At 46.3% G+C, this 144179-nt stretch overlaps 1 protein-coding gene across 1 annotated transcript; it reads left to right on the top strand.

The window, feature by feature from the left end:
- Window positions 1–108577: 108577 nt before the first annotated feature.
- Window positions 108578–109934, top strand: LOC142582053 (uncharacterized). Its single transcript, XM_075691475.1, has one exon. It carries the CDS (start codon window positions 108867–108869, stop codon window positions 109719–109721), a length of 855 nt encoding a protein of 284 aa, XP_075547590.1. The 5' UTR covers window positions 108578–108866; the 3' UTR covers window positions 109722–109934.
- The last annotated feature ends 34245 nt before the right edge of the window (window positions 109935–144179 follow it).

Below are 144179 nucleotides of genomic sequence, written 5' to 3' on the forward strand. Positions count from 1 at the left end.
GAAGATGAAAATATTGTTCACCCGTGGCAAAGCATCAATGTCAAGACACTAAAGCCAGCAAAGGTAACTGCATTTTTATTTATTTTTTCTACTTTGACTTTTATTTGCGAGGACGCATCGAGCCTCTTCAATTTTCTTGTTCTCGCTACCTGTGGGCTGCCACAGCCAGCCGGAGCGCACGCGTCCTTCTCGTGTGTTTTCTTGTTTTTCTCGCATTGCGGAGCGCTTTCGTTTTCCTCTGGCACAGTGGATTTTGGTCTGGGCGTTTTGGACGCTTTCTGGCTAGCAGCCGAGAAAAAGAAACAATGGTCGTTCACCGCCATCACTGTGAAGACTCGAAGGATTGCAATGCGTTCGCTTGAGAGCATCACCTTCACTTCGATGTTATCGCAACATCTCCGGAAAGTGTTTTGTCTGGTCAGTATCGGATACAGAGCAGTATGCATATGGTTCTCTGTGAACAAATCATCTCACGTTTTCATCGATATTCCTTCGGTTTCCACATTAGGTGCCCAGAGTAGGCATTCAGTTGTGGCCAACATGCAGTTTCCGTATAGAGTCTAAGGGTGATAACATTGTGACCGCGTGGCCACATGCACAATGTGCTAGTGAAAGTCAGGGGGGGGGGGGGATGAGTTGATAGGTGAGCCGACAATGGTGGCTCAATCATGTGTGCGCAAGGGAGAAATGCGGGGAGGAAACATGCCGCCTTCCGTTGCGCGTGATGTATCAGGGGGAGTGGAAGGAGGGGGACGTGCCCTAGGATGACATGATCTGTGAATCTATGATTGCACATCATGCTTATTTGCCTTGTTTGACGCATTATATACAGTGATGTTTGCTTAAATACGTAGATTTATTGCAGACTTAAGCGTATTTAGGAGCAGCGGTTTTACTCGACCCTTTTATTTCAGAAGCCCGAGCTAGCGCGCCGACACTGAAGATCCGAAGCGATGGTGATGCCTATGTGCATGTGAGGATGACGACGCCAATAATATAAATGCTCAAACTAAATGCCCCCGTGCACGGAAGCGATCAGCCTGGCCGCCAATTAAGCTAGCGCAGGGCGCCGATGGAATGGATTGAGGCGGGAAACATGCACGATTTCTATCTCGCGGCAGCGTCGGTCAGTAGGTATGTGAACAGATGTAACGCGGTAGTTGACTGGGGAGGTCTATTCGATGAATTTGTTGGGGCCGATTTACCGAGACTGAAGCTTTTCACATAAATCAGGCATTCGCACAGCAGTCCAAAGTAGCACGTCGTCTCCAGGGTGGTAGAAAACAACACGGTGAGTGGCATCATGACTCTTGCGGTCTTCCTGCCTCGCCTCACTGTTGATGCGAGCATGGCGGCGACATTGGGCAAGACGAGACAAAAACTCGTCGCAAGAGAATGAATACGCGTTGACAGTGCCAGAAAAGAAAGAAACGTCAAGGACAGAGGTTGGGTATCGGCCGTAGACAGGAAAAATGGAGAGTAGCCTGTGGTGCTCTCGACAGCGGTGTGGTAGGCAAACGTCATAAAGGGGAGAATGGCATCCCACTTACGATGGTCCAGTTGCATATGCATGGATAGCATATCACTTAGCGTGCGATCAAATCACTCTGTGAGACGACTGGCTTGGGGGTGGTATCCGGAGGTTGTCTTGTGCACGGTTTTGGAACCTCGGAGAACTTGGATCAAGCGTGTTTGAGAAAAATACTTTGCCGCGGTCGCTCAAAAGGACGCGATGGGCCGCATAGCGTAAGTAACTTGAAGGAAGAAGGCAGCCACTTCTGAAGGAGTCCCTGAGCGGACAGAGGTAGTTCCCGCGTACCGCGTCAAGTGATCCACAGCAGAGACGATCCCTCTGTTGCCGTCGCAGTGGCCGTGTGAAGACCGTAAAGGTCAATGCTGATGACAGCGAAGGGCTCTGCCGGACAAGGTAGTGGTTGTAGAGTCCTAGAGGATGTAGGGGTAGGTAGCTTGCGGCATTGGTAAAGAGTGCACGAGGCGACATATTGAGCTACGCTGGTTCAAAGACCTTGCCAGAAAAATCGGCTACGTTTTCGCTCACGGGTTTTGTGGTAACCCAAATGGCCCGACGCCAGGTCATCATGAGAAGCCTGGAGAACTTGAGCACGAAAAGACCGCGGAATGACAAGAACACATCGATGGGTCTCCGGGTGAAAAATGTAGCGGCAGAGAACATCGTTCTACAGTTTAAATAATTATAACTAGTAATATTTAGTTAAATAATATAGCTGTAAAGCGCCACCCGACAGACGGCGATACTGAATCAAGTCAGCTAAAACCCCTTAAACTTCGTAAAGTAGCGATAAGCTTTGACGAATGCCGCCTCCTCCTCGCGCGCTCTGGGCGAAGCCGACGGCGCGTTGCTATTGGCTTAATAGCATCATGTGGGCCCTCGCGCTGGCTTCGTTTCTTTACAGTCGTGCTTCAGCGCCATTTTCGCTCGAACGGTGTAGGCGGCGTAACGTGGAAGAGGGAGCGTGAAAGAGAGGAGAAACGAGGAAGAGTGAAGACGGAGGAGAGTGTCGCTAGTTTACGAAGTTTAAGGGGCTTTAGAGTCGGAGCAGAGGATTCGCCGCTGCATCTGCTTTTTGGTGAAGTGGCGTACGCCGTTCAGGAATCCCGCGATATCACATTAAAGTTGAATTCTCTACTACTTGTTGTTTGTGCGAGTTTCGCGAGCCAGCAAAACCAGTGCAGCACTAGGCGATGACTACTGAAACGCCAATGCGTTGGCTGCCTCTGAATTGAGCGAAAACAAAACCTATCGACCGCCCGTGTCGTTGTCAAGAGTGATTTCAATCAATTATTCCCCTAAAAATGAAATATAACTGAACTGGTTGCATTTTAGTTCGTCTTATATTACAATGCAAGGATGTTTTGTGCAACGAGTGGTTGAGTACTAGTGACATAATTTAACTGAGGAATGCTTTCGTCATCGGGCAAGTACTTGGCAAGTACGGTAAACACGGCAGCCGCTTTTTCACACTGTGAATGCAACTATTGCATCAATGAGCGCCATTCTTAAGCATATAAATTGATAGGCTAAAAAAATATGGCGATCCCACATATTTGCGAATCGGTGTAAGCGAAGATCGGTCTGATGTTTGTTGTCATTGTCATACGGAATCTCCACAGAGTAGTCAGACACCCTCTAATGAATTGCTGTCAACGTTTGCCTGGTTACGTCCGCCATTGTGATGCAAATAAACGTAACTTCACCTAGTTTTCTCAGAAATAAATGCAGCTTCGCTCAACAGCACCGCTCTCGTTACATTTTTTTTTGTCGACAGGAGGATACTGTATTTCGTTGGAATATGCTTCCGGCTTTAGTTGTGATCTTGCACGCCCGCTTATTCTGTTACGTTAACGGCGACGGTTGCCGTCAGGCTGCCGCCACATTCTGAGCTTCGCCATGAAAGAGCACAGAAAGCTGTCTGAAAAAACAAGCCACCGGGATTCGAGCCTATGTATGCGCAGTATCCTGCATTTGGGAGCTGGGCACGCTAACCATTACGCTACTACCTCCCTCCACCAGTTTCTATTTATCTGCCTTCCCACTTGTTTCCGTCGCAGACGCAGGCAGAACGGACGCAGAAACGAAAAAGTAGTAAACATTGGTTGAGCCGCCAGCTGACACATGGTCTTAACTTTGGCAGGTTACTCTCATTGGAGCATATGTAGGCTTACGGCTGCAGATCGTGCGTGGCCTTAGCTTTATTGTAAATTTGCTTTTACGGACTTTACGGAATTTTTACGGAATTTGAACGCCGGACAAAAAATGAGACCTACCGTTGTATTTCTTTTTCTTGTTTATTGGGATGCAACCAAAAACGCTCATTTACACAAATAGTGACTTTGTAGGAAATGTCAGAGGGATGTTATATTTCGAACTCATGTTGCTGCCAATAGAGGCTGGCACCACGTATCGTCGAAAGGACATCACACTGCCGATACACGCGGCAGGTTATTGAATGATGAAAACAGGAAACGCTGTTTTTGTAGTTCTCGCAACTTATTATACACAGAACGCAAGGCACCCGCTACCATGACATTTTTTGACAACTGCGACAAACAGCGGCGAACTGATATACTTATTAAAGTGGTTTAATTTAAATTTTCAACGCATAACCGGAAGCACAAGGAGCGCCGCGCGTATAGGCTGTTTTTTCATGGACGCCATCATATTGCTACGCAGTGGCGCCATCAATGGGGAGTCGGCATGCGGGCTTAGGCGAGCGCTCTGTTTTGCGCGGCAGGCATACGCTCGGCGGTAGTTTCTGGTGTTTGTTTTCGCATTCGTGCATTCTATTTAGTATCACGCGGCATCTTCTACGTTGAATATGGTTCTGTGAGACATACTGAAGTAGCTTGAGTCGGTATGGCCGGACTTTCTGCTGGTGTTGAGGCGGATGGAGCACGCAGCGCGACGTGTGCGCGCGTGTTTGAACTTACAATCAGCCTCGGAGATCAATTGTGCTTTTCTGAAAGTTCCATTCATTATGTTACCTTATTGCAGTAATATTCTCTAGTTCTAAGCTGCAGTTTAGGAGCAATGAAACATACACGACGATCGTAACAGCGGGCGTACAGTTCTGCTACGATAGGAGCTGTGCTGTTATGCTTTGACAAGTGTTCAAACTATTAGGTACATATTACATTGCGTGAGTACTTGGTTCTGTGAATGAGGTTTCCACCCACGAATAAGATAGTTTTGGTTAGTCCTGCGGTGAAATTGCAAACGAGCGCGACGCGTATGCGTGTCGGAAGGAACAGTCGACGAGCCGCGCTCCAGGGGACGAAAGGAAAGGGCTCCTTGTTTTTTGTGCTGGCCGATAATATACACTCGGGGGGGGGGGGGGGGACCATCCAAGCACAGGACCATTCGCATATACATGGCAGAGAATATATGTTATACTGGAAAAAGCAAGACAGGAAACCACTAATCAAAGTCCAGTCGTATGGATTTCTTCACCACACAGGAACATTCGCAGATACAAGGTAGAGAACATATTTTGTGCTAAAAAAACGCCAATCCACTATTCATCAAAGCCCAGTCGGATGGGTTTCTTCACCACTCTACCAAACCGTTTTACAGTGGAAGTGGGGTCACTATTGGCCGCCTATGGCACGATGGCGTCGGTTGTAGTAGCGGCATTGCGGCCGCCTCACCGTCTGGTCGCTGGCCACGACTTTCGGGCTGCTTTTTCACAGATTTCAATGACGTGGTAGCATTCGGACCCTTGTCATCAGTCGCCTGCCCGTAAGTATTTCCGCAGGACTGACCCCAAGAATGCCGGGCGTCGCCCTTTAAGCCAACAATGCCATATAAGGTTCTTTAGATTTTTGAAGGAGATCATTAACCGTCTGAACCATTCTCTCTATTTTCCCGTTGCCCTGCGGCTGCCTCGGACTCACAGTGACATGGCGAAATCCGTAGGACACAGCGAGCTGTTCAAACTCAGTTGCCACGAACTGAGGACCGTTGTTGGTCACCACGCACTCAGGGATTCGTGTCTAGAAAAGATACTTTTCAGTCTATCAGTGACAGTTCCCGACATTGTGGAAGGAAGAATGGCTACCTCAGGGTAACGTGAAAGGTAATGCACGGCAACAAGATATGCCTGGCCATTGATTACGCACAGATCTACTCCCACTCTCTACGAAGAAAATGATGGTGTTGCGGTTGCTATCATGGGCTCGGCTAGTTGCTGGGTATGTTGTGCGCAAACAGTGCACTGATTCACGAACTGTGCGAGCTCGGTACTCAATCCTGGCCACCAGATAGAACCTTTAGCAACATTGCGACAACGCACGATACCCTGGTGCCCATCATGCAGTCTGCACAGTACTTCTGTTCTTAGAGACTGTGAGATTACAAGCCTTGTTCCTTTCAACAAGGGGTCATCAATTATGCTAAGGCATGATCTATCTTGCCAGTAAGGCATGATGAAAGAAGGAACATTCGGTGTCCTTGGCCAATTGGTTTTACACAGCCTGCGCAGTTGTTTTGAAACTTGATCATTAATTTGACATTTTCTCACTCTGGAATAAAAATTGTTCCCCGTTTCCAAGTCAAGCAAACACGCCTTAGAGTTCGCCGTTATATCTGACACACTCAAGCCTTTTTCAGAATCGCTACGTGCTACAGGGGACCGCGAAACGGTGTCGGCTTTGACTAGCGATTTGCCGGGAACGTACTGGACCCTGAAAAGATAGTGCATTAGGCGTAGCCGGAAGAGTTGAATTCGAGGGGGCATATTATCAATGGCCATCTGGCCCAATAAAGACACTAAAGGTTTGTGATCAGTTTCAAAGGTAACGTTTAGGCCAAGGATGTACTTGTCAAATCTTTAGGCTGCCCACGTCAGCGCTAGCGCTTGGTTTTCTATCTGGGAGTATTGCCATTCTGTGTTCGTGGGAGAAAGAGACGCAAAAACAATTGGTTTACGGTAACCGTCTTTCTGCGTTTGAAAAAGCACAGCTCCCAGTCCGAAAGAGGATGCGTCAGCTGAAAGGATGGTAGGAAGCGTTGCATCGTACATGGCCATACACTGCGCAGAACAAATTATCTCTTTCAGCTCGTTCAGCGATTTTGCTTGGTCACACCCACAGACACATTCGCTATCTTTGTGCAAAAAAACACGCGTCGGAGCGGTGGTTTGCGCCAGGTGAGGCGAAAAGCGATCTAAGTGATTGGCCATGCCGAGCAAGCTTCTCAGTTCGGTGACATTTTTCGGTGCATTTAGATTCTTAATAGCGCTGACCTTCGCTGGATCATGCTCAATTCCATTCTCATTCAGAATATGGCCCAAAATCTCAGTTTATTAAAGCCAAACAGGCACTTTTCTTTGTTCAGAGTAGCGTTTGCGCTAGCTAGGCGTGACATAACATCATCTAAACGTTCGTCGTGCTGGGCTTTCGTATTACCAAACACTAAAATGTCAACCATAACGTTGACTACACCTGGCAGACCACATAGGATTTCGGACATCCTTTTCTGGAAATACTCCGGAGCGGACGTAATTCCGAACGGTAGTCTGGAAAAACAGTACGTCCTGAATGGTGTCAAGAACGTAGTGAGTTCTTCAGAGTCCCTACTTAGTCGGACTTGATGGAACCCCGAGAAGGCGTCAAGCTTCGAAAACCATTTCGCACCCGCCAGAGAGCCTAATGCTTGATCGACCGTAGGAAACGCGAAGCGCTCACGAACGCATACTCTCAGATCCCCCGACTGTTTCGTTACCAGGCCTATTCCTGCGCACCAATCTGTGGGGCCGTCTACTTTTCTAAATATTGCCATGCGCACGAGTCTCTCGATTTCGTGCTTTAACATTTCCATGAGCGGAATCGGCACTCGCCTTGGAACGGTTATGGCATGTGTAACTGAGCCTGGTTGTAGCCTGATAGTGTATTCTCCGGGGATAGTGCATAGACTACGAGACATCCGCGGAAAATGGAGTCTCATACCCTTGCTTGTCTGCAGTGTGTGAATCGGCAAATTTGACGATACCTAAAGCCTCTAAGGCCGGCAGCCCGTGAAGTACGTCACGGAGAGGGCTAACGACATAGCACGTTTGTCGGGCAGTCCTCTTTTTCTATGCAATCTCTGCGACAAATTTGCCTAGGACATTGAAATTATTGCCGCCAGCCCCCTGTAGTACCTCGTCTGCGTTACCCAGGTGGGTGGGCAATCCTGGAAATGTAGAAGGTAGAACCCAGAGTTCTGCACCCGAATCAACTTTAGCAAGGATGAACACAGAGGTTATCAGAACCTGTATATAGCGCGCTTTCCCGGCTGCTTCAATCGCGCCAATGAAAGTTTCTCCGTTGCCATGTTCGACAGCTGAGACGCGTACCTTTCTTTTCGCTGATCCAACTTTCTTGCGGCAGGCTGTCGCAAATTGTTATTTGTTACCACAGTAGTGGCACTTGGAAGCTTTGGCTGGGCACGTCGACCTCGGTTGCATGTCGCCTTGGTCCTGAAGTTCTGACTTTGTGACTTCACATGCCGCACACAGGCAGGCACGAGTTCTAACAGCATGCCTTACAGTGTGAATTATACTTGTCCAGCAAAGTGTCCGTTTACAAACTGCGCGAGCATCCTATAAGCAGTGTTAGGTGCTGTATTAAAGATATGTTTGTTTTATATTGCGCATGGTCGAAGCATGCGGCATGAAAGTTTATAGATCCATAAATGTTGTTCGGCGGGACTATACGAGTCCGTACTGCAACGTTAGCCCGTTTTCTCTTTGTTTTACGAGAAGGAGGGTGATATGAAGGAGGGTGATGTATTTTTCGGCTGTGTTTGTTCCGTTCTGTATACGACGCACTCGCTCATGTTATGGAAATTCCCATCGCATTCTTTTTATGCCGCCCCTCTCCGATGTTATGGCTTTACAAGACAAAAAGGCAATGCCGAAGTACCTAGCTTATATATCTGTCAAACTGGTTCACGAACCACCGTGATCGCTGTCTTGAGCAGCGCCATCGGCCTCATGAAGGAGGCTAGCGTAGACATATATAGTGATTTTAAGCCTACTAGACTTGAAATGCGTGAGAACGATGCTGGTGTGTGAGAAATATTTGACAGCGTGTGCCGCATAGATGTTTCGTGGTTGCCTTAGGTCGACCGTACACGAGCATGTATGCGCTCTTATGCTTTAGTCCCAACGCAAAGCGATCAGATAGTTAACAATGTCATGCTGGTAATACAGAGACGCCGGTTCTTTTCATTGAATTAAAACCGACATACGCAAAAAGTTCACAACGCATCACACAAAGCAGCTGATAATGCGCGTCGCATGTTTGCGCCCCCAAATGATATTTCCGCGCGCTGTTGTTAGCGATGCACCGATAGGCTTCCCTGACGACTTTATATGAACAGGCATTGCGTGAATTTCACAAAGTACGATCTAAAACGTCTTGAAAGCGTTCCGCAGCAAGCGACAGCAGTACTTTCAAGCAGCGCCGCGCCTGATCGCACAAGGTAGAGAGGAGGAAAAGCTCGCCGCGCCGTTTCCTCCTTGCCCGATGAAAAGGTCTATACCGCGGCCTCGTACTGTAGCCGCGCTCCTTTCCCTATAACAATATGGCCGGCGGCGGCTTCACGCGCTCCCGTAGGCTGCGAATTGCACTGGCACTCGAGAAATTTAAGTATATAACCTTCTTGCGTATAAACGACAGCACTGTGAACTGTGGCCGAACCTTTGGCACTTAAAGCATCTAAGAGGATTGGGCACGTATGGCCTGACACGAAGTTTGATATAACCGGCCTCGATGGACTCGGGGAGGACACTTGAACCGAAAGTGAGTATCAGGTGTTTAGTCTTGATCTCTTTACCATCTCGCCTCATCGTAATTCGCTTAACATTTATGACATTTTGTTCACTGAAGCCCTCCAAGAGTTCAGCTTCAGTGAGCTCTAGCATGTCATCGTCCGAGACAATGCCGCGGGTGGTGTTGATGGTACGGTGCGGAGTCACTGTTATTTGGGTCTCCCCAAATGAGAAAAGTTTCGGCAGTTTCTCGTACTGCTTCTTATGGTGGAGCTCCAAGAGAAGATCACCACTTGTCATTCTGGACGCCTTATATCCTGTTCCAAAAACTTCAGTTAAAGACTTCGAAACAAGGAACGGTGAAATGCAACGCACTAGTTTGTCTGGCTTTTCTGAGTGAATCACATGATATCTAGGAAAGTGCTGGACTTGTCGTCCGAAAAACTGAAAGAGATCTTCGGTGCGCCGTCGTTTGTGAGGGCGATCAGGGAGTTTAGGAAAAGCGTTTTCCATAAGTACAGTAGGGTTTTCGGCCGCGATGCCGACCACCCACCATGGAGCCCAACAGGGGGACCTGACAGAAGTTTCTGCTAGAGAAACCCTGCCAACGCCAGCCGTACATCGCTGCTATAACCAAATACAGCATAACCAATGCTGGCTAGCTACACAAGGTTAACCCTTGCCGCCGGGAAACTAGGAAGTGAGGAGAAGTGATGAGAGGACAGGAAAGATTAAAAAGGCGAGAAAGAAAGACGAAGATTGGAGAGGAGGACAGGAAAAGGCCCTTGCCGATGTCCCCCGGGTGGGTCAGTCCGGGCGTGCCGTCTACGTGAAGCAGAGGCCAAAGAGGTGTGTTGCCTCCGCCGGGGGCTCTTAAAGGTCCGAACACCCGGCATCGGCTCAACCTCCAGGACCCTTTCCCCGGACACGGCTAAGCCGCGTACGGCTACACGCGGGAGGGTCGAACCCTCGTGTGCTCGGGTACGTGGTGTCGCAACACACCAAACGCCTGCTGACGCAGACGCCCCTGCGGGGGTGACTCAGGTGTTAAGCACTCCCCACACGTAGGCCGATCCCGAAGTAAGTGCAATGCCGGGCCTACCCGTGGCAGAGTTGAAGCAGGCGTTAAGCACTCCCCATACGTGGGCCGATCCCGAAGATAGTGCGATGGCGGGCCAACCCGCGGCGGAGGTGCAGTTCGCCATTAATGGGCCCACATACAGAGCTTCGCTGGTCATCCTTCTTCACAGAGCGAAATGGCACTGAGTTTTCTGCATTGATTTCGCTTTTAGAAAGAAATAATGCTATAAATGCAGGGCCATTCATTCGTGTCTCGTAGATTTAAATATGGGTTTAGACGTTTAAACAAACTCTACATCCCATTCATCTGCGAGAGTAGGTGAAAGCGGGGAAAGGCTCGCCAGCTCGCTCGCTCGCTCGCTCTCTCTCTCTCGCGCACACACACACGCACACACACACGCGCGCACCCACGTTCACGCACACTCACACAAACGCACATGCATTCTCATTTACATGCGCCCACGCATGCACAGACTCACAAAAAAATTGGAGGACGCTTAAGCTTCGCCTTCAAGAGTGGAACGCGACAGCGTTCCCATCGACCCGCCAAGGGGTGTAAGACAATGCGCTACGGCGCAGGGATCACTTACGAGGCGCCCCGCATCGGACTTTGCGGCCACCTATCACACGGAGAGCGCCGAGCAACGCAGCGTTCGGCGCGGCAACGAAACGTGCGCCTGAGCAAACGGAACGAACCAAAGAACTCGGTGTCTCGGAGGGGGAAACGATCTACGCCAGCCAAACGTCGTGATCGGCACGGGCAGAGAGATAGATAGATAGTGATCTAAAGAAAGGAACGGCGCTTGATTCTGCAACCCGCGTGGGAGCACGGCGAAGCATCGTCAGGGGAGAGGGAGTCGGAGCCGCGACGCGCCTGGCACCGGTCCGCGCACAGCCCCAATGCGCGCATGGCGCGCCACCTGTCGGGGCAGCGCCGTACATTGAGAGGAGGGGGTCTTCTGTGTTTGCCGCAAGATGGCTCTGCGTGTGCGGTAAGCGCAGAAGAAATGTAGCGGAAACTTACTTCGCTACTCGTGTAAATGCGACTTCTGTAAGTTACATGCTCATAATTACCGATATACACCGCAGTATAACTTTGTACGGCACGTTTTTAAGGCAACACCGCGTTCACTAGAAGCGCGTTTGTACCGCTTTCAAGCGTCGAACTCGTGGCTGAGTGGTAGCGTCTCCGTCTCACACTCCGGAGACCCTGGTTCGATTCCCACCCAGCCCATCTTGGAAGTTGCTTTTTATTTATGAAGTGCCGCCCGTGATTTATCGCTCACGGCCAACGCCGCGGACGCCGACGCCAACGCCGACGGCGACGACACCGGCTTTTCTGCGACACGAGCTCCTTAACGCTATCGCGTTAAAATGTGCGCCCGCACGCTCGCACGCACATTCGCACACACACCGACAAATGCGCAGACACAAAGATAAGAGGCATGCTGACCCGCCTTCATATTTACACACACCAACGCACGCACACACACACGCACGCCCGTTCGCGCACACACAGAGATACGACACATACTCGCCTGCATTCACATTTACACGCGCCCGCACACAGGCACAAAAATGTACCTGTGTGAGTCCCCTGTGAGTCCCCTGTGCGCACGCACGCACAGGGGACTCACACGCACACGCAAACACAAGTATGGTCGCACACGTATACAAGCACTTATGCACACGCATATTCAAATACTGAAACACAAACACGCACGCTCACATAAATACAAGTGCACAGGCACGCTTTCTCAAGGTGGGCACACCCATATACACTCTTTCTCCTTCCCTACTGCCTCACAAAACCATGCGCGTGCAAACAGACTGAATAGCACTCGTTCTGCGATTACCGTTTCAAAACTCCAGCTGTAAGAAATTAGTTACGGTTTCAATTTTGCGCTTCTTCAAGTCAATGTGTCTTCTGCTCAGAGGGTGCAAGACCATTTGCTCCTCTCGAGTGACATAGCCGCCCATCCCCAACCAAAACACTGCTTTTACGCACCACCAGTGTTCCGACTAAATGCCTTAGATGTATATGTTAGAAAAGACGACCCCCTTGGCCGACACTTGAAACTTGTTGGTAGTCGGCTATTATGTATAAAATTGTTTAAAATTGTGCCCATTTATTTACGCATGTGCATTGCCGTGAAGTTCCCCAGGATGGTGAAGGAGCAATGTCCATAGTATGACGCAACACAAAGATATGCGCGTGCTTGTTGTTATGTTGTCCAATGAATGAAATCTGATAATAACAGCGCTGACTTACCAAATAAGCAACCGCTTTCCACGTCTTAGAAAGTAAAAATTGAAAATATAATATTTGAAGAGCCCTCTTGAAAAAAACAAAACTTAAAAAGAAATCATGAGTTTTGTGTTTCGGCCATCTGGTGGAAAACTGTCGAACTCAGTCCTACGTGGCGATAAAGAAACGCACCATCAAACCCGCTACCAGGATACCGCCACGGTCGACTCGGCCACGGCTTCCAACATCTAGGCAAGTGATACGCTCGGTTTTTTATAGATACCACGGAAACTTGCACGACTGTGTGTCAAAAATCGCTTTTGTGAGCAGTGTTGCGCAATGTGTAGAGTGTCGAGATAGGCATAATCGAAAGCTGAGTCTCCGGACTGCATACGCTGCAGCGACTTTTACGACAGACGCCCTAGTTTTATCGCAGCTACCGTTTTCGTCTCGAAAATCGAGTAGAAATTTTCGCCGTTTCCATAGGCTTTTATTGCTGAATCTTTAACCACTCTGGGAACAAAATTCTTGTTTGCCATAGAGTGATCACTGCATTTGGCTCGTGTGGATCGTGTTCCAGAACATGTCTCTCAACTGCCTTTTACAATAATCGACCGGCAGCTTTTGTTATTCGCGAAAAACCCGTTCGTCGATTGAAAACACGGTAGCTTGTGCCGGGGCCGCTTGGGGCGCTGGTACGTGTCCAGAAAAGCTGGATATGTTCGCGCTTTTGAGCAGGGCTTTGCACATTTCAAAGTACACATTAGGCAAATATCTGCCTGGTTGGGACAACCGAATCAAATTATTCAAGCAACATTAGAATACAAAACGCTTTACTTGAGGTTAATATGCAAAAAAGGCTCCGTCGTAACTCTCTACGGCCTCCCAAAGGGTCATAAAACAGGAATTCCTCTATGGCGCATACTAGATTTTACGTATTTTATGGGCACTGTGTACCTGTACATCATAAGATACTCTCCCCTCTCACCGGAAAAGCGGAAACCTACGTTGGCCATTTGGGACATTTCGGGGATATGGTTTCGCTGTTAACTAGTGTGCATGTGCCCCTCGCGCTTTGTCTGACGCGTTGCGCGCTAGAAACTGAAATACCCCACTCTCTATTATACTAATCACACCTTCCGGTTATTAAAATTTTGCCCTTCAAGCACATTTCTTTGAAGAACAAGTTCTTCAGGTAGACTTATGGAACAGCTATCAGTGCCGTATTCACGGTCGCATTTGCCTAACTTTGATGGAGGGCATCGAATAGCGGGCGCTTCGCACTTCCTCCCTCCCCCTCAAGCCAAAAATTTTTGAGCGCTACGTGGACAATAGTTTTTTGCTTGGTGAAGTCATCCCAGGCGGACAATTTTCTCGCGCACTTGAACTTGATCGAGCTGGCTATACAGTATACAGCGAATGCAAAAAGCCTTAGATGTCCTCGTGGAAAGAGATTGACTGAACCTGTCCTTTTTCGCATTCAGAAAATCGACACATATTGGACGATACCATACCTTTAATTCTGATCACCCACCTGCCACAACATTTCGGTAGTTCGAAACCTAATCAAGAGAGTTGAATGAACCTGTTCGTCCCCGCATCTCCAGATGGCTCAACAGAACGCAGTGATCCGAGGCTTTGGAGTTATGGTTATAGAAATTATTTTATTCACCGCGCACTACGCCGACGCCACGACAATTAAAGAGCGGCAAAAGAAGGCGGCTTCCAAACCACCCCGGCAATGGCGCCAGGTCTCGATGCCATACGTTCGAGGCATCAGCGAGACATTAGCTCGCGTGCTGCGAGAGGCAGGGGTAGACGCCACACACAGTTATCAATCTACGGTCGGTAGCCTACTTCTTCATTCAAAAGACCATGTTCCTGACGAAAAAAGGCAGGACATTGTTTACAAATAACCTGCACTGAATGCAACGCGTCGCATATTGGGTAGATTAGAAACTTCCCGGAAAGTATTCGTCAACACAAGAAAATATGACCTTCGGCGCGTTAACATAGAATGCAGTGCTCTGGTAGAACACTGCGAGATTTTTACAACTGTATGAGCCCGAAGGCGCTGTCGTTGTTGAGGGAGAAAAGAACCACTGGGGGCGGCTGATGAATTAAGGAGCCCTGGAAGAAAGAGTCGGTCTGGCCTCGGAACGTAGGGTCTTTAAAATAGGTTTAGTTGCACTTTTTTCTTATCTTTCATTTAGCTATACAGATGGTCGATGCAGATTTTAAGGAGCACACAGGGAGTTAGAAGGCGAATATCTGACTCGGCGATAGAAAATGTGATACCATTTGTTGCGTGAACGCACCATGAATGCACTAAGTATGTGCCGCTCATCAAAGAACTTCTTTTCAACTTGTATCACTGATTGTGTGCCACTGAGTGTGTTGCAAGCAATGGCATTCGCAGTCGCCCCCGCACCACGCTTCTTGCTTCGGAGTTCACGCGCGCCTTTCTGAGCAGCACCCCTAGATGGCGGAGTTTGCATAAGAATAAGCGCGCAAAATGATCCCGGTTGCCGCATGACCCACGCTTGATCAGCGTTCGCGTGCACCAACGTCGTTTAGTGATGAGGCTACGCTCGGGCTTCGCGGCGGCTGTGCTGAATGGCGCGGATTATCCTTAAAAAGCGCAAAACACGAATGCTGGTGCAGTGCACGCTTCATAAATAACTCGTCTTGATAGTGGCCACACGACATTTCTATATTGATTCAACGTTAACACATTACCGTCAGCACTCATCGCTAGATGGGTTCGGCACAATTTCTTGTTTGCACCAATAATGCAACTATGGTTAAATACTCTGGATCAGGTGCGTTCAATCACCGCGGCACTGGTTACGTTCATTCTGATTTAACTTAAAAGCAAAGCTTGCCCAGTAGCATGACGTTAACGGATAGAAAGGCTGATCAGCGTTTCATAAAACCCGTATCGGAAATTCGATTCAATATTCTTCACTGAACAGATAACAAGCAGCTAAACGTGGAGCCTAAACTGACAAAACTTACGACAAACAAAACGGCTTATACCTTTAGTAATTCTTGGTGCGCACGGTAACAGTTACAGTAATATTACGATGAAGCCAATGTTGACCGTGACTATCAGAGCTCTCTTGCAGTGAGCTCGGCCACACCTGGTCCTGGGGCGCAGTACTTAGTTGTTTCGATATTTGTGCCCTGACACCCTTGAACTGATATTGGTAACACTGAATGACATGCATAAAATTGCACCAGGACGGAGTAAGTGACAGCTATTATTGTAGCACGTAACAGAAAAATAATCTGATATCCCTTTGCCGGAAAGTTGCGTTTATTCATGTGTAGTGGATTCATGAGCATGAATGGGCCAATAATTGAATACAGGCGATAGTTCTTATGGCTAACGGGAATTTCGGATACATAAAGGGATATGCACGTGTCGCATACTTTCCGTAAATCGCGTTTTTCATCTACGTATCACCTAATTTTTGCCATAATATCTTGCTTCGCAATATGAAAGTCACCGTTAAGAATGACATATTACTGGTCCGTTAAACTGACCAACTTCATTCGTATTTATGTGCCTGTGTAGCGACCCTTGCCTCAGGCCACACAATTCACTCCGCGTGCAACGCCCGCCAAGGAGTAGGAAGTTAGCACCCGGCCGCGAAGCGTGCGCAGTGCGATATAAAAAATAAAAAAGAGCATTTAAAAACCCAACTCTGTCAACGCTGGGTCTTCCGCGCATTTGCTCCGACATATTTGGCGACCCGGTAAAGAACACGCAGCTCCAACCCTTCGGCATGGATCCTGTCGGCTCTACTGCTCTTCCTGTTGGTGACGGCGCGCGAGAGGTCGCCCGACCTGGCTATGCTGCGGTGATCACGTTACAACACATGAACCTGCCATCATTTTGGCCCATCAGCCCCTGCACCTGGCACCTGCAAATCGAGGCACAATTCCATCTCCGGCATATGACCAGTCAATTAACACTCTAAGTTCCTACATATGGTTTCCTGCTTACCGCCGGACTTCGCCGAGGACTATGCAGATGTTACCACCTCGCCAGACCCGCCCCATCCCTTCGACACGTTGACGGAGGCAATCATTTCCCGCAAGTCGGAGACAGAGAACAGCATACTCCAGGAGCTCCTCACAGCTACGGAGCTCGGTGACAGTCGTCCTTCACAACTCCTTCGACGCATGTCCCAGCTTTTTGGCTTAAACCCAGCATTTAAATCGGACAAGCTGCAGCGTGAGCGCCTCCCGAAGAACATGGTCCCAGTTCTGGCGGCTGCGGGTTATGTGCCATTAGACAAGCTCGCTGAACTGGCTGACTGAGTCGCGGACTACTCGTGGGCGCCTAGCCTCAGCGCTGTTACGACTCAGCCTCCGGCTCTTGCCTCGGCCCTTACGCTTGCGAACATAGAGGGCCGTCTGGACGCCCTTGTCATAAAGTCCCTCAATAATAGACAAAGTAGACAAAGGCGTTGATCCAGCCGACGACACCAGCGATAGGCTGATCGGTGACATGTGACCTTGCTCCGCCCCTTTGCCGCGATGAAAGTTCCTGCGCGCCGGGCAAAGTCCGCGCGTTTCGCTTGTTGTGCTACGCACATTGCTGTGATAATTTCGTTTCGGGAGGGCTGAAATGCCTTGTTGCTGTGTGTCTGAGTGCCGAAACCGGACGAAGGATGGCAAGAAGTTATTTTGCATCCCGCGCGGCAACCAGAACCTAACCAGAAGAAAAGTATACTTGCACAGAATTGGACGGAAAGACTGAACCATCAGTAACTGCACGACTATGCGAGGAAAGTTACGTAGAGAGATACGAAGGTGCGAGAGGAAGCATACACTTGTGTGTGCAGAGCTGCGATATTATTTCATTCGCGCGCATGAATGTTGACGGTCGAAGTTCTTGAAGATTATTGATTTTAGTGCATTATTATCCCGTTGACTTAGCAAGGGCAGTATGACCTGGCATGCATGTAAATAGTGGGGCAAAACCGCATTAACTCGCTGACAAATATTCGCATTGCGTTACGTGCGACAAAAAATCACAAATTTCATCAGCGAATTTTACTTTTACGCTTTCCTGTGTTTGTGCGCGCGTTGTTAAGTGCGCCTTACAAAAGTCCAATAAGTCATTTCCAACTCTGCGTATCCTACTCGTATTTGGTGCATTGCACATGTCAATAAACATATTTCTCAGCGCCTGCATTACTCTGCTTTTAAAAACAAATACTGCATAGCCACTGCTACTGGCGATCTAATAATAAAGTATAATACAATACACCAAAGTGCATTAAATACACCTGCGAGCTCGTTCTTTCCAATTTTCCCTTGCAATCGAAGATGTTTCAGTAATCGGCGATGTCATTTTACTGATGAAAAAACACAACTGCAAATTAACATAAAAACACCAGAAGCGATACACGGATCACTAGCAAAACACAGTGCAGTAATAGCTAGGCCAATCCGTCTGCGTTTCGTATAAGGGCGCTCCAATTCTTACGGGGCTTTAGCGATGCACGGAGGCGAAAAGGCATGAATACAACAATGCGCGTCATGATTCAAGTTTACTTGGCGACGTCTCACGGTTCACGAGAGCAGTCAACCGCATTCACACACGCGCACTCACTACGATCGATGTTAATGTGCCGCGAGATTAGATCGCGCTGGCAGCCCGAACACGATCTAGGAGACTCGCTGACACGATCCATACCGCCGCTTCAGGATGTCACGACAGTTGCACTGGCTCGTAGCACTGAGCCACAAAACACAACAGTCGTCGTGTACTCGCAGCACGACAGACACAGTCAGCGGCAAGAAGACTGTTGGCGCACTCGTTTCCACACACACACACAGGATGTTGTTTAGTTGCCGTGAAGGTCGCACGCTTCAGCGACGTTATGTCGAAAGTTTTTCGGTCCAAGCGACTGTCAACATTGTTTTTTACACGAAATATTCGTTCAAAGTTACCGCTATGTGCACGGAGCACACTTACAAGCAAAGGAATTAACAGAGCAAATGGGATTAAGCGCAAGCATTCTCCAATGCTCGCGCGTGATTGAGAGCAAGCGAACGAAAGGTAAACATGTGGAATCGAGGCTATCAAGCACTTATTCCGCTCTCTTGAGCGTCTTTCTTTCAGCGCTCATTTCCAATTAAAGGACCAGATTTCGCAGTTCGGGCCCTTCTTTCGTTTTTCATCACAGTCGGGCACCAGCAGGTTTTATCTCCGCGCGTGTGCCGATATATTTTCACCTCACGAACACCGCGGCGCCGCGGTTTGCTTGGGCGCCGTCTGCTACAGGAACTTCCTAGGTGGCGCGCGCGGCACATCTCGCTACCCTATTATAGAGGAATCTTACCTTCTCAGACGTCTGGATGACCTCGCGACCTTCTCACACCGAGCTTGGTCGAGGTTCCGGTCCTGCAGTAGGTTCCCCATGCCCCCGCGCTTTCCAGAGTTTCTACCACCTGACACGTGAGACGACAGCTCGTCTTCGGCTGTGTGCTGGTACCCGCACGTGTCCGGCACTTCTGCTCGCAAGTGCAGCCGTCCGTGCTCCTGGTCGGGAAATGCTGCAGTACCACTTGCCACTGACGGCGGCAAGTGGTACTGGTCGAAGAACATGCCGCGTATTCTATGTTTCCGACAAAATCAGTGGCACTCGCTTCCTTGTCGATAAAGGAGCCCAGGTTAGCGTCCCACCGGCCTCTTATACAGATCACCGTCGAAAAGAACAGACCTGCCCACTCCAAGCGATAAACAGCTCCGCCATCCAAACATACGGTCATAGGTCTCCAAGACTAAACCTTGGATTTTTTTCGTTTCGATTGATTTTCATTCTTGCGCATGTCTCGCAAGCTGTTTTTGACGCTGCCTTCCTCAGTTTCTTCAACCTTGCGGTAGACATGCATGCTCATCGCCTCATCGATCTCAGCACGCGCCTCTCCATCAACGGTGCCATCTGCATCGCCTCTCCTATGGAGCATCGAGCTCTCGCACCCGCTTCGCCATGCGCAAAAATCCTTGCTGATACTCCCAATCATACGAAGCCGCACACCAGTGAGTCACTAGTAAAGCACTCAGTCACTCACCACATCGTGACCACTGTAGCCCCCGTTTTATTCCGCACCACGGAATTTCTGGCGACCACCTTATCATCGCTCACCGCGAGTTCGAGCGCATGCTTGAACTCGGCATTGTGCGGCCTTCTTCAAGCAACTGGGCATCGCTACTGGACACGGTGCTAAAGAAAGACCCTGCTCACTGGATATCATGTGGGGATTACCACGTTCTGAACGCCGCACCTTACCAGACTACTATCCGATTCCTCACTTACAAGACTTCACATTGAATTTGGGTGTGTGCAAGACTTTCTCTAAAATTTACTTAGTGAAAGCTTATCCTCAAATTCCTGGGGAACCTGCTGATGTTTCAAAGACAGTAATTTCCATTCCTTTCGGCCTCTTCGAGTATGTGAGGACGACATTTCGATTGCACAACGCTGCATAGACTTTTAAGCGCACTATCAACGAGGTCGTTCGAGGTCTCGAATTCGTATTCGCCTACCTTGATCTCCTCGCCGCAAGCTCAGCGGGCCACGAGCATGAGGCTCACCTGCACCCCTTTTTCCAGGGACTTGATGATTACGGTCTCGTCATTAATCTGCACAAGTGCCTCATCGGGTCACTACTATCGAGTTCTCAGGCCACCTTGTCACTCCACAAATGATCCGGCCTCTCGCCAGAAAAGTGAAGGCAATTCAAGACCTTCCACCCCCGACTTCACTAGAAAAGACTCTGAGAATTCCTGGGAATACTGAACTTTCAATGCCGCTTTTTTTCCAAGTGTGCAAACTTCCTGAAGCCTCTGACCGACCTATTTGCTATCAAAAAAGATCCGGCTGCGCCACGTAAGAGGACTGAGGAAGCTGCATCTGCCTTCGCTACTGCCAAGAAGGTGCTGGCAGACACCATCATGCTCATACATCCCGTTCCTAACGCCCCAATTGGTCTCATCACAGATGCATGGAACATGGCCGTCGACGCAGTTTTCGAGCAACACGTACCTGGTTGGCACGCTCTTTATTTTTCTTGCAAAAAGCTAAAGCCACCTGAAGCTAAATACAGCACATTTGGTCGAGAACACACCTTGCGGTGTACCTCTCCATTAGGCATTTTCACCACTTTCTTGAGAGCCTGGACTTCCACGTCGTCACAATTAAGGCATATGCGCCTGACGTTTGCCTTCCATAGGAATCACAGCAACTACATTGCACGGGAGATCCGCCAACTGTGCTTTATCTTCGAGTTCATAGTGAATATCCGTCACGTCCATAGGCCGGAAAATTCTTCCTCTGATGCACTCTCCAGCGTCATTCCTTTTGCTTAGTATCAATACAAACGTCCGTCGCTGTGCGCGAACCTGCTTTCAAGGCGAGCGTGTTAAAGTTCGCTGCCATACCGTCAGGTTTAATTGCCTATTTATTTCAGCCTCCAGACGCGAGGTTTTCCCACGCCCACCTCGACATTGTCGGCCATCTGCCGGCATCACGTGGGGCCTCTTACCTGCTCACACTTATGGACCGCTTCACCCGATGGCAAGAGCCGTTTCTCATTACAGACAATATGGAAGACACAGTCGCTACGGCTTTCGTGAGCGGCTGGGTGTCGCGTTTCGGGTGCCCTTCTGTCGTGAATATCGACCGAGACCATCAGTTTCAATCGGCTCTATTCACCGCACTTGGCAACATCCCGGGCGTTCGACACATCCATACGACCGCCTACCATCGTTCCATGAATGGCATGGTGGAACGCCTTCGTCGACAACTGAAGGCCGCCTTCGTCACTCATCAGCCAAGCGAACGTTGGCTCGTCCACCTTCCCTTCGTCCTTCTGGGCATCCGACTAGCACTGAAGGCTGACCTAGGTCGCTATCTGACTGAACTCGTGTACGGCATTCCCCTGCATCTTCATGGAGAATTATTCGCACCGCATTTGCCACATTGCACCGATGATGCTTCCATCTACATTCGGGAGGTGCGCACCAGGTTTTGTGACCTTGTTTCTGTTATTCCTGCTGACTGGCACCAGAGGTCCTTATTTGTCAGCCGGGATATCGATTTCCGGAGCCATGCCTTTGTTCGGCGTGTCCACGTGCGTCCATCCCTCACCCTGGCCTACGATGGACCATTTCGCGTACTCCATCGTATGCCTAAGACATTCACTCAGGACATCAATAGTCGCGAAGGCATCGTGGCTGCTGACCGACTCAAACCTGCCTATGGCGCCGCTCTTGCGCCCGCAATCTCTCCACTCAACCTGGCCTGGATTCCTTCATCGCTCCGGGCGGTCACATCTATGCACGTGCACTGGGGGACTCCTCTGGCTTCCGCTACGGGGCGTTGCCCTGTGGCACCTCTTGCCTCAGTCCCGGGCGGCCCGCCACAACTCACTCCGCGCGCAGCACCCGTCAGCGAGGAGGAAGATAGCTCCCGGCTGCGCAGCGTGCGCAGTGCGATATAAAAAATAAAAAAAGAACAGTTGAAAGTCCAACGCCGGCGGAGCTGGGTATTCTTCACATTTGCTCCGACACCTTGATTTGCTACAACTGCAACAACTTGTTGCTTTCCTTTTCTTTTCTGACTTTAAAGAGGTACTATATGTAAACTGATATGCCTGACTTAGAAACTTGCATTAAGAGCCGATGCAAGCCCCCGTTTTAGAAGCATATCTTGTTTATGCAGACTTTCAGCAGGCATACTTAAACAGCAACGTCAGATGAGAGTGAAACCTTAAGGCTCCTGCAAGGATTTTGAATTAAAATATTTAGGTAATGCATAAAAGTCTCCAGAAGCATTTTATGTCGAGAAGCTAGGACTTGAAGTTTTGGTTACCCTTATTTCTTGACAAAAAAGGAACTTCACTTCGTAAGTAGTATTGGTAACGTGTGACATTGCTTTACTGGTTTCCAGTGCCTGCTTTTCTTTGGTAGTTTCTTTTCTTTGGTGTGTCGTGCAACTGACCCCTGTGAGATTATTAATGTTTTCTTTTTTAACTTTTTAACCTGGTGACGATATTCGTAAAAGCAACAGTGCGCACTTATTTGTTTCATGGGCTCCAGCCTTATAAACTGTGTAGATGGCATTCACAAACGGTAACGAGAAAACACTTTCGTCTTGAGCGAATTAACAGTAAAACTGAAATACGTGAGTGAGGATGCAACACCTACACAAGAATTTAGGCAATAGAGTAGATTATGCCCTCTGCTGCATCATACGGGGCATCCAGTGGGTGAACCGAGTAAGCGATGAAGCAGAACAATAACATAGCAGTGTCGGAAATGAAACACACAGCGTTGATGTTACTCATAGATAAATGCGAGGCAGCTGAAACCACTTGAGTACCGCTCACGCGGGCGTTTCCCAATGCTTAGAGATATCTTCTCTGCTGAGCGAGCCAGCAACGTGGACACGCTTCAAAAAGAGCGTTGTACGGATTCATTTTTGATAGGTGTGCTGTGTTATAGAAATGAAAGCACGCGCCTTGCATTCTAAGTAGTGACGCTCGTTGAGGTGTTTTTCTTGCAAAGCTTTCTTTGCCAGCCTTCACGGGATTCGGCCGGTATCACTGTCATCTATGGCACAGAGTTTAGGGGGGGGGGGGCGATTGCGCTTCGTGTGCTAGGGAACACAGCTATTCGGAAGCGTTCCGCATGACCGTGGATTATTACGTGGTGTTACTCATTCAAAAGTTTATGGTGCGAGTCCGATAGCGACTGCGATGGTCTAATTTGAATAAGGGTTCCTAAGCACGGTATCACGTGCCCTAATAAATCGCAGACACATGATTTACATGAGAGAATAGAAACGTCGGGCCACCCCTTCCCTCGCGCAACGTAGCGCCCCAAGACTTTGGTACCCACCTCGCGTCGCACAGCAATGACTCAATAATTTAGTTGTAAGTGTAATAGTGTTCCCATGCTTCCTTTGGGGTTTCAGATGCTAAGACATGGCGGTGCTTTCAGGTTTGCCTAAGGTGGGCAATAAAAAGAAATGGCCCGGCCTAAAAGAACACGTCGACAAGCACGGCGAGGTACAAACGAAACACCTGCAACTACTTCTACGCGGTTTTCATGCGTTCTTGTTGGGTGATATTTCGTGACTACGTGCATATATTCAAGTCACATTTTAAACACTCCATTTACAGTCAGCTTATATGCTTTGTTCTTTTTTTTTGTTCAGGTTTTGACGTTGTTTTGCCGTCGCGAAGTTCTACAAAAGCAGGCTTGTTTTGAGACCTTACCGGGGCCGCAATTACAGTGATGATGTCTTTCCCTAGTTGGTATTTGTAGATGTAAGGACATAAAAATTCTATGTCAAACAGATATTCTGGCACCCGAAAAGAGCAGGTACGCCACAGTACGAATCTTGCGGCCAATACTTTGTTATGCTTCAATCATTAGGAGTCGGAAATATTGGTTGTTAGGCCAATATACCTTACGGCCAAATATCTGTGGGTATTTAAAATTGCTTTTTTTACAGTTGTTGTAATCTTCGAGTAAAAGTCCAGAAGAGAAGTTTTTTCTCACTAAATGAGGGACAATAATGCTGACAACAAAATAGGGCTGAATTTGTACCATAATATTACGGGTACTCGGTGACGCTTTTCTGGTGTAAATTTCAGTTCTTGGGATAGATGCTCTTCTAGAAATGGCAAAGGATGGCTTGTATAAACAATAGATGTTGCCCTTATTTTCAGTCAAACATTAAACCTTGCATACCATGGGGTTGCTAGCTCCGGCCCCTTTAAGAACCAACTTCTTGTAATCAAGACGGCAGTGCTGCTTCCTTTAACGTCAAACTTAGGATAGTCAAAATGTTTCTTTGTACTGTAGTTTTCCGGGCGCGACTCAGCTATCCGTGTTCCTAGCAAGGAAGAAATAGACAGAAACGAAATAGAAATCAAATAAATGCGAACGCTACACTCGAAGACCTTCTTTTGGTCGACAGCTGTTCTGGGATTGGAATGCGTCGCAAAGACAGCCGCTATCAGAAATGCGCGCCTGGTGCATAAGCCATCACATTTTACAGAGGCAGCCTCGCATGGCGTGCACTCGATTTTGCGAGAGCAAGGCAAATAAAACGGGCAACCGCGAACCACTTTCGGCAGATTCTTTGCCACCGTATTCCGCATGAAGGAGCCAGGTGAGACGAACAATGGAAGAGCCGTGAATGAAAGTGCAGAGAGGCGTTTTGAAGAAACGCTCGCGCCGGTCTTTACGCTAGCAAGGCAACTGAAGAAAGAGTATGTGAAAAAGTTCCGCTTTAGGAAGCCTTTTGAGAAACAATAAAAAAAAACACCGTCCACTTTTCTTTGTGACCATACCTGTCCTGCATATTTAGAATAAGCCAGAGGAAGTTTAAAATCTTTTGCGTTTTTGTCGGCGACGGGAACCTCTGCTTGCCGAGTAGGAAAAGGTGCCGGAAGAAGGCCTATTCTTCGTGGTGTAAGTACGCAAGCGATTTGGGGCTATGAAGTATGCGTCTTGCTGTGCACAAATTTTTGGCAAATCTTGTGGAGCCACAGACCATTTCAAATTCCCGGTGTTCCTCTTGGGCTTCGCTCCACGAAATGTTTGCGCTCTGAGCCGCTGGCGTGTTTCAATCACACGAGCCTACGTGGTCGCGCAGATTTAGAGGAGGCATTCAAGCGATCGCGGAATCGCATTTTGTCAGCAGTTCAAGTCGTGCGCTAATATTGGCTGTGTGGTTATTCGCTCTGCGAGCTTTCCGTGGGCGGCATAGAAAGGGACGGCTTCTGCTATTTTCTGTTTGCAAGTAAGTCTCAGTTTATCATCCGGATAATTGTTCTTCTGTTTTCTTTTTGCTTTCTGTTCGCTCTGTATATTATGTTTCAAAACTGGCGCTGAGCTACCACAGTGCCGAGCTGTCATGATAAAGTGGATGCAATTCGGGTTTTTCCGAGCCCGCGTCTGCGGTCTCCACTTTTCTGAGAAGCTGAAACAGAGCGAGCGTTACAGCGCAAGCAATCTACGGGTTTTGTAATAAGTGAATTCCTCGGAATTGGCCTCTACCGAAATCGCTTCTCGGAATTTTGAGCTACTTTCACGCTGAAAGTGCTATGAACCCGCTTCTGCCTTCTTTTTTTTATTCTTTTGACTTAGAGTGGTGGTACACATTATCAGTGCTGTTATTCTGGTTATTTACTCAAATCAAAAGCGCAGTCATATGGCAGAAAGTTTATCTAGTTGGAATTTTGACTTTTGATGTATTTCCTGCGCTTGTACGGAAATAGAAAATGATTGAAGAAGAAAAAGAAACAAAAGGCCTTTAAATGATTATGCTGCCCCAAAGATACGGATATCATTATGGTAGCAAGACGAGCTAAAGTCACAAATCTTCCCTGCCATATTATGTTTTCTTCTCCTAGTAATTTATATTTCTTTGTAATTGCAGGAAACGCATCAAACTCGCTGTCAATTATGCTTATTATTGTTGATGCTTTAGGTTAAAGCGGTGCTTTTGTCAAATCAATAGTAACAGATATGCCAGGCTACAAAATGCACAAACGTGAATATTACTGTTCTGTTCCTGAAGCTGCTAGTACATCATACAAGTCTACGGAGCATATATCTGCTGCCAAGTTAAGCAAAATAAATGGGTTTGGTGGAACTGGTATATGGGTCTTCGGAAAGCAGGGGTTCTGGAGTCGTCTGTTTCAGTTTGGTTCGTATTTCAATCATATTTAAGCACAACGCAGGAAAGATGCCAGGTGAGATTGCACTCTAGTGATTGCTAAATATGGTTGAATCAGAGAGGAAAGATTGAGTAGGTATTTGTTTCGTCAATACGGCTTCAAATTACTGCGCTAATGTGAATGAAGCACAAAGACACAAATCGACACGTGCAAGCACTGTACTACGTGCCAAATGCGCAACTTATATGCGTCTTATGTGCTTACCTGTTCTTTTGATTTGCGCAGTAATTCCTTACCATCGTACTACACTTTCTGTGGGCTTTATTATTGTGAATATTTGCATCAGAGGTAACAGGAATGATATCAATGAACGAGAAATCGTTGTACGGCTGTCAGATAAAGCAAAGGAAGAAGCCGTTCTGGGCATACCTACTTCTGACTAAAAGAAAGCTTGCTGGAATATTTTAAATAATGTGCTCACCGACGTCACAATACACATGAAGTTTTCTCCAACTGCAACTCGGGCCTCATTAGTGGAAAGTGCGCGAAGTACGCGGCATCATTCGACTAAGCGTCTATACTCCCAATACTCAAAAGTATCTTAGGGATGAAATAGCTCTTCATGTCGTTTTCTTTTCGCAACTGGTATGTTACAAATACGAAATGCCCTCCTTGTTATGTACCATAATTGGATGGAGATCAGGACATTTCCATGCATATTGTGGTCCACTATTAAAGGAAGCGCGTGGTAGTAGGTCACGTCCAAATTTTACTCCGTGGGAAGCGTAAATATATATAAACAAATTATGGGGTTTTACGTGCCAAAACCATGATATGAGTATGATGCAAGCCATAGTGGGGGACTCAACAAATTTTGGCCACCTAGGGTTTTTTAACTTGCACCCAAAGCTAAGTACACGGGTGTTTTCGCATTTCGCCCCCACTGAAGTGTGGCCGCCATGGCCAGGATTCAATTCCGCAACCTCGTGCTTAGCAACTAAACGCCATATTCATTAATCAACCACTGCGGGTAAACGTAAAGTCAATAAGCTTGCGGGCAGATGGCTGGTGTCCACATTAACCTGATCCTGTGTAGTGCAGTGGTTATGTAGATTTTGTTAAGACGCAGTGTGCTGATCAGGAGTGGTTAGGGCAACTGTTTGCAACCATGAGGTGTGTAGTTGATAATGTGGGAAATGGCTGTTGCTATTGCCAGAACTTCACCCTCACTGAGGCAGGCCTTAAGGATGGTGACTGATGACATGAGTTTCTTTTGATCGTCTATAACTAAACAGCTACCTGTCATCTTTGGTAGAAGGCAGTGTCCGTGTATTATACCGTACCCGCAAATTAGGACTTTTGCGTCTGGAAGAACTTGGAAGTCCTAACTTCCTACTTCCTTCGGTGTGAGACAGTGAGGCAGAAGCATTGATGATGATGATGATGGCCTCGTGTTATGGCTCATACCCGCACTGGGGGATTGGCAATGAATTGCGTGCTGAAACGTTCACCTATTCTTTTTGAAGTTGCCACTTATTCGATGATAAAAAAATATAACTAAAGAGAGATAAGAAAACATACAAAACAAATAAAATACAAGACAAAAGTTAAAAAGTTATTCGTTTTGTTGACTGTATGTAACTGCAAACGGCATCAAATACGTCCCTGTGGCTGACCCCTATAACTGACGCACCGAAAGATGGTATGATTTCTGGTGATAACATTACCCCAATTTTGCGAACGGAAGTTCTAGATGTCTTTTTCTTAACAATTTGTTTTGTCGACATACCAAAAAATAAAGATCTAGTGATTCTGTTTCTTGGGAGTATGGACACAGAGGTGATAGCGTCAGACCAGTCCTGTGTAAATATAGGTTTAATGGAGGGACACGGCAGCGCAATCTCGTGACCGCTACTTCTGATTGTCTTGATGGACACCACTGGATTTTCCACGGAAATTTGAGGTGCTGATATTCTGTCCATGTTGTTATTGATTCACTGACATCTCTATGAATTGAAAATTTTCTATATGTGATTGCTGTTATGTGAGCCACCAAAGGAAGAACAGGCATTATAGGTCCACTCAGGGATGCTTGCACTAATGCGTCTGCCATTTCATTTGAATGTAAGCCACAATATCCAGGTACCCATAATAGTTTTAGAGAATTCAACTGTGGAGGAACTAATGTTAGAAACGTCTTTCGTGGTGGCGAATTGGGTGAAGCCGTAAGCGAAGTACAGACAGAAAGGGAATCTGTTATAATAACCGCACTTATTGAGTTCGACGGTAGTTTCCGAAGCGCTAAAAGAATTGCTAAAAGCTCGGCTTCAAAAACAGGTGTGAAGTCTGGCAGTCTCAAGGAGAATGACCAGCCAAGCGGAAGCGAGAAAATGCCTACGCCCGCCTTTTCGTTGTTCACTGAAGAATCTGTAACTATTATGTTATTTGTTTGCACGTGTGCTAGGTAATCTTGCAACAGGTTATTTAAAGAAGTGGCAGATTCAAACTTAGAGTTTGGGGGGAAAATGTTATCAAAATCTATCTTAATATTCTGATGTGATTCGGTTGACGGAATTACCTCTCGAATGTTCACATTCAGGCTATCTAATGTTTTTTGAACAAATATGATCTGTGGAGTGTGAAATCGAGGCCAATGAGCAAGGAAGAAGGAATTTGGATCATTAATGAATGCGTATTCAGATCGTCTAATCGGCAAGCTGTAAAATTTCAGGAATGCTTGAACTGTTAAGATGCGAAATCTGTAGGGCAATGTTGGAAGGCGCGTTTCTTGGTAGATAACATTAATAGCCACAAACCTGGGGAGTCCCAGACACAGGCGTAGGGCCTCACGCTCCAAAAGAACCAGGGGCTTTATTTTATAAGCAGGGCCGCCTGAGAACAAGACACACCCAAATTCCAATATGGGGCGCACATACATTTTATAAATCATCAACAATGAATCCCTACGTAGTCCATATTTCCGGTTACTCATTCTGCGCAGAATACCTAAAGCACGTTGTGCCATACCCGCTACACTCTCTATGTCTGGACTCCAGTTGAATTTTCTATTATATGTGATTCCCAAATATTTTAGAGACTCAACCTGTGGAATGGGTTTTCGCTTATAAGTTATAGAAATTGAAACCGGATCCATCACCGAGAACACCAAAATGGCGCTTTTGCTTACGTTTAATGACGTACAAATTGTCTGAAGCCATACTTCTAGCATGTTCATGTATCTTTGTAATTTTTGGTATAATGTGTTAATGTCAGTGTCGGCAGCAAAGAATGCAATGTCATCTGCATACACGTAAACGTTCACGTCCTGACAAGTGGGGATAGAGCTCATTAATATATTAAATAATATTGGGGATAGGACAGATCCTTGGGGAACTCCGCGAGTTTGTCTGAATTTAGACGAAGAACATCCGTCCTTGAAGCAATAAAATTCTCTTGATCGCAAAAATTCTGCCACCCACGCGGTTATATAATTGGGGAAATTACGACGCTGCAGAATATCCAGTAGAATTGAATGTTCGACACTGTCATAAGCTTTAGCTATATCTAATTTCATCAAAGCAGAATATTCTCTCCTTTTCCGGGCAAGTTGGACGCGGCTCTCTAAATCAGCATGGGCACACCATATTGAGCAATTAGCTCTAAAGGCTATTTGATTTGGACTTAATATTAAATTATCCGTCATCCAGATAGTTATTCGGCAGTGCAATACCCTCTCTATGAGTTTCACCATATTAGAAGTAAGAGAAATAGGTCTGATGTTGTCTATGTTATAACCTTGTCCTTGTTTTTTAGGTATCGGGATTACTTTAGCTACTTTCCAATCGTTAGGTATCCAGGCTTTGTGTTAGGAATAGTTTATAACGTTTAGAAGGTCTCCAGGAGATAGATAAAATAAAATTTTTATCATGTGCACGGTAATTCCATCAGGACCAGGGGCTGACAAAGGTAAATTTCGAATCACTTGGGATAATTCAGGCAATGTAACTTCAGTATACACTAAGAATGGGGCTACTTTTTGCAAATTATACGACATCGATGACGTGAATCTGCTCTCCAAGCCTTTAGCAAGGAGTTCAAAAGATTTTCTCATTTCATCTGGAGACAGATTGACATATTCAATATTAGCTGGCGATGGCAGAATTTTCCGATATCTCATATATCTAAACAACGATTTTTTGTTTTTAGATTTAGAAAGGAAATCATAGTGTTTCCTATCACAATCCTCTTTAGCTTTAGCAACTGTACGTTTAAAGACAGCAGCTTGAAACTTGTAATCAAGCCAATTTTTGGGGCACTGGTTGTAGAGGAGCTGCTTCCAAGCTGCCTGTCGGCGTCGGTGGTCTCGCGTGCAGTCTGTATTACATCAAGGGTTATAAGATCTTTGCTTTGCAGATGTAACACTGAATTCAGCCTTTCTGTATGTTCTTTTAATTACCGCACAAAGTTTCATAGCCGTGGTGTCTTCCTGCTCTTCGGAATGAGAAGCCAAATGTACCTTAAGATCGGATTTATATTTATTATAATCTACAAATACGCGTACCTGGGAGCACGATGGCATAATCCGGCAAGCAATTTCAACCATTATTGGAAAGTGGTCACTCTTGGTTGCAGAGTCCAAGGCTGTGCAGGATGAGTTAATGAAGGACGAACTTACGAAACTTAAATCCAATGTGGAGCGGGAGTGTTTACAAATATATGTAGGAATTCTAGAGTTCAGACAAGACAGATTACTATCTAGTGTCCAATCCCACAAGAGTTTGCCACATTGGTCAGTTCGAAAGCCCCAGCACGTGTGATGGGAGTTGAAATCTCCAACCAGAATTTTGTCCTTACACCATGAAGTCATTGCTGAATTCAAACATAGAGTGTTCTGTCGGAAAGTATACGTTTACTAACGAGAAAGGTAGACACCCTGGTATAGTTATATCTAATGCGAGAATTTCCCTTTCGGGGGACATATGTTTATATGAAATCTTTGCCTTAAGGCTAATTCTGTTATTGATAAAGAAAGCTAAACCTCCGCCCTTCGATGGACGGTCCAGTCGGAAAGATCGATAGTTCGTCAATTGAAAACTTTGATGTACTGAAAGCCGTGTTTCTTGCAAAGCAATGATATCCGGGGAGAATTTCGATGATAGATACAATAAATCTGTTGCTTGTTGCTGCTGAGTAAATTCATCGGCAATTCCAATGAATAATTTTGAGGAGACCTATGGTTGCGTAAGTATGGACTCAGTAACTGCCTTACCTAAAATGTTTTCCTTTAAGAAGTCTTCCTTGGTAAGGCTGTCTTTCTGATACTCTTTTGTCTTTGCCTGAGCTAGAGTCGTAGCTTTTTTAGACAAAGGGGACCTACATCGTTTTAACGATCGAGGATCTATGTCCCTTTCTTCTGCGCCCTCTGTGTTATCGTTGGAGCCTGTGCATTGGGTCTGGTTAACATCGACTGGTGGGATTACAATTTGGGCTTCTTGCGACGTGCAATTGCCGGTTACTTCCTCATTTGAAGTAGGTGGACACTCAGTAGTTCGCGAAGTTATACCAACTGCTGTTGTTCTTGCGAATATCTGCGCCATCTGGCTAGTTAGAATTTGTGTCAGAGACACACAAAGGTTTCCAGCTAGGCGCTCCATAGATTTTTTCCATTGCCCTTTCGATGGCATTAGCAATAGAAATTGAAATAGACGCATCCGTTGCTGTCACCTGGCGGGCTGTGACGCCCGCGTATCCCTGTGTCCTAGAATGAATTTCCGCTACGGCTTCTCTACGCGAACAACGTCTTCGTTCAATGATTTCCAGAATTTCAATTTCCCGTGCATTTGCTGAGCAATTAGAATAATCTGCAGGGTGCGCGTCATTGCAGAGGCAGCACCTTTCTTTCTTGCTTTTGCATTCGCTAGCATTGTGCTCTTCACCACAAATTCGGCACTGGAAGCAGATCTACATCCTTTTAACGTGTGTCCGTAGCGCCAGCATTTCACACATTGGAGGGGACGAAGGGACACAGGTTCCGCTCTGTAGATTAGAGGCCATGCCTTTATCTCTGAGGGTCGAATTGTCCCTGCACATGTGGCTATGATCGACTGAGTAGGGATCCTGTTTTTCTCGACCATACGTCCACACCGATAAACTGAAATTACACCCGCGGGTGAAAGCATCTCTAATACCTCTGTCGGTGTCATGTTCACGTCGACGCCGCGGACAAGCCCTTTCACACATGCCAAGTGGGGAGGAATAAATGCGCTCACCGGATTGGCGGCAAACAACGAACACTTTAACAGGTCTTGTACACAGGACTGGTCTGCCGAAAAACAGAGGACTCCACCTCTGCCAAACTGGCGGACCTCAGTGATGTTCTGGAAATGGGCCGTCGCCGATCGCAATTCCGCCTGAATCGCTTTCGGATTCTTCATCCATATGACTCCGTTATTGGTTGGGACAAGACCCACAGGAACTGATGTGATGCCGTTGCGTAGAAACAGATCCACAGGTAACTCCTGCGGAGGAATAGAAGCAGACCAGCGGAAAGCCCGTGGCCCTGGTGAAGAAAAGGAGATCTGCGTGGTCTGATTAGCTCAATAATAATGAGACTACCAAAACTGTTGATAAGCGATAAAAGAGAAAAACAAAAAACACAGCTATGCAATCCTTGGCCAAAACCCTGCGAGGCAAGAACAGTTCCACTGGAAGCTCCACTAGAAGAACCGGCGCCGGCCCTTCTTTTTCATCATGAGTCAATCTTTGTTATCCTTCGTGCTGTACGGGGCGCATGTTTTACAGGATTGGTGATAAATGGATTAAGGGTGATAGTGGGGCAGGTAGTTCATGTACGGTTCTATGGGGATGGTGATACTAGGCGGACCTGAGCCAGCCATCAACATACCTGTGGAGACGTGAGTCTGAGCCGTTGTAGTTTTCTTACACCTTGGGTCTGGTGTAGCTCAAAGAGTGTAAGGCCTTGGGAGCGTGTTTATAAGGGGCCTGTCTCCCACTTAGAGACTGTTGTGACCACAGGCTGGGGGCTCGTGTGGCCGCTAGCACTGGGCCCAGGATTTCACCTTCCCTCTCCCACCTCGTGTTACAAGCCCCCACGTTTTTTCCCCGAATCTCGTCCCTTTCTTAAGATTCGGCACTACCGTAGAGGTTGCTGAATGTCTTCTCAAGAAGGCTCGTTCCGCAGTCGCAAATCGTCTTCAGCATCGACGAATTTTGTCAGAGCACTCGCGCGCTTAGTATCTGTCGCCATTGCCGTCCTCTTAATTATACGGTTGGCATGCACTACCCACGAGCAACTTATCACATGACCAAGAAATTCCGCCATCTTGTCGAATGTCGCCATGTTGACGCGATGACAACATGGTGAACTTGAGGATATGGCGGAAATGGAAACTAACCCGAACAGCACTCCGCTTTCAGCTCTTTCGCAGCCTGGTGATAGTCCCAGTCTATGCTAAGACATGCAGCGAACTTAGACTGCTCGAAGCAACCTTGAAGCAGTCTTAAAAAACTACTCATACTACCTAACGAGTCCGCTATCAAGAGTGAACTTTTCTCTTGATGATATATATGAACGGCCGTAATACACTTTCAAAATATTTGTGCGCCATTATGTAAAGAAGGCATACACGAACACTCTCGCACACACTGTTAACCGTTTCATGTAACGTTTGAATTGAAAAAGAACAACATTTTGACGTGCAGTGATCGATGTTAAGACAATGAACTCGGCTGGAATGTATATTTAAATAGGCTGGTCTACAGGTTTTCAGAACGCCATAATAACAGGCTCTAGAAGCAATTTTATATCGAATAAATGGAAACTGGTTACACGCAATAATAACGCTAGTCCCCCGGCATATTGTCACATGGAACATGCCATCTGAACAGATTTACTTGGCTTCATTTTAATGACGTCAATTATTTTTGTGGCCAACTTTGGCACTTGTGTTACGGAATGCAAAGTTAACTGCGACTATATGCTTTTTCTGTATGCTCTCTATGCTCTTTGCTCTGTATGATTTTGCTTGCAAACATAGGCTGTTCTGCAAAGTGCATGTACAGCGTAGGCGAGGTAACATTTTTAGACAACTTTTTTGTTAACGTGAATTTGCTGGAAACCCGCACAGAAGTGGTATAAGAACAAATGCAGCAAAATGAACACGAGGCTTAGGAACACAAGGTTTGAAAATGTAATTTGAAGAACTGCACATCAAATTTCCTGCTATCTGTGTTGTTTCAGCTTCCTTCCACCAACGTTGCAAATTTTTCAGACTGGCGTTATCTTAAAATACGACGTATTTCTAATAAAAACATGGGCAGCTGAAAGCCTAACTTTAGTTAGCTGTTCTTGTTATGCGATAAACTGCGAGTCGCCATTCGACTCGCATAAACAAATAATAGAAAAGGTCATATTGGTAATACAAATGATGGAAACAAGTATGTAACTGCCCTATGCCTTGACGAATGAATAATTTGTGGAAGATATTCTAGAATTTATTCATAGCCATTTCATTTTATTACTGTAAGAGCGCGTTTAACATTTATTCGATTTTCTCGTCATTAAATCGTCGCACACAAGGCTATCCAAAGCGGCAGAGCCATTACTCCTCCCTAAAATCTACATAGTTTTGTGCAACAGCAAAAGATGATTAACAATTATGTTTATAGGAACGTGTTCTGCTTTCGGAAAATATAGTCAATTCTACTTATCAAGCATTCTCCTGTTCATTTCGTTTGCGGTGATTCTTCTTGTGGCTGCGATAGGAAGGATAATTTGAGCAACTTATGGCAGTAAATAGTTTTTTTTTCTTTTTTTGCAGCGAGCCCTCCCTTCCTCAATGCTTCCCACATCTTCAATGCTTTTGTAGTGCACATATCCATCTACCTCCTAGTCATGATCATTCGATTTTGCCACTTGCCACTCTTCAATTTATCCGTTCTTCGCCGCCACTACCAACCCCACTAATGCTCATGCCCGTTGAAGGCGGGGCTGTCGTCTCACTCACTGTGTCACCTTCATTTGAAAGACGGGTCGTCCGTCTATTGCCTGAGCGCAATCACCGCAAGGAATGCGAGGTCTTAAGAACCTAGGAAAAGCGTTGACTAGAGTTCTAGACAGTCACGAAGATGAAAAAAAAGAGGCGGTCGCATAAAGGGCACGGGTGATCACAGCTGCGGTTTCCCCCGTGACGGAAGAGCCCCGGCAATGTATACTGAACTGTGCGCAGTACTGCTGCTGTATTGTGGCCTGGCTGCTCCATCATCCCCACCAGCCTACGCGCACTACTGACATAAAATTTTCATTGGGCTGCAGTTTTTATAGTCTACAGTTTCGCTGAGTTCAAAATCGCATGCCTGGGCCTTTCACTGGTCCGACGGAAGCGCGAGCACAGCCCGAGCCCAGCCCGAGCCAGAATATACAAGGCCCGTCTCAACAATTGCTTACCGGACCTGATACCATGCAGCGCTCGAGTATTAGGTATTCGCGGACTCCAAGCCGGCACTTCGAGAAGACGCAGCAGGTCTTGAGCCAAGCGCGGGAGAGGAACCCGGCTGCAGTCCACGCCTCGTACATGACGCGTTTCGGCAGTTGGCATTCTTGGAAAGTAATCGCGCAAGAGCTGCGCCCAAATTTTATTGCGATAGCAACTGTACGGACACTCCAAGCGCATTTTTAACGTCGGTGTCGGCGTCGCCACGATGTTCTGCATAAAATGCAAGAGCGAGAACACCGTCGCATTCTTTGAACAGGCACGCGCACTCGCGCGCGCTGTATCTTGACGGCTCGTACCTTTGATGATGATGATGGCTCGTACCTTTGTGTGGTGTTTTATGGCGCAAGGGCCAGGTTTGGCCAAAGAGCGCCATGACAAGTGGTAATGCAGACGATGTATTATGAAAGATGTGACTTGGCTGTAAACTGGCCTAAAAGTAGTCGCTGTAAAGTGCGTAAAACCTACGTGCTATGAAATTATGGCGATGACTAATGACGAGTACTATGAACATTAAGATCCATCGTAGAAGAATGGTGCAAAATAGAAAATATATAAGATGATAAAATTACTTGGAGCACTGCTGCCTCGCCATAGCCCTTGAAACACAAGGGCCTAGAGGCATATGCTATAGGAAAGAGCTATCACAGCGGCATCCCCTGAAGAGAGGACCCGCTACGAACATGTGGGGCTAACAACATGCAAGACATCTTTCAGAAAACTTAGGATTGCGTTGGTGTCAAATAAAGGTTCTGGGCCGAGTAACATAACAGGATGAAGAGGGATGTGCTGCCGGTATGCTAAGGGAAAATGTTTCTTTTTTTCATATTCGGCTTCCCGACACTCTAGGAGGACGTGGAGGTCGGTCAGCCTCTCCCTGCATCTACCACAGGTTGGAGGATTTTATTCAGTGAGTAAAAGGTTATGCGTGCCAAATGTGTGTCCTATTCTGAGGTGACAGAATAGGACATCTGTTCGCCGTGATTTTGTTACGGAAGGCCAAGAACCTAACTGTGGCTTTATCGCGTGCAGTTTGTTATTTATTTCTGCGTCCCGTATACGTGGCCAGTGGTTTCGCAGTTTCCTTCTTAAGAAAGGCTTTAGGTCTGTGACAGGGACCGAAGCAGTAGGATTAACTGCATACAATCAAATTGATGTGGCCATCTGGTCCACTAGAACGTTACCCTGGATGCCCCTATGGCCAGGCACCCAGCATATAATGACATGCTGGTTAGATACATATGCTTTACATAAAACGGAATAGAGTTCTATTATTATAGGATTTTTGTGCTTACAGTACGACATCAAAGACTTCACAACACTAAGGGAGCCCGTATATATAACTGATTTTTTGGGTTTTGATTTCCTTGTATGCTTCACGGTCGACAATACTGCGTAGGCCTCAGCCGTGAAGATACTAGTTTCCGTATGCAGTAAATCGGATTCCGAGAAGGATGGACCGACGGCTACATATGACACCCCCTCGCGTGACTTCGATGCGTCTGTGTAAAACTCCGTGCAGGAGTGTTTGTATTGCAGTTCCCGGAAATGCATCTGGATTTCAATCTCTGGAGCGTGTTTTGTAACCTGCATGAAAGATATATCGCATTTTATCATCTGCCACTCCCAGGGAGGTAGCCGCTTAGCTGGAGGCATTAGGCGGAGATCGAGTAGTGGGACATGCATTTTATCACTAAGCTTCCTCACACGCAGCGAGAAAGGCTGTCTCACGGAGGGACGATTGCGAATAAGTGTAGCATATGTCATGTCATTAACGGTATTAAAACACGGATGTTGAGGATTTGAATGGACTTTCAGAAAATATGCTTGGCTGATGTATGTTCTCTGCAGATGAAGGGACCACTCATTCGATTCTACATATAAGCTTTGTAAGGGACTCGTTCTGAAAGCGCCAGTGGCCAGTCGGATTCCTAGATGGCGCACTGGGTCTAGCATCTTTAGTGCGCTCGGGGCGGCAGAGCGATAAATCACGGCACCATAGTCCGGTCGTAGTCGAATGAGGCTTTTATAGATGTTCATTAAACACTTCCTGTCACTACCCCATGCAGTCTGGGATAGAAGTTTCATTATGTTCATTCTTTTTAGACATTTTTCCTTAAGATGTTTAATGTGGGGGACGAAAGTGAGTCTGCAGCCAAGTATGACACCTAGAAATTTGTGTTCTCTGTTTACAGGTATCTGTTGTCTACGCAGTTCTATGCAAGGATCTGGGATAAGTCCTCTCTTTCTTGTAAAAAGAACACAAGAGCTCTTGTTAGGATTGACACTCTGTTCAGGCCATGCTGTAGGTGTCTCTCGCAGACTGCGAGGTTACAAGATTCGCAACCTATTCGAATGTCGTCCACATAGACAGAGTGAAAAATGGCCGGTGGCAATGAAGCACGAAGCGTGTTGATCTTCACGATAAAGAGCGTGCAGCTGAGCAGACCTCCTTGGGGTACACCCGTTTCTTGCATAAAAGGACGTGAGAGTGCATTGCCGACTTTTACCCGGAAGGTACGATTGTACAGATAGCTTTCTATTATATTAAGCATATTACCGTGGATGCCCATTTCTGACAGGTCTCTTAAGATTCCGTAACGCCCCGTTGTGTCATACGCCTTCTCCATATCGAGAAATATCGATAGGAAGAACTGTTTATGTATAAATGCGTCCCTTATATTCCCTTCAACACGTACGAGATGATCGGTTGTGGAGCGCCCTTCTCGGATGCCGCACTGATAAGGATCAAGCATTTTGCTCTGTTCAAGGAAATGACTGAGTCGCCGATTTATCATTTTTTCAAACACCTTACAAATGCAACTTGTGAGGGCTACCAGGCGGTAACTTGTCACTGAAGAAGGGTCTTTGTCTTGTTGCCAAACAGGGACCACAATGGCTTCCTTCCACGCGGTTGGAAGGTACCCTGCATCCCAGACGGTGTTGAAAAGTGTGAGTAGTGTAACTTGCGTGTCATTGTGTAAGTTTTTGAGCATTTCATACATGATTCCATCAGATCCTGGCGCGGAGCTCTTGCATGCGATCAAGGCACCTCTCAATTCGGCAATACTAAAAGGGCGGTTGTAAGGCTCATTCTCTCGACATTTTCTTCTTAATGGCTTACGTTCTTCTATTTGTTTATATTTCAGGAAGGATTCCGAATAATGATTTGAACTTGATACGCTCTCAAAGTGCTCCCTAAGTGAGTCTGCCTGATCTTGCGGTGTATCGCCCTGTGTATTTACTAGAGGGAGTGAATATGTTTGTCGCCCTCTAATTCTATTTACCCTGTTACAGACTTTAGCCTCATCTGTAAACGAGGTAATACCCGATAAATACTTCTGCCAGCTTTCTCTTCTGGCCTGTCGGCGGGTTCTCCTACCATGGGACTTTACTTTTTTAAAGTTGACAAGATCTTGTGCAGTGGGCGAAGCGTGTAGCAACCCCCACGCTTTGTTCTGATTCCTACGTGCGATTCTGCATTCATCGTTCCACCACGGGACATGCCGTTTGCATGCCGAGCCACTTACTTCACGTATGCATTTAGATGCGGCATCTATTATGAAGGCTGTGAAGTACTCCACAGCAGCATCGATTTCTAAAGAAGACATGTCATCCCATGATATACTAGTTAGTTTTCGGAATTTCTCCCAGTCTGCTGTGTCAATCTTCCACCTAGGAGCCTGTGGTGGATATTCGTTTTCTTTAAGTGTTCTTAATAGTATGGGGAAGTGGTCGCTTCCGTAAGTATTGTTCGTAACTTCCTATACGAGTTCAGGCAGCATTGACGGGGAAACTATGCCCAAATCAATTGAAGAAAAGGTATTGTTTGCAAGACAGTAATAAGTTGGTTTCTTCGTATTCAGAAGGCACGCACCAGAAGAAAAAAGGAACTGTTCAACAAGACGACCTCGCGCATCTATACGAGAGTGGCCCCACAGGGAGCCGTGCGCATTGAAATCGCGAAGAACAACGTAAGGTTCTGGCAATTGATCTCTAAAGGATTGGAATTCATGTTTCGTTAATTTGTAATGTGGGGGATGTAAAGAGAGCTAATGGTGATGAGTTTGTTTCGAGAGGCGTTTGTAGGTGTAAAAGTTGACACGCAATGCTCTTATGGATAACAATGGCGACACCGCCCGATGATGCGACAGCATCATCGTGATCTTTGCGAAAAGTTAGATACTGTCGGAGAAAGTTCGTGTGTTTGTATTTTAAGTGCGTTTCCTGTAAGCACAGCACTTTTGGATTGTGTTTTTGGATGAGTTCCTGCACATCATCAAGGTTTCTAAGAAGACCTCTGAAATTCCATTGAATTATTTGTGTATCCCTATTGGAAGCCAGTAGGTGCTGTGTCTACGGAAACGGAAGTTATGCCGTAGATTACAGAGCTCTTTCGAGGCCCTGTAATCGGGGCTTTGCCCTTTCTGGAGCGTTCGAGGGAGCCTCGCCGCTCCTTAGGCGATTGGCGCGCCGTGAGGACAGGTGTAGTGTCCATTGCCTCTGGTGAGGTGCCGGACACATGCTCTTGCGAGCGAGAAGTTTTCTCTGAGGGTCCTGCCTCGGAAGGCAAGACCCCTGTGCCCACCAGCCCGGAGGTCGTTGGGGCTCCCTGAGGGATCTGGCTGCGCCGGCTGTTGCCAGCGCTGGATGGGGCCGGGGAGGTTGGGGTAGCCTCGGATGCGCCCACCTTCGGGGTCGATGGCCCCTTCTGCTGTGTCGGCGTAGCAGCGTTAGCTGCAGCCGCCGAGGGGGCGGATGGCGTCACTTCCGCCTCACTGGGTGTGGGTCGGACAGCCGCCGGAGACCGTTGTAGCGCTGCCCCCCGACCCGCCACATCGGCAAAGGTGTGCTTTGGCAGGAAGGATACCCGCCAGCGTACCTGTTTGAAACTTCTGTTTTCTTTTACTTTAATTGTAACTATGTCCTTTTCTTTCTTCCAAGATGGGCACGACCGCGAGTATACAGCGTGCTCGCCTTTACAGTTTACGCAGTGGAGAGAGCTTTCACAATATTCAGAAGTGTGCTGATGAGCACTACATTTCGCGCAGGTTTGACGGCCTCGGCAGCTCTGTGAACTGTGACCGAAACGCTGGCACTTAAAGCAACGCAGGGGATTGGGGATGTATGGCCGAACACGGAGCTTGATATACCCGGCCTCGATGAACTCGGGCAGAACACTTGTGCCAAAAGTAAGTATCAGGTGTTTGGTCTGTATTTCCTTGTTGTCACTCCTCATCTTAATTCGCTTAACGTTGATGACGTTCTGCTCACTGAAGCCCTCCAAGAGCTCAGCCTCAGTGAGCTCCAAGAGATCATCGTAGACTACGCCACGGGTGGTATTCATGGTACTTTGAGGAGTTGCTGTTACTTTGGCGTCACCAAATGAAACTAGATTGGGTAGCTTTTCATATTGCTTGTGGTTGCGGAGTTCCAAGAGGAGATCGCCGCTTGCCATCCTGGATGCTTTATAACCTGTACCAAAAACTTGGGTAAGAGATTTGGACACGAGTATTGGTGAGATTGTTCGCACGGATTTGTCTGGTGTTTCGGAGTTCACTACGTGGAAACGAGGAAAAGTTTCTTTTTGACGGGCGAAAAATTCGAAGACATCATCGGTGCGCCCCCTCTTGAGGGAGCGATCAGGTAACGGGGGGAAAGAAGTAGCCATAGGAGATTGTAATTTCGGCAGTAACGCCAGTCACCCACCGTGGAGTCCTACAAGGGGACGTTGCAGGACCTGTGAGGCACGGCCTGCTAACCCCAGCTGCACATTACCGCTATAACCAAATATGATATAACCTAGGTGGCCCATTCACACAAGGTTAACCCTTGCTGCCGGGAATATTTGGAAGTAAGCGGAAGCTAGGAGAAGACAGGAAAGATGAAAAGTGAGAGAAAGACGAAGATTGGAGGGAGAGAGAGACAGGAAAAGGCAACTACCGATTTCCCCCGGGTGGGTCAGTCCGGGGTTGCCGTCTACGTGAAGCCGAGGCCAAAGGGGTGTGTTGCCGCCGCCGAGGGGCCGTACAGGTCCAAACACCCGGCATTGGCTCAACCCCCAGGATCCCCTTTTCCCCGGACTCGGCTACGCCACGCATGGTTAGACGCGGGAGAGTCCAACTCTCATGTGCTCGGGTACGTGGTGTCGCAACAAACCAAACGCCTGTTGACGCAGACGCCCCTGCGGGGCTCGTACCTTTGTGCGAGCTATGTCATGGAGAAGAATTTCAACAAGAGGGGACTCCCGGCGAAATAGGGCAGCAGAAAACACGTCACGCGTAGTGTCAACCCCATCCGTTAGATGACACGAGCACCGAAAAAAAAATAATGTGAAACGAATTTACAGACAACTTTTCATTTTTTTATTCTTCCCGCCAAAACTAAAACGTTTCGCATATAAATGAACTTATACTTCGCGACTTATTTTTCTTGCATCACCTAGCAACAAGCTAGAGGCACGCCAGACTGCATCATCATGCATGCATCATTCGCCAGACATGCCACCGAAGCGAGCGAGGCTGGCTGGGCATGTGAAGCTCGCCTGCTCGGCGACCCGTCTCCTTTGGATGTAACTCGTTTGTCGGGCTCCCTGCGTTTTCTTGCGTTCCGTCTGCATTTCGACACGGAACTGCTGCACTACTGGAGTGACAAGGTGAGGAATTTCGTTTGGCAGTCTGCGACGCACTTCGAGTACATTTAGGCTTACAGTCACGCAGTTATCGAAAAGCAGTTCCCGTGTGCAGGCCCAGTTAATTTGAGTAGCTCGTACTGGGAGATGTTTGCGACGCTTTCTATGAGTCCAAGCTTTATTATAACTTACTTCGGTAGCTTTTAGGCACGCTCTGCGCACCTGGTTTGTGAGGAAAAGCACCTCGGCCGTTTGACGCAGTTTCTTGTGTACTGAATCTTACCTAGACAAGTTTTGGCGCTTTCTCTGACCCCAGACATTATTGTGACTAATGTCGCTACTTTGTGGGTAGTTTTCAAGCACAGTGGCCGCGCTCGGCGTAGTGGCGCAGTTAGCGAAAAGCAGCTAGGCTGTGCAGCAGTTAGATTCGCGTCTACTGAATCGTACTGGGAGAAGTTCGTGACGCATTTTCTGACTCCAGAAATAATTGTAATTCATTTCGTTACTTTTTGGGATACTTTTGAGGCAAGCTCGCCGCGCCTTGTGTTGTGAAGCTGTTAGCAATTAAAAAAGCAAGCTGGCCGTGATTAGTTTTGCGTGTACTGAATTTTAGTGGGACAAGTTTGTGACGCTTTTTGTGGCCCTGCAACAACATGTACCTTATTTCGGTACCCACGCTTGTCGAAAAGGCGACGAGCGATTGCCAGGGGTGATAAAACGGGAGTGTGTCGCTTGCGCTGGAAAGACGTGTAGGAGATAACGCCGAGGAAGTCAAGAACTTGACATTTCTGTCTTCTGAGCGACTGAAAACAGGCTTTGCACCCACGAATTTGTCTTGAGTGCGACTAGAAGGCATTCTGCGAGCGTGTAACACGGTCAGGATGAGAGCCTGTGTTGTAGCCACCTCTGTGAACTTGGCGTACCATCGCGTCGACTGAGGTCAAGTTGTTTTGGAAAGGCGCAGTCACTCGTGTGTTTGTGCACTTAGAGTTCAACAATAATGGCCGGGAAGGGACGGATGCTTGAAAACCGGATGTTTTCTTCAGATTTTATGGTACAGTTTGGGAGGAGTCTATTTGCTACGAAATGTTTGTAAAAGCGATTTTAGCTGTAATGCCGCTTATTCACTCCTTACGAACGTTTAGCCTCTACACGCAATATTCCTGTTAGGTCAATATAACAAAATGATACATGGTTGTAATTTACTTATTTTCAGCTGATGGCATCCGGTGGCGCATCGTACGGCAACGACTGCTGCTTACCTGGTGCCGCAACTAGGGATGAATGCACAAGAAGCCCGGGACGAGAATTTGTATAGAGCAAAACAAAAATTTGAGAAGACGTCTTGCGTCTTCTTTATAAAATTCCGCGTGACAGAAATTCGGTGAAGGCTTGTAAAGATCGTTCGCAATCATTTTTATTAATAATAAAACGATTCTGCGCCACGGCCGCACGTGGATCAGTAGTAGAAGCGAAAAAAAAAAATGCGCCGCCAATCAGCGGAGCCGGCGTGGCGTGTTCGAACTGGCGTTCAAAACTCGTGCGCCCGAAACCGATACCGGAAGGTGTCAATACCATCCGCTTGGTGCGCTATAGTCAATTCGGCCGCTGGGCTCTATGGGAGTGTATGCTCTTGTTGAATCTCTTTCTCTATGGCTGTGATGTCGTTCCTGTTGAGTTCAAACGGTAGACTGTGAGAAGGCCGCTTCGCTGGTTTCTGCTGCCGCGCTTGCTCACGCCAACGTTTTGACAGTGACGGCGTTCATCGAGTGTGATATGCTCATGTTTGCTCTTGTGCACTGACACCATGCTTGTTAATTTAGTGAGTAATGAACATTTCCAAGTTTATACGGCCGATAAAACCTTACGTCGTAAAGCTGTGCACTAATTTGCTATCGCAATTGACGCTTCGTCTTGCGGGAGAAACTGCGACATTTTTGTAAGTAAATTGTTGATGTGCGACTCGCCTAATACACTAAGTGTCGCAAAGAGCTGGATTGCACTGAAAAAGCAATGAAAAAAAGGAAGAAAAAAAATGGCGTGCTTTTTCATTGATGTGAAGGTGGAAGGAGTTGACACAGACTTTAGATCAAAGGTATGAGCCCCCTCCGTGCTGCTCTAAAATTTGTAATTAAAGAACCGTCACACACATGGTCAACCTTATATGACTTTAAGGCCGCTCTCCATAGCATTATGTTGCCATTTCGTCATTGACCGAATGAAAAATTAGACGCTGACATAAAACTTCTTTATCACTGCGCAATACAGAAAAAAGCACAACATAGTCTATTATTGGATACATGGCCATTGTGGTATCTACGGAAAATACTGTGCAGAACAGGCTGCCCGATGTGCGCATGATGGTCTCCACGTGTAGCTATACCGTTCTCCAGAACAGACGCAGCTACATGTCTTTGCTCACTCGCTCGTGAACTGACACTTTCACAGTGGAACTCGACGGAATTTACCAACGCTCGTCTCCACAACTTGGATTCGAATCTACGGCTATGTGTACCGTCAGGACTATCAAGAGGTCAGGAGACGCTTCTGTGCCGCTTGCGGTTTGGCGTGGCCTTCACGTATGCCTACTCATTCCGGACCGGAATGGCCAGCAGCCCTACATGCGATAATTCTGGGTGCTGTTGCGACTCGGGGTTCGAAGACGTGGGATCCACTTTCCTCGTTGGGCAGTAAGTGAACCTGAGGCTGGATGCGATATTCAGAAGGTTAGATAAACACGTATATATTTACATAACTACAAGAAAATGCAAATAAATACAAAGAAATGCAAATAAGTACAGAAAAGTTGATAAAGTGGTAGTCGCTGATTTCCTGCCGCCGTCCATAGCTCCTTTTATGGCGTGTGTGAGCTTTGCTTAGTCACTTGCCCCAATCCGGTGCCAGGGGGTCGATGGCATCAGGTCCCACCAATCCGGTGTCAGGAAGCCGCTGACATCAGGTCCCACCAATCTGGAGGTAGGTCGACCTTTTCGCCGACTCTGATAGTACACTGAGGGATGGTGGCCGGGTCACACTAAGCGTATCTCTGGCTTTGACACGCCAGTTTGTGCTGCTGACAGGTGAGAGCCGTATCATTGCTAATTTCTGAAACCTTTCATGAACGAGGTATTCCAGCGCTGGTCATAATTCATCCGTGTTGAGAAACACGCCGACAAGACCATCGGCTCGTTCCCCACAATCGTGCGAACCGTGACCGAAGGGTGTCACGCAGTGAACGGTCGGCTACAACAGTGTGAGGAAACGCACCTTCTCTGTGAGGTTCCCCTTTAAGTGCGCCCAGACAATAACTTTCAAGAGTATTAGATAGTCTGGACAAACGACATGTTTAGGAGGAAATTGTCCTGGGACATTAGCCGTGACCGTCCTCAGGACAGAAGTATTTGAAAGTGTGGTTGCGCTTCTTGCGAAAAACTGGCCTTAAGAGTTTAAGCAGAGCAGTATTCTGGTTTTACCCCTTTCTTTCTTGCTGTTCTTTCTCTTTTTTGTAATATATCTCTTCTATTACCTTCTATTACCTTAGCCCCCTTCTCCAGCACAGGTTAGCCTGCCGTTCTGAGACTTGGTAAACCTCTGTTTCTTTGCGTCTATTCCTGCTTCTTCCTCCTTCTCCTATTTCTTTTGAGCACTGACAGCGGTCATCCCGAAGAAAGGCACACGCACACACACTTTTATTTTGATCTGAGGTCTTGATCGGTGGCGCACGAAAACACACAAAATTTTCTTGATCGCTGTGCCTTAGTAGGTGGAATTATTAGGAGCAAGTTCCTATGGTTCGTTTCATTATATGCAAAAGCTTACACGTCTCATCACCTGGATATGGATACATTGTCCTGATCGGTCATCGTGACGATAGGTACGGACACACATTCTCGTTTCACATCTGTTGTTAAATTTGTAAGCATTTCTAAGCCTACCCAACGAGGAATGTGTCCATGACGTAGGACAATGAAGGGCTTATACCCCCTTAAGCAATGGCTCATACCCCCGCAAGAAGAATTTTATTCAAATATCCGGCGAGTTATTCGGGGTTTGGGCGAATATACCCGCTTAGCGTCGGCCATGAGCCCTTGAACTCTGGCGGTTTCCTCGGCCCGCGAGACGGCCCAGAGTTGGTCGACCATAGCAAAAAAATTATCTACCCGCGAGTCTACTGGTCTTCAAAATGGTGCCTGCCGAAAGCTAATCTACTGAAAATGCATATCCTAGTGACGCGACATTGAAAAGTTTGCACAGAATGAAACGATTTTGCAATAAAATGAAAGCTGAGTGTTTCAACACGCATATTTGTTGACGGACCTGAAAAATCCATGGAAGCCTCGACATAAACAGCTTCACTGTAAAAACGGATCACAATCTAGGTTTCTAAGTGAGCATAAGCTTGCAGAGCACAGGAAAGCGGCGAAAGACATGAAAAGAGTGCAATAAATACGTTCAGCATAAGGTTCTCTAGTTTGCCTGCTGGTTGCTGTACATTGTCTTCGTTGTGTGTATTATTATGTATGAATGTACTACTGCTATTCTTGTATAGTCTCCAATCATTATGTGGTCTTTTTCTATAGAATGTTTTAGTAGTGTTCATTCATGAGTTATGACTCGTTTCTCACCCCTGTAATAATCCCAATGGGGGATTGACAGTATTCTATTATTAATGAATACATAAAATAGAAAAAAAAGAAATATATACGCACATCCACAGATTATTGCCGATCCGGCGCGCTGAGCGAATCGAGGGTATGCGAAACATTTTGCGAGTAGCTCGTTATGGCGTCCACTCTAGTGCGGTGCGCGTTGACCAGTTCTGGTTTCCGCGACGATTTAGAGCTAATTGTGGAGCTCGAACATTCTAAATGTCGGAAAGAGCATGGGCTTGCCCAGCCGCTCGATCATTGTGAACCCGTTCCTCTTCCTCTGCGCCCAGTTGTGCCCCAGTAGTACGACAACCTTAAGCTGCTCAAGTAAACCACTGAGGAACGCAAAGAACAAGCTGTCTCACTTATGGACAAAGCTGCGCCTTCTGTGAACTTTGTGAGCGTCGAAAAGGGGGGAGAGGGGGGCGTCATCGGCTCGCGTCACTGTGATGGCTCTGCCACGCTGGAGGGCAGCGCAGCGCTGTGGTGCTCAGACTCCATGTGCAGAAGAAACGAGCAGGCCTCTGTGCTTGGGAGAACAGACTGCTAATGACGAGAACGACCACGAAAGACCGGTGCGATCATCGGGTCACCGGAAATCAACAGTCATGGGAAACTTCCTTTTTAATTTCTGTTCGCACGGAGGAAAGCACCACCCAAAGTTTCGCAGCTGAAATGGTCGCACTTTCTTACGAGCGCCACCTTTATCGCGAGCAAGCAGTACACAAGAATCATAGGCGAGAGTTACGTAGATGACGAATTAGGATTGAAGGCGCTGCAGCGACCACGACGGCATCGTAAACGCGAGCATAGACGAATTAGGATTGAAGGCGCTGCAGCGACCACGACGGCATCGTAAACGCGAGAATAGCTGCTTAAGTTGGTGGGCGCCATCCCCAATAAAAAAGCAAACGATGAGACGGATCAGACTTACAAAAAATCCAACACCTAAGCACTTCTGATGAGTTGTGAATGCAAAAGCATTAATGTCTAACTGACGGCCGCTGAGCGGTACCTTTAGTTATCAACTCCTCGCGGAGAAGCGAGCGCGTTGAGACGCTTGGTGTATTTTGATTTGGCTTTACCGAGGTGCACAACTTACACTTGGGCTTACATGCGTGATCCTCAGGTGGAGACGTCATTCCGCATCCCCGACATTGAACTTGTTCGCTGACACATACGTCCGATCTGTGTCCTAGCTCACCACACTGGTAGCACACCTCGTAGCGTTTCTTGTAGAGCACACACTTCAGAGGTACGCCATAACAGTACATCCACCTCGGCACTGTCTCGTTTTTGAAGGTGACGATTGCCGAGCTGGAGTTGCCCATCTTCCTGACTCCAAGTATCGGCGGGTTCCTCGGGTTCCCGAAGGCCTCAGTCAGTTCCTCTATTGTCAATCTCGGGTCGATGCCGTGCACCACACCCCGCCCACACCACCCCGCAACAGAAGGCCGGGCGCGGGAATACGGGGACCTCCGGCAGCGCTGACGTCAACAATCCAGCGAGATCCACGTCTCCGAACAGAAAGGTGGGTTGGGCAGGCAGGGCCTCCCAGGATAAACGCGATGAGGAAATGTTTCAGATTAAGGAAGAGAATCGCATGCTTAAAGAACAGCTAGCCGCGATTAATAGGCAAATGGAGGAGCTTAAGATAGCGCTTAAGCCTAATTCAGCACATGTTAAACAACTGCAAGTGTCGCAAAAGCCAAATACAGAAGGGTCAGAGGAGCAGATAGCGTCTCCGCCTCCTGCTAAAAAGAGGGCGAAGGAAATGGAGAAGCACGTGATCGATAAGGACATAGAGGCAGTGATAGACATTAAGATAGCGAAACTGGAGGAAAAATTTGAGACCAAGTCTGGTCAGGACGATGAATGGCGCAAGGCCTTCGAGGAACGCATGTTGGGGATGTTCCAAAATCTGACACAGCAGTTGCATCAGCGAGATAACAATCTCACAGAGCGACTGCATCAGAGGGATAACAAACTCACTGAAGAACTTAAGGCAGAATTTGCGAAGAGAGACCGGGCATATGAGCAGCTCACCCAGCAAGTATTAGGAACTCAGCTAGTTGGCAGTCATGGCTCACAGATCCAGTAAAAACACCGTTTGGCAATGGAACTGTAGAGGCTTCACGCGCAAGCGTGCGGTCCTACAGGAATTCCTGAGGAACGGGGATCGACCGGAGCTAATAGCACTACAGGAATGCGGCAGAAAGGCAAGATTGTCGGGGTACAAATCCTATCTAGGCGAAGGCGAAAGCACGCAGGTGGCCGCCCTAATCAGGCGCAACGTCACAGCGGTGCAGCATGACACCGGGAATGCACAAATCGACCACGTCCTCGTAGAACTGATACCGCGAAGAAAGAAAGACTGTAGCTTGTTTGTATTAAATGTGTACAGCTCTCCCAGACAAAGAAAATGCGACTTCGGGGATCTCTTCGCGACGACGCTACGTAAAATTAAGAACAACCCGCTGTTGATCGTGGGGGACTTTAACGCTCACCACACGGCATGGGGATATAAGCAGACTTCGATCAAAGGTAGGAAATTGTGGGACGACATACAAACTCATAATCTGGATTTAATAACCGACCCGATGCAGCCTACGAGGAAGGGAAATAGTGTCGCGTGTGATACGACACCCGATCTCACCTTGACGGGGAACGGCACTAAAGCCACGTGGTGCAATACAAACGAAGACTTAGGCAGCGATCACAAAATCATAGAAGTGGTGGTAGAAGGAGGCCCGACAACCTCCCGGAAAAGGAGGGTGGAGGCTGTAAATTGGGACTCTTTCAGGGCACTCAGGGGAGACCCGGCTCCCATCTCTAATATTGCAGAGTGGAGCGATGGCGTAGTGCGCACTGTTAAAGAGGCCACCGAAGTGGTGGAAACTGAGGGGGACAACGAAGCGGTAGACAGGAGATTAGTTAATCTCTGGAGGAAAAAGAAAAGGCTGGAGGACCGACTTCGACAGAAGAGATGGGATCGAAATATCAGGAAACAGATAGCGGCTTTAAACAAGGAAATTGAAGAGCACGCAATCACGCTCACGAAGCAAAATTGGGGGAACGTCTGCGATCAGATGGAGAGGAATATGAGTACCGCGGGGACGTGGCGACTTCTTCGCCACCTCTTAGATCCGGATAGCACAAAGTCAGCGTCCAAACAACAGCTGGAAAGAATGGCACATCAGTTTGATGGCACTAAGAAGGAACTCTTAGAAGTAGTTAGGAATAGGTACATCAATCCTGCCGGACCTGAACCCCTCCCGGACTACGGAGGGGGAGAGAATTCGGAATTAGACGCCCCCATCACCCTGGCTGAGGTCAGAGCGGAGATTAATCGGCTACGGACTAAGTCAGCGGCAGGGCCGGACAGAGTGAGCAACAAAATGCTCCGTAATTTAGACGACAGCTCAATCGCCAACCTCGCAACGTACATGCAGGAGTGCTGGGAGAAGGGGACGATACCGCAGGAGTGGAAACTCGCCAACCTCATTTTCATTCCCAAGCCGGGTAAAAAACTAGGCTTCGAGAACCTCAGGCCTATATCGCTCACCTCCTGCGTGGGTAAGCTTATGGAGCACGTTGTTCTGACGCGGCTCAATAGGTACATGGAGGAAAATGGACTGTATCCGGACACCATGATCGGTTTTCGACCAAAGCTGTCGGCATGCGACGTGATGCTGCAGCTCAAAGACCAAATTATAGATAAGCAAACGCGAGACACGAAAGTGATTGTGGGGTTAGATGTGGCAAAGGCATTCGACAACGTGAGGCACGCGTCCATCTTGGAGAATTTGAACTCACTCAATGTCGGGAAGAGAGTGTACGATTACATCAAGGACTTTCTTACCAACAGGAAAGCCACTCTCAAGATAGGGGAAGAATCTATAAAGAGAATTGACCTGGGTAACGTGGGGACGCCGCAGGGCTCGGTTTTATCACCTACCCTCTTCAACATTGCTATGTTGAAACTCCCTGAACGGTTGGGGGAAATTGAGAATCTAAACCACACCATATACGCGGATGACTTAACACTATGGATAAACAAGGGCAGTGATGGGCAAATTGAAAGCTCCCTGCAAAATGCAGTTGACATTATCGAGGAGTACCTGAAACCCAAAGGACTTAAATGTTCGGCCGAAAAGTCGGAAGTGCTGTTCCTGATGCCCCCCGGAAAACGGCGGCTTCACCAAAAGCGTGAGGCGGGCATACACCTGTACGTCAACGGCGCCGAGATCCCTACGGTCGACAGTATCCGCGTCCTCGGGCTGAGGATTCAGGCCAACCGGAAAAATTATGAAACGCTTGCTAGGTTAGAAGCCAGTTCAAATCAAACGTGTCGTCTTATCAGACGAATAGCGAACAGGCACGCTGGGATGAAGGAGGCGAATCTCCTGAGGCTAGCACAAGCCTTCGTAATCAGTAGGATAGTGTACGTGGCACCCTACCTCAAGCTCAGTTCTGTAGAACGGAACAAGCTCGAAATCATTATTAGGAAAAGTGTCAAGGTCGCGCTCGGACTCCCCCCGAACACGCCCACCGGCAAACTTATGAAGCTGGGTGTGTCGAACACTCTCGAGGAACTGATTGAGGCTGCCGTTACCGCGCAGCACCAAAGGCTACTTGGATCTAAAACAGGCAGGAAAATTCTAGAGAAATTAGGCTACGAGCCCAAACATGAGCAAGTGCGCTCAGGCGACATACCCAGACATATCAGGGACAAGATAAAAATACCTCCGCTACCCAGAAACATGAACCCTGCCTTTCACGACGGCAGGCGTAAAGACAGGGCAGAGGCATTACAAGCTAGATACACTTGTCGACAGGACGTCCTATATACGGACGCTGCGGAATATGAAAGCAAAGCGGCACACGCGGCCGTGGCGGTTAGAGAAGCGGAACACCGGTGGCGTGCTGCACAGTCAGTGGCGTCGAGACGGTTGAAGCTGAGGAAGTAGCCATAGCCTTGGCCCTCAGCCAAAGGGGGGTAAATGTGGTCATCAGCGACTCCAAAAACGCTGTGAGAAATTACGAATCGGGGAGGGTGACGGAAACTGCCATCCGTATATTAAACAGGGAAGGAGGACCCAGGCAGCTTGTTCTGCTCGTTTGGGCACCAGCTCACCAGGGACTTAGAGGGAACGAGGAGGCTCATTCGGTCGCCCGAGGTCTCACTTACCGGTCGACCCCCGGAAGCTCCCAAACCACCGAAACTATAAACAGAAGAGAGGATATGCGCGCATACCAGGAAATCATAGCATACTACAGACTAAATCGCCAAATTTACCCGGGAGCGGACAGAACGCTCAGCAAGAAAGATGAGGTTATGTGGAGGAAATTACAGATGGGGGTTTTTCCAAACCCCGTACTCTACAGCAAGTGGCATCCAGGAGTATTCAGGTCAAAGTGCAAATTCTGTGATGAGGCAGCAAATCTGGTTCACATGGTGTGGACATGTCCGGCTAAGAATGATAGCTCGCGCACTCTAGAATCCTGGGAGGCTTTGCTCCGCAGCCCAGACCCCAACGTCCAGCGGGACCTCATCGGTCAAGCCCTTGCTGCTGCTGTGTCTCACGGTATTCCGGCCGACGGCTAGGGGCGAAGGGGGAGAAGCATTTCTCTCCTGACGTTCATTGACTGGTGTTTTTAATAAAGTTCTTCCTCCTTTACCGAGGTGCAGATAGAACGCAGGCGAGAGCTTGCGCTGAGAAGGAACGCGGCTATAACAAAGGCTTCGGATAGCGAGGCTGACGTGGCGTCTCAGTGATGCCCTCTCTCCTCACGCAGTACTTGGCGCGCTATCCGCGCAGGCAGGCTCGTACCCAGGATGTTTTCTTAGGGCCGGGGGTGGGGGGGGGAAGCAACCCAAGGCAACTTTTCTATGCAATAGAGGGAGGGGGGTACCTTTACTAGTACAGTTGTGAATAATACCCATTGCTCGCCGTAAAGACGAGTAAACCCGCAAAAGATAAATTTAATAAAGTGTATCTAACATGCAGCGACGCTTGTGAGATACACCTCTCCTTTTCTTGACAAACAAGGAATCACGTCAAATGTACAAGCGCAGGTGAGAAGCGCAGGAAGAACACTGCCAAGAACATGTAAGCAAGCAGAAGTGTAAAATAACAATTTCTAGTAACGTTTTCTGAATTAGCTCTGGAAGAACTATAGAAAATATATATTTGCGAAAACTCACAGTTCCTTTGGATCCCTCGTTTACTGCTCTACCAAGGTAAGTGCCAAAACTGACTCGTAATGTTGTATAAGAAGTTACGTAACAGCGTCTGGCCGCCAGTCCCGTACAACTGCGTAGAGCTCAGGGCGCCGCGGTTCTAGACGTAATGCGCCCACCGCGGAGGTTAGAAAAACACCTACGCAAGCAGAGCAGAGAAGTGGCTACGTCAGGCGGCTCGACTGATAACTGTAGAAGCGTCATTCAAAACAGAGGAAATCCTTTTCCATTTCCGGCGGCGTTTTCTCTACTTCCTTTTTGAATAAAAAAAATGTTGATCCATAAATCTCTACATTAACAACGCTCAAATTTGTTAATTTTTGCTTTTCCTTCCTGTTTCGCTGTTCACTCGCCTCCCTCCCGAAGATCACCTAATTTCTCAACTCCTTGCGACTCCTGGTTCCAGTTGCCGATTTCACGCGAAAAGTGCCGTACGAATAGGGACAAACCAGACGCGGTGACGGGTGACATTCATATTCACACGTGTACTTGTCTTTCGCATGTGCGCCCTGCGCGAATAATGTAGTACTTTGTGGAAGGCACGCGGGTCCGAGCGATTACTCTGGAACATTCGACGACTGATGTATAAAAGCCGACGTTTTTGACCCACTGGGGAGATTTTCGGCGATCCCCGACCGTGTTCGCCGTTATCGTTGTGCTATAAGTGTAGCCTGTTTCTGTGGGCACAGGTTCGCCAAATAAAAGTTAGTTTTGTCTTTCACTGTATTGCTACTGTGTTCTTCGTCACCACCACGTGACATCTGGTGGAGGTGCTTTTCGTTCATGTACCGGAAGCCCCCGACAAGCCGTAATTTAAGCCCGGACCGCAAAGAGAACACCAACGTAGTCCCGGAGCATCGAGCAAGCCGCCGTCTTCAACAGCTGCCCCCGGAGCGCGGACTTCCACCTGTGAAGACCAGAAAGATTGTGACCAAGGAAACTCCAAAGGCAGCCCCAGCGTCCCCCATCGTGCTGCAGCAGCCCAGGGAACCTCTGACGTTCCGTTGTTCAACATTCGAGGACCCGGAAACCTGGCTCGAGACGTATGAGAGGGTCGGTGCATTGAACAGTTGGAACAGCGACGACAAACTGCGACATGTTTTCTTCCCACTGGAAGACGCTGCGATGACGTCGTTCGAGAATCGAGAAGGCACCTTAACGACGTGGGACCTGTTCCGAAGCGGCTTCTTGGAAACATTTACAAGCGTGGTGCGAAAAGAGCGATCCCAAGCTCTACTAGAAACCAGGGCGCAGTTCCCAAATGAGGAGATCGCGATCTTCACGGAGGAGATGGCCCGACTTTACCGGCACGCCGACCCGGAAATGTCAGAGGAGAAAAAAGTCCGCTTCCCGATGCGGGCCGTCAGGCAAGAACTTTTCGCCGGACTTATTCGTAACCCACCGAAGATTGTGGCTGAGTTTTCTGTAGAGACATCGACGATCGAGAAAACTCTGGAGATGCGCACCCGGCAATATAACCGCCAGGGGCTCACGCCGCAGTACGTCATCCAAGGACTGGGTTCGGACGACCTTCAAGAGACCATCAGGGCCATTGTGCGCGAAGAACTCGCAAGGTCCTGCCTTCGTCGCAACCTTAAGTGGCCTCAATCGTCGACATCGTGAAAGATGAGGTTCAGCGATCGCTTGGGGTTCTTGAGGTGCAACCTCAATTACCGCAGCCCCAGCCAGAAGCGATGACCTATGCCACCGTCGCACGCCATCGAGGCCCCCTCCGCGACCGCGCCAGGGCCCTGTAACGCCGCGATTCCGTCGTCCGCCGCCGCCGCCGCCGCCGCAAGCGCGCCCACCCGTCGACCAGCGCACCTACGCGAGGAAGACAGACATTTGGCGACCCCCCGACCACCGCCAGCGCTGCTATCACTGCGGAGAAGCCGGCCATGTGTACCGCCGAAGCCCATACCGCAACTTACGACTTAGAGGGCTCGGCGTCAACGCGCCGCGTCCGCAGCTTGGGGAGCGCCCACGTGACATCGCGGATTACCTAGCCGCCACTCAGTGGACCTCTCTAGGACCGTCCCGTTCGCCGTCACCTGGCCGCTACCTGTCACCGCAGCGCCGTCCATACACTGGCCCAGCCCGGGGCTGGTCAGCGAGCCCACATCCGGAAAACTAAAAGCAGCAACCGATGCAGGTTCGGTTGCTGTTCGTCGAACTGACGAAGATCCTTCGCCGCCGACGAAGACGCCGAAGGAACCACCTCGACGACATAACGACGCGCCGCGGTCCCGGAGAAGTGTGAAAGCAAAGAATACGACGACGAACGACGACCTGACGACGTCCCACACCAGCCACAGGTCAACCCGACACAGCCGTGATCAGACGCCAAGACCTAACTGTAGCGCAAGACAAAGAACAACCGACCTCAACGTGCTTCTCGACGGCCACGCTGTCACCGCCTTAGTCGACACAGGTGCCGATTACTCCGGCATGACTGGACACATCGCCGCCCAGTTGAAGAAAGTTAAGACTGCATGGGAAGACCCTCAAATTAGGACCGCTGGAGGACACCTGATTAAGCCGACTGGAATCTGCACGGCAAGAATTACCGTTCATGACCAGACTTACCCTGCCACCTTCGTTATCCTCCAACAATGTTCACGCGACGTCATTCTCGGCATGGACTTCCTAAACCAACATGGCGCAGTCATCGACCTGAAGTCGAAGTCGATAACCCGGTCTGAAGATCAAGCGATACCGCTGGAGAGCTCTCGTAGTCATCATGCCTTAAGCGTGCTCGAAAGTCAAGTCAGGATCCCACCTGGCTCCAGCACTGTCATTTCCGTCGGCACCAAAGCACCTGCCGACGTAGAAGGCGTCATCGAGGGTGACCAACGTCTACTGCTGGACCGTGAAATTTGCGTCGCAAGAGGGATCGCCCGACTCCACGGAGGGAAAACGGAAGTGATGCTAACCAATTTGAGCCAAGAGTTCAAGCACATCAGCAAGGGCATGAAAGTCGCGTACATCGAGGAAATTGTGGAAACGAGCAATGCCTTTGTCCTCTCAGATTCTACCGCATCTACCCCGCTGACCATAGTCGCCGAACCAGACTTCGACGTAAATCCAAGTCTCCCCATGAGCAAGCAGCAAAAGCTCAGAAGTCTTCTCCGACGATACAAGGACTCCTTTTTGACTTCATCGAAGATTCGACAAACACCAGATGCAAACCATCGCATAATAACCGAAGAGTGCGCTCAAGCAATCCGCCAGAGCCCTTACCGAGTTTCGACGCGGGAACGTGAAGCTATTAGGCAACAAGTCGACAAAATGCTCCGCAACTACATCATCCAGCCGTCGAAAAGCCCATGGGCATCTCCTGTTGTCCCGGTGAAGAAAAAGCACGGAACCCTACGTTCCTGCGTCGAATATTGTCGTCTGAACAAGATCACGAAGAAGGACGTATACCCCCTCCCACGTATAGACGACGCATTGGATCGGCTCTGCAACGCTAAATACTTCTCGTCGATGGACCTCAAGTCTGGTTATTGGAAAATAGAAGTCGACGAAAGAGATCGCGAATAGACCGCCTTCATCACGCCAGACGGCCTCTACGAGGTCAAAGTTATACCATTTGGACTGTGCTCGGCGCCTGCAACTTTCCAGCTCGTCATGGACACGGTTTTAGCAAGATTGAAGTGGCAGACCTGTCTCGTATACTTGGATGACGTCGTCTTCATCGCCGGAAATTTTGACGATCACCTTAGGTGGCTTGCAACAGTACTAGAGGCCATCAAATCATCAGTGCTCACTCTGAAGCCAGGAAAGTGCCGCTTTGCTTACGACGAGCTTCTGTTCCTAGGCCACATCATCATCAAATTTGGAGTACGCCCCGATCCGCAGAAAACAGCTGCTATCGCAAAGTTCCCGCAGCCCATCGACAAGAAGGCAGTGCGTAGATTCCTTGGCATGTGTGCCCACTACAGGCGCTTTGTCAAGGACTTTTCACGCATCGCTGAGGCGCTAACGCATATAACCAAATCTGATGTCGAGTTCAAATGGCAAACGCCGCAGGCCGACGCATTTCAATGACTCAAACGACGCATGCAGTCACCACCGGTACTTGCACATTTCGACGAAGACGCCGATACCGAAATCCACACTGACGCCAGTAGCCTAGGCCTCGGTGCTGCCCTAGACCAGAAGAAAGTCATACATGAACGGGTGATATCTCATGCTAGTCTGTCGCTGTCAAAAATGAAAGGCAATTATTCTACGACTGAAAAATAATGCCTCGCCATCATTTGGGCTACAGCAAAATTCCGCCCTTACCTATATGGCAGGCCATTCAAAGTCGTCAGCGATCGTCACGCGTTGTCTTGGCTACCTAAATTAAAGGACCCTTCAGGACGGCTGGCGAGGTGGAGCCTCAGACTGCAAGAATATGACGTCACGGTGATCTATAAGTCCGGACGAAAACACTCAGACGCCGACTGCCAATCACGCGCCCCCATCAATCCCCCGCCGGAAGATGGCGAGGATGACGGCGCCTTCCTCGGAATAATAAGCGCAGAAGACTAATCATGCTAAACGATTACCAAGGCGATATTTAATTAATATCTTACACAGCCACTTGCACCAGCTAACCACTGCAACGTAATAGCTACTGACGCTTCTGTTCGCAATGAGAAGGCAGGAGAGGGGATCTTCTCTGAATCTCTTCAATGGTCCTACTCCCTTCGCCTTTTCGACTCCACACCTATATTTCAGGCAGAATTATTAGCGATTATATTAGCATTACGAAAGCTCCCCCAAAAAGACCCATTAGCTGTTATCGTGACCGACTCGCTATCTGTATGCACAGCACTAACTGCATTTTTAAATTCAGCAATTCAAATAACATTTCGTTCGATGATACCTCCGTACTTACGAAAAGTATGTTTGCTTTGGGTACCGGGATATCGTGGGTTGCACTTGAATGAAATGGCCGATTCACTCGCACGAGCATCCCTGAACGGCCCTATCATATCTGTTTTGCCGACATCAGCATATGTCACTGAGGCAAGGTACATCAATTTCGCTATATATCGAAATTCTTCAATATCCATGCTAACACCGTGTTCTGAATTCCACCATTTTGCTTCCCATGGAATATTAATTGGTGTCCTTCAAGGCAATTGGAAGTATCTTTTACAAAATGGAGATGTCGTATACCTCCTCTAAATTTTTACTTACACAAGTCTGGTCTCGCTATGTCCCTTCTATGTTCTTATTGCAGTGCACCTGAAACTATCGAACATTATTTTCTCTAATGCCGCCGCTTTCTAAGGCAAAGAAAAATATTAGAATACACATTTACCAAACTTGGCCTATCGCTAACCTCGACAAGCATTCTTTCTTTTGGGGCAACTTCACTGGGAACCAGCCACAGGGATGCTTTTCTTGCAGTTTACAATTTTATTAGAGAGACAAAAACAGTACCTTGCTGATTTTCTACAATTATCCATAGTATTTATTACTTCATTTCTTTACGTTAAATTATTGTTTCGAAATTCTTACCAATATTTTCACTGCAAGTCTAAATTACAGTTCTATCGTCCCACGCTCCACTATTCAAATCTAGTTTCTCTATACTTCTAACCTTACGGAAAACCGCCTGCTTCTTGGCCAATCCCCCACAGTGAGTACGCGCCACTGTCTGGGACACAAGACAAGACTTCACTAAACAGCAATGAGCAGACCCGGAGCTAAAAGCCCTCGTGGAGTATTTGGAAGGGAACACCGACGTAGTAACTAGGGCATTTAAGCGCGGATTGTCTTCCTTCACATTACAAAACAACCTGCTCGTTCAACAACTTTTCACCAGTCCGCGCCAGCTACCTTCTTGTTGTTCGGTCAGCGCTGCGTCCAGAAGTACTGTACGCTGTACATGACGATCCAACCGCTGGGCACCTCGGATTCTCCCGAACGCTGTCGAGGATATAGGAAAGGTATTACTGGCCGCGTCTGACCGCCGACGTCGCTTGTTACGCCAAGACATGCCGAGATTGTCATCGACGCAAGACACTACCGACAAGGCCAGCAGGATTACTACAGCCGATCAAACCTTCTAGCCGACCATTTCAGCGGATCGGGATGGATTTGTCGGGACCGTTTCCGGCGTCAACATCCGGAAATAAGTGGATTGTCGTGGCGACGGGCTATCTCACTCGCTTTGCTGAAACTATAGCTCTACCGAAGGGCAGCGCGGACGAAGTGGCGAAATTTTTCGTCGAGAACATTCTGCTGCGACATGGTGCCCAGAAGTCCTCATCACCGACAGAGGAACAGCGTTTACAGGAGAGCTCACCCAAGCGATTCTGCAGTAGAGCCATACAAGCCACTGGAGGACAACTGCCTATCACCCGCAGACGAATGGTCTCACGGAGCGCCTGAGCAAGACCCTCGTCGACATGCTAGCAGTGTACGTCGACGTCGAGCACAATACGTGGGACGCGGTCCTGCCGTACGCAACCTTTGCTTACAACACGGCGGTGCACGAAACAACACAGATCACGCCGTTTAAGCTGGTTTACGGCACGAACCCGACGACGACGCTCAACGCTATGCTGCCGCACGTCACCGACGAAGAGAATCTTGACGTCGCGACCTTTCTCTAATGCGCCGAAGAAGCTCGACAAGTCGCCCGCCTACGGATCAAGAACCACGAGCGTACCGACAGCCGACACTACAACCTCCAACGACGCTTCGTCGAGTAGCAGCCCGGTGACAATGTTTGGGTTTGGACCCCTATACGCCGACGAGGACTGAGCAAGAAGCCTTTGCGTCGCTATTTCGGACCGTAGAAGATCATTCGACGTATTGGCGCACTGGACTATGTGGTCGTGCCAGACGGCATTTCGCTATCACCGCAGCGCCGCTCACGGCCTGAAATAGTCCACGTTGTGCGCCACAAGCCGTACTACCAGCGTTAATGAACTTTGGGACTCCGCGTAAGTGACCTTTGGACTTTGTTTTTTACATTGTTTTGTTACTTATGTTTAATAAGTGTCCTTTTGTGTTTCGCTCTCTTAAATTTGTAGCTTCGGGGCGATGCTTTTTAACAGGGGGGTATTGACACGTGTACTTGTCTTTATCGGGCGACACGTTTTACCGCCTAACAAATTTTATCGCACAGCGCAGGACGCGCCTTCATGTATCGGAAGCTTCTGGAATGTTATCGATGCTTCTATCCGCTGTCTCTGACCGAACCTTGTGTAATCTGATCGTATGTATGCGCGACGCGAATAATGTAGAAGTTTGTGGAATGCACGCGGGCCCCAGCGATTACTCTGGAACATTCTACGACTGATGTATAAAAGCCGACGCGCTTGACCCGCTGGGCAGATTCTCGACGATCGCCGAACGTGTTCGCCGTTATCGTTGTGCTATAAGTGTAGCCTGTTTCTGTGGGCACAGGTTCGCGCAATAAAAGTTAGTTTTGTCTTTCACAGTATTGCTACAGTGTTCTTTAACGTCACCACCACGTGACAATATTGCTTATGGGGTTAACAGTTATTGCAGAGTCCGATGATGAACAGTGTTCCGCATGATATTATTTCCCACCTTACCTAACCCAGATCACGTGTACATGGTTCCGAGGATCTGCCAGCGTCGTGGCGAGACTTCACTCGAAGAAATAATGAAGCAAAAGAAAAGTTAAACGGAAATTGCATTTTCTCCGGCCGCAACTCGTTTCACGAGCATACAGCCCAGGTGACAACGAACTGAATCCCCTTCCTGATCCCTGGATCAGTCTAAACAAAGAAGGTTGAATTAACCAAGCAACACCGATGCGTGTGTCTGTTGCAATAGATGCTGACAACTGAACGCATTTCTAGTTTATCGCGCGGGCGCCGATTCGATGAGAAAACTAGCCTTCACACCTCAGGATATGCCGATAACTAGCGCCATCCAAAAGAAGGGAAAAAGGTAGCAAAATGTTGACCACCGAGTAGCTCTCAAGTCTCAAGGTTAATTTGGCGGTGCTTTAGGAATGTGTGTGAGGAGCGGCAGCGTGAATGGCCGCCTAATTTCGGAGGGAGGGGGGCGCCCCTGGGTACGTGCCTCTGTTTCATCGAGTTGCGCTCGTGTCGTGGCGTTGTAGCCTATTTGAACACTGGCGAGGCACGCTCTTGAGTAGGGGTCGCAGCCAATGGGAGTTTAGGTGCGGTGTCGCTGCTACAGACGCCAGCTTTTTGGCTCAATTGGCCATTTGATTCTTTCGCATGAAGGATGTCACTGGTGTTTTGCAATTCCATCCTACATAAACATGTGAAAGTGGCTAGGGACACAGCTTTATGAATCAGTAGATCAGAGAGTTCCACAGTAAAACTTCACGAACAAAAAAGTAATCTTTAGATGTGTTACTATGTCCTAGTCTACTTACTTAGTGTGTAGGGTTGTTTTCGACATGATATACAATAATTTGAAATGGAGGTATATTTTGGTGAGTCAATGTTCAACTGGTTACTAAATATTTGATGCAAAATTGTTTGGTGAGCTTGTTTCGGTTTTGTTGCGAGTGCGGCAAGCACCGACTGTCTCTAACCGTACGTGAGAGAATCATTGCGTTTACGTTCAATAATGATCAATCTGATTGACCTTCTTTCGACACCTTCCAGCCTAATTGTACGAGTTAGTGTGTGTGCAAACCAAACGAAGCTGGCGTTTTCTAGGATTGCTCGGAATAAGATCGTGTAAGCTAATAAATTAGTTTGTGATGTGGCTGTCAGTAACCATCATTGATTAAAAAAATTGGTTACCGAAGCTTTTGCAATGACGTTAGAAATTTTTAAGTCCGAGTTTAGCTTGATTGTTAGCGTGTTTGTCTTTTTAAGGTTAAAAGAGGTTCATTGCAGGGTGGTACATACCCAGTATCACAAACCAGTGGCTCAAGTTGGTCTGATGGTTGGTTTCAAACCCGGCACCCTCAGCACGACAAGCCGATGATCGGCCCACAAAAAGTTCTGATGATGATTTTTAACAGTGTCTTTCAATATCGGTTTAATTATTGACATTTAGTTTGGTCTACTAGCACTAAAAATAATCTTCACGACATGCATGTCATGCAAAATTGCTACGTGTAATTGAAGATGTCTCTGGCTTTTTCATACACTTGAATTTTTTTTGTAAAATATAGAGTGATGCCAATCGGAACAAGGTATGGTCATCGACTGTGTAGATTTTATAAACACGAGCTAAAAACTGTATCGGGTTTTCTTAAGCGAATGGCCAAGTTAGAAAACAATAGCTCTAAATATGCAACACACAAGAAGGATGCAGGAAAGTACCAGCAGCAATAACGGCATACGGACAACAGACGCTTCGAAATAACCTATCAAGTTTACTTAATAGATCATACAGTGAAGCAATTGAACTGGAGAACATTACCTCTAAGTCTATTAGCAAGTATTTCAGCTTAAAGCTAGACCAATTTCTCCGGTTTTCTGGTCCAGTGTTGTTTTTGGACAAGAACAGTATGTTTGCCATGTTCGTTCTTGCGATGCATCTAGCCAAAAAATATTGACATAATTATGCAGACCTTGGGCTCTCTTTCTCTTTTGCATCTCCCTAGAAGATTGTATTTGTCCCTATAGGAGCATATGGTCATATTTTATGTATTTCAGTGAGATTGTGTAAGCTTGCATTTTTGTACACAACTTTATGTTATTTGCGTAATTATTTGGGTTATTTGCGTAAACACAACAAACAAGTAAATACACACAGTTAAACAGCAGCAGAAATGTAAATATACCTCAAATAAGACGAACTTTCTGATGAATGCTGATTGCATTAAAACTCGTGTATCATGCGCCAAGGAAGCGATGTCTACACCTAAATGTTCTGCGAATCTCCGATATGCCCTTCAAATTGCTGGAAAGGTTCTTTTCGCTGTGGACGGTCTTGCGTTTTCCCAATCCGCGCTGCTCAAGTTCTTACTCGTCCACAGAGGCCGCCACTGAGTGCATGCAGCTTACTTTGATTTCAATATTCTGTAATTTGCTAATACCTTGTGAATGCCGTCGCCGGCTTGTATTAGGCGCGTTTCCAACTGCACAATATTTGGTGATTAGAGCAGTATCAATTATGCTGAAGTAATTGTTACGGTATAACTGCGCAGGGGTCGAACTTAAGAAGCTATTCCTTGGTAATTGATTCCTGCCTTTTGCTGTTCGCTTTTCTAATATTTCCCACATAACCATCCGCTGGGATGTACGTTCACGAACAGTTTTATCGCATGATCTTTTTTGTGGCTGCAAGGGGTAATCGCTTGGCCCGAGATCGGTGCTCATCGCAGGTGGGTGCGAAAAGCCGATTTCAGTTGATTAAATATGTATTTATTGTGGGTGGCTAAACAAATGAAGCGCATGGAGCCCGTCCTCTAAATATTCTAGCTGAGCAAAAAAAGTTTTAACTAATCAAGCTCATGTTTTACCTGCGCGAAGAAATATTTCATATTCCATGGCTCCCTGGAAGCGAAAGTGACGCGGAAGAAGGGTGCCTTGACAGCAATATCGCATCTTGCTTGAATGTGACATGCGCCTAAATGTGGAGCGAAACAAAATGTTCAATAATGGACATTCCGTCTCTGTTAGACACTTTTTCTCGTTGGAAATTTTGTTTGGACTCGAGATTCCGACTCGATGGTCATTCGACATTGCGTATCGAATCAACTTTCCGTCTCGTTGGACATTTCGGTTCGCTGACACCCAGCCTCTTTTGCCGCCGCTGTTACTGCGTCGGGTTTTAATGTTTTAGATGTAGAGCTCCAGGAGGACAAATGTAACCTTTAAGCGACAGCCTGAGGAGAGCACTACAAATTATAATGAAGCGTATGGCACGACCTCTGGGGCAGCCTAGAGGAAGCGGCGGGATCGAATCTGGAAGCGGAACGGTCAGTGCATTAGAGGGTCGCCGAAACCGGAGCTGGTCAGGGTGTGTTCATACAACATTGGCTGTTGGTTATAGCGAACAGCCGAACGTATACAAACGTGATACTATCCGGCCTCGGGAAGGCCCAACCCACGGATCATTCCGCGTTCCAGTTTGGATGTCCTGGTGATGCCGCCAGTAATATGAAATAATGAATCACAGTTTGCACTTGGTACTTACAAAAATTGTCACTTCCCTCGTGGCATGACACATACAATATCCCTTGCACTCACAGCTCGATTTGCGAGTGAACGAATGTTGCCAGATTGTGTTAATTCAACAAGGAGCTCTGTGAGGCTATAAGCTTGAATACCGAACCTATAGGCTTCTTAGTTGAGTTTTCTGTCTCGTGCACGTTCCGGTTTGTTGGAATTCGGGTCTCGTTTCGCATTGCGTCTCGTAGGGTATTTCGTCTCACCGCTCATGTGATCCGGTGAACATAACGGCACTTCTGACTCTCGGTCTCGTTATGCATTCATGCTCTCAATCCATGTTTATAAGCACCCCCCCCCCCGACAAATACTCGGACATTTCGTCACACTGTCAGCGCCACCACTGGCATGGTTCCGTGAGGAGGTGCCCTACGGATTGATGTCGTTGTCTTTTTTACTTTCAGTGGCAGCACGACGTCTATATGCCGGTGGCACAGAACGTGTGCACCATCATTCCGTCTAGCATCCAGTCTGGGGCGCAGCGTATATTTATTGACAGGCGTTCGCTCACTTTACCGCAAAAAAAGCTCTCTGCAGGCGACGGCACAAAAAAAAGCGATCCGAAATAGAAAAGCAGGCCGGCCGCAAGGCACCGCCGAAAGTAGCCACAGGATTTATAACAATGGCAACATGAGAGAAGGTGGTAGGGGAGGGTTGGGGTTGCTCTGATCTAATGTCAGCCTCACAGGCGCCACTCCTCCACGTCCATGTCTTTTTCCCAGAGCCTCCGAATTTGGTCAATTTGTTCAAACAAGTCATTAAGAGCTTGTCTACTTAAAATTTAATTGAGAGCCATATAATGCGGAATACAGCTTTTGAACCGCTTACTTTCTTTAGCTCCTTGCGATGAATAATCTGGGAATTATCTAACGTAATTTTTTTTGCTGACCTATGATTGCGAAAATTCTCATTTAGCAATGGCCAACTTTGACAGCATGAATGATGTCACCAGGAACTTGACTTACCTGAAAAAAAAAAGCTCTAGAGCAATTAGAGGACATTGCCAAGAACGAAAGCACAAATGCTATTAGTGCTAATGTCAAGAAACGGGACGAGGGCGGTGCCGCTAAAAAAAGCAAACGAGGATAGCCCATATTCTTGTTGTCATTAAGAGAAAAAAAAATGCAGCTGGACAGGCCAAGTGATGCGTAGGGTGTTGCGTTTCGCCTGCGACACGTGGTTTTGCCGGCGCGACTGCGGCGGGGCGGCAGACATTTTGGCCCGATCGTCGTCGCCGCAACACTCATCGGCAGGTGTTTCCAGGCGCGACTGCGGCGATGCGACCGCAAAGGATCACCCTCTCATTCCAGTCATTGTGCCCGAAACAGGCGATGCCAAAGCAGTGATCATCCTCTCATTCCAGTCATTGTGCCCGAAACAGGCGATGCCAAAGCAGGGATCATCCTCTCATTCCAGTCATTGTGCCCGAAACAGGCGATGCCAAAGCAGGGATCATCCTCTCATTACAGTCATTGTGCCCGACCGGCAGCGCTACAATAGGGTGCTACGAGATCGTGCTCGACATGGTGCTACGGCAGCGCTACAACAGGGTGCTACGAGATCGTGCTCGACATGGTGCTACGGCATCGCTACGACAGTGTGCGTCACCATTAGCCCATTGTACATTCACGTGCTCGTCTTTTGAGGGGTTCCTTCTTGCCCTCAACTGCGAGAGTATAAAAACAGCTGCCCCCGGACGCCAAAAGGAGGGGCTCCGATTTCTTCTGTTGAGTGAAGTGCTCTCCCGTCTCTCTACTTCGGTCAAACCTGACCGCCAACTCTTTGCGATGTTAAAATAAACAAGTTGTTTCGTTGTTACCAGTCGACTCATGCTTTGCCGGGACCTTCGGATGCTTCCAGTTGTACCCCAGGCCGCCAGGCCAACGCTACCCTTGGGGCTTGCGACCCAGGTACAACCACGGGCGTCAGCGCCGAGTTCCCAACAGATCGTACCAGCGGTGCGATCCCAAACATCTGGTTGGCAGCGGTGAGATCGCCTCCGACTTCAAACAACTGTCTGCCAGCGGTGAGATCGCGACAACGGAGGCCAGCAGCAAAGAGATGCAGTTGACCATATGCTGAGCAGCTCAACGACGATCCGGGAGCAGTGCAACGAGCCCTGTGTGACGACTGGTTGCCTGCAGCGGAACGACTGCGCGGAATTCCTGCCTGCGAGGTTTGGTGAGTGCGGGACTTTCTTCTTCTGAGCTTTGCCAGGCTTTTTGTTAGTGTCAGAAACAGAGCTGGTAATTGTGGTTGTCGTTGCTGCCGGGTTAGTTTGCGGCAAGACAATAGTAAGCAGTAGAGAAAGCAGCATTCAGAGCAGCCATGGATTTGAAGTCGTTGCGCAAACCGAAATTGTTGGAGCTTGCAAGAGAGTTGGGTCTGGATGTCTCAGACAAACTCAGAAAACCTGAACTGCTAAGGACTATTCTTGAGTTAGAGGCTGAGGATGACGAGCTGTCGGAATGCCTTGAGACTATTGAGGAGAGGTCAAAAAGACAGGAGCGCGAACTTAAAGAGCAAAAAGAGAAACAGGAGCGCGAACTTAAAGAGCAAAAAGAGAAACAGGAGCGCGAACTTAAAGAACAGAAAGAGCGAGAGCAACAAGAGCGTGACCGTCAACACGCTTTGGAAATGAAGCGTCTCGAGGTAGAGATGGAACGCGCTCGTAATGGAAGTCAGGCACACGGTGCAGGAGAACGAGTATTGTTCAAAATGACTGACCTGATGCGGCCGTTTAAGCTTGGAGAGGACATTGGTTTGTTCCTGGTTAACTTTGAGCGAACGTGCGAGAAGCAGGGGTTCTCTCGGGAAACGTGGCCACAGCGCTTGCTCACTTTGTTACCCGGCGAGGCGGCCGACGTAGTCGCTCGCTTGGATAGAGAGGAGGCAGAGGATTTCGACAAAGTGAAATCGAGTCTTCTAAAAAAGTACCGGCTGTCTGCGGAGGCGTTCCGTCGGAAGTTTCGGGAAAATGAGAAAGGCAGAAGTGAGTCATATACAGAGTTTGCGTATAGGCTTATGTCGAACATGCAGGAGTGGCTCAAAGAAGAGAAAGCGTTTGGTGACCACGATAAAGTTCTGCAGTGCTTCGGGCTAGAACAGTTTTATAGTCGGTTACCGGAGAACGTGCGATACTGGGTCTTGGATAGGCCAGACGTTTGTACGGTGGCTAAAGCCGCTGAGCTAGCCGAGGAGTTTGTGACGCGTCGGGCTCGCGGAGCTAAGGACGGTCAAAAGGGTGAATTTGGCTCCAAGTTTGAGAGGCCGAAGTTCACACCCATGAGATTAAAGGGGGACACGCGTAGTGAGGATGCGAGTGAAAGCAGTCCGACCAAACGTAAAGAGACGGCGGCAGCCAAACGCAGAAAGCGGTTCGAGATGAGGCGAGCGCGCTTGTGTTATACGTGCCAGAAGCCGGGTCACTTTTCGGCGCAGTGTCCGGAAACAACACCAAAAGTTGTGTTTTGTTCAATAGGCAGTACTGACGAGAACATGAAGCTTCTCGAGCCTTACATGCGAGACCTCCTCGTGAACGGGAAAGAGTGCCGAGTGCTTCGCGATTCCGCAGCTACGATGGATGTAGTTCACCCGTCTTACGTAGAACCCCATATGTTCACGGGCGAGTGCGCGTGGATCAAGCAAGCCGTGGAAGCTCATAGCGTGTGTCTGCCAGTAGCAAAGGTGCTTATTGAAGGACCTTTCGGAGCGCTTGAGACAGAGGCGGCAGTGTCATCTATGCTGCCACCCCAGTACCCGTACCTATTTTCAAACAGGTCCGATCACCTCCTGCGCGAGAAGGGGCTTTTGTTTGGTGAAGCTAGTGTTCAGGCCTTAACCAGATCGAAGGTTCGGGAGCTCGCTGCAAAGGCGGTAGTTGCGGGGCCGACGTTATCAAACAACGAAAAAGGGTCAGAGGCGCAGCAAGCTGATATTCCGAGCACGCCCGAACTGAATAAACTTGAGTCTGTAACGTTAAAGGCGCCAGATACTGGAGAGGAAACGCCCGACGCGGGAAAGTTAGAAGAGCTATCTACTGATTTGCTCATCGCGCCTACGTCAGACGGACTTGATAGGTTGCTAAAAGTCAGCCGGACGGCTTTGATAGCCGAGCAAAAAAAGGATGGCAGCCTGGAAAACGTGCGCTGCAATGTCAAAGAAGGTATCGCCAGGAAAACTGCGCGTTTTGTGGAAAGAGGGGGAGTCCTGTACCGGAAGTATCTAGACCGCCGAGGAGTGGAGTTCGATCAGCTGATCGTGCCTCAATGCTATCGTCAGGATCTGTTGCGCTTGTCACACGGGGGTTCGTGGTCCGGACACCTAGGAGTTAAGAAAACTAAGGACCGTCTCTTGCAAGAGTACTATTGGCCAGGGTGTTTTCGGGACGCAGACCATTTCGTGAGGACATGTGACACTTGTCAGCGGGTGGGCAAACCAGGGGACAAATCGAGGGCGCCGTTGAAATTGGTACCTATCATTACGGAGCCTTTTAGACGGCTCGTTATTGATACTGTGGGACCTCTGCCGGTAACAGCCACGGGGTACAGACACATTTTGACTGTGATCTGCCCAGCGACAAAGTTCCCTGAAGCAGTGCCGCTTAAAGAACTCAGCTCAGTTGAGATAGTTAATGCACTACTGTCCATATTTGCGCGAGTTGGTTTCCCGGCGGAAATCCAATCAGATCAGGGCACAGTGTTTACTAGCGCTTTGACGACAACTTTTCTCGAAAGGTGTGGGGTAAAGCTGTTACACAGCTCAGTGTACCACCCACAGTCGAATTCCGTTGAGAAGCTCCACTCCGTCATGAAGCGCGTGTTGAGAGCGTTGTGTTTTGAACATCGAACTGACTGGGAGCTGTGTCTGCCTGGGGTGATGTTTGCTTTAAGAACCGCGCCGCATGCAGCTACGGGGTTTTCGCCAGCTGAGCTGGTGTACGGTCGCTCGCTTCGGTCTCCGCTTCGCATGCTTCGAGAATCGTGGGAAGGTAGGGGCGACGACCCAGTCGTGGTGGAGTACGTGCTTAAGCTCCTCGAACGCTTAAGAAGGGCACAGGAGTTGTCAGGTGAAGCAATGGCAAAGGCCCAGCAGAGGGCCAAGGTTTATTATGATCGGACAGCCAGGGCCCGTCGTTTTGAGGTTGGCGATGAGGTCATGATATTGCGCACATCGCTAAACAACAAACTAGACGTGCAGTGGGAGGGCCCAGCACGAATTGTTCAGAAACTGTCGGACGTTAACTACGTGGTAAGTCTGCCAGGAAAGCGGAAAGCACAGCAAGTTTACCACTGTAATCTGCTCAAACCTTATAGACAAAGGGAAGCAGTGGTGTGCATGATGGTAAACGTTCCTGAAGAGCTTCCGGTCGAGCTTCCGGGACTAGGCTCAGTGACGAACAGGGAAGACACCGGTCAAGTCATTAGTGACCTTATCAGTAAAGCGCCGCTGTCGCCTGAGCAGAAAACCGAACTACACCAGCTATTACAAGAGTTTCAAGGTCTGTTCTCTGAGAGGCCTGGTAGGACTTCTGTACTTACTCATGATATAGAACTTACCTCCCCAGAGCCAGTACGATCCAAGGCGTATCGGGTGTCACCCCGCCAGAGCGATATTATGGAGGCTGAGGTAAAGAAAATGCTACAGCTCGGTGTTATTGAGGCAGGTGAGAGTGATTATACCTCCCCTTTGATTTTAGTTGAGGTACCGGGCAAGGAACCTCGTCCTTGCGTCGACTACCGCAGGCTTAATTCCATCACTAAGGATCAAATTTATCCGATCCCTAACATCGAGGAGCGCCTTGAGAAAGTTAGTAGCGCTCAGTTTATTTCCACCCTAGATCTTGTCAGGGGTTATTGGCAGGTTCCACTTACAGAAGAGGCTAGTAGGTATGCGGCGTTCATTTCACCAATGGGAACATTCCGTCCTAAAGTGTTGAGTTTTGGTTTGAAGAACGCGCCATACTGTTTTTCAAGCCTCATGGATAAAGTGTTGCGGGGACAGCAAGAATTCGCTTTACCGTATCTAGACGACGTAGCGATATTCTCCGCATCCTGGTCTGAGCATATGGCACACTTGCGGGCAGTGCTAACCCGCCTGCGCGAAGCGGGCTTGACAGTCAAGGCTCCTAAGTGCCAGTTAGCACAGGCCGAGGTTGTCTACCTCGGTCACGTGATTGGTCAGGGTCGTCGCCGCCCCTCTGAAATAAAAGTGGCCGCTGTGCGAGACTTTCCGCAACCGCGCACCAAGACCGATATTCGGTCGTTCTTGGGTGTCGCCGGCTACTATCAGAGGTACATCCCTAGGTACTCTGATATCGCGGCTCCCCTGACGGATGCTCTAAGAAAGACAGAGCCTCAAACAGTCGTCTGGGACGAGACAAAGGAAAGAGCTTTTAGCGCCCTAAAGAGTGCCCTAACAAGCCAGCCTGTGCTACGATCGCCAGACTATACAAAAGGGTTCGTTGTTCAGTGCGATGCTAGTGAGCGAGGCATGGGCGTTGTACTGTGCCAACGGGAAAATGGAGAAGTAGAACACCCCGTCCTGTATGCTAGTCGTAAGCTGTCCAGTCGTGAGCAGGCGTATAGCGCCACCGAGAAAGAGTGTGCGTGTCTCGTGTGGGCCGTTCAGAAATTGTCATGCTATCTAGCCGGCTCGAGGTTTATCATTGAGACGGATCACTGCCCTCTCCAATGGCTGCAGACCATCTCTCCCAAAAATGGCCGCCTCCTGCGCTGGAGCCTCGCTTTACAACAATATTCCTTTGAGGTGCGTTACAAAAAGGGGAGTCTCAACGGTAACGCCGATGGCTTAAGTCGAAGCCCCTAACGTAGGAAACAGCCTCAAAATTGTTTGTTACTGATGTTTTTCTTCCTGAGGCAGGATTTTTTTTAACATATTGCTTTTGTTTAGTGTTTCAAAGTGATGATATGCTTTCTAGTGCAATTTTTCAATTTGTGGACGCGTTCTGAGTGATGCTAGACTACTGTAAGGAACTAGGCAGTGGTATAAAAAGGGGAAAGAGCCTGGCAGGGCTTAGTGAGGGTTGTGCCGTGCTTGCTGACTGAGCGGTTGAGTTTCAGCGTAGTTCTAACGCTTGCCGGGAACGAGAACAAAAATGTGAACTCTCCCGAAGTCACTTTGCAGTGTCCCGTGCGAACCTGAACAAGAGAACGAGGCCTTCTCTGTGCGCTGCGCTCAAGAAACGTCGAGGGACGCCCGACTTCGGTTATGAGCATCATCGAGCGACATCCCTCCGGACAGCGGATGCAGTCCCCTGTCCATCGGGATCTCCTTCCCCCGGCGGGGCGGTCTGTTGCGTTTCGCCTGCGACACGTGGTTTTGCCGGCGCGACTGCGGCGGGGCGGCAGACATTTTGGCCCGATCGTCGTCGCCGCAACACTCATCGGCAGGTGTTTCCAGGCGCGACTGCGGCGATGCGACCGCAAAGGATCACCCTCTCATTCCAGTCATTGTGCCCGAAACAGGCGATGCCAAAGCAGGGATCATCCTCTCATTCCAGTCATTGTGCCCGAAACAGGCGATGCCAAAGCAGGGATCATCCTCTCATTCCAGTCATTGTGCCCGAAACAGGCGATGCCAAAGCAGGGATCATCCTCTCATTACAGTCATTGTGCCCGACCGGCAGCGCTACAATAGGGTGCTACGAGATCGTGCTCGACATGGTGCTACGGCAGCGCTACAACAGGGTGCTACGAGATCGTGCTCGACATGGTGCTACGGCATCGCTACGACAGTGTGCGTCACCATTAGCCCATTGTACATTCACGTGCTCGTCTTTTGAGGGGTTCCTTCTTGCCCTCAACTGCGAGAGTATAAAAACAGCTGCCCCCGGACGCCAAAAGGAGGGGCTCCGATTTCTTCTGTTGAGTGAAGTGCTCTCCCGTCTCTCTACTTCGGTCAAACCTGACCGCCAACTCTTTGCGATGTTAAAATAAACAAGTTGTTTCGTTGTTACCAGTCGACTCATGCTTTGCCGGGACCTTCGGATGCTTCCAGTTGTACCCCAGGCCGCCAGGCCAACGCTACCCTTGGGGCTTGCGACCCAGGTACAACCACGGGCGTCAGCGCCGAGTTCCCAACAGATCGTACCAGCGGTGCGATCCAAACAAGGGCAGATAGAAAACCGTTGGATCATTACATTTGCGAAATGGCTGCCAGGGGAAGGTGAGCGCAGTAGAGGAGGGCAGAAAATTAGGCGAAGCAATGAAAAAGTAAATTTGCAAACGTAATTTGGAATCGGCCGGTGCAAGACAGGGGTAATTAGGGATCGGTGGGAGAGGCCTTCATTGCGCAGTGGAAATAAAAAAAATAGGCTGATCATGGTTTGCTAGGATGATAATTCTGACTGCTGTAATGAAAAGAAATGGTGCACTTAAAAAGATGTTGGAATGCATCATGTAACCGCACAAAAACAAGGGACAAAGAAGGAACACACAAGACAGGCGCGCCTGTCTTGTGTGTTCCTAATTCCTAGTTTTACACACTTGTTGACGCAGAGGCGCTGGTTGATGGTAGCGGAATCAGGAGAAAAATATCTGAGCGAGAACCACGAAAAGAACCCTCGCAACAAGTATACCCATGCATAAGCTTAACTATGCCTGATTTCCGTGGCCCGTGAAAAAAAAAAGTCTTTTTGTAAGCTTTTGCACCTTCAGCATACTTAGTTAATTCGCATATTGCGCAATATTTTGCAAGTTTTCGCATTTCGCCCTCATCGAAATGCGGCCGCTGTGGTAGGGATTCCGTGCCACGGCAATTGACAGATCAACGCCACAGCCACTAAGCAAGCGCGGAGTATGATATGTAAAAGCAATACCTAACATAAAACAAACCAAAAATAAACTTCTTCATAGACGTTGGTAGCCAGGAAACTTATCCAAAACATAACAAATCCCTGGCCAATGTCTCGCCCCAGCGAATCGACAGCAAACTTTCATGGCGGCTACTGCACCGAGACGCGGAAAAACATTTAAAAAAGAATTGAGAAAAGGGCGCGAGAAATGCCACGTGACCACGCTTAACCAACAATACTCTCATGTTCCTCGCCGCAGCTCGACGGCAACATAAAAGTATGTCGCTAGCTTTGGTTTTATCGAGCGGGCTTCAGAGTGGAGCGCCGTGCAGCTCGAATATGGTTGCAGTTACAGTTGCGAAACGTCAGCTCGGAGCCAAGCCCTCGCTTCAGGTTCTCGATCGCGGTCATGCACTTCAAATAATCGCTAAACGGCCTCGTTGCCGAAACCTCTCGCAAGATGCAGGAGTCCTCTTCAGCAGTTAAATACCGCTGAGGCTTTCTCTGTCTTGCAGGTGAGCCAGCGCCGCGTTTGAAGACGACGCCGACGGTATGCCACTGCGGTTCGTGCGGCTAGTCGCCATGTTTGTTTGACAGCAACACTGGTCCGAGCTCCCGCTACTCTGGAGGGAGGAGGAACGCTATCAAGTAGCCCACTCCGTAAACACGCTGGCCGCCCCAGCGTACCGCATACGTGCAGTGTTGTCTCCCTGGACCACTGGGCCCGCTGGCCCGTAAACCCGCTCAGCTATAACTTTCTACTTATAGAATGACACCGATAGTTCCCGTACTTGTCGTTTTCCTTGTTCGCGTCACCTAAGCGTTATGGTCTTAGTAACTCTATCAAACCAACTTGGCCAATAGTCTGTAATCGTAAACAACAGTGCCGTAGAACTTAGCGATAACTGCAAATCGCTTGGAGGCCATGTGCCACCTAATTTCCCACGACTTTACCATATTAAGCGCAGCCACGTCTCAGCTAACCGCTTACGTCACCTTCTCAGATGTAATTTCAAACGCGCTCGAGCCAACATTCCAAAGCTCGCCTACACAATACTAATCACACCGAATACAAAAGAACGAATCAGACGTTTCGGAACCAGGACAAGCATAGATTGTTAGCGAATTAGAATCCTTGTAGAAGCCTGCTCTTCGTTTTATTTCTTTTCGGATATTCACGCCACGCATGAATTACAGCGCTAAAGAAACGTGCCGACATCGAATATTTATTACTACAGCACAAACAATCGCGCTCGTTTCTCCTGCACAAGCTTCATCCTACCGCATTGCTTCATCACGACGTTTTTTTGCTCAACCTGCACCTCGTTTCAGTGACAAGACCATCCAAGCCAAATGGAACTTCCGTCATGTCCCCCAACATTTACATGAAATAATTTATTTCCTGCAGAACAAACGATTGGAATGACCTTTCACTGAACATCCGTCTTCACAACTAACCTAGGTAAATTTCCGGTATTTATACACATCAACCCGAGAACGAGGAATAGTCTCCGTTGCGACAGCTCACCACACTTCGGTGCTGGAGAAATGCAAAGGCGCCCATGCACACTGCACTGGGAGCACTTAAAGGACCCCAGGCGTTAAACATTATTTCCGTGACTCCCACTATGGCATAATTAATCATTGTATTGTTTTGGCAAGCAAATCCCCAGAATTTATCTTCCCTTTTACGTATTCATAACACCTCATAATCTTTTTGACATGGCTTGTGTAAGCGAGTCTTTCGTAATATTTGCACTGTATTGTGGCATTTTTTTCCTCTTATCGCTACCAAAATTTTTATTCCTGGCGCTGTTATTTTGGCCTTAAAATTTTTCCTTGTTGTTTGCTTCCTGTCTGTCTCTGTATAGAAATTTGATTGTTCCATAAAAAAGCTGCTTGACACCCCTCTCCCCCCCAAGTATCTGATACCATCATGTTAATAGCCTGTAGGACTAGGTGTTCTTCGAATAAATACACACACAAATCAAACTGATAATAATTGCGCTTTGTCCATTCGCGTTTTTCCTAAGAATGAATCCACACCAGCTCTCCCATTTCGTCATTTTAATGATGCGCTGACTCATTTACGTTTAGCACGGTCTTGCGATGCTGTCAGCCCAGAGAGTTATATTAACCACATAATCACGAGTGTGTCATTCACTGGACCCTGCAGCACGACAGCATTTCGCTGTTTTTGATACAGCCGGTGAAAGTTCTTCTTTATGTTGGTTCCTTTTCAAGAAGGGATATACCAATCAGGGGTATTGGTCGCACTAATGAAAAATTAAAACAGCTGCGCGTACCTGCCCAAACATTGTCAGCGACGCATCCGCGCTGGAGTATGTCAATCAATTTGCACGTGCTACACACAGCATGATCACTAGGGTACAGAAATGAAGTAAGTAAATACACAAGTTACATTCACTCCCGCGTTAGGACGCTTACATGCCTTAGTTATGTTAAATCCAGCTGGGGCCTCACTGTGTAAATTTGCAAATGTACTGGCTTCCTATTCGTAGTGGACTCGTTTGGTTTGCAGACGGTGTTTGCGCACTAGTGTAAAAAGTAACTTCGTTGCTTAAAGAAGTGATTTCCATACAGGTGGTACTCAAAAACTGCCTGCGCCGCTCGAGCCTGCCGCAGTCGCAGATGGTAGGGGCTCCTGCGCTTGCCTCAATCTTCTACATATGCATTCTCCACGGGGACAGACACGAATCACCGTGGCCAAAGCGGTTGGATTTCTCTTTGTCTTGCAGCCAGAGGAACTTCGCGCCATTTCTGCACCCTACGTGTTGAACTCAAGGCGGCCTGAGCGTAGGAAGCGTGTAGCATTTTCAACAAAGTGCGAAATCGTACGCTTTGTAACTCCTAATAGGCACCACTTTGAGCACCTACTATAGCATAGTATTCTCTACCAGACGGACAAACGCACTGCCGAAATTCCTGCTAAGACTGACAAACGCACTGCCAAGCAACGCCTTCCTGGACGCAGAACGCGAGGCAAAATTCAGCTCCGATTATGCCTTGCTGATGATGAGGATGATTTATTGGCATCCCTTGTGATATGGGGCGGTGACAATCAGTCACCTAGCCCGATTGAGTAACTAAGTATACATGCTTCTCATTCTAGATTCCTCGATTCAATATTTATACTTTTTTCGCTCCACTTCAAAGCTTTTCTATTATACCTTGTACCGCTACCCATGCCAGTAAGGGATCCGGTCGTATCAACCTCTTCCCTGAAATGTTTCCACCAATTCAATTAAATTTTAACTCAATTTACCTTTAACGGGTTTACGTACCAAAGCCTCGATTTGAATGTGAGGCACATGGTAAAGTTGCGGGCTCTGGAACAATTTGTAGCAACTCAGGTTCTTTAACGCGCACTTGCTGGCGCGACAACGGCGCCATCTAGGCACGCGATGCCTGAGTAATGGCTTGTCTCCTCCACATAACCATACTGAAAAGGAGGCATGTAGATACTGTGCTGGCTTTGGTACAATCGATAGTGCTATAAAAAGTTTTGGCTACATGCGGTTTTAGCGAGGGCTAAAAATGTTCGACGTTAAAAAAAGAAGTTTGATCAATTTTTTTCCCAATACTGGGCAACATTCGTAGCACAACACCAAAGCCAAATTACGATCTTCGATTTCATGCCGTTATTGTTATACGTCTTCGGGAATTTATTGCAATACATTTTTTTGCATCTCCCTCAATAAGCTTAGCAATGCACCAGCTTGATTTCTGTGCAGCACGCTCATCAATCAAATCAATGAGGGGTCAGAATTAAACAGCATAGAGTGGTTGACGAAAATAATGATACGTGCACATAAGCACGACAAGGCAGACTCTTTCTGGAAAGCAAACGAGTAGAATGTATTCTCTCCTCGAGAGCTGTTTGATGTCGAATTATGGGCCTTAGCATTCGTGTGAACGATGTATTGGAGAGCCGCGAATTAATTTGAACCACCTGGGGTTTCTCAGCACGCGCTTAAGTATACGTGTACTCTTTAATTCCGCTCTTTACGGAAGAAGGTTGCCGAGGCTGTGGACTTAGAACAAATTAAATTCAGACGTTTTACATATCAGAGCGTCGATTTTAATATCACTTCAATATAAAGTGGGGCACTTTCGCACGATTTTGAGCACCTGGGGCGGTATTTACTAAGCGAGCTTAAGAACAAATTTTTGCGTAAGAAAAATATCACGAAAAAAGCGTATTTACAGCGCTTATACTGCTCGTTTATTTTCGGCTACTCTGAAGATATATCCGGCACCGGCAGTACTGGTAATGGTGGTGGTATCGGTGATCGTATCGGTGATACCCATATCGTTGGTGCGCCGATCTTGTAGATGGGGAAGGGCTCAAAATTGAACTTGTTGGTAAGCCTTCAAACATGTTTGGTGTAGCACTGAGGGAACACAATGTGGTACTAGTGATAGGACAAGTAGTACCAATACAAGGGCACAAATGTCTCGATATCAGTGGCACGGTGCTCTCGGTGGTACCACAATGCGTGAACAATGATACCGGCGGTATTGGTAGAAATGTGACTATCCAGAAGTTAGATTTGGTACCGGTCATACAGTGCTCTCTGTATTTTCTATGCTGGCCGCACCGGTTGTACCAGTGATACCAGTGGCGGGTCCATCAAAAAAGGCAGATTAACTGCTAATGGTACCGGCTTCCTTGTGGCATTGGTAATGTTGCTCTCGGTTATGCTGGTACCGCTGATACAACTGATACCAGTATTCTGAAAATATTGTCACAACGTCAAAAATAGGCAAGGACAGACGGATTTTCGCTTCGCCTAAAGGTTTGGTTTAAAACGCAGACACTGTAGGCAACGCAGAATAAATTGTAGCGTTCGCACCAGCCGTTATCTCCCCCAATTCGCCCAGGTAGGCGTTATATTTAAATGATGTAACGCAAGGGTTGAATTGCCTTCAAATAAACTCAATGCGTGAGTATTAAGAACGTCCATGTAAACAAAAGTCTGTGTGTGTAGTGCGGAGTTTGGGAAACCGGCGACATGGTAGAGACGGTATGGCAGAGCTTGCAAGAGAGTGTACGTCTGTATGTATTTGTATGGTGTTTCTATGAAGACTTAAGGTATTATGGAACCCATATATGCCTAAGCTTTGACAAGAATTTTAAAATGTTGTTTGGTAAAAATCTTCGTAGCCATTTGAGTGTAGTATCAGCAGTTTATTGATATAAAATAACTTTGTGACTGTTGGTTTTGAGGCGTCCTACATATAAAAGGCTAGGCAAACACACTTCTTACTGCAATGATAGTATTTAAGCTATTAATTTAGACATCTGCTGTCACATTTCTCACAACGCAGGGTAGTTTTCTTATGACAGTGGGAGTTGATTGTTCGTCTATGCTGTAGAATCACAATTTTCTCAAATCGGACAAATAAATGTTCTGCTTCTGGCAAATACTGTTGGCTCTTTGAATGCGATGACTTATGAACTTTGTGTATATGGCAGCTCAGGGCTTTTCAAATGAGAGCCGGTCAGTTTTATCGCTTCCTACACTGTAGTGATAGAACGCAATCACAGGCATGAAAAAGACATGCCAGTAGCAAAGAATATCACATCTTGCTCGTATACCAGTGCAGTATATTGCAATGGTTTGGCGACGGCCCTACACTCCACCCTCGTTAGATTATGTCGGGGGATTACGAAAGGTGCCGGCTCCTCCCCCCTACGCTTGAGTAGCTTTCTGTCCGATGGTTTATTACCAGGTGCTTGTGTTCCACACTTAAAACTTAAACTTCAACACGCCACACTTTAAACGTTCCACACTTCCAAATGCTACTGTACTGCAGCGGTACTGTAGTGTTTGCAGGGATAGACAATTGCATCAGAATCCCAATCAACTTGGCAATCAAAACCTTGCATTCATAAGTTTAAAACTACTTCAACAATGTTTCACTAATACTGTTATCGGTTTAGGAAAGACTCAGAGAAAGATAGTGCCTGAAATAACATTATCGTATCTCATGTATAATCCAAGCATAGAATATTTTACGGGGCATAGTAGTTAGTGCTATGTGCAAGAACAGTGAATATTTTGTCTAGGAAAAATCGTTTCGGTGTTATATTCCACACAGGTTCCACCGCGATGAATTAGCGTGCCGCAGGACTAGGCGCCAGGAAAGCACGTTCAGGTCATGCTTGCATTACTCCAAGTACTTTTTAACATTTTAATTGGGGCTCACTAATAAACACGTTATTATCACTGCATTACAAAGCTTTTCATACTGCTTCATGCACAGAAGTGCTGTTCGACCAATAGTTAGTTGGTGCCCGTGGCGTATTCATGACTGATTTCCTTCTCTGTTACTGCTCAGCACGTTCAGGCGGAATAATGGCGGCTATTGAATGCACCTCATCTCGAGCGTCAATGTAGTCGAAAATTATCTTCAGCCTTGGGGGAGGGGGGGCAGGGGGGATGATGTTTGTTAGCAATATCTTGATTAAACAAATATCTGCCCTTCTAAAAGGACCAAAACAATTCGTAGTTACGTTAAGCTTCGGTAAGGTGTTTGGCCAATCGATTACTATAAGTTCTCGAAACCGCACCCTAATCGGCCTAGTGTCCGACCTATACGACGCTGCTGGTTCAAATGTTGTAAGTGAAGAAATTTTAAATACGCACAGTAGATATTCTGTCGTGTACGCACTTCGCCCCTTATGGACACGTAACAACATTCTCGGCAACTCTCAATTATTTTCCAATTACGTTTTCGTCCCACGTTTCTCGTTCGATTTACAAAATTTCGCGTTTGGACACGTTGAACATGCCAACGTTGAAAAGCTAAATATGTGTTCCCTTCGCCACCGCGCTTGTATTTTGTGCGTTGTGGTGCAGAGTGCCTGCGTCGGCGAAGCTCGCGCAGGTCAGCGTGCTCACCATTGCTGCAAGAGCACCCGCATGTGCTCCCATAGCACAGATGCACGCTTTCACAGCAACAAAACGTTAGTTCATTGAGTGGCTCTCGCCGTGATACTATCATGTCTTGCGTATATCGGAAATGCAACACGGGAATTATGCTTCGGTACCGATCTGTGAATTGCTTGGGAGAAATCCACTCGTGTTCCACCATTTAACAATTAAGAAGGAGTTCGCCTTCTACCATGGACCCTATAACGTTAACTTATTCCAATATGTTTTTATTCCAATCTCCCGACGTCAAATTTGCGTAACCGCCGACGCAAGCATCGGGCGGTGACCCGCAGGCTTGTCTGAAGATACCAATCAAACGCTGTCCTCATTTATAGGAGGTCACTTTTGTTTGCTTTAAAAACGAATATTATTGCCTACACTGAGCGGCTCGTCTTATCTGATTGGTTGACAAGAGGTGAGAAGCACGCTCAAGTGGAGAGGGATTCAGTAGGGCAGAGGCAAGAAGCACGCTCAAGTGGAGAGGGATTCAATGGGGCAGAGCCAATGCACTGAAAACAGATAACTCGATAAAGAGCACTGTGCCGGCGTCTGCGATTGGTTCGCTTTCCTTTACTTAGCTTGCGGTGGCTGGTTGAAAATGTCGGCGGCATGCAACGGAAGGTTAAGAATGTCGCTAAAACAGATTCTCAGCAAAGAAGAGTGGGCAGAGCAAGGTCGTAAACGTGCTGAAAGTGTTCGAAAACGCTACATGGCCACGCAAAAAGTTTTACTGTAAGCAAATAAACCCGTGCTCTCCGGCAGGTGCGAGTAGCCAGTGCCTGAGTGATGGGCGGCAGCCATCTTTTACTCCTTTCGGAACGGAGATGCCTGCGGCTATTCAGAAAAAAATCACTTTTGTTCAGCATATTAATGCATCTTTAATGCGTACACTTCACTTTGATGCGGTGAGTTTTCGCGGTTTTGTGACGTCGCGTGACAGGTAGGTGAAATGGGTGCAGCCCTCAAATTTTCACCAATAGCACAGGTGTAATGGCGAGAAGGCGTGGAATCAGAAATAGCTACTTTCATTTCGCTCGGTCCAATCATGCATAATCAGTCTGTAACGTCATATCAGATTTGGAGCTGTCGTGGTTTTCGTGAAGTCACGTGACAGACAAGCGACGTGAGGGTCGTTAAAAAAAGTTTTTGACGAATCGCGGAAGACTGATTGCAGAATTGGAATATGAAAGCTTGGAATGGCTTTACGTTATAGCGCCTATGTCTCGCAAGAAGCAGTCCTGCAAGAATTGGAAAATGCTGATTCTAGAGAAGGCATATTCATCTATGTAAAATCCTTCCTCATTTACAGAATGACAATAGCTGACATCGGCCAAAGCGGGTCGAGCCAATTCCCGATGCCCAACAAAAGAACACAGTAGAGAGGTAAAATTTCACCACTCCTTTTCACACTGGCCAGGATATCAGATGCTTTTCTGTACTTTGGATACACCCTCTACGCGGACGAAATCAGACGCACAGATCCGTGGGGGAAAAGAAGAAACACTACAGGATGCAACAGAAGTCGTATCAGATATTACCAGGAAGAGCGGGCTTAGCAGTAAAACGACCAAATTCGTAGTCATAAGCGTCCATTCCAAACACTACAAGAACCGACGCGAAGTTAGTCAAACAGTTGACGGACAAGCGATTGCGGGAGTCACCAAAGACGGAAAACTGAGGTTTGAGGTATACAGCGACTGCAAGGCATCACAAACGATCAAAACGCTACGAACAACGGCAAACAGCACAGCGAAAATGATTCACAGGATCGCATATCACAAACAGTGATGAGAGAAAAGGGCACGCTTCTACTCGTTCAAGCCCTATTCATGGGCATAGTGACGTAGGGCCTGCAGTACAAATCAGGTGGCCCGAATGAAAAGACGCAGACGCCTTAAATAGGAGTGCTCAAAAGGCCGCTCTAGGGTTACTCAGGCGCCCATCAAGCGAAAAGTTGATGGCAATTAAATTACGCAACACTAACGCCCAAACATAAAGAATCAGTTCTCATCTCACTGGGGGAACACAGGCAGGGCAATTCTCACGAGAATGGGAATTCCTCTCAACCCCGAACACCAGAGAAAGTGTTGGAGGAATTGTAGACCGAAACCCTAGAAAGGATCTCGGTGGCAGCGACAACCGAAAACATGCATCTGGAATGCCAGACGGCTTGACAACAACTTATAGTCAAGTAACTCAAGAAACACTATGACAAACAATAGACCAGGAAACTCCACATTTAGGCGGCCCCATGTGAGTTCGGCAGTTGTGACAAACACGGAAACAACAAGGGGAAAGATACGATAGCTGTCACTAAAAACTCCACCAATGGGGTAGGTGCCTCGCTTCTAGCATTGTCAGCCAGTATCGCGAGACCTACGGCAATAACCCTGACAATACGCAGCAGTCTGCTGGGGGACAGGGGCTTGAGATTAATCTCAGACGCTCTGGATGCCTGCCGTCTCTACACTGTAAACACAAATGAGCCTATGTGGTCGTTTTAACAGTTGAGATGCCATTTTTCCCCCGTGGCTTAAAATGAGTACTCCCACGAAAAGTAAAATAAGCTAGAACCATTATTGCACCCCCGACCCCATTTGAATGGGCACTGCGGTTGTAAAATGGGGGTTTTCAAGGAATAACGGTGGCGTACGGGAAATTGTGAGTGTTGAAATACACCCATATCTGAGACGAGCCAAATAGAGAAAAGAATAACTCAGCCGTGACCAACAAGGCAGTCAGCCGCAGTGACAACTTCAGTAGGATTATTTCTGCAGTCAGATTCGAAATATCCCGCGCAATATGTGTCGGCGCGGTTTTTGTGTTCGGAGTAGCCGCGCCTTGGCGGTGCACAGGAAGCCGAAAGTCGGAACAACGCGCGGAGGAGCACATGCCTTCGGAACGCGCGCGCGCGCGAGTTGAAAGCCACGAAGGAGCAACCATTGCCAGCGACGGCACATTCTTCTACCGTGGTTGATGTTTCTCACTGCTTTGAACCCCCAAGACTCCACGGTAAGTGACTTTGAACGATTATTACACGTTCTATGAGTGTACATTTGTTCTAAATGAGGAGACGCGCTGATATGACTTTTTGAATGTCTCAGTACAACATGGCGCGACAGTTGGCCGTTCAGAACCATTTTGCACGATCACTGTGTTTCTTCGAGCTTTGTCGTAATCGAGGCGACTTGACTGCTCAGAGTCAAGCGAGTGCACTTAAATATTAGGATTTTACATGACGAGGGACTTTGCCGAGTCTTTAATTGGGTGGATGTGAGTATTCGACATTTTCCCCGAAGCGCAAGCCACTACAATAATAGTTACGTGCAGTGCGAGGTGAGCTAAGCTTCGCCGCCTAACCGCAGCCTGAAAATGTAGCGGCTCGTCAAGGGTTTACTGCGGTGCGTGTGTGTGAGTGTTTGTACAGCGATCATTTGAGTGAGAGTCGCCGGCGCTTCTTCGTGCGCGGTATGTGCTAGCTGGCGCGTACGTGGCGCCAATCCCCTAGCTCGTGCGATTATGTGCAGTATGTCGCCCACTTAGCGCGCATTGTGCAGATTTGCCAGTACGCTCCTTGATATCGTCTGTGTACCTTCGCGCCCACGTCGCTGATTGTACAGGCAGTGCGCGACTGCGGCACGTAGCATGTAGAGCCTGCGCCCGTCGACTATGATCTGCGGGCGTGAAATAGCGGCGCGTTTGTGGTATTAAAAGCGTGTGGTGAGCTTCCAACGGCACTACGGGTCAACGCCGCATGAGCTGCCGGTCGGAATATAAGAAACTCTTTATAGTTAGCGTACTGCTTGGCGGTAACAGTTGTCCTACTTGTGTTCAGATTACTGGATAGCCGTCACTTGAACCTCGGCGGCCAGAGCATGTCAGTACCAGTGGCGCCGGCACCTCGGCGGGCCGAAAACGGTGCCCGTGCCGTGACGAGATGTATGAATTTACGCGATAGCATTGCCGGCGATAGGTCGTACGGTTGTGTCGCTCCATGGCTGTGTTCTTTGCTGAGGCCGCCACTACGCCTGCCGTGCACATACTACGCTATATCTATATAGTCGATGCTTGTGCAATATTGTTATTCAACAGCTGGCGCTGTGCACTGGATACCTGGACTTTCAGCACAATGCGTTGGCGGGCTAGTTGGTGCGAATCCATGAATACTTTGTTAAGCGCAAAAAGACAGACACAAGAAAGACGACAGGACAAGGCGCTACTCTCAACTGACATCATTTTATTGCGTCACTCCTTTATAGACCGCTCAAACCAGAGGAACATGCGCAGTGAGCACCATGCGGTGGAGCCACCAACATCCGATCCCAAGAGCGCACTCATGCGACAGAATCCAAAAAACCAAATTCAGCGCTGTACAAGGTTAAAGAAGGCACACTAATGCACAGTGACCCCAACGACTGAATGAAAAATGCTTCTGATAACTCTCGGGCGGTGGTGTCACGACTCTTCTTCAAAATTGTGGTATCACGAAACATGGGTTTGCATTTGCATGTTTTACAATGCTGAGCCAAATGCGAACCTGTGCCTGTTGGTATGGATCGCTCATGTTCTCTCAGGCGCTCGTTAACACAGCGGCCTGACTGCCCTACATACACTTTGCCACATGACAAGGGAATTTTATAAACCACACCGACGCTGCAATCTACAAACTTCACGTGGTTCTTTTCACAATCAGGTTTTTTACTTGTTTGGGAAATACGGCTGCACAACATCGACCGTTTCTGAGGAGCGGAAAACACTACCGGAATTTTGTATCTGGTGGCGACATTCTTCAGATTGTGAGCCACTCTGTGGCAATACGGCACAACTTCAGGCCTTTTCTTTTGTGTGCTGCAGTTACTTTTTTGCCACTTGCCTGATATTTGTGTGTCTGTGTCATCTCCTGATCCTGCTGTTCTGGTCAGTCACATAGCGTTTACTGTGTGCCGTGCAAGGATGCTTACGTTCTGCATGAAGAATGGACAGGTTCCTCAAGACGTGGCGAGTCTCTTCGGGAACGTCAAGCCTTCCGTCGGTCACGTGCGGCGAATGTGTCGGATTCTTCGTTCTGAAATTTGGCGGCAGGTACGCCTTCTGTATGACTGGTTGAGAGCTGTCTGCTACTCGCGCGATGCGCCTTTCGTGGCCGAGAAGAAGTTCCGTTTCTACAGACGTCTATCAACTCAGACTACAGAATTCTGGTGGACACAGAGGCTGCTACTCCTCCGGTCCAGACTCCCGCGCAGAAAGGAAAAAACGCAACTTGTCACAGCTGGTTTCCAGGTACTCGGTGACGTCAGGCTTCCTGACGATGTTGCTGCTTTGTTAAAAAATGGGCCAAAGTATAGCACGGAACCAAGAATTCCTGCACATGAGCTACTGGCTTTGAACAGGCGCATTGCAAGGAAAGCAGAACCTGAGGACCAGGAGCGGTGCCTCCTCGATGGGGTGGACTGCCTTCGTAGGACCGTCACCGGGAGCGCGCCACCTTCGACAGCTGTGATCAAAAGGACAGTATCTTTCTTTAGAGACAATGAACTTCGGCTGTTACTGAGTGACAAAGAGGGCGGTTTTGTAATAGCCCCGTCTGTGGTCTTCAACAAAAAAGCCATTGAGGCTGTCAACAAGAACTTCATTTTGGCAAATGAGAAAGCTCAAAAGGTAAAACGCAAAGCCATTTCTTTGTTGGAAAATATAGGCCTCACCAAGATTGTGAAAAATGTAAAACAATGTAAGGTACTTGCTCTAGAGGTTTTTTTCACTGCAAAAACGCACAAACCGGATGTGCCTTTCCGTACAATAGTCAGCGAAAACAAGTGTTGGCAGGTTTTGGTTAGCCGCTTTTTGCAAAAAGAGTTGAAGCATTTAACTATTGACGATCCTTATGGCATAAAGAATTCTTTAGAGGTTGTTTCTTTTCTGGAAGACAACCATTCAGTAGCCGACATTTTTTCTATTGACGTCGAAGATCTTTACTATTCGATACCGCATGATGAGCTATTTCGCAGTGTGATGACGTGCATCGAAGAAAGTGGCGAGGTAGATTTTCGCAATGCGACCGGGTTGTCTTCGGAAAGTTTCATGTCCCTTCTTGAATTTTATTTAAGTGCAACTTTTATCCAGTTCGAAAATAACCTTTTTATCCAGAAAAATGGTGTGTGTATTGGTTCATGTGTGGCGCCTGCTCTTTGTAATATTTTTTTATCGTTTGTCGATCGCGCCCTTAAGAGTGCCTTAAACAATGACTCTGTTCAAATTTTTAGATATGTTGACGATTTTCTTGTTGTGATAAAACAGACTAACAACGAATGCTCCGTGACGGTAGCTGATATTTTAACTCTGTTCAATGACAATGGCAAAGGTCTAACTTTCACACATGAGCTATCTAGGGACGGCAAACTCCAGTTTTTAGATTTGCAGCTATCCTTACAAACAGGCCACGCCTGTTGGATGTACTCGCCACGTGCACGTAAAGAACTTTTACCTTACGCGTCAGCGCATTCAAAGACTGTGAAACGCGCCATTGCTTTGATGTGTTTAGAATCTTCCTTAAAGAAGTCTTGTCATCACTCTGCGAACATGAGTCTCCTTGCACAGTTAAATAGGCTGCAGGCTGCTGGTTACCCAAGTGTGGTGGTGACGTCAGTCTCGGAAGTATTGCTTCAAAAACTGAAAGGCAAGCGGCAAAAAAGTAACTGCAGCACACAAAAGAAAATGCCTGAAGTTGTGCCGTATTGCCACAGAGTGGCTCACAATCTGAAGAATGTCGCCACCAGATACAAAATTCCGGTAGTGTTTTCCGCTCCTCAGAAACTGTCGATGTTGTGCAGCCGTATTTCTCAAACAAGTAAAAAACCTGATTGTGAAAAGAACCACGTGAAGTTTGTAGATTGCAGCGTCGGTGTGGTTTATAAAATTCCCTTGTCATGTGGCAAAGTGTATGTAGGGCAGTCAGGCCGCTGTGTTAACGAGCGCCTGAGAGAACATGAGCGATCCATACCAACAGGCACAGGTTCGCATTTGGCTCAGCATTGTAAAACATGCAAATGCAAACGCATGTTTCGTGATACCACAATTTTGAAGAAGAGTCGTGACACCACCGCCCGAGAGTTATCAGAAGCATTTTTCATTCAGTCATTGTGGTCACTGTGCATTAGTGTGCCTTCCTTAACCTTGTACAGCGCTGAATTTGGTTTTTTGGATTCTGTCGCATGAGTGCGCTCTTGGGATCGGATGTTGGTGGCTCCACCGCATGGTGCTCACTACGCATGTTCCTCTGGTTTGAGCGGTCTATAAAGGAGTGACGCAATAAAATGATGTCAGTTGAGAGTAGCGCCTTGTCCTGTCGTCTTTCTTGTGTCTGTCTTTTTGCGCTTAACTAAGTATTCATACCTGGACTTGTTTAATGTTTAATTGCTTTGCTGCTGTGCCATTGCGTATTGGGCACAGATATTTAGTTTTGAATTCTATGTGCCAAATTCACACAAAAAAGTTGCGCTTTCCCACTCAGGATCACATCACACATCACAGCGTCATCCTAAATTGCACGAGTACTAATAACGAAATTTCTGCCGCTGGTGAAAAAAAAGGCAGACCGATCAACCTGTATCTCTGAGAAAAATGTGCTTGAAGTCCGCCATTGACTATTATAAAGAGGTACTACCTTGGTATTCAATGTCAGTAACATTCATAAGTTATGCATCCTTTCGTGTGAAAAAATTTGTCTTAGAAGCCAATTATTGTAAGCGATCAGTAAACATCTCATAGCTTAAGTAGTGCATAAGTGCATGAGTTAGGCAAAGGTATTAGTTTGTAAAGAGCAAAGCCATTAAGATATAAAATATTGGCAAGCTTAGTTTAACAATAAGCTGACCAATATACAAAAACTAATGTAGCAGTAGATGTTCTCCAAGATAAACTTGTGACCAGCTTTTTCGTGTTCTATGTGATCATTGTAGTGTCAAATTTTCCTGTTTTATTTCAGGACTGCAGCTGCGGCCGTTTCATTGCCAGCTATGAGGATGCAGCAGCTTCATAGCCGGAGATCAGACGCCTCCCATCAGTTTCCCTTTTCAGCAATAGAGGCCTTGGTATGCTCTTACCTAGAGTTTGCTTTTCTTTACCATGTATGTTTTGAGCGCAATGGCTAGTTTAGCGGCATCACTTAGAGTGATTGGTGTGACACCTGTTCCATAGGAGGTATGCAGGTTATCCCACGTAACTGTAGGAAACTTTAAAAAATATGAATATGCCACCTAGCTACACAGAACCTAGGTAATGTTGTTTCCTTTCTCTTGGAAATACTTGGATTTTCTGCATTTTGCCTAATTACCTAATTAGTCTTAATTAATTACACAACTTCTCAAGTATAGTTAGATAAAAACTCTCAATTATAAAATCGTAGAGGTACGTGAAAATTACCCAGTACAGCTATCTGTGGCTCAATATGTGCTACATAATGTGTTTTTAGAGCATGAAAGAAGCCTGAAAATCTCGCAAAGTGCCTTGAATGTGTTTGTGTGTGTCAGCGCCTGTGTTGTGTTCTTCCTTCAGTCCTCGTCTTTTGCGCTGTGCAACCATGTCGCCCTCGAGTGGCCAGTCCCGTGGCAGTCTTACATGTATTTGAGTGCTTGCCCTTTATAGGCATGTGTGTTCCAGCAAGAAAAAAAATACTGAAGGAGCCCAACGTAATGTATTTCAGGACAAGTGTATGATGTAAATTACTATGTGACAATAAAATAAACTGAAACAAGGCTTCACAGTAGAGTTATGCAGGTGCGTGCATCAGCATAATGACGAAAACCTCGTGCAAGTTTAGAAAAATATTCATTAGGTTGGTTTCTGTCATTCTTCTCTATCACATTATTATTGCCAAAATGTGCTCTCTGGTATTGCACGATTCAAAAACGCAGTTCAAATACATCATTTGCTGGCACCTTCACATTCATAGCAACATATAGAGGAATGGTTGAAAATTTGCTTTGTTTCTCTGACCTTCATTTTAGGTCGTTCTCATGTTTGCTGAGCTTCTTAAGGTATCATAGACCCCTTCCAATGTTTACAGGCATCTTGGGCACATTGTGCCAGATTGTGGAGAAGCTGCAGAGGTCGCAGTGTGTATAGTGGTGTCCGATAAATGCAAGTTTCTTGCATGATGCATTATGCCCAGTACCAATTAGATAAAGTTATCATTTTAGCAAAAATCTCTGTTTTCCAGATATATATCAATGTGTCTCCAAAGAACTGCACTTTTCAAAAGAGTTGCTCATTCTCTGTCTACTGTTCGGTGTTCTAAAATGCATGTATGTTGGACACCATAGTGTTTGGCCTTCAGCTGAAGGTAGTAGTGTAGGTAGTATAGAACGTGGTAGCAGTAGTAGCTTTATGCATGTGCATAAAGCTGCAGTAAGCCAAATGTGAAAAGATAAGGGCTAATACGATACAGCCATGTAGCAAAATATACACATAAGCAAACTGTTTGATGCAATCCTCAGGAAAGTAAGCAAAAATATAAGAATGTGCTTATATGATAAACAGTACCTTTGTTTCAGGCGAATGGCCTTCTACCGCCATATTCCATAACAGTTCATTATTTAACACTTTAAAACTATTTGCCCTGTTTATGTCTGAATGCTCTAAATTCGAAAATTTTCATTGATTGCACTTGAAGGTTTTGGGCGTGGCTTAAGTCACTGCCAGAATTAAATTTATTGTTGTGGCCGTCCTATGTGTGATAAAAAACTATTTTGGAACCAGGTGACTGTTATGCAGTATGCTAAGTGTGCGTATTAGAACAGCCACTTATATTTTTATTGTAACCATGTATAAAGTATGTATGTACACATATCGAAGTCATAGACTGTGTAATCTTAATTGAAGGTGTTATTGTGTGGAGTAGGGTTTTTTGTAAGCATTGTCTAGAATTTGCACTACATTAAGGTGTAGTGAAGCCAAGCGAAAAATATTGTTAAGACAAAATGGCTTAAGTACATCCTTAAAAGTTTTAAGCGCATTTAGATGACTTTACAGCTTGTAGTAAAACAAGAATGGGAACTGAACTGCTTAATTTTTGTTCATTATTACCATACGGCACCAACATGCAATGAATACAAAAGAGGAAGAGGAGTGAAGTGCACTAAAGGGCAACTCGCTCCTGATGGGAGCTGCATTCACATCTGCAAGATGCATGCAATCTTTGAGTTATAGCAGCAGCTATCCAGCTGTTCACTTTGTTGCACATTTGTATTGTTTGTGTACTAAGTCTGGCCCTGGAAGTGTTAGGCAGTGCCACTCGGGGCATCGGTGCTGCATGGAAGACATCCTTCTAACCACAGGTGTTGTATATTATGTAAACCTAAGTTCTTTTGAATTCATGTAACCCACAAAAGTTCCATTTGAAAGGATGTGCCATATTCGCCACCATTGCCATGAGTAGCACTGGCTGAAAGTCACAGGGCGAGACGTTAACCTTGCTCAGCTATTATGCAAAACTAATTTACATACAAATGTGGTAATTAGTATACATGCCGAAAGCCTCGCAGAATAATATTTTTTATCCGCATCTTACAACGATTGTTATTTTGCTTTACCTCAGGATGCCGTTCTACCTGCGTGTCCTCCTGTGGCTGACCACTCCAACGATCTCGGCAGAATCGTTACACAGGTGTGTTCTCTTGTGATTCTCAGTACTGATATTTTGTAGTTTACGTTCGATGTAAAGGCACAGATCGAATGAAAAACCGGCTAAAAGCTGAGCTGACAGGCACTGTCTCCAAACGTTTGTTAGGAAGGAAAATCTTTTTTACAAGTTGTCATTATAGCAATACAAGAGAGTGTGCACATCACACCACCAGTACCTAGCAAGCAACAGCATTATACCATAGAAGAAGCCAAGACATCAGGCGAAAACCTGTACTAAACTAGGGACTGTATTAAGACGTTTTGGAGGCTTAAACTATTTCTTGGGTTACTCTAATTGCTTGAACTGAACTGACGTGTCCTGCAAAACAGTTTGCATTCGCATTTGATACAATCTGCAGCAAAATATGAACAAAGGGCTGCAATACTCTAAGGGCCTACTATTGAAGTAGGAACCAGTCTTCCCAGAGTACTGCAGCCTCAGGAAAATGAAATGTGGTACACTGCACCAGATGCACACACAACAAATTTTAATCCATGGGCATCTGTACACTGTGCTTGTGCAGGACTGGACAACTGGCTGTTTGTTCGCGACTGAAAAAACTACGTACATCAAGACTGTATTGGGAAGCCACCATCTTTTTCAGTCAATGTAACAGTCCATAAAAATATAAACATAAACAGTCTATAAACAGTCCATAAACATGGCAGACAAAATGTTCCATGAACATTTTGTCTGCCACACTTTTCTTTGTCATTTTTTTGCAGTCTTGCTTTGATGGCTGTGAGACACTTCAGGCTGTCTGAAGAGACAGTGGTGACCTAGTAGGTGGCCTCACAAAGTTGTTATTTTGATTTTTAAGAGCCAACTTGCTTTGGACAATGCTCAATAACACACCAATGGCATGGGATTATTGACAAGGTAAGAACGACTTTGAAAGAAGATCGAGGCTTCTTTTCTAACTCTGATCTGTCTGCTGAGACAAAATCATGTCAGCTTTTAATGAAGCAATTTCAGGTTGGAAAACTGTAAGGCTGTGTGGGTACTCAAACACCATCATTGCTTCATATAGCTGAAGTTGCTATGACATCAAGGCAGAAGCAAATGACATGGCAAAGGAAAGGTTGGTGGACAAAGGACTTTTGGTGGCAATTATGTAGGTTCAAGGGCTATTGCACCGAGTAAGAAAATGTGTTCCTGATACAGCGTGAACAGTGTTAATGCTGAAGAAGAAACTGGCACCATCTGCTTAGTCGTATACAAGCACGTGCACAAAAAGGGATGCCTGTTGGCCTTGAGGGCACCAGTAGAGGCATCAGATGCTATCGCTTTGACATAGAATGTGATATCAGATGACAATAGTTCACACCTTTGCTGCAGCTCGCTGGCTGGGCAATTGAAGCCTTGATTGTAAGGTTGAAAAGTTTCAATCACAAGGCGGCAATTTCGTTGCCAACTCTTACAGCATGGTTCACTACTCAGTGCTGCAGTGCTGAACGTATTCGACCAAGCCTTGTGCGAGTTTTATGAGTACTCATTTTCAAGCTGCCGCTAGATGGTTAGTTGATAAAGTCACTGAAAATGAAATTTGGTCATCGAAAGAGTCATTAAAACGATGCACACAAGGCTTGTAGCATGCTCACTTGGTATGACCTCAGTCAAAACACCCTGTGTAGAGATCCTGGCAAAAGTGCAGCAGAAGTGTGGATTGAGCAGACAAAAATATAAGCTGTTGAAGTTCCACATATAACAGACCGATAATAAATCGTCATTCAGCAAGAACTCTGGCAAAAGGGGCAAGCCGCACTCCCCACGACGAATGCTATAAAAACAGTACTGTTATTGCAGCAAAATTTCCTATAGCTCATTTGCGAAAGATCACGCCAACTGAATAACCAATATAAAAGCATCAAGTTGCTCCAATAAAAGCCTTGTTAACAACCTAGACCTTACATCCCGGACTGGGATGTAAGGTGTAGGTTGTTTTGTAGCCAAGATGCCCACAAGCAATGCTTAAAACATGTAAACACTTGGAAGTAACTGTCATTAAACTGCTGCCGTGATTAAACTGCTGTATAAACTGATTAACACTTCATAGCTAGTATCACACAATGTTTTCTATGCCACGGAAATATTCCAGCACATGGGGGCCACAATTCTCCTAGAGGCCAATACAGACACAGGGTGCCAGCAAGCATGGAGTAAGATTTTTCCATGTGCATTGATGTAGTGTACCACATTTGGTTTTCTTGGGTGCATAGTCATATAGAGGTAACAATTTTCTGCCTCAATATTCATCTCAGGGAGCACTGCAGCCAGCTAAAGCGAGTTCTTTGTTCGCACCTTGCTACAGATGCGGCGAGATGTAGACTTGACCCATTTTTCTAGGCACATTTGTTGGGTTCAAGAAAGAACACAGAGTAACTTAAGAACTTTATTCCTTCTAGATTTAAGGCATGGGGCCAGGTGTTAACCACTGTGTTAAAAATTTTACCAAACTGGGAAAGATTCTTTCTTGAAAGTCTTCTTATATCACCTTGATACAGACCCTGGCTTAGTATGGGTGCATGTGCTGTGGCTTTTTTTAGTCTGTTTAAAAGGTCTTTTTCCTTTTGAGTGTTCCAGTAACAAGGAAATCACAAATATATTTTGATTTCAGGAACCCTTGTGACATTACACAATTCCTTTACAAGTTACAACCAAGCTTATTTTTTAAACATATGCTTTTCTTTCACCATGAAAAAAACATCTTAGATAAAACAAGGCAAAAATGGCTGCTTATGCATTTGTACGATATTCCAATTGAGAGGGGCGAAAAGTCATAAAATGTTCTACTTTCATAATTTTTCGACCATGTGTACAAAATTTCTTAATAGGAACGAAGCAAATTCACTTGTTGCACTAGCCTATTACGGAAACAAAAAATGACAAACAGAGCTTTTAAGGGGCTCTCAGAAGGGCCTAGTTCGTGCGTCTTCTTTTCTAGCGCCATGGATGTGAGCGTAGCTGAGCACATCTGCAGCCTGCACAGCCTGTTCTAGAGGTAATCTGCGTGTGGAAAGACTAGACGTGCTGATATGGCATCGTATTATGTGCACAGTCTTCCCACGTGTTTAGTACACGGGGATGTATAATCTAGTTTCAGAGATGCATTGATGTTTGAGTCAGACAAAGCATTCGCCTCTACTTCCAGCACTTTTCATGATAGTGTCGTTCCACTGTGTGTGGCAGTATAAAAGAGGACAGAGTGGATGCGAAAGCAAGGCTGGGTTTGCTTCATGCTACCTATGTGAAGGTATCCTTAACACACCGTGAAACCACATCCTTGGTCGCTGACTCTCAAATTCAAAAATTTTTTTTCTCATTCAGATATGTGTTTTCTGACTGTGGCCCTTTCCGTGGGAAAACAATTCATGTGCAAATGTACACCCGGCCACAAAATATTACGGACCATGAAAGTTGAGAAAAAGCGGAATATCTCTGCAACCTCACAACGCAGCCTGGTATTTGCATTTCGGGCATCGGCTAGACTATGTTAAGAGCATTCTCGTATGTGGTTCTACTGGCTACTTCTGCGGGCTGCTTGGAAATTGAACATTTTCTGCGATCCCGTGGTCCGTAAACTTTTGTGACCGGGTGTACTTATTTGACTAAACGGTCGAATCTGAGTACTACAAACCAAATTGCTAATTTTAGTGGACTCGTTATGTTGGGGCTCCTTTGTACATGACTCCAGAAAAAGCCGACCATCGTCTTCTCACCATCGTCTCCGCCGCGCCCGCCCATGTAGGAATAAACTTAATTTTGCTTGGCCACGATGGTTATTGGTTTCGTAGCTGTCGTATGTCTATCCATACACATTTTGTTGGCTACCCGAAAACCTCAAATAACAGCTGTATTTTGCTTATGTGCATTCAGTAATCAAATAAGTACGTGTTTGCTAGAATCCCCATAATATTGAGTTATCTGGTCTGCTTGAAAATGTTCAAAATATGGCAGTTAGATTTGTATTAGGAAGTCATAGTAAAACGCTTTGTATTACTGAGAGTAAAGGTAAGCTGCAATCGCAGGATTTAAAAGACTAGAAAATCTCTTCAGTTAAATTATATCACAGCATATACCATTCCAAACATGTAGAGATAGAGAAATCCATATCAGGCTATCATCATACCTCACAAGAAAGAGATTACACTAAAAAGGTTTATTGCTTTCCTTTTACTTATAGGTGATGCCTCACATTGTTTTTTCCTTGGACCAAAGGGACTGCAACGTTTTTCCGCCTGCAAATGTTTGCATAGTTTTCAAAGATAATTCCCTCCCTGTTTTGTGTGCTTGATTTGAATCTAAGTTACATTACACAGAATGTACCTGCAATGCCAGTGCAGGTGAAGCACGTACTAAATGAACAACCACAAAAAGATTTTGGAGAGAGCGAAAATGGCATGTGCAATAAAGATATGCGTAGATGTCCCGTCGGTGTTGCTGTCAAACAAGAAATTGTGATATCGAGGGACTGAGCAAAATAACTACACGTGTGCTTGCCAAATTATAGCTGTCATTTACAGCTTGATTGTGACTTAGCTACCAAAAGAAGTTTTCTCTTTTTTTGTTTTGTTCTTTTTCTGTTAAAATGTACTTTTTTCTTTGTCTACTTTCGTTTGGGTTTTTGTAGCTATATCATGTGCACATGTGACCAATAATACCGTGTGGAAGTTAGTGGTTGTTGGTATTTCTCACTGCCTGTCGTTTGTTCAATGTGTGTACTAAAGTCAATAGAGCACCATCCAGTATAAACCAGTGCGTTCAATTTGTTTTCTTGTTTTAGTACGAATGATCTGACTGGTTATGTGCCCAAATAAACAATTAGATCATGAAAACAAAGTTCATCAGAACATGTCATGCATTTTACTTATAATTACCCTATTTCAACTGCAGAACCCACATGTTCAGGCATGTAGATTTAAGTAGAACAAGACTTTTTGCGATTCTTAGTTCTGAACAGGTGACAGCAGTGCTACGGACACAAAGCGAGTCCACATAGATAAACGGCATGGTGCACTGTGCACTGACTGATAATTTATGTGTTTTTGCAACAGACAAGCAAATAAGTATCCAGTAACGCCTTGCCAAAGGCACGAAAGCACATAAAGAGGCAGGGGGTGGTCACATACAAATGTGCCGTGGTTTTAGGTTTGTTAACAAGCATGCCACTTTCCTGTAACTTCAGAGAACAGGTGCTGCGCTGACACATTCATCTTTTTTTGTTGTTATTTTGTCGGATTTGATTAGTTTCTGGGTTAATGGTTGCTGCTTTCGCTAACATGTTGCACTTGTGAAATTTTGGCTATCACCTGCACTGTTTACAGTGTATGTACTCTAATGGTCACATTATAGTGGTGCTTAATCGTGAAAGCGCTCATTCAAATATAAACTTGTCTGGTCTACATAGGCTTTTCTCCATGCCAAAGGAATAAGATATGCTATGTTTGTGTCACAAGGAAAGAAACTGAGATTGGTGTCTATTATTGCACATAAATCTATGCTTAGTTGTGTTAACATTTTTGCATAATTTCAACAACTTATTTGGTGCATTTCTCTACCAAATAGGCTGCTGCTTGCGAGGCTTTGCAAGCACCACTATAATGTGACAAAAGCAGTGTGTGGCCATTTGGTTATACAAATTCTGGTGTAATGACACCACAAAAAGCGAACGAAGAAAGATATGTACGCACATGACACAAGCACTGGATCTCCCTTCAAGCTTTAAGATAAGGAAACATGCAATATTTAATAACAGGTGAAGACATGATGTGATGATATCTGTTAAAATAAATTCTTTATGCAGTGCAGCTAATACATCAATGATACATTTGTCATTCTTTTTAAATGTTGCAAGCCACAATTACCTTGCATGTTGTCAGGTCGTAATATAATAATAATAATAATCTTTATTCAGTATAGTTAGAACAGTATACAAAACGGAAGCGCCGAAGCCACAAGAGGGCTTGTGCGGCGACCTGGCTACAACGCAAGTTTTGTGGAACACATGACCGCAGTCACTTTCTCTGCAGTATTTAACATTGTGTGAGGGAGCGTTGTTTCACACAGACGACTCATACTCCCTCAATCTCCCTGATTTCGCATTAATAGAGCATCCCATCTGCCAAATGTAGGCACGGCCTTATGATGGCAGCAGACTACACAACGCTTGCAGCCTAGCTCACTAGATCCATATTGTGCTTCAAGCCACAACCAACCTTTTCCTTTTTTTGGCTTCTGCCTTTTATTACAGCACAAAACTCTCCTAACAAGGGCCTGAGAAAACAATGATTTGCGCAACTAAATTAGGCACGAATATGGAATATAATGAATGAGATGAAGTAAAAAAGTGGTTGCAGTTGTTTTGTATGGATTTGTGATTTTCATGGGTTATTGTGTAGCTGGTCTCTACGGGCAAAAATATTTTTCTGTATGAAATATGTGAAGAGAGATTTGCTCTGATGAGAAAAAACGACAAGTCAGGAAAACAAATTAATTTGTTGCGTGCAGCACAATTTGCAGGCGGTGCACTGTGCAACGGAGTTTATGTACAGTCAGCCATTTCCATCCAGTCATGCTTGCATTGCATAGACACACATTGTATTAATTTGAGATTGCGGCTAATGAAGTTTGTGTGCAACAACTCTCATCTGCACATTGTGATGCGCTGCAAAATAGATTGGTTCGTTCCTGTGTTCTTCAAAACTCGTAGCGAGAAATTATGAGCAGACGTACATAAGATAATTAAGCTTTGGCAGACTAGCACGAAAAGGACAAATGCATCAGTCCTTCTCAGTTACATTGCATGAAGAATTTGTTTTTGAATTAATGACGTCACTTCCTGTCACTATGTGCTGTATATAATGTCTGTTTTCATATTAAAGCGAGAGTTAAGGTTAGGCGCTTGTGTCCTGCATGTCCTTGTCTTCGTTTGCTTCTGTGGTGCCATTACACCAGAATAAATCCATGACAGGAGCTGCCAGTCCATGCAGTTATACTACATTGGGCTTAGTACGGCTGGCGGCCTGAATGTGACGAGAGCGAAGTAGCAGTAAGAACTTCAGAAGGGTAGAATTTTGTGTCAGTTGGTGGTGCATACTACAGTAGGGTGAAGCTGTATAGATGGAACAGTGTGAGGTGAGACAGATGGGAAAGTGCTACGGACAACTGTGAATGTTTCGCTGCAGCAGGACAATGCGTGCATTATCCTGGTGCAGCAAAATTTGCCAATGTTCATAGTTGTCAGTAGCACTTGCCCGTCTACATTACACTTCACCGTACACTAATAGCAGTAACAACAGCAACCAACTGACCCGAGCAATAATCAAAGCCCATAGAATTGCCAAATTGTAGGAGAACTGTTTCAGTGCAACACATGTTCTGTTAACTGACAAGTAAATGGCGTACATGTCTGCGAACCGATGATCAGATGCATTTTTCATGCACATACATTATTTTGTAGAACTGCTTCCTGCTTTGTTTTTATGGCTTTTAGGAAGCATTCCAAAGTACTTAACTGTTTGTCTGTTCTAAAATTAAATCTCTTCTCAGCCAGCACTATGTGGCATTACTGTATAAGCCCTTACTTCGTGAGTGTCCTTCGCGCTGTTCCCAACTAAATATGAATAACCAAATAACCATTTTTTTAATTTTCAGATTATGAAGAGAATACTCTTAATATGTATTTCATTAGAAAAATTTTCTCAATTTTAGGAAGAAGTCCGGCTGGCCCCAAGCCTGGTGCGAAATGAAGAGATGGCACTCCACATCAATTCATGTTTACTTGTCGTCATAGCCAGTCTGTTAGCTTAATTTTTGGTTTTTCCTATTGAATTCTTAAGAAAGGTACCAACTCTGTCACTCATTGAAAACAAATTTTTGCACTTGGGGACGCAGCCATGCACAAAGCCTTTGAGCTCATTATTATCTTTATTTTTTAAAGAAAGTGCAGCTCCTGCGTGGAGCAATAGGTCGAATAAGACGAGGGTAAATGAAAAGATGGCGACATCATTCATCAACAGTTGTCCAAGAATGGAAGTCTCAAGCTGGAGCCAACATCTTTGCAAGGGAACCAAATGGCTCCGGCCTGAGACATTTGTTGTTCAACCTGGCAAGTCTCCTTGTCGAAATATTTCCTCTAGCCTGAGACCTCTATCCGTTCCACCACCCTTGACCAACAATACACCTATACATTTGGCAACCCATGGCAAGGTAATAAATTCACATTCAAAAAAAGGGAATGTAGTGTGCACCCTGGAAGGTAGCATAAACACTATTTTATTTATTTAATGAAATGCAGGTTTGCTATCCAATTACTTTATTTTGATCCCCATTTTATTATTGGACAGCATGGTTCCTCAGAGAGAATAATATTTCGAAGCTCACACAATTCTGCACCTTTATGTCCTTTAAATCTGTCCTGGTTGCTACACTATCAGCCCTGTCTGTAATTGTTTTGAGCATGCATCCAAATTCAAAAGAATAGTTAGGCTTCTACCTCAGAATGTCTGCTACTGCGTTGCAGCTCGCATTTTATATCTAGGTGGTGACTGTGATGCCATGTGCTTTTTAAATAAGACCAATATGCTATTTGAAGGGCAATTAAATGCAATCTCATATGACCTCAGCTCGGGGGATGACACGATTGGAGGCCAATGTGATAAGGACGGTTTGATTTCTGAAAACAAGGCACTTAAACATGAGAAAGCATGACTAATTTCGTCTAAAGATGCTGCTATTGGATATGATCAGGGAAGGTACCTGTTCATGGCTGCATTTGCAACATGTTATATTGCTGGCTTTATATATTGCACTGGGTACAGTGAAATGTTGCTGCTTGCACAATATTCAACTAAACATGGTAGCCATGCTAAAGTGTCCATGCAGAACACAACTCATCTACTATAATGGACTACAGTGGAATCTCGATAAACAAAAATCGCTTAAGCGAAACTGCCACTGAAATAGAACACCTACCTGATAGTTGGTTGGCTCTCTGCAATGTCTCTCAGTAAATAGAACGCCTGGTAAATGGAACCAATTTCCCTGGCACCTTGAGGCTTCATTTAAGGAGCGCCCACAGTAAAAATTTAGGGGGGAACCTGTTTGGAACTTTCGCAAATCTAGTCGTAAAGAAAACCGCATTTCAGTGGGAGCGAAATGCGAAAGCACCCGTGTACTTAGACTTAGGTGCATGTTAAAGAACCCCAGGTTGTCCAAATTTATCCGCGGTTACTCGCTACGGCATGTCTCATAATCAGAAGGTGGATCAGAAGAAAATGTGATCTGCCCGTCAAGCATGGTCATGCGCGTCGGCTTTTATACATGAGCCATCGAATGTTGGAGAGTAATCGGTGGTGCCCGCGTGCCTTCCAGAAACTCCTACACCATTCGCGTCGCGCCTGTATGAAATGAGATTACACAAGGTTCGGCGACGACAGGCAGCGGATAAAACGATCTATAATATTCGAGAAACTTCCGATACATGCAGGCGCGTCTCGCGCTGAGCGATACCATTTGTTTGACGGTGAAAAGCGGTCACTCTAAAAAGATAAACAAGTACACGTGTCAGTATGAAGTCCAGATGTCTCGGTGACAGCGAAGGCGCTCCTGAAATGTGTCACTTATACAGTAAGGCGCGCCACTCGACTCCAGAAGATGCCGCACTGGAAAATGAGCCTTAGTACATACCGTACTAAATCCCGATTCGCTAAACGAACATAAAAGCATTCAGCAAGTAAATATTACTTGCTGTTAACAAGAATGAGGGAACGCAACTAGCAATGATTTCTAACTATAGCGCTATGAGTATACGTCCACAGTGCATGCTGTTTCCCACGTCCGCCCGACAGTGAAGGCGAGCTTGAAGGCGAGCTCCAACTACGCCGACATCACGAGCATTCGCTGAGCGTTTATAAAGCTGCAAGTGTGCACGGTGTGAAGTAGCAAAATGACGGCGTTCTAGCGACGGACGCGCAGAGACTATAGAAAAAAGAAACACTTCCCGTTTCACTCACCAGTTCGCGCGAGCTCAGACATCGTTTGTTTCGCTAGCTCAAAGATACGTTTGCGTCGTCGTCGTCGAGATTATTCGTATGAGTCAGTAATGACAAAAACAGAGAGGTAAACTGCATATGCCAATATACACACGTCACTAAGCGTAGCCCTTATCCAGCCTTAACGACGCTGTCGATCGCGTTTCAGCGACAGAAATCGAAAAATCCGCATTTCCCTGCTGGAATGATCACGGGAGATGCAACTGCAAATGAAACACGACGTTGGAATCGCGCCAAATTTCGATGGCAATAATGTTCGAAAGGCGTTCCATGCGCGCGGCAACGAGAATGGGAAGGCTCACAAGTGAGGGAAATAACTTTATTGGAGTTCCAGCTAGGACGTGAACTCGTCGCACACCTGGCTATTCCCACGTCGCGACTGGCAGGTCAAGCCCACCGGCCCGGTCACATGCACACTGGACAGCCAGGACATGCTTGTCTAGAGCGAGGCTACGCAAACGCGAACCCCACTCCTCCTTGCTGAACTTGGGTAATCTCGACCCGCACTCCCAGAGCATGTGTGCTAGAGTGCATGTCTGCCCGGTGGACGGGCAGGCGCCGTCGCGATATGCGTCGGGGTAAAGCGTGTAGAACGGCAAGAAATGGATATGCGCCGGTCTGTAAGAGTCTAAAAGAAACGGCTGGCCCACTATTCCACTGGAAAGTGCAGCGCCTGCCACGGCCGTACTCCACTTACTCGGAGGAGAGAGTCGAGTCCGGCCGTGCGCCCGTGCGCCTGCCGAATTGCTTCGGCCCTCAGCCGCTAGGGCACTGCGCATGCGCAGTTTTGCGCCGCAATAGGTGGATAGCGTGTGTGGCGGCTGCGAGCTGTCACGCCAGCGTATCTTGAGAGCGATATACGTTGGGGGCAGAATCTACGAGCGTGGACGGCTCATATTTTTATGCATGCTGGGTGTTCAAGGCGCTCAGCTTGCGCTGAAGGGATAGACTGCACGGCGGTCACTTCGCTCGGTGATGCTGTGGCGGTTGTTCATGCCAGCGTTTTGACAGAGAGTGTCCGCGGTCATGAAGTGTGATGTGTTCATGTTTGCTGTGCGCGCTGCCACCATGCTTATAATTTAGTTAGCAAGGGAATGTTTACTTGCTCACATGGCCGATAAAAGTGTTACCCTTACTTCCAATGGCTGTATGTAATTTGCTATCGCAAACGATGCTTCACCTCTCTCGCGAAGTGCGCCTTTTTTACATCGAAGCAGTTTTTTTCTGACGCTTCTTCAGGAGGCGCCCCTATTCATGCCCCTAGGCAAACCACTGATAAGAACTTTAAAATATATAGCGCGTGCTACAGCGTCGTAATAAACGTCGTCATTCTGCATTCGTTTAAAACTATTTTCGGCTGTGCCGAATATATACATTTTACTTTAATTCTGCTCCCTCTACACAAAGTAGCGAATGCTGTATAAATGAGATTCTGCGCAAACGTGATAGACAAAAACTGTACAATAACTAACTTTGGTGGTGATCAGTTCCAATGCTGCTGAGGGCTCTTTACTAATGAAACTCGCATTGGGTGTTTGTGTTCAATGCGTTGTAGGATAAATAGAGTGGAACGTACGTAAATCACCGAGAAATTTGTAATTACAAGCCTAAAAATCCACAGAAATAATGCGGCAAGCAGCTGCACAATCTGTAGTCAGTGGTTAGTATCACAAGGACACAACCTATCACGCCGCCCGTTTTTTTAGCGTTGCAAAAAAAAATCTGCTATTGCTACATAAGGTACATGGGTTTGATAACAATTGATAAATTTTATTCTTTTTTGATGTTTTTTTTTGTATGTCGCAGTTTGCCTGATGTGACGAAACCCTTTTAGGCACTATACCTGTCACAAAGTAAGACATAATTTCTGCCGGACTGCCACACGCATCAGACCACCGGGTAACGCGTTTCAGAGTGTCGGGTCACGAATCACGCATTTCATAATGCTATTCACAACCAACTAGCCCAGCTCTCAACGCTTAACACGCCTTTAATTTTCTTACGCTGTTCTCATATAAACTGCAGAGCATATAGAAAAAGAGCACAGTAAGCGTATCGTAGAAGCATAGCAACAAACATACATATCCCTGTGACTCGCTACTTCATTAAATCTGACGGTTGAGCGGCCATCAGGCGTGTTGCTTGCGGTCACTTGATATTATCAGATAGATGCTGCGAAAATGTTTTCGCCAGGTCAGAAACACAGCCGAATGAAGGGAGAGAGTAAAGCAAATTTTTTTTGCGGAGCGAGGTGGAGGCACAGCCGGGAATATGCGCATGCGTGCAAAGTGCTTGCCGTTTTCATCCTGTTTTGCCACTCCACTTTGTCACGGAACACTGTAATACGGCTGTTCGGCGCTGTTTTGGTACGGGGAAATAACTGGCCGGGGGTACGCTTGCGCATTCAATGATATTTGCTATTTGTCCTGCACGCCATGCCCGCAGGTTTAGCTGTTCAACATTCGTGTTCAAATCGCACGACATGAGGCGTTACGGTAATATTTTCATACTCGCGTTAGAGTAGTTGAACTCGTCGCGTAAAAACTTCGTTCCGTAGATTTTCGACTCAGCTTGCTACCAGCAGCGAAATGCCGCAAAAACGAGCGTCTGCCCAGCCACGCCCGTGGCAAGGTGAACGGGCTCAAATAATGAAGTAACGTTGTGAGGTATTGAACTTCTTAGCGTTCGACGTGGTCTAGCCCAATACAGGCATCGCTGCTGGGCAAAAAATCTTTTCTTGCCTTTACCTAGCTATGCATCACGCATGGCAAAATTATTATTTGAAAGTAAATATAATACATTACTCATTACTTTCTTATTACGCTCATTGATTTGAATTACATTACCAATTACCGCTTCCAAAAAGTACTGGTATTACTTTAGATTGCTTCCAAAAAGTTTTCATGCACACAAGAAGCAAAAAGCATAGTATAAAGGGACGCCAACCTTTCTTCAAGGTAACATACACTTATAACGTAACATATAATGCGTAACATATAACGCATTATATAACGTTCTCGCTGTCTCGGACAGCTTGTATTTTGGCCGTACATGTTCGAACCGACAGCCGATACGGAAAACGATGGCGGCAACGACGATGTTGAGTGTGCTAACAGCGAGAGCGATGTCTGCACCTTCTCGCGCGTTGGAAAACTTAGCTGGTACGCATGTTTTTTTTTTTTCATGTAGCTGCACGTTCCAATGACGGGAGAAAAAATGCGCCAAAGTGTCACTGGGAACTTGCTGCTGGAAAAATGCCGAATCACTAATTTCTTATTAGATTGTCAACACAGGTACAATTTCCCGATGTCAAGCACCTTGCCGCTGCTTGTCTAAAGTCCCGTGGTTTTTTGAGTGTTGATACACGATCGCGAACATAAGTGGCGCGTTTCAAAGTGCGCACATGCAGTGCTGCGAGGTGCAGTCATGGAAGTTGCTTATGATACACATCCAGAGATGGCCAGAGGTATTATATGTGCAATATTCAAACTATGGTTCGACGACTTTGTGATTGTGGCTCGATCAAGAATCGGTATGCGCGCTCCATGCTAGTGTTGACATAAAGATATTAGGCTGTTTTAGCACCGCCGTGTGGTAAACACGATAACTGCAACCGTACGTCGAATGTCGCTAGGCAAGCCTATACTCCATTTCATACCTCAGGTGCAACGCTGTGGAAGGTACGCACAAAGTCCGGTCACCAAAATTTATTACTGCGCGCGTTTCCGTGTATGCTTCGCAGCGTGCCAGCGGCGTTCGCTCGCGCGAGCATGCACGTGAAGCTGCCGCGACGGGCTGCAATTAAAAAAATGCCGAAAAGAAAATTGATTTAAAAGAACGTGTTAGCAGCTGTATGAGTACACGGATTGCTTCTATGGGTAAATTCTTTTTTTTTTCATTCAGAACTGAGCTTATATATGGAAAATTTTCTAAAAAAGCGGGTCAAGAAACACCGAACTTTTCTAAGTGCGAACGCAGCCACTGCAAAAAGTATCTCAAGCCTCCACAGCGTTGCACCTGATGTATGAAACGGAGTGTAGCAACGCTAGCAACAACGCGTTTCCGCATTTGTCGTAAGGTTATCCGGCTATCGCGGATATTGTCCGAGCCAGGCACGTACCCAGGATTTGTTTTCGGGGGGGGGGGGGGGGGGAGGTGCGCCACCTCCATCATCATCATCATGTTGTATGTCCACTGCAGGACGAAGGACTCTCCCTGCGATCTCCAATTACCCCTGTCCTGCGCCAACCGATTCCAACGAGCGCCCGCGAATTCCCTAATTTCATCGCTCCACCTAGTGTTTTGTCGTCCTCACTGCGTTTTCCTTCTCTTGGTACCCAATCTGTAACCCTAATGGTCCAACGGTTATCTAACCGGCGCATTACATGAACTGCCCAGCTACATTTTTTCCTCTTGATGTCAATTAGAATATCGTTTATACCCGTTCGCTCTCTGATCCAAACCGCTCTCTTTCTCTCTCTTAACGTTATGCCTAGCAATCTTCGTTCGATCGCTCTTTGCACGGTCCTTAACGTGCTCTCAAGTCTCTGCCCCATATGTCAGCACTGGCAAAATGCACTGATTGCATGCACACCTTACTTTTCAGTAATAATGGCAAGCTTCCAGTCAGGAGCTGGCAATGTGCGCCGTATGCGATCCAACTTATTTTTATTCTTCTGTGAATTTCCTTCTCATGATCAGCGTTCGCTGTGATTAATTGACCTAGGTAAACGTACTCCTTAACAGTCTCTAGTGGCCGACTGGCCATCCTGATCTCTTGTTCCTTTGCCCGGCTATTTATCATTGTCTTCATCTTCTGCATATTAATATTCAACCCCACTCTTACACTCTCACTGTTGAGGTCTCCAATCATTTGTTGTAACTCGTCTGCATTGTTCTTGAATAGAACAATGTCATCGGCAAACCGAAGGTTGCTGAGATATTTGCCCTCGATCTTTACTCCTAAGCTTTCCCAGTTTAATAGCTTGAATTCTTCTAAGCACGCACCTTCTCCTCCCGCTCTTCGTTGTTTCATGTCATGCAGGGCCCTTCTGACCTCATCGCTAGTTATAGGAGAGTTTCTGTATCCTTTTCATTACTGTTTCTAAGTGCGGTATCGTGACTCCTCTGGGTACTATATACAGGTCAGCTTAGAATTTTTCCGCTGCTTTTACTATATCTTCGAGATTGCTGATATTATCCTTCTTATCTTTTAGTGCATACATCATGGTTTGTCCTATGCCAGGTTTCTTTTTTACTGATTTCAGGCTGCGTTCAGTTTTACGGCTTCTTCAGTCTTTCTCATGTTGTAGTTTCGAATATCAGTTATTTTCGCCTTGTTGATCAGTTTTGAGAGTTCCGCAAATTGCGTAGCGCTGTGCGGCCGCCAGTCCCATACAACCGCGTAGAGCGCAGGATGCGATTCTAGACGTACTGCGCTCACCGCGAAAGGTTAGAAAAACACCCACATAAGCACAGCAGAGAAGTGGCTACGTGAGGCGGTTCGACCGATAACTGTAGAAGCGTCATTCAAAACAAGTAATTGTTCTCCATTTCCGGCGGCGTTTTCTGTGCTTCCTTTCTAAATAAAAAGATGCTGATTCATAAAAATTCTCATAAACAACGTTTAACTTTTTTATTATTCGCTTTTGCTTGCAGTTTGGTTGTTGCCTTGGCTCTCTCCCTTAGTAGATCGCTTAATTTCTCAACTCCTTGCGATTTTTGTTTCCAGTTCCCAATTTGGCACGAAAAGTGCTATAGAATTAGGGAAAGACAGACGAGGTAACGGGCGACAGCATCTTGTTTATGGGTTTAAGGATTATTGCAGGGTTTCATGATGGATGCTCTTTCACATTATTTTATTTCCCAGCTTATCTAACCCATATCACGTGTATATGGTTCCGGGCATCTGCCAGCGTCACGGCGAGCCGTAACTCAAGGAAATAATGAAGCAAATGGAAAAGTTAAACGCAATTGGCGTTTTCGCCGGCCGCAAGTCGTTCCATGAGAGTACAGACCAGCTGAGTAACAGCCGCATCCCTCTCCTGGTCCCAGGATCAGCCTAAACAAAAGGTTGAACTAACAAAAGCAACAGCTATGCGCGTGACGGCTGAATAGATGGTGACAACTGAATGCATCTCGAGTTAATCGCGCGGGTGCGGAATCTATGATATAACTGTCCTTCACATTACATGAGATGCCGATAACTACCGCCATCTAAAAGGAGTGAAAAAGGAAGCATAATGCTGACCGATGAACAGCTGCCAAGTCTCAACATTGAACTGGCAGCGCTTTAGGAATGTGTGAGGAGTGGTGGCGTGGGTGGGGAGGGGGGGTATGCGACATGATTTCGGGGGGGGGGGCCCGGGTACACCCCCCCCCTTCGTACGTGCCTGGTCCGAGCACAGCACAGTTGATTTCGTCGGCACGAACTTATCTCTCCTCACCGCATGGACCCACTGCGCTGCAAGCTTCTTGTCCTTCGGGAACCTGTGAAACGCCACATCGTCTCGCCCGCCTGTGTTCGCGCAGCCGAATGCTGCACAGAACGAGGGCATGTTGGGCGCCCTTGGCTGTAGGCACGCACGCAGTACAGAAGAACAGTTTACGAAAATCGCAAAAGAAAACAAACGTGAGCGGCGGCGACGGCAGATCTCTCGTAGGGTCGTTCAGTAAAGCGCAGTACGGAAAGAGGCACGCACGCCAGCACATGCCAGCACGCCGGTCCGGCAGCTCGGTCCCCGCGAATGACGTCACTCTCGCCGGTTCTCTCCTTTGGCAACCACCTCACCCGGCGCTCCGGGAAGCGATGGGGCCGTGTCCGCGGGGGTGATTTAGAAAGCGATTTCCGGCCCTTATATTACCAGAACGAAGAAAAAATTTCGGAACCGTAAATTATTAGGTCTGTTCTTCCGAATCCCAGCAATTGATTGAAATTGAAAACCGTTTCAGCTTCCCTTTAAGTTGATAAGTTCTTACCCTGAAAAACGTCAGCAATCTGTTTGCTTGGAGCTCGCTCTCGAGCTCGATCGTCGTAGCTCAAGTTTCGGATACATAAAATGAGGAATACCCCAGTCCCACAACCTTGTTCTTATCTCGGAGACAGCAAAATTTGTAGCGTATGCTGATGTCACGTGTTTATTTTTACCGGGAAACTCATCCAATGAACTCTTCTTTCTGGAAGCAAAAGTCATATGAGAAAGCCTCCGTAACTTACCACGTGTAAATAGCTTAAACGGTAATCATAACAGAACAAACCCGGACATTTTCTTTCAGTCAATCGCAATGTTACGATATCGATGGCATTGTTCATTGGAGACTACGCCTTCAAATTGTAAGTAAATATAAATCTCTTGACGTAACCTTTGAGGTACACCTTAATGGCCTGACCGCATCCATTATTTTTCTGTAAATTTGTTAAAACTGTAGGAGCTCTTTCCCGAAGTCGCGGATTGTTTGCTGTGAAAGTTGAAAAAATTGTATATAGTTCGATATTTCCATTCTCAGATAAGCTACTGTAATCTTATTCAAGGAAAGTCCTCCGCGTGTCTTTTCCTTCCTGGACTGGCGACTACGCCACTGACTGCACCTTCATCTTTACCAACCCATCTCAGCGTGGATGTAACAGGCGCCCGTCAACGAACCACTGCCATCGCTTCACCCGTCTTTGGAACGACACACTCGTCCTTGGATTACCTGTCCCTCGCAGCAGAATGGGAAGCGCCATCGCATCCAGCATCACTACTAGGACCAGCTATAAAACAGGAGCAGCCACCAGTGGCACTTTGTGGGCTTGGCGGCTTTGCCACTGCGCAGGCCACTAATCCTTTCGTCTTCGTAATGCAGGTTGGTGAACGTTTCAGCCTCTTTGCCAAAAAGTCTAACAACTACTTCTTAGTACAGCTGCCAAGCCCACAGTGCCTTAACGCTGTTCTTGCTGATTGTTTTCATCTCGTTCTTTCGCTGTTACTCCTACTTTCCGGTGATATAGAAACAAACCCCGGTCCGGATAATGCAGCTATCCTCGCAGAGCTAAAGAAGATATCTACTGGCCAGTCCAAGCTTATTTCTGAAGTTCAAGATCTAAAATCTCAGTTATTAGCGACAGACAGAAATGTATCTGACCTCGGCAAACGTATGGCCGAACTTGAGAGCCATTACGAAAGCCTTGTAACACTTAAAACAGACACAGAAGTTCTCCGCGCCGACACAACTAAAGCTACTCGCTTAATTTCAAAACTAGAGGCACGTTTTGATGATGCGGAAAACCGAACGCGACGGAACAACTTAGTATTCTACGGACTCCCTGAAACTACACCTGAATCGTACGCACAATCAGAACAACTTATCATTAAACATTGCCGCGAGCATTTAGATATACACATCGACACAAAAGAGATAGAGCGCGCCCATCGTCTCGGACGTCATTCGAACGACAAACCCCGTCCAATAATAATAAAATTCACATTTTTCAAAACAAAAGAAACTGTCCTGTCGAGCGCCCGGAAACTAAAAGGTACCAATTATAGTATTGGCGAAGATTTTTCTCGTGCAGTTCGAATTGCTCGCAGCCAGCTCGTTGCATTTGCCAGAAAGCAATCTGCCCCATTTAATCTGCGCTACAAAACCCTGCACATCGGACCGAAGCGCTATGTGTTTGATAGCGTATCTGAAACTGTAAGAGAAGTGTTATAGCAATCGTCCGCCCGGAAAAATGTGATTACCCGCCCCCAAACCATGCCAAGAAATAATCTTTCATTGTCTGTCATATTCACAAATATTCGCAGTTTCCTACCTAAGCGTGAACTCGTGTCTAACATCATGATTTCTTCAAACAGCAGCATACTTATACTAACTGAAACATGGCTTACCCCTGATGTCACTGATACAGAAGTACTTGCCGACTTGGCAGGTTTCGAAGTATTTAGAAATGACCGCAGATGCACTCGAGGGGGCGGTGTCTTGATTGCTGTGGGCCCTAATTTATCGTGCACACCATTAGACATCGTCTCTGATCTGGAAATGTTATGGTTAATTTTTCGCTCACCGGCGCAATCCGTTTTGCTTGGTGTTTGCTACAGGGCACCGCATACTTCACCTAACTTTGCAAGTGAGCTGAACAGTATTCTGAGTGATCTCGGTACTGCACATCCAAATTCACATATATTGCTATTCGGAGATTTCAATTATCCCGGTATCGACTGGCAGAAACTAGCTCCCTCAGGTGCGAACCACAGAGAATTAAAGGATTTTATAGAAGTATGTTTGAATGCTAATCTCACTCAGTTAGTAAGGGAACCAACGCGTGTTGCTGGCGTCAGTGCTAATATCTTGGATCTTATACTAACTACGAATCCTGAGAGCTTATCACATATAACTTACCTGCAAGAAATTAGTGATCACAAAGTTATCCACGCCGAGTTTTCGTTCTGCCTTGAACGGCGCGAAAAATGTAAGAAAACAATCCTTCTATATGAGAAAGGTAACTATGACGCAATTAACTACGAGCTTAGAAATTTTTTCCCGTTATTTGAAGCCCAATTTTACAGCATGCCTCTCCAGGAGAGCTGGGAGGTATTCAAATACAAAATACAGGACTTGGCCAACAAATTCATTCCTAAAATTACTTTCCGTGAAAATCGCCAAAAGCCATGGTACACTAAGGCACTTAAAACATTAGAAGGCAGAAAAAAGCGCTTCTTTCGTGCTGCTAAGGCAAGAGCCTCGTCTAATGCGTGGCAGCGGTACTATACTGCCGAGAATGCCTACCTGATTGCTGTGAGAAATGCTAAGTTCAAATTTTTCAACAACGATTTGACAAAATTGTTAAATGATAACCCGAGAAAATTTTGGAAGGTTATCAACCCTATCGAATCGCGCGCTATCACTCTGACCAACGAATTGGGAGAAACCGTCGGGGACCTAGAATGCGCTAACACCTTCAACATTGCTTTTAGCACAGTTTTCACAAAAGAACCCAGCACACCTCTGCTTACGACACCAGCTAAAACTCTGTCTACTATGCCTGCTATCACAATAACTCATGATGGAATTTTATCTTTGTTAGATAACATTAAGCTTTCTTCATCGACAGGCGTCGACGAAATCAATTCCAAGCTGTTAAGGAACACCAGACATACCATTACTGCGTATCTGTGTATTTTGTTTTCTCATTCACTCTCTGTAGGTCACGTGCCAAATGATTGGAAAGTGGGGAAGGTTGTTCCTGTCTACAAATCTGGTAAAAAAGATTCCCCGCTAAATTACCGCCCCATATCATTAACAAGCGTCCCGTGCAAAATCATGGAGCATGTCATTTATTCTAATATCATGGCATTTCTCGATAAAAATAACTTTTTTCTTCCATCTCAGCATGGCTTTCGAAAGGGCTTCTCATGCGAGACCCAACTGGCCATTTTAATTCATGACTTGCATGTTAACCTCGACACCCACATACTAACTGATGCCATTTTCTTAGATTACGCAAAAGCGTTGATAAAGTGCCGCATCAACGATTACTTTTAAAACTAAACCAGTTAAACCTGGACCACAACATTCTGATTTGGATCAAGGAATTCTTGTCTAACCGGTCCCAACACGTCCTTGTTAATAATCATACCTCTGATCCTGTTCCTGTAACATCTGGTGTACCCCAAGGTTCTGTTCTCGGTTCTCTCCTATTTCTAATATATATTAACGACTTGCCTCAACACTTATCTTGCCAAATCCGTATGTTTGCTGACGACTGTGTAATTTACCGATCAGTTTCTAATCATTGCGACGCAGCAAAACTTCAGCATGATCTAGACCGTGTCCAGGAATGGTGCGACCGCTGGCTAATGACCCCTAATCCGACTAAATGTAAACTTCTTTCCATTACTCGCCAAAAGCACCCCGTTACATTCCCGCACATAATTGCTAACGAACCTATACAAGCAGTAACATCGTTCAAATACTTAGGCGTTACTTTGTCCAATGATCTCTCATGGCATGCACATACTACATACATCATATCATCGGCAAATAGAACTCTCGGTTTTCTTAAACGTCACCTTCGTAACGCTCCCCAACAAGTTAAATTACTAGCCTATAAGTCACTTATCCGTTCAAAACTTGAGTATGCGTCAGCCATATGGTCCCCACATCAAGCATGCGTCGTAGATGACCTTGAAGCGGTACAAAATCGTGCCGCCAGATTCATTCACTCATCTTATTCTCACGAAATCAGTGTTACCGCCCTCAAAGCGGAATCTGGGCTGCAAGCTTTATCCCTCCGCCGACGCATAGCAACACTTTGTCTATTCTATAAGCTTTACCATTCATCACTTAACAGTGCCCCTTACATAACACCACCCACATACATATCTCCTCGCACTGGTCACCAACTGCAAGTTTCCCGTACACGTATGAGAACTGTTAATTTTTCAGCATCTTTTTTTCCTCGTGCAGCCAAAGACTGGAACAGCCTTCCTCGCAATATCGTCGTTCTCACCTGTCCATCATCTTTTTCTGCCAATGTGATTGAGTACCTGTCGTCACAAATTTGAGTGTTTTATTTTTTATGTACACCCACCCCTTATGTAATACCCCCTAGTGGGGTCTTTAAGGTAAATAAATGAAATGAAAATGGAAATGTGGCTCGTGTGTATCTAATGCGACTACTGCTTCTTCTTCAAAAAAAAGCTATCGTATAGTTCCTGGCTAACATTACCTAGCACATACCAGACCACTACTTATGAAACATAAATTATCTCCAATCTAACATCTACTGACCTTTACCAAACTTGATGCTATGAATAACTTTACAAATGGTACATAGAAAATGTGAACTTCAGCAAAAAAAGAATTGAGCAATATTTTTTAGCGTTATACCAGTTCAAACACAAAATTTGCTACAGTATAAAAGGAAAATGGAATGCTTTGTATATAATTCGAACTTAACTAGTGTTCTATAACTATAACTAGTGTTCCCTTGCTATTACTTCTTATCATTTATTTTTGTTCTGCCGTTGTTTTTACTTTAAGGTTCATTGTACACTTTCATTTTATTCTTGTTTCCCGTTTAGTTTATTTGTAACTCTACATTGTCTAACGATCTTGGTGGTATATGTGAAACTCTACTTTTCTTTTACCCTCCCTAGTGCCATGTTGTGAACGAGTCCCGAACCTTTCCAAGTTTCTCCTAAGCAGCATTTTATTTTGGGCCCTTTTTTCTTAGAGAAAAAAATTAATCTCGAATGATTGATTCTATCTATGGGTCTATTCTGCCTAACTTTATGCAATCAAATTGCATCCGCGACACGAATTGCATAGTACTTTCTCGAAGATACTCGGGCACCAGCGATTTCGCTGGGACGTTCGACAAGTCATGTTTAAAAGCTGACAAGAGCTCACCCGCAGATCAGATTTATGACGATCGCTAAATCTGCTCGCCGCTATCGTTGAGCGTAGAGTGTCACTTGTTTTGTTGGGCACATGGTCGCCCATAATATACTTGGCGTTTTGGAGTCATGCTCTTGACAAATTGATATTTGACGATATAACGACAACGTGACATCTGGTGAAGGTGCTTATACGTTCACGTACAAGACGTCCCCGCAAAGCCATGATCAAAGCACGAACCATTAGGACATTGCTTACGTAAGCATGTGCCACATAGCTAGCCGAAGGCTACAACGATTGCCGCAGGAGCACAAACTTCTACATGCCACGACAAGAAAGGTCGTTAGCAAATCAACTGCCACGATGACAGGCGCAGCGTCCCCTGCAGCAAGCTTACCGAAGCAGCCTAGGGAGCCACCTACCTTGGTCGGATGACCCGGAAATCTGGCTCCATACTTTTGAAAGGATCTCAACCTTCAGCAATTTGCCTCTGAGGATATGTTGCGCTATGTATACTTCTCATTGCAAAATACCCTGAGGTCTTGGTTCCAGAACCGGCAGACCACTCTTACAACGTGGGACTTGTTACGCAGTAACTTATTGGGACCTTCGCGAGCATCGCGTGCAAAGAAAGGCCCGAAGCTCTACGGGAGCTACCTAACGAGAGCGTTGTCGTCTTTAAGGAAGATACCACCTGCAATTTCCCCTACGCGTACCCGCAAATTTCCGAGCACAAAAATTATGGGTTGTTTCGCAGGAACAGCATACGAAACTCACCGAACACCATCAAGAGTTTTCTTGTGATGCCACCAGTGCCTAAAAACGCTCGAAATGCGGAAAGGGCAATTGAACCGCCGCACGCTCACGGCAAATTACGCCGATGTTCAATTACTGGATAACCACGACCTTCGCGGTCGTGGTTCAGAGCGGTCGTGCGGGAGGAGCTTCACAAGTTGTTCCCATCGCCGCTGCCCCACGTGGCTTGGATTATCAACCTGAGCCGTGGCTGAACAGTCCGTGCAGAACAAAATTATATAACGCATTGGTGTCTCTAAAGCATCTAGTGCAGTTCAGTGTAATTTACACGATCAGGAAAATCCCTCCTAGCTGTTATTGGTGCTGCATGGCCACGCTAAGGGCCCAAACCAAATGCATGAAGCAGAAAAAAAGTTGTATTGCTTTAAAGAAAGCTTCTAGAGTAACATAAGCGTAGGCAGACCGTACCGTCTCCCTTCAATACGAAATGCTGCGACGAAAAGCCGAAGCCACCGAAATATTTCATGTATACTGCAAAGCTAAAGGTTCAGCAAAGTAGCAACACGTATACGTACTTTCACCTACCCTCACGAGTAGGGCGGCAAAAGGTGACGCTGCCAGAAAACAAGGCAAGCGAGCAGCCAAGGGACTTCATATTGAGGCCTGTGGAAGCTTAGTGAAATTGCTAACTAATGGTTACAGCGTCTGTTTTTGTAATATTAGACATCTGTATTGTCTACCAGGTGTGCTGAGACCGCACTTTCGTGATGCTTGAAAGGTGAAAACATACGGAGCAGTCCTCTCACGGAACGTACAAGAAAGAACAACGGACCATATTTATACAGATGTGTTTCAGTAATCAGAGCCACGGCTGACGCCGCTCAAGAGGCCTAAGATTTGAGTCTGAATTGAATTGAATCGTTATTATCATGTGTTGTATATCAATCAATCAATCAATCAATCAATCAATCAATCAATCAATCAATCAATCAAGTTTTATTTTCGCCGCAGACAGTACATTGTTACTGCGAAAATAGGGGGCCAGAGAAAAAAGCTGCATCTGTGCAGCTTGACTAAGCTCTAGCCACCCGTACAACAGCAGTGACACGACGATTTATTATCTTGATTCAGTTATATAAACATATCAAATAAACGATCAGGCAGTCCGATCACAAATGACAACTACGAGAACAATTAGAAGCATAAGCAGTTTCAATAAAGTCAAACAAACAGGTCAAATAAGGTTTTGTTATTAAGGGCCAGAACGTTCACACCTTTCCGGTCTAGCTCATTTAGTGTAGTTGCCAGGGCGTAGTCAAGTTTTTCTTTCCCATAATGGGTGCGCGAGGAGGGAACGTAGTATGGCGGTTGATATCGGAATGGGTACGAAATTGTATTTTTCCTGAGATTTGATAATTCTTGGAATAGTTCCGCCCTACCTAATGTGGCGTTTTTATAGGTTCTTAATAATTTGTATTTGTATATATCGTGGATTTTTAGAATTTTTAGAATATGAATTCTGGCGAGCTAGTCAAGCTGCACAAAAGCAGCTTGACTAGCTCCCACTTCTTAAAAAACTACCGCAAAGCACTGACATCTAATAGTAAACATACGATATCAAACATGAGATCGAATAGCTATTACAACAATAATTCAGAATTATTGCAAAACAAGGTTTAACCGGGCACAATAGTTATTGCTAAAGCATTAAAAAAATATAAGGTAAAATATACGCACATTGAAAAGTCATAGAATTGGATTATTGGTATACAATTGGATAAATCACACTTACGCTGAATGACTGCAATAAATTAGCACTAAGATTATAAAAACAATGCTATAACATATTTGAAGTCATATTTTGTATGTTGACGCCAATGCCAGTAAGATAATTTGACATCTTAGGCCTAAGATTGCATTCCACCTGGTCTCCATACTTAGTGCGTGATTGAGGCACTAACCAGCTATGTTTATTTCATGTTTATTTCCATTGGGCTTGAGGTTGGCAAGTTCAGAAATTATTCTTCTTTGTTTTGTCTCGTTTTTTATCGCTTTACCAATGTTGTAGTTGTAAATATTCTGCATATCCATTCATCTATACTTTTCTTGTAAATAACTAACAGAATGATTAGACCCTTCTTTAGCAACAATTTTAAGAAATCGATTTTGAAGTCTTGTAGGCTTATCAATGCTCGTTTGCGCTGTGTCATCCCATAACAGAAAACAGTAATGAGCATAGGATAGAAACAATGAATGGAAGATAATAAGCATTGTTTTCAAAGGAAGTAGATAATGGTGGCGATAAATTATACCAAGTATACGTGCCGTTCTTGTTACCACCTACTGTACTTGCGTGTGCCATATATTTGAATATATGACGCTTAAATGTTTAACGTGATCGTCAATTTGGATAGTGTTATTATTAAGATATAAAGAAGAGGTTGCATGCACCTGCTTGCCTTCTCCAAAAACTACCGGCTTGGTTTTTTGTGAATTAATTTCTAGCCCATTTGAGCAAGCCCAGTCGTATAACTTCTGCAGTATATGATTTCCCCTTTGGATTAACTGGTGAATGTTTGCACGTGCAAAAGGTGCACTCGCATCATCAGCATAAACGACAAATTTTGCTGAACAATGTGCATTTAAAATATCATTGACGTATAAAATGAAAAGAAAAGGGCCTGATTACTGCCCTGGTGAACACCGAGAGGGTTTGATTTAATCGTCTAAGAAAAATTATTTCTCCATACATATTGTTTCCTTTCGCTTAGATATGAGCTAAAGATGTCTGAGGCAACACCGCGTATGCCGTATTCTAGATTTCTAAAAGCAAATGTACATTACGAGAATCAAAAGCCTTGCTAAAATCAGCGATGACACGAAGCACTAGTTGTTTAGATTCTATGAAATTTAGAATAAACTCTTTCGGGTCAAGTAATGCAAGTCCAGTAGATCGATTTTTTCTAAAGCCTTATTGTGCATCAAATAATAGGTTATGTTTAATAATGAATGCCGCAATTTGTGAATAAATAATTTTCTATTATTTTAGAAAATATCGGCAAAATCTATACCATCATGCAATTTGCTAAGTTATTTTTATCTCGCTTTTTGAACAAAATGCCCACTTTAGCGGTCTTTAATAGTGAGGGAAAAGTTCCTCCTCACAGACAGAGGTTAATTAGATCAGAGAGAGGTTGCGCGATTATGTCAGCTACATATTTATTTGGTTCAATTTGAAATTCGAAGTAATCGAAGCAGTTACCAACCGCCGTGATTGCTCAGTGGCTATGGTGTCATGCTGCTGAGCACAAGGTCGCAGGATCGAATCCCAGCCACGGCTGCCGCATTTCGATGGTGGCGAAATGCGAAAACACCCGTGTACTTAGATTTAGGTGTACGTTAAAGAAGCCCAGGTGGTAGAAATTTCCAGAGTCCACTACGGCGTGCCTCATATTAAGAAAGTGGTTTTGGCACGTAAAACCCCATAATTGAATTTTTTAAGCAGTTACTATTTTTAAGCTGCATGATTGTCTTATAGACCTCGTTTTCAGAAGTATGCTTTAAAAACATAGTACTTACATATCCGTCCTTGATGTATAACATGGCATGACCAGATTATCCAGCAAAAATTAAGTTAACTAGATAATCACTAAACGTATTAGATAACTGGTTGCCAGTAGTAACACTGCCGTTCATTGTAACTTCTCTAATTACGCTATTTGAAGTAGGTGGAGGGAACTTCACAATGAAAGAATGACGGGCTTGCATATAGTCAACGTTTTTTGGGAAAACGCGGTGAATTAAGAGCAGAAAAAACGATGTGCCCGTAGCGGAAATATAAGAGGTAAGTGTCATAAGAGAGCTACTGCGAACCAGCACTACAAACAAATGCACTAATGGCGAACACTACATTATGGATCGGCAGTTATCTCTTGTAACAGCTCGTTTCTTCTAAAAGCTAATCGATAGACTAAAGCTCAGAAATAATACAACCCTCAGGCGTCAACAAGAGCCTCACGGAAACAAACAGGCTGGAACGGGCAGTGTTTTTGTTAGTAACTTCTTTGCATGCTGTCTGATGCCTTCTTTTATTCTTCAGTTGTTTATCGTAATCCATCTATGCCGTTTTGCTTGTCACGTGAGCTGTATCGTTTGTTCCTACCATGTGCCTTTCATGTCGATTCGCCTTCCCTTTCGGCAGCATTCACGGTTGATGCGGTCGGCTCCCTGCACGGAAGAAGAGACACACATCGGCGAAGAAAGCGGGAAGAACGCGGAAGTGAAAGGACAACGCAGTGACAGGGTACGTGCCATATGGCTGTGTATCTATGACGTCTAACAGACGACTCGCTCCTGCCTCTAGAACTGGCGTTCTACCCCGATCAGCTTCGGGCAGGGTCGCTCAAGAGTGCCGCCTTCTAGAAGACCAGTGAGATAGTTACTTCCCTGTTTTCAGAATGCGAAGGATAGACGTGTCTTCAGGTAAACATAAAATTCGAAACAAAAGTAAAGTGTGGCTAGCACCGGCTTGCTTAGATTAATTGTTCTGAAGTTCTCGTAGTCTCTCTGTCACTTTCTTGCATTTCCACATTCACCTTTCATTCCCAGCCCTTAGGGCAGACGAAACATTTTGTTTTGCCCTAGCAAGAATATGCCGCTTCCTGAAAAACAAGGAAAGACAAGTTAGAACTCTGTGCAGATGCAGGGAAGGGTGTCTTTCCGTTTGTATGGGCTTCTGGCTTGGGCTTCCTCGTAATGCAATACTTTGTGACGTCCAAAGTTGCAATATAGCAGTTGGTATCGGGCTCTCGTTCTCGCTGTCTCTCTTTTTATTTGTGGTGTCGTGTTTTCCAATTTCGCGCATTTAGCAGTCAGCCAATACAAGCCATGTGAACAGCAAACAGCAAGAATTAAGCGCCATGGCAGTCCTGAATAGACGTGTAATTTATGCCGGACGAGGAATAGAGTAATGTAACAAACTGCTCAAGGTTAATTTAAAAAAGGACAATCGCTATGGACTACAGAACTTTTATTTAAAATAATAGATGGATGGAAAACTTTATTTGGTCCTGCAATAGTGATAATTAACCACTAAGCGGGCCTCTTCCACGTCGGAATCAGAAGGCCAAGCCTCACGACCACGTTGCAAGCCTGCTGGACAGCTCAGAATTGTTCATCCAGGTCCGGGCTGCGAAGTGCAGCCTCCCACTTGGACGCGTCCTTGATCGCCGAGTCTTCAATTTTTTCGCAAGACCAGAGCATGTGTTCGAGCGTGGCTAAAGAATCACAATCCTAGCAATAAGGCTCTGTATACGTCTCAGGATAAAACATGTTCAGCCTCCGTGGGCAACGATAAGTACCAGTCTGTACTAAGCGTAATGTAAATGCCTGAGCCCTGTTTAGTTTAGGATGCGGCAAACTGCAAACCCTGTGATTAGGCAGGTAACACTACGTGATCTCATTACATGTGGAAGGGGAGTCTCTGAGCTCGGGGAGTACCGCCACGCCGTGGCGCGGGGCTGAGCGGAGGGTAAGATTTCGGGCTGCCTCATGAGCGGACTCATTGAGATTTGCAGGGGCTCCTTCAATCATGCCAAGGTGAACAGGGAACCAGCATAAGTAGTGTTGAGAGATCTCGCAGGTCTGCGTATCTTAACAGCAACCTTAGCCACCGAGCCCTTCTCAATGGCCCTAATGGCCAACTTTCAATCACTCTATACAAAGGGCCGGCACCTGTCAACCAGGGCGAGCGCAATAGCAGCTTGCTCCGCGACCTCTTGCCTATCAGTCCGAACAATAGCAGCGTTAACGACACTGCCCTCATTGCCCACGACAACTACGGTAAACACCTTTCTCTCCTCGTTAAAAGAAGCATTGACGAAGCCAACCTTCTGATTCTCATCACGAATGAGTCTCAGCAGGCAAGCCCCCCTTGCCTTGCTTGTACTCATATTTTGCTCCAGATGCATGTTCCTGGGAATACCAGCGTGAAGCTGCGAAATCTTCACCCGACGAACAGCTAGTTCTCTCTGAATCTGCCGACCAGCGCTAGTCGTAGAGACGCACCATCTGCGTCCTCTCCTGAGCCTCAGATGTCTCATCCAAGGTATTATGAATTCCCAGCTGGAAAATTCGGTCGGGGCTGGTGCACATTGGCACTCCCAACACTTTCTTGGTGATCTTCCTAATCTGCGTGTCAAGCTTCTCCTTCTCTGATGGGTTCCATTTGTGCATGACCGCCACATAAGTGAAGTGACACAATACAAATGCCTGAATAAGCCTAATCAGACTAAGCTCGTTCAACCCTGTCTGCCTGTAGGCGAGCCTCTTCACTTGGCGTACCGCATTTTCTATCTTGGCAATGATCTTCTTAATCGTCAGTGTGTTCGCGCCGTTCGACTCAATCAGCATCCCCAAAACCCTGATCTTATCTACCCAAGGTATGAGATCGCCATTTCCTGTGCGAAACTGAATGGTTATCTTGTGCACGGGGATCCATCCCCTTGGCTTGGGTCCCCTTCTAGTGGTACTATACAGCAACAGCTCCGACTAGGAGGGGGAGCACTTTAACCCCGTCGGGTCCAAATAAGTCTCGATTACATCTACTGCCTCCTACAGAACACTTTCGATATTGCCCTCCCTACCCCCGGGACACCATATGGTCACGTCATCTGCATGCATGGTGTGCTTAATCCCCTCAATCTCCAAGAGCTTCCTGGCCAATCCGACCATGGCCAGATTGAACAACGAAGGCGAGATGACGGCCCCTAAGGAGTGCCCCTGTCTCCAACGTCTTTGAGTCCGGCTCCGTAACCCTCGAGGTAGCCTTCCTGCCTCACAGGAAGGACCTGACATACTCATGAATGCGCGCGCCGAAGCCAAGATCCGAAATGGACTTAAAAATATGAGTGCCAAACGTTGCCAAAAGCCTTCTCCAGGTCCAGCCCTAGGATGGCCTTAACGCCCCTTCCATCTCCGCCAATGACCTGATGCTTGATGAGCTTCAGTGTGTGTTGAGTCGACCGCCCTGCCCGAAAACCAATCATAGTGTGGGGATAGACCTCGCACTCCTCAAGGTACCTTGTAAGCCGATTAAGCACCGCATGCTCGGCCACCTTGCCCACACACGAAGTGAGCGAAATAGGCCTTAAGTTATCAATGCTCGGGACTTTGCCAGCCTTGGAAATCAGCACTGTGAGAGCTGTCTTCTACTGCTCCGGAACCACCCAATCTCTCTGCATAGCGTTAACCTCCCCGGTAAGGTACTTGATCGACCTATCGTCCAGGTTCGTCAAAAGCTTGTTCGAAATCCCGTCCAAACCGGGTTCCAACTTGCTGTTAAGGTTATGCAAAACCGTTCGTATCTCTTCCATGGAGAAGTCCTCATATAGGGAAAAGTTGTCCTCTCCCGTGTAGGCTTGCTCCGTCAGAAGAGCGTGTCCGCAACAGGAAGTTATGGGCCAGCTTCTGAACCAGCTCTTCCTCCGAGGCAGACCCCACTGCTTAGTGTGCAGCTCTAGCAAGGACGTATCCCTGACTAACACTTGTATTGGAGTCGTTCAACAAATGCTTAAGCAGGCCCCACGACCTCCCGTTGGCCACCTGCTCGTCCACCGAGTTGCTTACCTCATCCCACTGTTGCCTAGACAAAACCTTACAGTACTCCTCAGTCAGCTTATTAAGCTCGAAAATCTTTTTACGCAGCTTGCGATTAATCCGCTGCCCCTTCCACCTAGCCAGCACTGACCGCTTGGGTTCAATTACATGGGCCAGCCTGCTATCAGCACTATCCACCTCCAAATCCGTAGTGATCTCCTCCGTAGCATCCTTTACATCTTCCCTCACCTGGGTGACCCAATCCTCCAGGGACGGTCGGTACAGGCCTTCGAATTCCTTCCCATTTTTCCTCTCTCCTACCACATCATCCGAATTTTATCCCAGTGTATAGACGTTAACGCCCTAGGGCTACTTGGTTAATATAATGATCCCTACCTAGGTCATCGGCAAGATTGCACCAACTAGGCTTGGCCGCGTTCTTTACAAAGCAGAGGTCAGGGGTAGTATCCCTATACGTCGACGTCACTATACGTGTCGGAAGGGCAGGGTCAGTGACCAGCGTAAGGTCTAATTCCGTAGCGTTCTGCAAGAGGTCTCTCCCTTTAACTGTGCCATGCTTGTACACCCACACGTGATACGGAGCATTAAAATCCTTGGCCACGATCAGCGGATGGTCTCCGGCAAGCTTGGAAGCCTTCTGCAGAAGCAGCTTGAATCTCTGCACCCTGTCCCTCGGGGCACTATACACATTCAGAATAAACACGCTTTTCTTGTTCACCCTGTTAGGAATCACCTCAATTGTCACATAGTGTAGGGAACTGAAAGGTATCTTAACATCATAGACCACCTGCGTCAGTTTACTATCCAACAGAATGCAGGTCCGCCGAGCTTTGGATCCCCTGAAGACGGTTCGGTAGCCCGTCAAAGAAACTTCTTCCGTCTTTGTCTCGTGCAGTGGAGTAGCCTGGAGCCTACCCTTGCACGCGCGAATATACTGCTGTAGAGGCGCCCGTTTACGAGCATGCCCCCTACAGTGCTATTGCCACACAGAAAAAGTGTCATTTTGACACGCCATGTTGAAGCAGTTGCTGCGAGCCATCTTGCTGAACCTGAGACATCCCCGTCGAGGAGCCAGCCGACTGAGATCCTGACCTAAGAAGGGGAGAGGCACTCAGACTGGACTTGCTTTCGAACACCTTTATTCTACATTGCAGCTCCTTGAACCTCCCATCGATCGAGGCGAGCGACTCTGTGAGACGCGTATTGAGCTTCGCTAGACCATCGTTGACCTGCTGAACACTATCCGCAACACTCGACAACATCTCCTTCACCTCAGATCTCAGCTACCTCGACGTGGGCTCCGCCTCATGGCTCATCGCCTTCTTCTTTGAGGGGCGCGACCCACTAGCCTCACCTACATCAGCAGAATGAATGCTCTCTATGGGCTCAGGCATTGCCCTGTCGGCCGGTGCAGGGCCTGCCACACCCTTACGAGCCGAAATTTCTGCCCTAAGCAATCTCACCATTTCTCTCAACTCTGCGTTTTCCTGCTGTAGCCTCTCGAATCTCGCCTCATTTTTGCCATGCTCTGGCCTTACCAAATTAGGCATCTCTATTTGAGCACTTGCGCGCTCCGCCCACTGGCCGCTCAACCGTGGCCCTTGCCTTGTAGACCCTGCAACGCACCACTCTTGCGCACACCGTGTTCCTCAGTCACATTGGAGCCACGCGGTCTGTTCCCAACGGTCCGCCCAGTCCGATGCGCACCTTAGACGCCAATCTGCTCCCAGACCGGCCACAGGAGCGGCTGCGAGACGCTCTTCCTGGTCTCCTTGATCTTGATCTTGAACGTCGACGCCCACGATCCTGTCCTTGCCCAGCCTCCAGCGTCTTCCCCAACGTCGGGAACTGGTTTTCGGCGTACCTGAAGCCTCCCTTCTCCTCCCTTTTGACATCCTCCGCCTTGATATCCGAAATTTCCTGCTCAAAACGACGGCGCCGGACCACATATTGGGTAAGAAACCGCTGTGGCTCTCCTTGGCAGCCGTGATATGCTCTCCCCCACACAGTTCACACTTTGGCGTACACGAGTGGGCCTCACCGGGTTTGGTTAAGCCGCAGCCCCTGCGAACCACTTCTTCCGGCGAGGGGCAGACGTCAGCGCTATGCCCCAGCTTTCCACAAGCATAAAAAACACCAATCTGCTTGCGGTAAAGCGTGCACCTAACCAGCGCGTGACCATACCGAACGTAGTTGGGCACCTACGTTCGATGGTCACGATGGGTACTTCGATGGGTACCCATCGAAGGCGATGAAGAGCGTACCCGACTCCTTGATGCGTTTTGCCGCCAGGGTCAGGGGATTACGTGGGTTAACAATCTTGCGACTAAGCGCTTCGGGTCCCTCGCCGAGAGGAACGTTTATAATGATTCCCTTGCACGTTTCAAGCGGCGCCGCATGATATGCCGCAGCTTCATGCATGTGCCCAGCAATGCATAAATCCTTGATTCTCACGTACTTCGTAGCATTTCTTCTTCTGGGGTACTAACCACCACAATATTCTGCTGATAATTGGGCAGATCGTGTCCGCTTCTCGCTTCAGCTCGTCTATGCAAGCAGCAGCCGTCATTGCATCAGCCGCCACGGCCGCACCAATTTTAGCAATATTCCGACCTCACCTGACCCTGACGATAATCTTGATATCATTTTTCGACAGCGGAGGCATTTTACCGCGACGGATGATACCCTTCTTGACGTTAGCAGGCGAGTTTGTACTCACTTTGCGTTCTTGGGTCCCGGCCCACTGTTAGGGCTAACAGCGTTGCTGCTGTGTGATAGCCTTGCCTTGGTCGTAGAATTGCTCTGGGTGTTAGCCAACATCATCCGAAACATCTTCTGGAGCAATATCTTCGCCTTCCACAGCGTATTCCATCATGACAAAAGCATCAGGCGACCAGGGAGTCGGCGCGGCCTACAAGCACGGCGGGTCCCGCGATAAAGGATAAGGGCGGCGGCGTAGTCTTGACGAGAACCGCCGTAAAATCAAGTACAGTCCACTCACTGAAAAAAAGTCCTATATCCTGGTGCAGCGTGTAACTTCGCCGGTCTGTTTAGCACAGTATTAGGCATGAAAGAGGGAAAAATCCGGTCAAAACTGCCCATAAGGCGGGAACCGAAGCGGACAGGTCTCACTACTTGTAGTGAGGCTTAGGCTTCCTATTTAAACTGAATCACGTACATAACGGATGGTAAGTACTGTTTACGACCTTCATTACATCTATTATGTTTTCCGAACCAGCAATCGTTATGGAGCTATCTGTTTGCGTAGTATTTCGTGTCAATACCGAACTGCAACACCACATACTTCGGAGACCAGGGACAAATGCGCTGCTCAGGAATCGAATGTGCTCTCAGCAACCCAAAGTGCGGACGTGCGCTGGAGGCTGAGCATGCCACTAATACACCGTCACTTGCTTCCTTCTCTTGTTTATTTTTTGGCTTTTGGTTAGTCAAAGCTATACACATGGCTTCGCCACTGATCGGCATTAATTTGACAACTTGAGCACGTGCATTAAAGTAATCAATAGAAGTTCCAGATCGAACGTTCACCCAAGGTAGCACGCATGGAGTCACGCAACATATTGATAGGGAGAAATTAAACCCGCTTGACCATCGTTCATCGTCTGCCCCTGTGCCCACTGTTGTCGACGTTTCTAGGCTGAACCCCTACTTCACCGCGACTTCGCCCCCATAAATATCATCATCATCATCAAATATAACCCCGCGAGATGGCGGCTTTCCAACCGGAGCGTGATGTGGCTGAGCAGTGGGGCATAGTCACAATATGACCATGAACAAAGACTACAATTTGTCCAAAAGAGCGTGTGGCTGGAACGGGTAGCCATCTTGTGCATGTACTTGTACATGTGCATGTGCATCTTGCTGCAACTTGTGTATACTTGCAAATACACCTACGCTTCCCTAATTCTGGCCAGTGGCAATATGCTATTCTATTTAGGTAATCCCCCGTGAACAGTTGAGATTCCTCGACATGGTCAATGCAGTTTTATATATGTACGCATATGTTTTAATAGGAATCTTTAGCTCATGGCTTCTAAACACAAGGCCAAGGAAAAATGGTATTCTCGCCAACCACAACACCAGGTCTCATTAGATTTATTGCATTCAAAAGAAAAAGCAAAATTCCACTCACTGTAGAAAGCGGATTTTTTGTTTGGACCATTGTTTATTGTAAAAAAAGTAATAAAAATCTCTGAATCTGAGAAAACGAACTAATCAAGTTAAGTGTTCTGTAACGCAAAAGTGAGACTGTATCCCGTTTTTTGTGAATGCGTTTAATGTACATCTAAAACGGAAAAAATTGATGCGATATTAAAAGATCTCAAATAGATCACTTAGACGTGAGTATAACTTTGTGGCACCCTCAGAAACTTTGCCACCAATTTACTTAAAATATAAATTATTGTATAAAATTTTTCGCTTTGGATGTTTTAACGGATGCGGTTTACTGAACTATCTTTCTGGCACACAATGACGGATTTGTAAAGTACGTGTATCTTTTGTTTTCAAACATAAATTTAAGGCTATTTATGTTAAAGCATTTATCCTTAAGAGGAAGCTTTATCTCGGGTGCTCCTATCTAAATACATGTAAAAGTACTATCTAAATGTCCTATATAAATACATGTAAAATACCTGTAAACATGTAAATACATGTTTTCCCGGCAACCACTGCATCAAATTTGGCGAGGTCTATTGCATTTAAAAGAAAAACTTAAAATCAAGTGACTGTTGGTTTCGAATTTTCGAGTTAGTTCTTGAATTTTTTATTTAATATTGGCGAAAATTGAACATTTTCAGAAAACGAAACTATCAAGTTTACAACTCTGTAACTCAACGAAAAATGATAATAAATTCCGTGAATTGTTTCTAATAGCACATCTAAACCGGGCAAAATTGACATGTCACACATGAATATAAAACAATTATTAACGTGGAAATACAGCTTTAGCAGAACCCTTGTAACCAACGTAACAAATTCACGTAAGATGTAAAATCACACAACGAATTTGTCGGGCTTGAATTATCTAATGGATGCCGTTTACAGAACTGCAATATCTGTTCTTAATGCAGAGCTATAAATTTTTAAACTTGGTGCTTCTATTTTTTCAAACGGTCGAATATTTAAAAATCACGTTAACAAAATTCAAGCCCTAAATCGAAATTCCGCTTCCAACAGTCACTCGAATTTAGCTTTCTCTCTCAAGTGCGACAAATTTAATTAAAATTGGTCCAAGGGCTATCTGAGAAAATCGTTTTTGCGTTTTACATGCATTTTAATAGGCCGCGTTGGAGTTGGGCCCAAGCTAAAGCTTCCTTTAAGTTCAAATTTCGGTTCGAACAGGCACTCGAATTCATTTTTCTCTGTCTAAAATACAGCATATTCGAATAAAATGGCGAAGGGGCGTCTAAGAAAAGCATTTCTGGATTTCATTTATATATGGATAAATGGTATGGGCTTGGGTGCGAGCTAATGCTTCCTGTAACCTTTAAAAAATAACTTCCGTATCTAAAGGCTGCGAGGGCCCATTAATATAGGCGCACTTTTTTTACCAAAATGTTTAAGAACATACCGTTTTACCTCGAAGAGCGCGAATATTTACTGAAACTCGCCTAATATATACCCCAACTTAATATTTTGAAGATCTTCGACAGTAGACTGGTTCCGTTTGCAATACTAAAGCATCCGCGTTTAGGTGTGAGAGGTGCTATTTTCCAACCAATAAAGCAGTAGGCCTGACCAGTATTGCACGTACCTCTGGTACCAATCCTTTTTCACACTGTATCCAGCATTTTCTAAGTTAGGGCCTTAAGGTTTCCTGCTTCTATCGTGGCTAAGGGCAATTATTCTGACTGAATGTTTGCAGGCAGCTTGTGAATTACATTGAAGCAGCATCCAAATTCCTAAATTTAATCCTAACTTTTTTGCGGTTTCAAATGCGGGAGCACAATCTTAGTCTAGACAAATAGCTGACCTAGACCGGAACGGCTGCAATCACTATTTTTAGATTTTGATTGTCATTTTCCTTGTAAAATATATAGCGTCTGTCCTAAATTTACCGTTATTCCTACATATATTTTTATTGCCCACAGTGGTGGCTTATGGGATTAGCTTGGCGCTGCCAAGCCCGCGCATGCGTGATCAAGCCCCGGTGCCGGCAGCCGCATTTCGATTGGAGTGAAATGCAAAAATTCCTGTTTACAATAAAGAACCACAAGTGGTCGAAATTAATCCGAAGTATTTTCCTACTGCGTGCCTTATAATGATATTATTTCGGCATGTACAACACCACAATTGAATTATCAATATTTAATAAATTTTCGTAGTGCATTCCTTAGCTGCATTTAGTGTTGGCTTGTCACGTTAATCAGAACTGAGCCGCTGCTTTCCACTTTGTAGGAAGCTTTATCTTCTGCTACAAACGTTTGCCCCAAGGTTCGTACCTTGCAAAGCTTTTAATTCTCTCCCCCTTAATTCAGCTGATGTACCTTGTCGGTCGTGCCTAATCTAATTCTTCCGTCCATTTACGTCTTTAGTACGTTCCACCAATGGCTAACATTATCGGGCTAATAACCATTAAGGCCTCCTAACTGAAACAAATGAAGAAGGAAAAACGATGTGAGTAGACATTACAGGTATTATATCTGGTACTGTCTATCGCATGTAATCATGATGATAATTGTGATGATGATGATGTCCCTAATTTCTTGCGCCAACCCACTCATTGAGGTAAGCCATGAGTCGGGTGACAGGAGGTAGCTTAAGATATTTCTACGATGAAGAAGATAGGCACAAACTGAAAGGAAAAGAAAGAGGAAATTCCGGAAAAAATATAATAGCCTGCGAGTAAGCAGTCAGAGTACCTGAAAGAAAATTAAGAAAAAGGTAAAAACAAAGGAAAGGATAAAGACATTGTCACAAAAAATATGGCCAAACATTTTCACTGAAACAATAGTGACCAGAGAAGCAGAATAAAGCTATAAAAATTACCAGCGGAACAAAGGTGCCAATTACTATGTCCTAGTGTGGAGGTGTCAATGATATTACCGGCATAATTACTCCTAACCCAACCTTGCCGTGTGGATTTTCGTGTAATCTTTTTAATGCAGAAGCAGTCTTTGGCGAGCCTGACTGAATTCTGATTGTGCCCCTTCAAGCAAAAAAACCACATTTCCAAATGCAAGTCCTTGAGCCACTACGCCCTTCCAAATACCCCGGAGCACCTCGTGCCTAGCGTTTCTCCACTGTACTATGTATTTAGTTATCGTTACATTTCTCTTCCCATTTACTATTATAGCTTTTTCCTTGTTTTCCATATATTGCCGTCATTTATCCGTACGAAAATGTGTTTGTATTCATTTACGCGAATTATTCCTTGGCCCTGTATTTACAGTGCCTGTCCAGTGTTTTCATTGAGTACCATAAAACCCGATTTCTTAATGCTGAATTTTAATCCTAAATTATCATACTCCTGTCCACAGATATTACCCGCATGTTGCATATGACCTTGGTTTAGCAAGGTTATAAAATCCCGCTTTGAACTTCTTCTCGTTTAGTTCATCGTGTTGAATTTCCATCTCCTGCATTCCGCGTCTTTTCCCTTACGTTAGCAATTAACGCAATGTAGTCCGCGTAAAACAAACCTGGAAGCTGCTGCTCTACTATTGTGTCCGCCGGCTTGTATGAGAGTATAAACCGATATTGATTCCTTCTAGCGCTCTTCCCAACCTTGGCGCATACATCATAGACAGCAGCGGGGATAAAGGGCACCTCTGTCTTAGTCCCTTGGTAATATCAACTTTCTCCTCTCTCCTCGTCACTCCCCATTCCACGCAGGCAGTATTTTCTAGTTAAATCTGCTTAAAAAGCTGTTACAGTCGTTGCCTAAACTTTCCTCTTCCGGAATATCCCAAAAGATGTTGCGGTCTTCGTTGTCTTACGCTCCAGTAATGTCTCAAAAAGCCACATGTAATAGTTTCATTTCTTCTCAAGATAGTTCAGTACGCAGAGTAAGAAGAAAAGTCTTATGAAGCAGACTTCTACAGATTCAGATGCCATTCTGAAGTTCTCTCAAAAAGCCATTATGTTCTGCCATGCTTGCAGTTAAAATTTATCGCAGGCATTGCTAACCTGTATATTGGCATTGCAATGGTCAATGATCCCTATGGGTGAATTTTTTCTCAGTTAAATTTATAAACTCATTCTACTTTGTCAATATAACTGTGTCGTATTCGCATATCTTGTAAAATATTAATGCATAAGCATTTTTTGGCGAGCCCGCCACCCCTTTAACGGTATTAAAGCGCTGATTGTGTCTGCACAAAAATGCGTAAATTGCGAAGTTAGGAAATGTAATGCATATGATAGCGTAAAAGTAGATTATTAGAACCTTTTAATCGATAGAAAACAAGTTAAAGTAAAAAACTAAAAAGAGAACACCCCTAGAGATAACTCAGCGATTACTAGAAAATGTATGGGGAAGCTTATACTATGGGTGCGCCAACTGAAATTTGGGGGTGGGTCCACTTGAAATCCAGGTTCGTGTTAAACTTGTAATTGGGATGTGCTTTATCTTGCAATTTGGAGGTGGGCCAACTAAATTTGCTTTTCGACCAGCTTAAAGGGCCACTGAAACGGTTGGGGCAAATTTTGTAGACGCGTAGGGCACAGCATAAGTAGAACATTTGCACCACAACTTAAGTAAAGCGTTAAGTATTAATGGAGCCACAAGCGATTAGAGGTTACCCTCCTCCCTAGCCATGCTTTTCCTCCTCAACTCGTTTGCCTACCGGTCGGGGCTAAGTTCCGCCTTCAGTGGTTCTGCGTCACGATGCGATGTCACATCGTCCACTTCCGGTTGTTTTGGAGCCCGACCCCGCCTGCGCGAAACCTCTCCGCTAGCCGCTTGGCCGTCGACCTAAAGCGAGAGCTATCGAAGTAGCGTGCGTTGCGAGCATTCTGTCGTAGCGCAGAACGTGTCTGGTATTCCGGTAACCACAGGCAAGATGGCCATTTCGGCAAATGGCTGGAGGCATAAACTCAAGCTCATGAAGGAACTTTAGCGTAAACGTACGTGAGTGGCCTGATCGGCCTGCACGGTCCAGCCACTTGTTGGCGCAGCGCTTAGCCAGCCACAAAAAGCGCTAATATTGCTCTACCGAAGTGTAAAGCATTTTATACATATATAAAAACAAGGTGTTGATGATTATACCCCTGCGATAAATACACACCAGCAGTAAAGAAGAACACACTTCGTTACTGCTGCTGTGTATGGTTGAGCTCTGTGCCACCAGGTGGCTGCACCATGCAGACCATTCACATTTGCGCTTCTGCTCATCCCGTTACGGCACGGTCAAGCAGCCATGCCATGTCCCCTTGCGCTTGCGTTTGCCCTAATACCGGACTCGCGAAAAGCTATTGCGTTAGTAACCTTCCGGTGTAAAGTGACGGACACAAACGCGCAAATCCTGGCGCCGATCGGATAGCGGCAGTCCGATGCGCAGCAGCCAGTTCACCCGTATGCTGCCTTGGAGAGGGACACGATGTCGCAGCTTGACATATTACCAGTCGCTACCTTTGCAGTCCACAAGGCAACAAAGTGGAATCATATTGCTCGCGAAAAGACTGAGACCGACTCTGACCGCGGAGCTGTCGTCAAAATAGAGTACCTTGTAACACAAGCAAGACGACACTTGCTGTGTGCCGGAAGTGCTTAAGTGTAATGAAACATTGTTCTTGTGCATTCTCTTTATGTTACTTTCTTTTTATAAAAACAAATGAACTAACAATCCAACTATTACTAACATCGTTTGTTTACCACAAAGTTGGAAAAATTATCGATCACGCGCCCTGCTCAGCCAATCGGATAGCTCGCCCCACTGACGTCACATGGGTGATTTCCGTCATATGGGTAGGGGCAGCTTAAAATTCAGCCGAGCAGTGGGCTGCGATCAGCAGCAATGTGAGTCTTTAAAACTTTATAATAAACTACACGCTTTACACGGAGCACTTAGATGTGTCAATTAATGATCAGAAGGACCTACTCTAACGACTCAGTACGTTTGTAGAAAATCGTCAAAATCGTTTCATCATCATGATCATCATCAGCCTGGTTACGCCCACTGCAGGGCAAAGGCCTCTCCCATACTTCTCCAACAACCGCGGTCATGTACTAATTGTGGCCATGCCATGCCTGCAAACTTCTTAATCTCATCCGCCCACCTAACTTCCTGCCGCCCCCTGCTACGCTTCCCTTCCCTTGCGATCCAGTCCGTAACCCTTAATGACCATCGGTTATCTTCCCTCCTCATTACATGTCCTGCCCATGCCCATTTCTTTTTCTTGATTTCAACTAAGATGTCATTAACTCGCGTTTGTTCCCTCACCCAATCTGCTCTTTTCTTATCCCTTAATGTTACACCTATCATTCTTCTTTCCATAGCTCGTTGCGTCGTCCTCAATTTGAGTAGAACCCTTTTCGTAAGCTTCCAGGTTTCTGCCCCGTAGGTGAGTACTGGTAAGACACAGCTATTATATACTTTTCTCTTGAGGGATAATGGCAACCTGCTGTTCATGATCTGAGAATGCCTGCCAAACGCACCCCAGCCCATTCTTATTCATCTGATTATTTCCGTCTCATGATCCGGATCCGCCGTCACTACCTGCCCTAAGTAGATGTATTCCCTTACGAGTTCCAGTGCCTCGCTGCCTATTGTAAATTGCTGTTCTCTTCCGAGACTGTTAAGCATTACTTTAGTTTTCTGCAGATTAATTTTTAGACCCTCTCTTCTGCTTTGCCTCTCCAGGTCAGTGAGCATGCATTGCAATTGTCTCCTGAGTTACTAAGCAAGGCAATATCATCAGCGAATCGCAAGTTACTAAGGTATTCTCCATTAACTTTTATCCCCAATTCTTCCCAATCCAGGTCTCTGAATACCTCCTGTAAACACGCTGTGAATAGCATTGGAGATATCGTATCTCCCTGCCTGACGCCTTTCTTTATTGGTATTTTGTTTCTTGCTTTATGGAGGACTACGGTGGCTGTGGAGCCGCTATAGATATCTTTCAGTATTTTTACATACGGCTCGTCTACACCCTGATTCCGTAATGCCTCTATGACTGCTGAGGTTTCGACAGAATCAAACGCTTTCTCGTAATCAATGAAAGCTATATATAAGGGTTGGTTATATTCGGCACATTTCTCTATCACCTGATTGATAGTGTGAATATGATCTACTGTTGAGTAGCCTTTACGGAATCCTGCCTGGTCCTTTGCTTGACAGAAGTCTAAGGTGTTCCTGATTCTATTTGCGATTACCTTAGTAAATAGTTTGTAGGCAATGGACAGTAAGCTGATCGGTCTATAATTTTTCAAGTCTTTGGCGTCCCCTTTCTTATGGATTAGGATTATGTTAGCGTTCTTCCAAGATTCCGGTACGCTCGAGGTCATGAGGCATTGCGTATACAGGGTGGCCAGTTTCTCTAGAACAATCTGTCCACTATCCTTCAACAAATCTGTTGTTACCTGATCCTCCCCAGCTGCCTTCCCCCTTTGCATATCTCCCAAGGCTTTCTTTACTTCTTCCGGCGTTACCTTTGCGATTTCGAATTCCTCTGGACTAATTTCTCTTCCATTATCGTCGAGGGTGCCACTGGTACTGTATAAATCTCTATAAAAATCCTCAGCCACTTGAACGGAAAATCGTTTCGGGTCCCTTTAAAGTCTGAGAGTGTACCAACTTGAATTAAGGGTTAGGCCAAATTGAAATTTTAGCGTAGGTCAACGTGTAACTTGGGGGTGGCTGAAACGAAATTTGCGAGTCGGCCAACACAAATGTGGGGATGGGCCAACTTGAAATTAGGGACGGGGCCAAGGTAAATTTGGGGGTCGGCCAAGTTGAAATCTCGAAGTAAACCCAAGAAATTAGGAAGTGGGCGACATAAAATTAATGATTTGTCTAACTCAAATTTGGGGGTGGGCAAGGTAAATATGGATTTGGACTACCTAAATATTTGCGGTGGGCCAAGTTGAAATTTGGATGTGTACCAACTTAAAAATTTCGGGTTGCCAAACGTCAAATAGAACGCTGCTGAGCGTCCTTCGAGTTAAGAACTCCTCTCGGCCAAGTGGACGCTTGAGACGCTTCACGTGTTTTCATTCGGCCTTACCGAGGCGCAGTTACAACGCCGCGAGAACATGCGTGGGCAAGGAACGCGCACTACACAGGCTTGCGAGAGCGACAGCGAGGGTGACATGGCATCGCGGTGATGCACTATCCCCTGACGCAACGCCGAGCACGCTACTGCGGCAGCTGGCGTTCCCTTTCGCCCGCTATGCTTCATCGAGGCGCGCTCGTGCCCGGTGTCCCGGCTCAATTGGTATCATTGCATTGAAGAGGTCGGATGCAGCAATAAAATCAGACAATTATCTACTAAAGCCTAAGCATTGTAAAGGCCATGCGTAGAAGCGCATTAGCTAGGAAAATCAAGTAAGCAAAACTAAGCAAAACCAAGTCGCAGCCATGCCAAACAATGCTTACGCATTAGCGCGCAATTCTCAGAATTTCTGTTGATTTCTTTTTTCTACTGATTTCCACAGAGCTTTCTGACTTTTTTGTCTTAGTTCATTAGCCAGCCTAACGGGAACCACGTCTAACGCTGTAACTGTGCGTTTAGCAATTGTGTCTTTAGCTTTCTGTCAGCTGAAATTTTTCAGCACCGACTCCTTTTGCATTTGGTCCTCGCTCATGCTCTTTTATTTTCTGAGTAACCACCTCGCCGTTAAACCTGCGCGTGTCCTTGGAAACGCATGGCGTGCCGGTGCTAGCGAACGACAAGAAACACGTCATGCTTCGACCGGTCTCCTCTCTCGCGCTTCTTTCTGGGCACGCTAGTCCATCTAGTAGTACTGCCGAGAAGTCCGTTCTTGGAGTCCGGGACGAGAAGCGAGGCGCACAGGTGCCTGCTAACGCTCAGTATTACTCTCTCCCTGACATACACAGTGCATTTGTGACGCAGCTTGCGAAAGTGTTGGTGCGACAGGCGTTCATTCAAAAGTCGTCGTAGCTAGTGTATTTGTGGCCCAGCTTACTAATGCATCGGGTTACTGTCCTTCGGGAACCACTGTGGCATTGGTTTGATTCCGCTCAGCATCGAAGAAAATTAAGGGATCTTTTTCGTCAGTTAACAGTGGCACAATACTAGTGGCACATGCATAGTAACCCAAGCCGGTGACGAAGAAGTTCATTACAGAGCAGCACTCACTTACTGGCATGTACCCAGTGCCCCGAGTTGGCATCAAAGAGGTTTGTTTTAGAGCAGCACATGTAGCATAGCTCATACCCTGTGCTCATAGCCGGGGCCAAAGAGTATCATTAACACCGATACCTGCACTACAGTGGCCAATGTCGGCGTGAAAGTGGTTCGTTGAAGAGCGGCACGTATGTGCAAATTGCCACGTGCTCAGTGATCCAAGTTGTTGTGATGGTTGGTGGTTGGTTTGTAACCCCTCTCCCTTAACACAGGAGGTAAGAAGTTTGGGCGTGTTGGTAGTGCAATCGCAAACTGGGATACATAGCCCGAGAACGACACAAAGACGAAGCAGGAACACGGGACGATAGCTCATGCCGGGTTCCTTCTTCGTCATTGTGCCATTATTGCGCTATGTATCCCAGTTTAACCTCAACACAGCAGCCCGATTCGCTACCCATTCGACCAGGAACTAGCTAGTGACCTAGGAAGATGGAAAAACGGTTAGCTACAAACATAAATAGGTATAAACAGAGACACAAACTTATATGGACTGAGACATAGCCCTTGCAAAGTCCGTGAAGTACCCTGAAATGTTCACGCACTAAAATTGGTCTGTTTCCGATATCACAAAAATGGGACAAAGTGCACCGAGATAAAACAAAAATGAAGTTATGCAGAATCTACGCACGGCTGCAATCATTATCTGTGCGAAGTATTTTATAGGAAGCTAGCTCTTCAGCATGGTTTCAGATTCTGCAAAGGTTACCAGATGCACCAGTATTTCTGTGCACGTCAAGCAATTGTTTGTGCGCGTGAAGCAGGTGAAATAGCGCAACATGTTGATTTCTGTATGTGCCATCTCCTCTCTATGCCAATCGACTTCTATATCTTTTGATGGCACCTTTGCTACCAGAGTGCTGCTTAGTTTACCTTTCGCATCGTTTGCTGCCAGCAGTCACGGAGCACTTATGTCATCGTCTTGTATGAGCAGTTTCCATGGACGGAGGATTTTGCTGTTGCGGAACGACTCTGTCGAGATGCTTCGCAATGCCTGTTCCTCCTTCGTAGCCATATGACATCATCAGCAAAACGACGAGCAACTGCGTAAAGAAAGCCAATGTATTAGGAGACTACATTCCGGTGACTCTATGATGTCTTTATTTATTTATTTATTTATTTATTTATTTATTTATTTATTTATTTCGTGTACCTTCAGGGCCAGGGGCATTCAAGAGGGGAGCGGTTACATCAAATACCTAAAAAGAATCATCTCCTGGAGCCGAAGCCAGTTTTAAAGACAATTGATATGACGCCTGCTGGTTCAGTGATTATGCGAAACATTGCTTGTTAATCGTAGTCGCGCGTGGATGGAAGAGTAATGTCTGTAGTTGACGAAAAGTTGTGCGGGAAAACATCAATAAGTGCGTACGCACATTCGTTAATTGGAATAACATTTCCAGAGCTGTCAATTAAGGTTATCATATCATCCACTTTATGGTAATGACGCGGATGAATTTCTTGGTGTCCGTTTTAAGCATTAATGGCAAGGTATTGCTGAGAAAGTAATCCTTGGCTTGTTTAAGTGCGGCTACATACTCATCTGCCGCCAGTTTGTATTTGGTCCTGCGATTTACGCTACGTGAACGTTTGGATAAATTGTACAGACGTTTATTTTTATTAGACAGGTTCTTGAGACGGATGTTATACCATGGGGCGTTTAGATTACATGCAAGGGTGAGCACTGTGATGTATTTGTTTGTTAGTTCAGCAGCAGTTTTTGCAGCAAATATATTCCAGTTGGTCTGAATGCGACGGCTCTCGAAGTTGTTTAAAAACACGTCTAGAAAAGCAGAGAATTCAGCGTTGATGGCCTCAAAATTTCTTTTCGCGTAGTCTCGAAAAGATTTGAACTTTTTATTGGTTTTTGGTCGCAAAATATTTATGTCAAACGAAAGTGCCGAATAGTCGCTGAAGTCGGGTCAATACGTGATGTCGGAAACTAGGTCAGGCCGCGATGTTAATACAAGGTCAAGTGTGTTCTCAATGGATTCAGTAGTTCGTGTGGGTTGAGAAACAAGTTGTGAAAGTGAAAAGACAGAGCACATGTCTACTAACTCATTGGCTAATGACGAAAAGGGGTATAAATTCGGGCGTTCAGTGTCCCATATTATTTATGTTCGGTAGATTAAAATTGCCAAGCAAAAATGAAGGTAATGTTGGATGACGAGATGTAACAATGTTAATGGTATCATGCATCTCATTTACGAAATTAAATGAATAAGTGGGGGGGGCGGTAACAAACACCAATGATAATCTTCTGGCTATTATTTCAATGGTGGCCCAAACCGTTTCGAGGTCAGTTGTGACATGAATGCACTGAGATGGGAAATCTTTAGAAATGGCTAAGAGCTCGCCGCCTCCCTGACGCATTGTACGGTCAGAACGATACAGCGAAAAATGGTGTGCAGTTTGAAGAATTTCATTACCTTGAATTTGAGCATGTAGCCACGTTTCGCTAAGCACAAAAATGTCGGCATTGCAAGTCTCTAACGGAGATGCAAAGGAAGTGCGCTTACTCATGATGCTTCGAATATTATTAAAGGAACACAGAAACGACGCATAATTCTCGTCCACATCCGCTCATGTTTTCCTAACTGGGCATGTGCTGGGATTTTACATGACGGCCGTTAGCCCGGGGCTCATATGGCGCATGCCCGTTGACGGTGTGGGTTGCCGGGTCATAGACGAACTCTTTTTTATTCATTATTAGTTTGATGCACCTTAACTGGAAAGGGCATGGTTGGGGCTGGCTTTTAGCGTACTCAATTAGTTTTTTATGGAGATGACGGGTGGCGGGCGAAAAATCTTCCGAGATAGAAATATCCTTTTCTTTCAGCTGTGCGCGCACGGAAAGTACTTTGTCTTTTATTTTAGTGCTGGTGAATTTAACTACAATTGGGTGACACTTACTCGGCGTGTAGTGACTAATGAGACGAGCACGTTCGATTGGCGTGTCAGGCAGGCTGTCGGTTACGCCGGTTAGTGCCTCTCTTATGTGTGATTCGGACTCTTCCCACGATTCGCAATAGTTACGGATGCCATGAAATATGAGGTTATTGAGTCGTGACTTGTCCTCAAGTTCGTCAACGCGCAGTAGTAAACAGTCAAGCCGAGTTGTTTGGGCGTGTGCCGACGCCTGAATGACAGTCATTTCATCATCGAGATGATCTAAAACATTTGTCTTTTCTTCAAGGTTGAAGGTTGTCTAATATTGTCTGAATACATTCTATTTTGGTCTCGATGTTCTTTTGACCGACCTTAATAGCCTTGAAGTCGTCAGGCAATTCGGCCTGACCCTTAGCAGATTGTACAGAACGAGCCTGAAGGTCTTTTAACAGCCGGAAAAGAACTTCCATCTGCTGAGAAGGATTTGAGGGCAAATTCTGCAGCTCAAGTAGTGCGTCAGTACGCTTAGTAAGTGCCGGATTACTTTCCACGTCACCTGAGCGCATTAAAAGCAACGCCATAGAGAAACAATCTCCGACAATTTCACAGAGCACTTGTTGGCACGGAAGCAATAGCAAAAATGGGTCATCGCTTTTCTTAGCGCAAAGCGGAAAGTTTTTACACACCTGCGAAGTGGAAAGGTGCGCTGTATGAGCCACGGTGCGCCAAATGTTGCTTCCGTGCCAACTAAACGGACTGACGCTCGGACAGCCGCTTAAGTCGCCACTGCCATGTGACGACACAGTTGAGGACGATGGTGCGCAAAAGGCTGGGTGCAATGGTTGTTGTGGGTCGATGTGGAGATAGCTGCCGGTCTGCTGGTAGATTGTGGCCTTGCTTGATAGTAGCAGTGGTTGCGAAGGGTCATACGCCGAATGCGCTGTGTACGGACACAGCTGCAGGAAGAACGCGAAGATCACCTGCGAAGTGGAAAGATTTGAGCCATGGTGCTCCAAATGCTGCTTCCGTGCGAACTATATACATAATGACAAATATACGATGACATTGTATGGGCTATTCGTCTCCTTCGACTTTTTGTGTATCTCTACGGTACCTCTACCATTTATGAGATTCTAAGCTGTAGTTCTCTAAAGCCATTATTGGAGCGTTGGGGACACATCAAAATATCATTTTACAATATCTCTTGCTTTTGCGATGTTATGTGACTTGTCATACGGTTCTATGGCACTCATGAGAAAGGGAGTGCCCGGCAGGATATGAAGGTACGAGCGTTTATGTAAAGACATTTGTACCAAGATGTGTTAGACGTTTGTATTCGCTGGTGTGATATTGTTGTATCTTGGTTTATTTTTTTGTTTGGTTCATAAATTGACGTACTAGAGATGATCAGCCGCAACAAACGAAGGGTGTTTCTCCTGCCAACGTCGTCCCCAAAACTATTTCAAATTTATTACCTTTCGTTCGGCTTACCGGAGAGAAGAGGCGCTGGGGGAAGCTGGGAGAGCCGACGGAGGCAGTATGACTCGAAAGAGCTCGTACGTAAACATATATAACGGCTTCTTATAATAGCATCTTCTAAATGCCGCTCTGATGATATTTTTACATGGTAAAGGAAATGATCTCACTTAAATAACTGTAACTAGAGGAATAAACGACAGTATACACATAGAACGGCAGTGCCTTCCTCAACAACCATCGCTTATAACAATAAACTCTGGAACACCTACCGGGCCGCACCAGCGGTAAGCTAACGCCCAAGTACAACATAAAGACCCCGCAATGAAGAAATGCCCACACCTCCTCTACAATCAGCACTGCCTGGCACCAGATTGGGTATGGAGCGCAAACTTCTTGACTGAAGAGCCCACAAAAGAAAGCAGTGTGACGCCAATTTGCATTTAAGACGAAGAGATAAAGGGCATCCTTACATCAAAGGAAACTTGTTTTCGCTGCCGAAACTTGCACATGTTTCAGAGACTTGGAGAGTTAAGGTTATTTGGAAGAAATGTCGACGGTGACACGCAATTAGGCTGTGCAAACCTGCTTTCAACAGTGCTGCACAGGCACATATTTTCAATGTAAAATATATCCGTACATTTAAACAAAATGTACAGATATTTTCTGTACTGCAAAAGAAATTTCCTGTGAATGCTCTATGACAGAAACCTGTTAAAAGAAACAGCAGAAATTTTCCGTTCTTGATCTCCAGCCAGTAAATGAAGCAAAAAGTAATATATCACTATTCTAAATTATTGTAACTTCATAAGAAACTATAAACTAGGACTTTCGAGTTGTTTTTTTTTTCATTTCATAAATAGCGTTTTGGGGAAACCTCCTGCACGGAGCGCTGTCTGCCGTACTGCTTTGATTCACCGCACCATACTGACAATGGCTGCTCTTCGAGGCAACGCATGTCTGTCGTGCTCCGCTTATTATTTCACCGTTCTCAAGGAGTGAGTGGTTGTCTTTTAAAATACATTACAAAGAGTGCCCGACGTATTATTTTACCCGAAACATTGCGATTGTCCATGACGCCGTGCAAGACTGCAATGCTCGCAAAGAAAATGTAGGAACTACGCGCTCCGACATCTCAGCGGACGTAGCGCTTTGTGACACCGCACCTGGTATGGCTGTAAAATTTAGATTTAATATTTTGTCATAGCACATGTAAGGGCTAGTCAGTGTGCCTGATAAACGTCTTATTGTCTATTCTAGCTTTTTGTAATGTATTTGTTATTGTGGTGGCTGCGAGAAAAAATAATAAAAGCCCTCATTCCTCGAAGTGAACCCGCATCTTGCCTAGGCGTAAATCCTGTCATTTCTACCGTCATTGTTTATCCAATTATTATCCTATTGCTTATATAATTGTTTATCTTATTTCATTACGTGCCTCCCCGAGCGCCGAGCTATGTCGGGCACCTAGATTACCTGCATTTCTCATTGGCTGCGTATTTCCAATTACTACTAGTAGGTACTGCGGGGCGGGGCACTTGCCGAGACGACGGACGTTTGCGCGCATGCGCGAGTAAGAGCGGGTGCGAGAGAGGAATTGTGGGGACTTTTGCTCCTTGAATATGCGACTCTGCCTAGGCACTACGGAGGAGTTTGTTAGCGCGTGGTTTAAGCGCTTGTCCCCAGGTGTGCCGGCAGAAGTCGTGCGGCGTGGTAGTGCTGAACTTAGCATCGTACGTTGGCGGCTCGACGCAATTACATTTATTCAATCATGTTTTTTACTAATTAAAACAACGTGTCATTATTTCGCAATATTGACGGTGCCTCCAGGGCACCAAAACGACAACGGCAACGCCAAAGCTGGAACCCGGACTTGTCCGGGTTCTAGCTGAAAAGCTACTAAGAAATCGACCCGCGACTTATAAAACACCAGTGATAACCTTGCCCCTTCAGGCACAGCGATCACCAAATGGGGCGTCCGTGCCGAGTGCCTCACCGCGCTGCCAGCCAGCGGCGGAGCGTTAACAAACTGGACCGCACTCCGCAATTCGGGCATGCCCTATAGGGGATCAACGCACACAACGCGCGTTAAGAAACCTCCTCCGTTGTGCCTAGGCAGACTCACCTATTCGAGGAGCAAAGGCCCCCAGATTTTCTCTCTCGCACCCGCTCTTACCTGCGCCTGCGCAGAAACGTCGAGCGCCATGATAAGTGCAACACCCCGCTGTACCTACTTGCAATTGTCAAAACGCCACCGGGCTTCCTACTCGAGTTGGCCCTGCTCCAGCTGTGCCGATGACGTCATTCGCAGCGCCGTTCTACTATTGTTATCTAGGTCATCCATCATACGTCATGACGGCTGCGCCGTTGACTTCATTCTTGGCACTGGAGCAACTTTTATCCCCGAACTTCATACACGCGTATCGCGAATATTCAAAGTGGGGGCAGACACGCTCACGCGCCTTTTTTCACTAGTTGACATTGGTCCGCGTTTTTCAGACGAAGCCATGCTTCATTTTATTGGGTCCGCGACTAAATATCGCCGCGAAAAAAAAAAAGAAAATCGAGTTTTTGTTCCTTCAGAGCGCGGCGGTTTGATGGCTTGCGGTCGTCCGCTACTGCGCGACAGCGCAAAGTGGTGAACTGCTGGCGATTCCCGCGCCCCTTCGTCCCGACCGTCAGCAGCAGAGCAGCCGAATGCCACACTAGAAATTTATCAACCACTACAAGCACCAGCGCGAGAGCGAGGGTGCAGAGTAGAGGTTTGGCGTCACTCGGAGTACTCTTGTCGTGAGCGCGCGAAGCTCGATAGGAGCGCCGGCGCCGTAGCCACTCCGGCCGCCTTCGCCGTGGTCCATTTTAATCTGTCCACGACTGTACGAGACATACCATTCAGTCGAGGACTGAACTCGGGTATTAAGCTCTTTTCTAGCAGCCAGCTACCGGCCGGCGGGATTTCCAATGAGGTCAGTGAGCTTCTCCTCGAAAGCATCCCTGCTAGAGATCTCATCCTCGTGTATCCGGAACCAGAGAAGAGGAATTCCGTCCAAGTAAAATAGGGCATTCGCTAGCATAATGGTTGGGTCCCAGCGGTTCTTTTGGCTAACACGCTCATGCAGGGCGAGCCAGTCCTCAACGTGGACATTATCTTGGCCGCAAAATATGCCAGGATTGCGGGGGTTGGTAACCGTAACGTACGTGGTAGGTGGGGTCACAGGAATAGAAGCAGACGAGGTGTTGTCACCAGGAGCTATTGCGGATAGTAGGACCGTGCGCTCGCTGCTGAGCTCCGTGGCGAACACGGGGAACGGCGCCCTGCACCAAAATGTTACGCGAACGAAGGAATAAGAACTGGAGACTATTTACAAAGTGTATTTACAAAAAATAATGCAGCGCTAGCCGGTTCAGCCGACAACTCGAGAGCCAGAGAGCGTTCGTTGTCTTCGTCGGGGCGCCCGCGTGCATCAGCCACGAGGAACACGCAATATGCAAGTATCAAAATTTCGAAAAATAAGAACGCGTGGCGCATATGGCACGATTCGGCATATTAGGATGGATTACCAGAAGTGCATTTTAGTTGAGCGATAAATCGCCATGTTCAGTTGGCTAATTGAAGCGATTCAGCGAATAACTTCCTAATTGTTATATTTGGGGCATATATTTCCATTCGAGAATCAAGGCCAAGAAGTAATCAATTCATTGCTCCATAGCAAAATTGCCAACGCTAACGCCACTTCCGAGACAACCATCTCCAATATCTGCACAATATGAACTGGCGTTAAAGGTAAACTCATTCGCGACCTTTCATGCAAGCATTCTTGAAGCATTAAGTGGAAGATCGATTGATTTTATTGCAGATATGAAGTCGGGACACCTCAAAAGTCTCGAAAGTTATAAGATTGGGTCATGTGGCGCAAGATCGGTTTAATCATATTGCCAGGAAACATGTTCGGCCTGCTGTAGACACAAGTATGTCGATAATGACCGGTGATTTTAATCATCAATGATCATCTCGAATGGTATGGTTGGTTTCTTACATGTTGAATATGCTGCTTCGATTCCGCATAATAAACACGTGCCATAGTGTGAATAGTACATTTAGTTTAGAAGAGCTGTAAAGAAGGAAGTCATGAGTGGATGTTGCTATTCTTTCCTAATATCACATTTTAACTGGCTCCATCGTTTAAATAATGTTTTAACCACAGTCGCACAGGAAGTTTGTGAATTTTGTTATGAATATGTGACACGCAAAAAACCCAACAAAACAATCAAGACAGTAGGAGGGTGATAGTTACACTGGCGGCTGAGTCGGCAAAACCTCACGTGTGAGATTTTGCTTCATTTGTTTTAATCGACAGTTGGTCTATTTATTGACACGTATACTTGTTCATATTTATCGGGTGACCAAGTTCCACCGCTAACAAATGTTATCGCACAGCGCAGGACGTGCCTGCATCTATCGGAAATTTCTCGAAAGTTACCGCTGGTTCATTCCGTTGTCTATTGTAACCGAACCTTGTGTAATCTGATTTTATGTGTGTGCGACGCGAGTGGTGTAGAAATTTCTGGAAGACCGGAGGTCACCAGCGATTACTCTGGAACCTTCAATGACTGATGTATAAAGGCCGGTGCACTTGACCCGCTGATCGATCAGATTTTCGACGATCGCCAACTGTGTTCGCCACTGTCGCCGTTCTTTGAGTGTAG

This window comes from Dermacentor variabilis, chromosome 5, assembly GCF_050947875.1.
Source record: "Dermacentor variabilis isolate Ectoservices chromosome 5, ASM5094787v1, whole genome shotgun sequence".
Taxonomy (NCBI): Eukaryota; Metazoa; Arthropoda; class Arachnida; order Ixodida; family Ixodidae; genus Dermacentor; species Dermacentor variabilis.

Excerpts from the sequence above, each read along its gene's own strand:
- LOC142582053 (XM_075691475.1), top strand. The coding sequence starts at position 108,867 with ATGCAGGTTGGTGAACGTTTCAGCCTCTTTGCCAAAAAGTCTAACAAC.